Source organism: Scyliorhinus torazame, chromosome 5 (genome assembly GCF_047496885.1).
Source record: "Scyliorhinus torazame isolate Kashiwa2021f chromosome 5, sScyTor2.1, whole genome shotgun sequence".
NCBI classification, from domain to species: Eukaryota; Metazoa; Chordata; class Chondrichthyes; order Carcharhiniformes; family Scyliorhinidae; genus Scyliorhinus; species Scyliorhinus torazame.
The window spans coordinates 129,795,617-129,918,068 of NC_092711.1; the positions used below are offsets into that span (position 1 = coordinate 129,795,617).

General features: G+C 47.4%; 4 protein-coding genes and 2 long non-coding RNA genes across 7 annotated transcripts in view; 1 reads left to right on the forward strand and 5 right to left on the reverse strand.

The window, feature by feature from the left end:
- LOC140419729 (uncharacterized) overlaps positions 1–5,420 on the reverse strand; it is a 9,035-nt gene extending 3,615 nt beyond the window's left edge. Inside the window, exons 1-2 of the long non-coding RNA XR_011946001.1 lie at positions 3,783–5,420; positions 1–1,499 (exon numbers count right to left, since the gene is read on the reverse strand). The exon at positions 1–1,499 is cut by the window's left edge and continues 3,615 nt beyond it. This is a non-coding gene — a long non-coding RNA (uncharacterized lncRNA). The remainder of the gene's footprint in view (positions 1,500–3,782) is intronic.
- LOC140419731 (uncharacterized) overlaps positions 1–5,656 on the reverse strand; it is a 12,182-nt gene extending 6,526 nt beyond the window's left edge. The window contains exon 1 of the long non-coding RNA XR_011946003.1: positions 5,492–5,656. This is a non-coding gene — a long non-coding RNA (uncharacterized lncRNA). The remainder of the gene's footprint in view (positions 1–5,491) is intronic.
- A 4,238-nt stretch (positions 5,657–9,894) lies between these two features.
- Positions 9,895–18,316, reverse strand: LOC140419732 (uncharacterized). Of its 2 annotated transcripts, none has more exons than XM_072503666.1 (2): positions 16,205–18,316; positions 9,895–15,998 (listed from the first exon to the last, which is right to left on the reverse strand). In XM_072503666.1, exon 1 carries the CDS (start codon positions 17,391–17,393, stop codon positions 16,224–16,226), a length of 1,170 nt encoding a protein of 389 aa, XP_072359767.1. In that variant the 5' UTR covers positions 17,394–18,316; the 3' UTR covers positions 9,895–15,998; positions 16,205–16,223. The 2 variants fall into 2 exon arrangements, with proteins under 2 accessions (XP_072359767.1, XP_072359768.1); XM_072503667.1 differs by having other exon boundaries at positions 9,895–17,746; positions 18,067–18,315.
- Positions 18,317–22,615: 4,299 nt separating this feature from the next.
- On the reverse strand, positions 22,616–82,944 carry LOC140419733 (uncharacterized). Its single transcript, XM_072503668.1, has 2 exons — positions 82,840–82,944; positions 22,616–30,402 (listed from the first exon to the last, which is right to left on the reverse strand). Exon 2 carries the CDS (start codon positions 29,698–29,700, stop codon positions 28,546–28,548), a length of 1,155 nt encoding a protein of 384 aa, XP_072359769.1. The 5' UTR covers positions 29,701–30,402; positions 82,840–82,944; the 3' UTR covers positions 22,616–28,545.
- A 5,446-nt stretch (positions 82,945–88,390) lies between these two features.
- Positions 88,391–99,731, reverse strand: LOC140419734 (uncharacterized). Its single transcript, XM_072503669.1, has 2 exons — positions 99,449–99,731; positions 88,391–90,295 (listed from the first exon to the last, which is right to left on the reverse strand). The coding sequence occupies exons 1-2, from the start codon at positions 99,455–99,457 to the stop codon at positions 88,835–88,837; spliced, it is 1,470 nt and encodes a 489-aa protein (XP_072359770.1). The 5' UTR covers positions 99,458–99,731; the 3' UTR covers positions 88,391–88,834.
- A 17-nt stretch (positions 99,732–99,748) lies between these two features.
- Positions 99,749–116,676, forward strand: LOC140419735 (uncharacterized). The gene is made up of 2 exons (XM_072503670.1): positions 99,749–100,070; positions 109,602–116,676. The coding sequence occupies exon 2, from the start codon at positions 109,939–109,941 to the stop codon at positions 111,055–111,057; it is 1,119 nt and encodes a 372-aa protein (XP_072359771.1). The 5' UTR covers positions 99,749–100,070; positions 109,602–109,938; the 3' UTR covers positions 111,058–116,676.
- Positions 116,677–122,452: the final 5,776 nt, after the last annotated feature.

A 122,452-nucleotide genomic window follows, 5' to 3' on the forward strand; every position in this document is an offset into this window, starting at 1 on the left:
CTGTTTGAGACAGCGATATCGAGGAAGCTCACGTATTTTGGATACGTGTGTTACGAATAGGAAGGAAATGTTGGAAAAAAGAGGTAATGCCAGGCAAAACACCTGGAAACCGTGTACAGGGAAGACCCCAGATGGCCTGGGTGGATAATATCAGAATGTGGACTGGCCTCTCGATGGGACAGGCAGTGAGAGCAGCGGAGAAAGATTGTCCAGAGTGCGGCCAACACTCGGAATGAGGATGGATAAACACCTGTAAAATACCTGTGGTGGTAGGAAAAAGACTATTTACTATCCAGGACAAAATTAATGAACTTCATCTCCTTCTGCAGGTCATTGCAGTGGAAATGTGCCCTTGCTCACAGAGGATCAATCCACTGGAATGAAAATTGGAAGGCCGGACAGTTCAACAGAAAGAAACTCTCCGACCCCCCCACTTCACCAACATGGTTCAGTCCTGGATGTGATTAACAGCAGCAAAAACAGCAGAATCCAACCCCTCTAATTAGTTGTGAACTCGCTGGTGTCTCAACAGGTTGGATGACCGAGTGAATCCTTTCCCACACTCACAGCAGGTAAAAGGTTTCTCCCCAGTGTGAACTCGCCGGTGTTTCACCAGGCTGGATGACTGACTGAATCCCTTCCCACACACAGAGCAGGTAAAAGGCTTCTCCCCAGTGTGAACGCGCCGGTGTGTCAGCAGGGCAGATAAATCACTGAATCCCTTCTCACACTCTGAGCAGGTGAACGGCCTCTCTCTGGTGCCATCGCGCTGGTGTCTCAGCAGGTTGGATAACTGAGTGAATCCCTTCCCACACGTGGAGCAGGTGAACGGCCTCTCCCCAGTGTGAACTCGCTGGTGTGTTCGCAGGTTAGATGAGTCTCCGAATCCTTTACCACAGACGGAGCAAGTGAATGGCCTCTCCTCGGTGTGAACACGCTGGTGTCTCAGGAGGTCGGATGAATCTCTGAATCCTTTCCCACAAGTGGAGCAGGTGGATGGTCTCTCCCCAGAGTGAACTCGACGGTGTCTCACCAGATTGGATGAATCTCCAAATCCCTTCCCACATACGGAGCAGGTGAATGGACTCTCCCCGCTGTGAACTCGCTGGTGTGCCAGCAGGGTGGGTGAATCTCTGAATCCCTTCCCACACACAGAGCAGGTGAATGAACTCTCCCCAGAGTGAACCCGCTGATGTCTCAACAAGTTGGATGAATTAGGAAATTCCTTCCCACACTGAGAGCAGGTGAAGGGTCTCTCCCCAGTGTGAGTGCGTCGATGGGTTTCCAGCGCAGATGGGAAAGTGAATCCCTTCCCACAATCCGCACATTTCCACAGTTTCCCCATGGAGCGGGTGTCCGTGGCTCGGTGCTTTTCCAGTCACACTGATGGGAAAATAGCCAATGGTTTTCCCCGTCCTAACGAGTCGAGTGACTCTGTCAGATCTCGATGTGAAGTTTGGATTGAGATTTCTTACTGCAAATCCACCCCTTTGAATACCCTGTGAAAAGAGTTTACAAATGTCATCATTGTCTGTACAGCTCAGAAATTCAGAACAGACAATTCTAGTTGCTGTGAAACATGCTTTCTCATTCACCAAAACCTGTACATTTCCACCCTCTGCTGACACACACATGCACCCTCCATTCTCATTCTGCTGTATAGACATAGAACTTACAGTGCAGAAGGATACCGTTCGGCCCATCGAGTCTGCACCGGCCCTTGGAAAGAGCACCCTACCTAAGCCCACGCCTCCACCCTATCCCTGGAACCCAGTAACCCCACCTAACCCTTTTGAACATAAAGGGCAATTTAGCACGGCCAATTCTTTTAACCTGCACATCTTTGGACTGTGGGCGGAAACCGGAGCATCTGGAAGAAACCCACGCAGACACGGGGAAAATGTGCAGACTCCACACAGACAGTGATCTAAGCCGGGATTCAAACCTGGGACCCTGGAGTTGCGAAGCAACTGTGCTAACCACTGTGTTACCGTGTCGCTCCTATCGAATACCATATCAAATATACACCCTCCCTTTTCTCCTGACGGTGCAAATTCATGCTGGTCGACAGATCGACACTCACCATTTGTTCTCGACTGAGAGATCACAAGGCCTTCAAGCCTCCTTTTCTATTTAATAAGATCGTGGCTGATCGGATTGTGACCTTAACTTCATTTTCTTCCTGTCACCCATAACCCTCGACTCCCTTTTCCATCAAAACTCTAACTGGGCCTTGTATATATTTAACGCTGCAGCCTCCACTGCTGTCTGGGGAAGAGAATTGCAAAGACTAACCACCCTCTGAAGGAAGAAATTTCCCCTCAGAAATGGGGACCCTTTATTTTGACAATCTGCCCACTCGCTCCTGAATCCCCCATGAGGGGAAACATCCTCTCTTCATCTCCCCTATCATGTTACCTCAGAATCTTATGTTTCAATATGATCACCTCTAAACTCCAATGAGTCCAGGCCCAACCTTTCCTCACAATACAACACCTTCATGCCAGGAATCAGCCCGGTGATCCTTCTCTGAGCTGCTCCCGATGCAAGAATAACCCTACTCAGTTAAGGAGATTAAAAGTGTGCACAGTACTCCAGGTACTGTGATCTGAGAGCCATTACAGAGACATGGCTGCAAGATAACAACGGCTGGGACCTGACTATTCAACGCTACATGACTTTTGAGAAGGACAGGAAGCTGGTAATATGCGGAGGGACAGCTCTGTTAATTAAGGATGACATTAGTACAATAGAGAGAGATGACCTTAGTTCTGGAGATCAAGATGTACAATCGGATTGGGTAGCGAAAAGAAATGATAAAGGTAGGAAGTGGCTTGTGGGAGTAGTTTCTAGGCCCCCTAACAGTAGCCACACTGTAGGACGGACAATACAGGGAGGAATAATGGCTTGTGAGAAAAGTAAAGCAATAATCATGGGCAAATTTACTTTACATATAAATTGGGTGAATCAGATTGGCAGAGGTAGCCAAGGAGATGAGCACAAACACTTAGAGCAGCGCATGCTAGAGCTGTCAAAAAGATAACTATTCTGGATCACCCAATCACTGAATTGTTAGGGTGCAGAAGGCCCATCGTGTCTGCACCGACTCTCCAAACGAGGATGACGACTTAGTGCATTCCCCGTACCTCTCTTGACAACTTCACATCTGAAATTATTGCTCAATCCTGGGTTACAAAGTCCTCGGGGTTAAACCCAGCAGCTTCTCCTGCATCTCCATTCCAGCCAAACTGATACAACAAACCAAAGGGAATTGGAAGAAAACACACTGCAGGGAAGTTAAGATGGGGCAGGGGATTGGGATGGGCAAGTAGACTTGGTTCTGCGACAAATGGCAGCAATAAAATGATAGTAAAATACTGTGGTTGCTGAAAAACTGAAATAAAAAGAGCAAATATTGAAAATTCTCAACATGTCAGCGAGTAACTGTGGCAAAAGAAACAGAGTTCACAGATAATGATGGTAAATCAGCAGTGCATAGCCGAAGGATGGACAGCAGTGAAATCTTCATTCAGACACAGTTGGAAGAAATAACAGTAAAATACCAAACCTGGTTACAATACATCTAGTATTAGAGACAGAGGAAGTTAGACAATGGCAGAGAGGTGACCCAGTGTGAGTAGGGATGAAACAGAGAAATGAACATGGATTCAGATCGACAGTAGAGGACACAAACCCACCCCATAGCTATGGAACCAGGGCACAGTTAACAAAGCACAACACGACAAACTCTAAATTATCGCTGAATGCTTAATCATACTCACCTCTGGAACAATTTCACTGTTTTCAAATTAAAACCTCCGACTGGAACCTGCAGCTGGAAAGATATCAGTACCACTGGAATCAGAGGGGCAGCAGGGTGGCACTGTGGTTAGCTCTTCATCTCACGGCGCCGAGGTCTCAGATTCGATTCCCAGCTCTGGCTCACTGTCTGTGTGGAGTTGGCACATTCTCCCCGTGTTTGTGTGAGTTTCGTCCCAATAACCCAAAGATGTGCAGGTAAGGTGGATTGGCCACGCTAAATTGCCCCTTAATTTGAAAAAAATTAATTGGGTACTCTAAATTTATTTTCAAAAAAGCACTGGAATCAGAGAATAATCAGTCTTCAAATCTTCTAACTCCCTATAAAAGAAGGTGACAAGAGTCATGTGTCAACTGTGGTTAGAAATTAAGAGATAAACATGTTTTTTGATTTGTGATTGCTGTGGGTAAATCCTCCCCTTCTTACTTCCTGTAAAAGGAGTTTCCAAAATCAGTCAGTCCAGGATATAAATTCATAACATTCTCTCCTCCTGTTTACTGGCATAGGTTTATGTACGATCGAATATGCTTACATTGGAAGCAGTTCAGACAGGGTTCACTGAGCTGATTCCTGGCAACGAAGGAGTTTGTTTTATGAGGAAATGTTGGGCAAGGCATGGAAATAACAGACTTTAGATCAATGAGATGTGATCCTACTGAAACATATGAGATTCTGAGGGAGTTTGCCAAGGTAAGTGTTGAAAGGTTGTTTCCCCTTAACAGGGAATCGAATCTCCAAGACAGTTTAAACATCAGGATTTAAGACAGATCAGGAGAAATTGCTTTTCTCAGAGGACCTGTGAAATTCTTCCCTGCAGTGGAAGGTGGGCCATGGAAGACTATGTTATAAACCATTTTACCTCCAAGGGAGTCAAAGGTTAGGGAGGTTGGGGTGAGGAGGAAAATGAAGTTAAGAGAATAATCAGATGTGCCATGATTTTGTTGGATGGCAGAGCAGCCTTGAGGGGTCAAATGGCCTCCTCCTCCTGCTGCTAATTCTGATGTTCTTATTCTTCGGAAGGCCGCATATTGTACTGGGTACCTGCCCCTCTCAAGAGCCCACCCGTAAACCGGACCTTTCAATCAATGAGACAAAAGTTTCTCTCCTGGTCACCAGGACTCCGAAGCTCCTGCCCACTTTCCGTTGGGCAGCACCAGTGGCTAGCACTGTGGCCTCACAGCACCAGGGTCCCAGGTTCGATTCCCGGCTTGGGTCACTGTCTGAGCGGAGTCTGCAAGTTCTGCGTGGGTTTCCTCCGGGTGCTCCGGTTTCCCTCCACAGTCCAAAGATGTGCAGGTTAGGTGGATTGGCCATGATGAATTGCACTTAGTGTCCAAAAGGGATAGGAGAGGTCATTGGGTTAGGGTACAAGTGAGGGCGTAAGTGGGTTGGTGCAGACTGGATGGGCAGAATGGCCTCCTTCCGCCCTGCATGTTCCAGGTTGCGACGACACGATAGCCGCGCATGCGCTCTGCTCCCCGCAAAACCAAGATGGCGACGGCGGAGCAAGTCCTCATCCGGTTAAAAGCCCCGCATCTGCAAACGCGGGACCTGTGGGGTCTTATTCCAGACCTGAGGCCTGCGACGGGTGCTTATGAAGCCTCCGCGCTCCTCCCCCCCCCCCCCCCCCCGGTTCCCGGCTCCATGTCTCCTTCCGCCCCACTGACTCACCCGTCGAAAAACCTCCCGCCGCCCTCACAGGGCTCCGAACAAAAATGGCACTGCGCATGCTCCAGTTACAGCACTGCGCCTGCGCACTGGGCTCCTGTGGAGTCAACAGGCCACATGCACAATGCAGGGTCAGAGTTGCAGTATTGAAACCTTAAAGTGTGAATACAAAATAACTTTGTGACCATTTGAGACAAATTTATTAAAAATACTAAATACATTATTTCGAATTGGTCATCTGCTATGTTCTATTTCTCGAAGTTCTGCTGTGGGACGAGACAAATTTTTTAAGGTTTTCATCCGGTTTACTTTCTGTCCTCGCCGCATGGTGCTGACTCTGCCTGGGTTCAATCACAGTCACTGGCTCACCCCCTCTCCCTGATGCTGCACATTCACTGTTTTACAGAATAATACTGCACAAATAGAAGTCACTCAGCCCATTATACCTGGGCTGGCTCTTTGGAAGATCAACCCAGTTAATCCCACATCCCTGCTGCCAGAGTCAGAACAATGTATTTCTGCTGTAGTAATCCGAGAGTTTAATGAAAAAGTTTTCCAGTTGGACATGCTGGAAAAAATGATTGTCCCATTTATTGAGCAGATATTAAGTGCTTATTAGTGAGTGAAGCACGCAGAGTGCCAAGTGGAGTTTAATTCAATAATTCTACAGTGACATTACTAATCAAGGATCAAGTTAAGGGAGTATCCTGGTGTGATACAATAGATGAATTATGGAGTTAGAAAGTAAACGCATTAATATCCTGCAAATTCACAATTATCACTTGGCTGGGATGTTGCAGTATGAAAGAGCCCCACATACCTGTCAGAGTAGAGGCCAATTCCAGTTGACCCATTAAAGCCACATCGCTGTTAGACTGCTGGAGTTCTGGATGGACCTGGGTTTTATGAACATGGTCCGGATAAGTCTGTTGCTGTGTCTTTAAGTCCCAGTGACAGCTATAGTATCTTTATTAAATACCCAGTACAATATTTAGGCCAGAAACCTGAGAACATCATCACCACAGCCCTTGAAACCATTACTGATAAATTGGATTGGATTTTGTTTATTGTTACGTGTACCGAGGTACAGTGGAAAGTATTTTTCTGTGAGCAGCTCAACAGATCATTAAGTACATGAAAAGAAAAGAAAATACATAATAGGGCAACACAAGGTACACAATGTAACTACATAAACACCGGCATCGGGTGAAGCACACAGGGGTGTAGTGTTAATGAAGTCAGTCCACAAGAGGGTCGTTTAGGAGTCTGGTAACAGCAGGTAAGAAGCTGTTTTTGAGTCTGTTCTTGCGTGTTCTCAGGCTTTTGTATCTCCTGCCCGATGGAAGAAGTTGGAAGAGTGAGTGAGATTCTCCTACTATTTTAAATGTTCCATGAGTTGTAACTTTTTTTCCACAGCAGAAAGGAATCCACCCATCCACCAATCGAAACTCTGAATGATTTGGGATGTTGCTGGTAAGGGTCCAGGACAAATTGCTATTTGTAAGGTGAAGGCACATCAGCAGAAGGAATTAGTGAAGAGGGTGGTGGTAATAATCAGGCAGAATAGACGATAAGACCACAGACATAGGAGCAGAATTAGGTCATTCGGCCCATTGAGTCTGCTCTGCTATTCAATCATGGCTGATATTTTCCTCATCCCCATTCTCCTGCCTTCTCCCCATAACCCCAGATCCCCTTATTAATCAAGAACCATCTATATCTGTCTTCAAGACACTCAGTGATTTGGCCTCCACAGCCTTCTGCGAGGGAGTTCCACAGATTCAACAACCTCTGGCTGAAGAAATTCCTCATCTCAGTTTCGAAGGATCGTCCCTTTAGTCTGAGATTGTGTCCTCTGGTTCTCGTATTTCCTACAAGTGGAAAATTCCTCTCCACATCCACTCTATCCAGGTCTCGCAGTATCCTGTAAGTTTCAATAAGATCCCCCCTCATCGTTCCAAACTCTAATGAGTACAGACCCAGAGTCCTCAACCGTTCCTCATATGACAAGCTCTTCATCCCAGGGATCAGCCTTGTGAACCTCCTCTGGACCCTTTCCAAGGCCAGCACTTCTTTCCTTAGATATGGGGCCCAAAATTGCTCACAATACTCCAAATGGGGTCTGACCAGAGCCTTATACAGCCTCAGAAGTACATTCCTGCTCTTGTATTCTAGCCCTCTCGACATGAATGCTAACATTGTATTTGTCTTCCTAACTGCCGACTGAACCTGAGCGTTAATCTTTTTTTTAAATAAATATTTTTATTCTCCTCCTTTTTCACATTTTCTCCCGAATTTACACCCACCAACAATAAACAATAACCAGCAACAGATATGTCAATCCCCATAACAATAACAACGCTCCCATTCTCCCACCAACCCCCAAACATCAGCCCGCATGTTTACATAAACAAATGACAAAAAGGAATCAGGGATTACCCATAGTCACCCTTAATATACACAGCCCCCTTCCCCCCCCAACCCACCCCCCCCCCCAACTAATGTTCGATGTTATCCAGTTCTTGAAAGTGCATAATAAATAGTCCCCATGACTTGTAGAACCCCTCCGAGCTTCCCCTCAGTTCGAACTTAACCTTCTCAAGGGTCAAGTATTCCAACAGGTCCTCCCGCCACGCCAGGGCACTGGGTGGAGAGGCTGCTCTCCATCCCAGCAGGATCCGCCTTCGGGCGATCAATGAGGCGAAGGCTATGATATCTGCCTCCGCTCCCGTTTCCAACCCTGGCTGGTCCGACACCCCGAATATGGCCTCCCGGGTCCAGTTTCACGCGCACCACCTTGGAAATTACCCTGAACACCTCCTTCCAGTACTCCCCTAGCTTTGGACAGGACCAAAACATATGAAAGTAATTAGCGGGCCCCTCCGCCGCCGCTGCCCCCCCCCCCCCCGCAACGTTCACACACATCCTCTACTCCTTCAAGAAATCGGCTCATCCTCGCCCTCGTGAGGTGCGCTGTATATACCACCTTCAGCTGTATCAGCCCCAACCTCGCAAAAGAGGTGGAGGCATTCACTCTCCGGGGCACCTCACACCAGACCCCTCCTCTATAACCTCTCCCAGCTCTTCCCCCCACTTTGCTTTAATCCCTTCCAGTGGTGCCTTATCCTCTTCCAAAATAGCTCCGTACACCGCTGACACTGCCCCCTTCTCCAGTCCCCTTGTCGTCAGCATCTGAACGTTAATCTTAAGACAATCTTGAACAAGGACTCCCAAGTCCCTTTGTGCTTCTGATTTCCCAAGCATTTCCCATTGAGAAAATAGTCTATAACGTCCATTCCTCCTTCCAAAGTGCATAACCTCACACTTTTTCACATTGGATTCCATCTGCCACTTCTTTGCCCACTGTCCAAGTCCTTCTGCAGCCTCTCTGCTTCCTCAATACTATCTGTCCCTCTCCATATCTTTGTATCATCTGCAAATGTAGCAACAGTGACTTCAGTTCCTTCTTCCAGATCGTCAATATGTATTGTGAAAATGTGTGGTTCCAGCATCGACCTCCAAGGCACATGACTGGTCACAGGCCCCTTTATCCCCACTCTCTGCCTTATGCCAGTCAGCCAATCCTCTATCCATGCCAGGATATTACCCTTAACACCATGGGCTCTTAATTTATTTAACAGTTTCCTATGCGGCACCTAGTCAAGGGCCCTCTGGAAATCTAAATAAATCACGACCACTGGTTCTCCCTTGTCTAACTTCCTAGTTACCTCCTCAAAGAACTCTAACAGCTTTGTCAGACATGATCCCCCCCTTGACGAAGCCGTGCTGACTCAGTCCGAATTTATCATGCACTTCCAACTACTCCGCGATCTCATCTTTAATAATGGACTCTGCAATCTTACCAATGACCGACTGACTACCTGTTCCCTAGTAGACTCTGTCACAAGCTGCTCAAAAAAACATCTCTTAGACATTTCACAAATTCCTTTTCTTGGGATCCACTACCAACGTGATTTTCCCAGTCCATCTGCATATTGATGTCCCCCAGACTGACTCACCAGGAAAGCTGCTCTAGAGGGGGTTCCATGAGGTCGACCCAAAACACAATCATTGGCGCCAGGATGACAGACTCCAGGTAAACCTGATTTAAAATCTGTCAGGACCCTGACTCTGGTGTGACTGTGGTCAAAGAAGCCGTACACCACAGGAAACTTTCCCTCATCCCTGACAGCAAGTCTAGCTTACATGATGAGGGTTCTTTTATCACTAGGATGGTATAAATTGGACGTTGGTCACATGATGTCAGTGTGCTCCTGTACTGCTCTGTATTTAACAGGAGTCCGCAGACTGATGAGACTGTGTTACACTGTCAGTGTGCTCCTGTCTGGGGAGAAGAGAGCTCTGAATCCACTGTATTATCTCTGTTCTCCTGATCAGGTAACCAATTTTAAAATAATTGAATTTTATTCAAGAAACCTGTTCACAGCCCAAAGGCTGAATTTCAGTGCAATGTACAACATAAAATTCAGATATAGACGAAAGAATCAAGTGAAAACAATGGAAATCTGAGACAATCCTGTGATAACAACAAGTAACAAATTCATCAGGTAACAGGGAAGTGGTGGACGGAATATTAAAAGAAGGAATATTGAATTAAAATTATATTACAGTTACAGACCAATACACCATTCCTATATTACAAGCTCTGAAGTAGATTTATTTATTGTCACGTGTACCGAGGTACAGTGAAAATTATTGTTCTGCATACAGTCCAGTGAGAAAGTCCATACATGAAAAACATAGGACATACGATAGATACACAGTATATACATAGACATTGGCTGAAGCATACGAAGTATGGTGCTACACCAGAGAAGTTGTGGGAAGAGATCAGTTCAGTCCATAAGAGGGCCATTTGGGAGTCTGGCAGTAACAGGTAAGAAGGTGTTTATGAGTCTGTTAGTGCGTGTTCTCAGACTTTTGCGTCTTCTGCCTGATGGAAGAGGTTGGAAGAGAGAATATCCCGGATGGGAGGGATCTTTAATTATGCAGCCCACTTTCCCAAGGCAGCGGGAGGTGTAGACAGAGTCAATGGGTGGGAGGCAGGATCGCCTGTTGGACTGGACTGTGTTCATGACTCTCTGTAGTTAAAATCACTCCAGTGTGGGGAGGGAGGTGGTATTTGCACTATGTTTATATTTTCATGTACATTGTTTATATTGCTGCTGTTACAATGCCAAAAAAATCACTCAATAAAATGTTTATTAAAAAAAAATCACTCCAGTGCAGAAGGAGGCCATTCAGCCCATCGAGTCTTCACCGACCCTCTGAAATAACACTCCATCCAAGCCCATTCCCCTTCCTTATTCCAATAACTCCTAACCTAAGCATCTTTTCTGGGCACTAAGGGACAATTTAGCATGGCTAATCTACCTAAGAAACGATCTTGGGCTGAGCAGTTGCCGTACCAAGCTGTGATACAGCCAGATAGGATGCTTTCTATGGTGTATCTGTAAAAATTGGCAAAAGTCAATGTGGAAATACCAAATGTCCTTAGTTTCCTGTGGAACATATGAAGAACATCTAAAGCTCATCATTTAAGTATTTCACTGAGGACCAGAACCATGTAAGGAATGACTCTGTCTGTATTATTGCAGAGCTGTTAATAAAGTCAGTGAAAGGCAATCTGTTGTTGGGAGTTTGATTCTCTGGTGTCTGAAACCACAAGATTCAATGTTTAGAGTCAACAAGATGAACAAGGAAACACATCAGGGCCCAATGTTCCAGCTGGATATTCACAGGAGAAAGTCTGTCATCAAACACCTCGAGTGGAGAGAACAGAGAACGATCCCATCTGTAAGAAACCCTCAAAACATCTGTAAATATCTTTCAAATGCTGACAGGTTGCAGCTGTCAGTTTCCATCACATTGAAGCCAATGGAAGGTTAGAGAATGGTTATTCTAGAACTAAAATCGCGAGTTAGATCACAGCTAGAGTACGGAGTACAGCTCTGGTCACCACATTACAGGAAGAATGTGATTGTACTGGAGAGAGTATGGAAGAGATTTATCTGGATGTTTCCAGGATTGGGGAATTTTAACAAGAGGAACGATTGGATCGATTGTTTTCTGTGGAACAGAGGAGGCTGAGTGGACATTTAATTGAGGTGTGTAACATTATGAGGGTCCCAGATATAGTGGATCAGACGGCAGAAGGACCTATTTCATTAACAGGCAGGTCAGTAACCTGGGGCAGAGATTGAAGTATCTATTGGAAGGATTAGAGGGGAATTGAGGATTTTCTTCACCCAGGGGTGTGGTGGGGATCTGGAACTCTGTCTGAAAGGGAGATAGCGACAGAAACCCGCATCACATTTAAAGACACCCCGATGGGGAGTTTCTGTGACCTGACCAAGAGGTGGAAAGTGGGATTAGACTGGATAAGGAATTTTCAGCCAACACAGATACAATGGGCTGAATGGCCTCTGTGCTGTAAATGTCTAGGATTCTGTGATGACAAGTGGTCCTCGCGTTTTTATCCAAGACAGGTCGCAGCCTAGTCAGTTAGTCCAAGTGTTGATGAGATGGAACAAGTTAAGAGGTGTCAGGTACCAGGAGCAGTGATTCAAATGGAAATATCAGTAAGTCCTGATATAGTTTATCTACTTGTGGATCCATTTTAATAATTTCTCCTGAATGTGACCGTCACCCAGGTTTTGAATTGATTTATTTATAATAATAATCTTTATTGTCACAAGCAGGCTGACATTAACACAGCAGTGAAGTTACTGTGAAAAGCCCCCAGTCGCCACATTCCGGCACCTGTTCAGGTCACAGAGGGAGAATTCAGAATGTCCAAATTACCTAATGTCTGTGCGGAGTCTGCACATTCTCCCCGTGTTTGCGTGGGTTTCCTCCGGGTGCTCCGGTTTCCTCACGCACGTTAGGTGGATTGTACATGCTAAATTGCCCTTAAAAAAGGTTGGGTTGAGTGGGTTACGGGGAAAATGTGGAGGTGTGGGCTTGGGTAGGGCGCTCTTTCCAAGGGCTGGTGCAGGCTCGATGGGCTGAATGGCCTCCTTCTGCACTGGAAATTCTATGATTCTAAGAGCACATCTTTCGGGACTTGTGGGAGTCGGGACCGGAGGAAACCCACGCAGACACTGGGAGAATGTGCAGACCCAGCACAGACAGTGACCCAAGCCAGGAATCGAACCTGGGACCCTGGAGCTGTGAAACAACAGTGCTAACCACTGTGCTACCGTGGTGCCCAACGAGTACTGAGGTACAGTGAAAAGTATTGTTCTGCGTACAGTGCAGGCAAATTGTTTCATACATGAATACATAGAACATACTATAATAATTACAGAACAAACCATAAATAATGCTTATAAAAGATGTAGGAACAGGATCTGTTGGGGAGAGCTCGCAGAGTCACCACTCTCCGGCGCCATCTTGGGAGAATTTTTTAAAAGTGTAAAATCCAGCTGCAGCCTGTTACATAGATTTACATAGAATTTACAGTGCAGAAGGAGGCCATTCGGCCCATCGAGCCTGCACCGGCTCTTGGAAAGAGCATCCTACCCAAGTCCACACCTCCACCCTGTCCCCATAACCCAGTAACCCCACCCAACACTAAGGGAAATTTTGGACACTAAGGGCAATTTAGCATGGCCAATCCACTTAACCTGCACATCTTTGGACTGTGGGAGGAAACCGGAGCACCCGGAGGAAACCCACGCATACACGGGGAGAACGTGCAGACTCCGCACAGACAGTGACCCAAGCCGGGAATCGAACCTGGGACCCTGGAGCTGTGAAGCAATTGTGCTAACCACCATGCTACCGTGCTGCCCTTTTTGTGCCCCATGTCAGTCAGGAAGAGGAAGAGCTAATCCGATTCCCTTGTAGTTGGGCTCCTTGGCTCGGTACCGGTGTCTGGAGAAATGCTCGATGAGCTCTCCAAGCTCTTTTTTAAAATATAAATTTAGAGTACCCAATTCATTTTTTCCAATTAAGGGGCAATTTAGCATGGCCAATCCACCTAGCCTGCACATCTTTGGGTTGTGGGGGCGAAACCCATGCAAACACGGGGAGAACATGCAAACTCCACACGTACAGTGACTGTCAGGTGAATGTACCTTTAAGAAATGGGTGTTTATCAAATAGCTGCAGTGATGTCAGTGTGTGGGTGGAGCTGGGCTGTCTGTCTTTCACTTTCCTTTTGAGCTGGTAGCTGCAGTGTGTTTTTGGTTTCGTTTTGAGTTGGAGAGCTGCATTAAAAGCAAGCAGCTGTGTAATGATCTCTCTCTACCAGCTAAAGAATGTCTTCAGCTCATTGATGATTTCAAAGTAATACCTGTTTCTGTCGAGAATCTAAACCTGCTGCCTTTGTTTAAAAGGTTTTAACTTATGGATGTTGTTTGGGAAGTTATTAAGTGTTATCTATAGAGTACTGTATCTTTTGGGGGGTGGTCTGGGTTGGTAGTTGATAAACTGTTTACTGTGTTTATAAAATATTAACTGGATTCATAGAATAAACATTGTTTTTGTTTAAAAATACTTTTAGTTCACCTGTAAAGTGGGCCCTTGTGCTCCCCATAACCAAAATCTATTAAAGGTTGTGGGTCAGGTGAACTCCATGATATACTGTAGCCACCTAAAATGGCTGATTCCCTATTAATTTGGCCAAAACCCGATTTAAAATGGCTAACCGAAAAGGCTGATGGGAAAAGCAGCCAACAGGACACAAACAGACAGCTGTAGACAGAATAGCGTATTCGGCTCTGGGGAAGTCGGCCCAGATCGATACTCAAGACTATTAGCAGCACATCAACCCAGACATCTGCAGTTTAATCGGCTATCCCCGGGAACAATTACAGCATATTAGTAATTGAATGCCGGGCCAGACCTGTCGGCGCCTGCAGTGGCCGAAACAAAGACAGGTGAACGACCACCCCCCGATCGAGGAATCGCCCCATTATTGGAGCATATCGAACCCAGTGATTGGGAACAAGTCCAATCACTTGGGACTCGGGGCCGAGGGCCGCCCCGAGAGGCGGGAAGCCCTGGGCCCTATAAATTGAGGGGCCAAGTTCAGATCGCTCTCTCTCTCCCTTCTTCACCTGCTCGCAACCTTCGCAAGAACCTTCGACAAAGGACCGTAAGTCTGACTCCAGCGATCGCTACCCGATAGAGATTCCTAGCCATCGACCCGTATCAGCCTTTTGAATCCCGCAGGCCAGATCCAATTCGATAAACCATTTGTTTCCCTGACCTGGTGGGCCATCTCATAAAGCTAAGTATTGGCCAGTAGTGGTAGGTTTTGATATAGATAGTAGGATTATTGTGTCAGTATTGATTGCTGTACAAAATAAATGACCATTGATTTCAATCTTACTAAGCGGTGTGCTGACTTGTTAATCATAACTCGAGCTTGAACCACGTGGCGGTATCAGAAAGATACCTGGCGACTCGTGGGCAAAGGTGACATAATCAGAGCTAATAAACTAAGGCTAAAAAGAGCAACAATACTTCGGTGTTCTCTAAACCCTGACCCGTAATATGACCCAGAGCTGGGATCGAACCTGGGACCTCGGCACTGTGAGGCAGCAATGCTATCCACTGCGCCACCGTGCTGCCCCAGCTCTTTGCTCCTCCTGCAACTAAAGAGAATCTAACCATCATCCCCTGACATTCAGTGGCGTTATCATGACTGAATGCCCCAGTTGCAACATCCTGGGGGGAGAAGGAGGGGGGGCTACCATTGACCAGAAACTGAACAGGGGTGGCCATATAACTATCATGGCTAAGAGCAGTTCGGAGGCTAGGAAGCCTGCAGCAAGTAAACAATTTCCTGATTCCCCTAAATCCTGTCCACATCCTACAAGGGACAAATCATGTGGAAAATGAGTTTAACAATCCTGAGATAGACAATGTCAATAAGATCCCCAGTGTCTCTGCAACCTCCTCGAGCCCCACAACCCTCAGTGTAAATACAAGTTGTTGGATTACACCCTGAGATGGACAATGTCAATGGGATCCTCAGTATCTCTGTAACCTCCTCCAGCCCCATAACCGTCTGTGTAAATACAAGTTGTTGGAGTCCACCCTGAGATAGGCAACGCCAACCCGATCCCCCTCATCCACTAACACAGTAACGTCTTCACAAAATTCAAAGAGGTTTGTAAGAGGGCAGCACGATAGCACAGTGGTTGGCACTGTTGCTTCACAGCTCCAGGGTCCCAGGTGTGATTCCCGGCTTTGGTCACTGCCTGTGCGGATTCTGCACGTTCCCCCCATCTGTGTGGGTTTCCCAGGGTGCTCCGGTTTCCTCCCACAAGTCCCGAAAGTCGTACTGTTAGGTAATTAGGGCATTCTGAATTCTCCCTCTGTGACCCGGACAGGCTCCGGAATGTGGCGACTGGGGGATTTTCACAGTAACTCCATTGCAGTGTTAATGTCAGCCCGCTTGTGACAATAATAAAGATTATTATTAACTCTTCTCACGATAGTGAATGACGTGACTGTCCTTCCTCCTGTATTGTTCCTGTTGAATGAAGGAGAATATCATAGATAGTGCATTTAAAATGGGATGTTGTAGCTCTGAAAATCAGTAACATCTGAAAATATTAAAACTGCAGCCAGTTCTCGGGTTTGTTAACATCAGCAGAATCAAACCAGATATTGTCAGACCATCAATCGTGGAGGTGATTAACAGCAGCACAAACAGCAATATCCAATCCCTGCACTCACTTGTCAACTTTCCGACGTCTCAGCTCATATCGTGACTGAGTGAATCCCATCCTACAGCATCGATGTTCAATCTCGGCCCTTTGTGAACCTTCTCCTTAGTGTGAATTCGCTGGTGTCTTAAGAGGCTGGATGACTGAGTGAATCCCTTCCCACACACTGAGCAAGTAAATGGTCTCTCCCCGGTATGAACACGCTCGTGTGTACGGAGATTAGATGAAGACATGAATCTCTTTCCACAGGATATGCAGTTGAATGCTCTACCCTTGGAGTGCATTCGTTGGTGTAACATGAGTCTGGCTGACTGAGTGAATCCCTTCCCACAGAAGGAGCAGCTGAACAATCTTTCCCCAGGATGGACACACTGGTGTGTCAGCAAGTGGGATGACTGAGTGAATCCCTTCCCACACTCCGAGCAGGTGAATGGCCTCTCCCCAGTATGAATCTGCTGGTGTTTCACAAGGTGGGATGACTTAGAGAATCCTTTCCCACATACGGAACAGGTGAATGACCTCTCCCCTGTGTGAATTTGTTGGTGCATCAGAAGCTGATGTGACAGAGTGAATCCCTTCCCACACTCCGAGCAGATGAATGGCCTCTCCCCAGTGTGAATCCGCTGGTGAGTACGCAGGCTGGATTCCTGAGTGAATCCCTTCCCACACATGTAGCAGGTGAAAGGCTTCTCCCCAGTGTGAATCCGCTGGTGTGTAAGCAGGCTGGATAACTGAGTGAATCTCTTCCCACACTTGTAGCAGATGAATGGCCTCTCCCCAGTGTGAACCCGCTGGTGTGTTAGCAGGTTGGATAACTGTGTGAATCCCTTCCCACACTTGGAGCAGGTGAATGGCCTCTCCCCAGTGTGAACTCGCTGGTGTGCAGTAATGGCGGAAGAACAAGTGAATCCCTTCCCACAAATGCAGCAAGAGAACGGTCGCTGCCCAGTGTGAGTGTATTGGTGTGCAGTGAGGGCAGACGGATGCCTGAACCTCTTTCCACAGGAGGTGCAGCTGAATGGTTTGTCTTCGGTGTGAATTCGTTGGTGTGACATCAAGCCAGCTGATTGAGTAAATCCCTTCCCACACTCAGAGCAGGTGAACGGTCTCTCTCCTGTGTGAATGCGCCGATGTGTTTCCAGCAGGCATCGATAATTGAATCCCTTCCCACAGTCCCCACATTTCCATGTCTTCTCCATGGTGTGGGTGTCCTTGCAGCTCTCCAGTTCGGACAGTCAGTTGAAGACTTGTCAACACAGAATACTTGAACTTTTTCCCCTGTCTGTGAATGAAGCAGGCTGTGTAATTGGTTCAAACACTTTGCACAGTCAGCGTACTGGAATACTGTCACTCAGATGTGTGTGTGTCTCTGTGCTTTGCCAATCACACTGACCTTTGAACTCTTCTGCCACAGATAGAACAGAGAAACATTTCTCCTTCCACATTCAAAGGCCATTGATATCCAGGTACTGATGAAGCCATTAACTCAGCCAGATGCTGTTGTAATATTTGGTTTGAGTTTCCAGTCTTTGAATCCTCCCCCTTTAATACCCTGTAAAAGGTGGTTACAAAATTTAGCACTATCAGTGCTGGATAGAAATTCAGAACAGACAATTCTAGTTTCTCTGGAACATTTTTTCCTCTCTTGTTCCCCCAAAGCTGTCAATCCCAGTCCCACACACTCTCCCTCCTCCCTGGGCTGCAATCCAAACCCATCTCACCATCTGCACCATTTCTTTCCTCTGCCTGGGTTCAGTTCTCCAGCTCCTGTCTGCAGACTGACAATAAAATCTTTTTCTCTCCTGGTCACTGGAACCCTGAAGCCCCGCCCACTCGGTGTTACGTCACCAAGATGGCCGCATAAGCACCCACCTCGCCGCTGAACCACGATGAGAACCGTGAACCAGGGCCTGCTCCTGGTAAAAGCCTTGTAGCCTCAAACGGGGCACCTGCAGCTGCATTTGGGGGGATTTGCGGCCTACACCGGGCGTCATCGAAGCCTCCTCGCCCTCCCGCCGCATCCACTCCTCCTCTCCCCCGGCCACGATCCTCACCGTCAGCCGAGCAACAAACAAGGGTCTGTCACCTTCACACATACTGCGCATGCTCGGAAAACTGCGGCATTGCGCATGCGTACCCGTTCCCTGTTGCGGGGATATTCTCCACCGCGGGGTCTGCTGGGTATTGGACCATTGTTCCCCTCACAGCTTCGCGGACGCAATGCGCATGCCCCCGCGCAGACCGGCAGGTTCCCGCACCTGCGCGTTTCTGCCATTCTGAGAGAATGACTGCCTCACTCGTGTGGTGCATTCTGGGCAGGTGCATCTAATTAACAGAGAGAGAGAGTTCATGTCACAATCATTGAATAATAGAATGGTATAAAACAGTGAACAATATCACTCCCAATCCCTACCAGTCTCTCTCTAAATGATTATGGTAAGAAGTCTTACAAGACCAGGTCTTACAGTTTTCCTGGCTCTGGGTCACTGTCCGTGTGGAGTTTGCACATTCTCCCCGTGTCTGCGTGGGTTTTGCCCCCACAACCCAAAGATGTGCAGGGTAGGCGGATTGGCCACGCTAAATTGCCCCTTAATTGGAAAAAATGAATTGGGTCCTCTAAATTTAGAAAAAAAAAGAAGTCTTACAACACCAGGTTATAGTCCAACAGGTGTGTTTTGAATCACTAGTTTTCGGAGCACTGCTCCTTCCTCAGGTGAATGAAAAGGTAGGTTCCACAAACATATATATAGACAAAGTAAGAAGTCTTACAACACCAGGTTAAAGTCCAGCGGGTTTGTTTCAAACACGAGCTTTCGGAGTGCTGCTCCTTCCTCAGGTGATTGAAGAGGTATGTTCCAGAAACATATATATAGACAAAGTCAAAGATGGAAGACAATGCTTTGTATGTGAGCATTTGCAGGTAATTAAGTCTTTACAGATCCAGAGATAGGGGTAACCCCAGGTTAAAGAGATGTGAATCGTCTCAAGTTGTCTTTTCATTCACATGAGGAAGGAGCAGCGCTCCGAAAGCTAATGATTTGAAACAAACCTGTTGGACTTTAACCTGGTGTTGTAAGACTTCTTACTGTGCTCACCCCAGTCTAACGCCTGCATCTCCACATCATAAATTATTATGGTAAGAAGTCTTACAACATGGGCAGCATGGTGGCGCAGTGGGTTAGCCCTGCTGCCTCACGGCGCCAAGGTCCCAGGTTCGATCCCGGCTCTGGGTCACTGTCCGTGTGGAGTTTGCACATTCTCCTCGTGTTTGAGTGGGTTTTGCCCCCACAACCCAAAGATGTGCAGGCTAGGTGGATTGGCCACACTAAATTGCCCCTTAATTGGTAAAATTGAATTGGGTCCTCTAAATTTAGGAAAAAAAAGAAGTCTTACAACACCAGGTTATAGTCCAACAGGTGTGTTTTGAATCACTAGTTTTCGGAGCACTGCTCCTTCCTCAGGTGAATGAAGAGGTAGGTTCCACAAACATATATATAGACAAAGTAAGAAGTCTTACAACACCAGGTTAAAGTCCAGTGGGTTTGTTTCAAACACGAGCTTTCGGAGCACTGCTCCTTCCTCAGGTGAATGAAGAGGTATGTTCCAGAAACATATATATAAACAAAGTCAAAGATGGAAGACAATGCTTTGTATGTGAGCATTTGCAGGTAATTAAGTCTTTACAGATCCAGAGATAGGGGTAACCCCAGGTTAAAGAGGTGTGAATCGTCTCAAGTTGTCTTTTCATTCACATGAGGAAGGAGCAGCGCTCCGAAAGCTAATGATTTGAAACAAACCTGTTGGACTTTAACCTGGTGTTCATAGAACATAGAACATAGAAAATACAGCACAGAACAGGCCCTTTGGCCCACGATGTTGTGCCGAACCTTTGTCCTAGATTAATCATAGATTATCATTGAATTTACAGTGCAGAAGGAGGCCATTCGGCCCTTTGAGTCTGCACCGGCTCTTGGAAAGAGCACCATACCCAAACTCAACACCTCCACCCAACACCAAGGGCAATTTGGACATTAAGGGCAATTTATCATTGGCCAATTCACCTAACCCGCACATCTTTGGACTGTGGGAGGAAACCGGAGCACCCGGAGGAAACCCACGCAGACACGGGGAGGACGTGCAGACTCCGCACAGACAATGACCCAAGCCGGAATCGAACCTGGGACCATGGAGCTGTGAAGCAATTGCCCTATCCACAATGCTACCGTGCTGCCCTTAAGAACAAATAAATCTACACTATATCATTTTACCGTCATCCATGTACCTATCCAATAGCTGCTTGAAGGTCCCTAATGTTTCCGACTCAACTACTTCCACAGGCAGTGCATTCCATGCCCCCACTACTCTCTGGGTAAAGAACCTACCTCTGATATCCCTCCTATATCTTCCACCTTTCACCTTAAATTTATGTCCCCTTGTAATGGTGTGTTCCACCTGGGGAAAAAGTCTCTGACTGTCTATCTATTCCCCTGATCATCTTATAAACCTCTATCAAGTCGCCCCTCATCCTTCTCCGCTCTAATGAAAAAAGGCCTAGCACCCTCAACCTTTCCTCGTAAGACCTACTCTCCATTCCAGGCAACATCCTGGTAAATCTTCTTTGCACCTTTTCCAGAGCTTCCACATCCTTCCTAAAATGAGGCGACCAGCACTGTACACAGTACTCCAAATGTGGCCTTACCAAAGTTTTGTACAGCTGCATCATCACCTCACGGCTCTTAAATTCAATCCCTCTGTTAATGAACGCGAGCACACCATAGGCCTTCTTCACAGCTCTATCCACTTGAGTGGCAACTTTCAAAGATGTATGAACATAGACCCCAAGATCGCTCTGCTCCTCCACATTGCCAAGAACTCTACCGTTAACCCTATATTCCGCATTCATATTTGTCCTTCCAAAATGGACAACCTCACACTTTTCAGGGTTAAACTCCATCTGCCACTTCTCAGCCCAGCTCTGCATCCTATCTATGTCTCTTTGCAGACGACAACAGCCCTCCTTACTATCCACAACTCCACCAATCTTCGTATCGTCTGCAAATTTACTGACCCACCCTTCAACTCCCTCATCCAAGTCATTAATGAAAATCACAAACAGCAGAGGACCCAGAACTGATCCCTGCGGTACGCCACTGGTAACTGGGATTCAGGCTGAATATTTGCCATCCACCACCACTCTCTGACTTCTATCGGTTAACCAGTTCGTTATCCAACTGGCCAAATTTCCCACTATCCCATGCCTCCTTACTTTCTGCATAAGCCTACCATGGGGAACTTTATCAAATGCCTTACTAAAATCCATGTACACTACATCCACTGCTTTACCTTCATCCACATGCTTGGTCACCTCCTCAAAGAATTCAATAAGATTTGTAAGGCAAGACCTACCCCTCACAAATCCGTGCTGACTATCCCTAATCAAGCAGTGTCTTTCCAGATGCTCAGAAATCCTATCCTTCAGTACCCTTTCCATTACTTTGCCTTGGTGTTGTAAGACTTCTTACTGTGCTCACCCCAGTCTAACGCCTGCATCTCCACATCATAAATGATTATAGTAAGAAGTCTTACAACATGGGCAGCATGGTGGCGCAGTGGGTTAGCCCTGCTGCCTCACGGCGCCAAGGTCCCAGGTTCGATCCCGGCTCTGGGTCACTGTCCGTGTGGAGTTTGCACATTCTCCTCGTGTTTGTGTGGGTTTTGCCCCCACAACCCAAAGATGTGCAGGCTAGGTGGATTGGCCACACTAAATTGCCCCTTAATTGGTAAAATTGAATTGGGTCCTCTAAATTTAGGAAAAAAAAGAAGTCTTACAACACCAGGTTATAGTCCAACAGGTGTGTTTCGAATCACTAGTTTTCGGAGCACTGCTCCTTCCTCAGGTGAATGAAGAGGTAGGTTCCACAAACATATATATAGACAAAGTAAGAAGTCTTACAACACCAGGTTAAAGTCCAGTGGGTTTGTTTCAAACACGAGCTTTCGGAGCACTGCTCCTTCCTCAGGTGAATGAAGAGGTATGTTCCAGAAACATATATATAAACAAAGTCAAAGATGGCAGACAATGCTTTGTATGTGAGCATTTGCAGGTAATTAAGTCTTTACAGATCCAGAGATAGGGGTAACCCCAGGTTAAAGAGGTGTGAATCGTCTCAAGTTGTCTTTTCATTCACATGAGGAAGGAGCAGCGCTCTGAAAGCTAGTGATTTGAAACAAACCTGTTGGACTTTAACCTGGTGTTGTAAGACTTCTTACTGTGCTCACCCCAGTCTAACGCCCGCATCTCCACATCATAAATGATTATGGTAAGAAGTCTTACAACATGGGCAGCATGGTGGCGCAGTGGGTTAGCCCTGCTGCCTCACGGCGCCAAGGTCGCAGGTTCGATCCCGGCTCTGGGTCACTGTCCGTGTGGAGTTTGCATATTCTCCTCGTGTTTGTGTGGGTTTTGCCCCCACAACCCAAAGATGTGCAGGCTAGGTGGATTGGCCACACTAAATTGCCCCTTAATTGGTAAAAATGAATTGGGTCCTCTAAATTTAGAAAAAAAAAGAAGTCTTACAACACCAGGTTATAGTCCAACAGGTGTGTTTCGAATCACTTGTTTTCGGAGCACTTCTCCTTCCTCAGGTGAATGAAGAGGTAGGTTCCACAAACATATATATAGACAAAGTAAGAAGTCTTACAACACCAGGTTAAAGTCCAGTGGGTTTGTTTCAAACACGAGCTTTCGGAGCACTGTTCCATCCTCAGGTGAATGAAGAGGTATGTTCCAGAAACATACAAGTCCAGACAAAGTCAAAGATGGAAGACAATGCTTTGTATGTGAGCATTTGCAGGTAATTAAGTCTTTACAGATCCAGAGATAGGGATAACCTCAACTTCATTTGAAGCCTACTTGAGACAATAATAAGCGATTTTTATTTTAATTTGCGATATAATTGTAGATCAGAAACAGGACAGGAATTTGCAATCAGTTTGGAGATAACTCCGCTATTTTTCATTCTTAAACACTTTGTCTTGAAAGATACCAAATGGGATGAAGCCAGATCTTGAAAAGGCGAAATCTTCAGTTCAAATTGTCACCGTGCTGTCAGTGGAAAGGGTTAAATTCTCCACTCTCAAAGGTGTTGGAACAAACATTCCAAAATGTGCACAACTGTGTTGACTTTATGTAACTTTATTTTCAGATATGAAATGAATCATTTTAGACTTTGTTTTCTCAATTCTTTTGGCAACTTTTTCAGCTTTGCCCAAATTTGTTTTTTCCCCCTCTTCAGGCACTTTTCCAAGTAACTCAAATAAAATAAAAGTAAAACGATCAGCTTTCACAGGTAACCCAAAGCTTCAACCTACTTACACTGAAAGGCCTTAAAGAGGGTGGGACATCCAAAAGCTTGTGAAATCCAATGCACAATGTTAAGGCTGAAGTTTAACTTCAGAGAATCCAACCTTTCACTGCCTTTTACAATTGTACAAATGAATTGCAATACAGACTGAAAGATTTACTTTCACTCAGTAATTAGAACATGTCACTTTTCTCAGCAGAGTTTTTGGATTAAATACCAATTGTTCACTTTGGGCGGCACAGTAGCACAGTGGTTAGCACTGTTGTTTCTCAGCGCCAGGGTCCCAGGTTCGATTCCCGGCTTGGGTCACTGTCTATGTGGAGTCTGCACGTTCTACCTGTGTCTGCGTGGGTTTCCTCCGGGCGCTCTCGTTTCCTCCCACAAGCCCCGAAAGAGGTGCTGTTTCACTAGGTGCTTTTCACAGTCAGTTAATTACAGTGTAAATATAAGGCTACTTGTGACAATAATTATTTTTATCATTATTAAGACGTGACCTTGTTTTTCAGAAGCCATTTTGAGAATCTCTAATGGCTCCTCTCTACCCCAGTGATCAGAAACAGAATCTATAAGGCACCACAAGCATCTTCTCTGTGTTTGAGGGGCCTGTCATTCCCTGTCTCTGATTTGGAATGTGCTACCTTCCAATCTCAAGAAGCAATCCTTGACTATTGATCTGTTGATGATGCAGCAAAGACTCACAGCACCTTTCGCATTTCTTTACACATCCTGGTGTTGATGCATCAGAAAATCCCTCTTGCATCAAAATATCCTCTCATGGTTAGAATATGGGCTGAATAACCGACTCCTGTTCCTATTTCTGATGACCTGATTCAATCTGAGATGACTAATCAGAATTCCAGAAAACCAAATTATCGATGAATATTTTGTTCACAAATGGAGTCTTAGAACCATAGAATTCCTTCAGTGCAGAAGGAGGCCAATCGACCAATCAAATCAGCACCGATCCTCTGAAAGAGCACCCTACTTGCCCTATCCCTGTAATCCCACATAACCTGCACATGCTTGTCGGAAGAAGCCAGAGCACCGGGAGGAAGCCCACGCAGACACGGGGTGAAAGTTAAAAATCCAGGCAGTCAACCAATGTCAGAATCAAATCCAGGTACCTGGCGCTGTGAGGAAACAGTGCTAACCACTGTGGCACTGTCCCATCCCTCAGTGACATTTTAAAAAGTAATCAAATGAATTAGTGCAATTACCATAATTATTTATGATGTGGAGATGCTGGCGTTGGACTGGGGTGAGTACAGTAAGAAGTCTTACAACACCAGGTTAAAGTCCAACATGTTTGTTTCAAACACTAGCTTTCGGAGCACTGTTCCTTCCTCAGATGAATGAAGAGGTAGGTTCCAGAAACACATATATATAGACTTGCATATTTGACTTTGTCTATATATGATGTGGAGATGCTGGCGTTGGACTGGGGTGTACAATGAAGTTACTGTGAAAATCCCCTCGTCGCCACAGTCCGGCGCATGTTCGGGTACACAGAGGGAGAATTCAGGATGTCCAATTCGCATAACAAGCACATCCTTCAGGACTTGTGGGAGGAAACCGGAGCATTCGGAGGAAACCCATGTAGACACGGGGATAATGTGCAGACTCTGCACAACAGTGACCCACGTGGGAATTGAACCTGGGACCGTGCCAGCCACTGTGCTACCGTACCAAAGTTACACAATCTAAAGTCACACTCCACGATTATAGTTACTCTGCTCGAGAAGTTGAAACTTAATTATCTCAGAACCTGTCCAAAGAGATGATTAATTCCCGAGGATTTACTTTGGATTTGTTTATTATCACGTGTACCGAGTTACAGTGAAAAGTATATTTCTGCGAGCAGCTCAATCAGATCATGAAATTAAATGAAATGAAAATTGTTTCTTGTCACAAGTAGGCTTCAAATGAAGTTACTATGAAAAGCCCCTAGTCGCCACATTCCGGCACCTGGTCGGGAAGGCTGGTACGGGAATAGAACCGTGCTGCTGAAATGCCTTGGTCTGCTTTCAAAGCCAGCGATTTAGCCCTGTGCTAAACCAGCCCCTAGTCATTTAGTACACGGAAAGAAAGAAAATACATAATAGGGCAACACAAGGTACACAATGTAAATACGTAGACACCTGCATTGGGTGAAGCATACAGTAATGTAGTATTAATCAGGTCAGTCCACATGAGGGTCGTTTAGGAGTCTGGTAGCAGTGGGGAAAAAGCTGTTTTTGAATCTGTCCATGCGTGTTCTCAGACTTTTGCCTGATGGAAGAAGTTGGAAGAGTGAGTAAGTCGGGTAGGAGGCGTCTTTGATTATGCTGCCCACTTTCCCCAGCAAGAAGTGTAGATGGAGTCAATGGATGGGAGGCAGGTTTGTGTGATGGACGAGGCTGTGTTCACGACTTTCTGAAGTTTCTTGCGGTCTTGGGACAAGCAGTTGCCATACCAGGCTGTGATGCAGCCAGATAGGATGTTTTCTATGGTTCTTTCCTTTTCGCCGTCTGGCAGCCTTTAATCCCAGAACTGTGATTCTCAGGGAAAGATTAGCTAGCTGCTAGAAAACCAAGAGTAGGCATAAATAGGCCATTTTCTGTTTGGCAAGATGTAATGAGTGGTGTGTCACAGGGATCAGTGCTGGAGCCTCAACGATTTACAATTTATATCAATGCCTTTGATGACGGGACCAAAGGTAGGGTCAGTTTGCTGATGATGCAGGCAAAAAGGAAAAGGAGGTGGTGTTGTTCAGATAATAAGGGACGGCATCAGAACATTAGTAAGGGTGGATCTCAGATCAGGAATACAAAGCGTGGAATATGAGCCAAGAAACAGCATGGGCCAGGAAACATTGGGAAGAGCTGTTCTTAACAATAGTGGTAGTGTGGAACATGGTATTAATCAGGAGATTAGAAAAGCATGTAGCGTGTCTGCGTGGGTTTCGCCCCCACAACCCAAAAGATGTGCAGGATTGGCCATGCTAAATTGCCCCTTAATTGGAAAAAATAATTGGGTACTCTAAATTTAAAAAAAAAAGAAAAGCATGTAGCATGGGTAAAACAGTAATGGGTTTCTTCAATCAGCACAAAGACTGGATAAATCTAATGGCCACTGATGCTGTGGAGGACAAGTTTTTGGAGTGTGTTTGGGACAGTTATCCAGAGCAGTAAGTTGAGGAACCAACCAGAGAACAGGCTCTTGTTGATCTATTATTTTGCAACGATAAAGGGCTAATTGATAATCGTGCTGTAAAACAACCTTTGGGGATGAGTGACCAGAATATTGAATATGAGGTATTCCAATCTGAAGCCAGGGTATTAAGTTTGAAGGAAATTATGAAGGTAGAAGGGATAAATTCGCTGAGGTGGATTGGGGTAAATACATTAGAAGATGTGACTGTTCACAGGCAATGGAGAGACTTTCAAGAATTATTACACAGTTTACATTCCTTCAAGGCTGAAGAACCCCAAAACGTCAAGAGAACCGTGACTACCAGAGGAACTGAAGTTTTATATAAGATTGTAAGAAAAGGCCGATAAAGTTATCAGAAATAGGAATAAACCTGAGGATTAGGAGAATTTTAGAATACAGCAGAGGTCCAAGACACTGAGAAAGTGAGGGAGAATAGAATATGAATGTGAACTAGCAAAATACATAAAAATGGACTGTAAACGTTTCTATAGGTGCATAAAAAGGAAACATTTCTCCGTTCCAGATAGAGTCAAGAGAATTTAGAATGAGGAATAGAGATCTCTACAGCCACCTCGTTCAACACTCTGGGATGTGGATCATCAGCTTTTGGGGATTTATTCACTTGCAACCCCATTAATTTCTCCAGTCTACTTTTTCACTAATTCTCATCTCTTTCTGTCTCTCATGCTCACAAACACCTTGGGTTTCTAGTGTTTTGGGGAATTTTTTGCATCTTCCTCCGTGAAGACAGACACACATTGCTTAGTTTCTCTGCCATTTCCTTACTCCCCATTATAAACTCTCCTGTCTCTGCCTGGAATGGACCCACATTGGTCTTTGCTAATCTTTTCCTTTTCACATTCCTGTAGAAGCTTTTCCAGTCGGTTTTATGTTTCTCCCCAGTTTACTCTCATATTCTATTGCTCTTTATCAGTTTCTTGATCCTCCTTTGCTGAATTCTAAAATAAGTTCCCAATCCTCAGGTTTACTACTATTTTGACCACGTTATGAGCCTCTTCCATTGATCTAATGGGATCTTTAACCTTTCTTGTTAGCCAAGGTTGCATCATTTTTCCTGTTGGATTTTTGTTCCTTAAAGGAATCTATATTTGTTGTATATATGTGAAATAAAAGTCACAAAAATCCCAGAGGACGATAGGCTGCCCTCGTCTTTGACAGGCGAGGGGCCTGGTTGAGAAGGCGGGGCCTTCATGAATAAACTCAGCCAGTACGGGAGTTGAATCCTCATTGTTGGCCTTGCTCTGCATCACGAACCAGTCGTCCTACCAACTGAGCTGACCGACCCTCTGATAAATAAAAAATAATTCCTTAAATATTAGGTATTCCTTGTACCAATCAGTTTCCCAGTCCACCTCAGACAACTTGCCCCTCATACCCTGATAGTTTTCTTATGTATGGAACACCCAGATAAAGTAAACAAAAGAACCATGTAACCTCCAGGGCCCATCTCCATGGCAACGTGGCCCATCTCCATAGCAACGTGGCATGCTTTGTGGGGTTCCAAACAGAAATGAAAACTAAATATCTTCAAACTTCCAAACACCCTTTCACTCTGTGATCCTTGTGCAATTTGAAGCTAGGTATTCGCAACAAAGCTCAAAGAGCATCAACCCACTGGAGGCAAAGTGGTGAGACCAGCCAGTCCAGTAGAAAGAAACCCTCCGACCATCCCCACTGACCACCTGTCAGAATGAACAAAATGCAGTCCTGAGTATAGAGCAGAAACAATAACAGCAGAATCCAACCCCTGTAATCGGTTGTGAAATTGTTGCTGTCACAGCAGTTGCGATGAAACATGCAATCCCGTCTCACATTGAGAGGTGGACGGCTTCTCCCCAGTGTGAACTCGCTGGTGTTTGCGCAGGATAGATAACCGAGTGAATCCCTTCCCGCACTGAGAGCAGGTGAATGGCCTCTCCCCAGTGTGAACTCGCTGGTGTTTGCGCAGAGTGGATGAATCAATAAATCCCTTCCCACACTGAGAGCAGGTGAACGGCCTCTCCCCAGTGTGAACTCGCTGGTGTGTCTGCAGGATAGATAACCGAGTGAATCCCTTCCCGCACTGAGAGCAGATGAATGGCCTCTCCCCAGTGTGAACTCGCTGATGTCTCCGCAGGTTGGATACTTGAGTAAATCCTTTCCCACATTGAGAGCAGGCGAACGGCCTCTCCCCAGTGTGAATTTGCTGGTGTGACTGCAGGGTGGATAACCAAGTGAATCCCTTCCCACACTGAGAGCAGGTGAATGGCCTCTCCCCAGTGTGAACTCGCTGGTGTGAGTGCAGGTGAAATAAGCGAGTGAATCCCTTCCCACACTGAGAGCAGGTGAATGGCCTCTCCCCAGCGTGAACTTGCTGGTGATTCTGCAGGATGGATAACTGTGTGAATCCCTTCCCACACTGAGAGCAGGTGAATGGCCTCTCCCCAGTGTGAACTCGCTGGTGTGTGTGCAGGTGAAATAACCGAGTGAATCCCTTCCCACACTGAGAGCAGATGAATGGCCTCTCCCCAGTGTGAACTCGCTGGTGTGAGTGCAGGATGGATAACTGAGAAAATCCTTTCCCACACTGAGAACAGGTGAATGGCCTCTCCCCAGTGTGAATTCGCTGGTGTCTCAGTAGGTGGGACGAATTACCAAATCCCTTCCCACACTGAGAGCAGATGAATGGCCTCTCCCCAGTGTGAACTCGCTGGTGTGAGTGCAGGATGGATAACTGAGAAAATCCTTTCCCACACTGAGAGCAGGTGATTGGCCTCTCCCCAGTGTGAACGCGCTGGTGTCTCAGTAGGTGGGACAAATTACCAAATCCCTTCCCACACACAGAGCAAGCAAATGGCCTCTCCCCAGTGTGAATGCGTCGATGAATCTCCAGCTTAGATGGGGCGCTGTATCCCTTCCCACAGTCCCCACATTTCCACGGTTTCTCCATGTTTTGGGTCTCCTTGTGTCTCTCCAGGTTGGACAATCAGTTGAAGCCTCGTCCACAGACAGACCATGTGCACTGTCTCTCCTCACTGTGAATGGTGTGATGTTTTTTCAGGCTGTGTAACTGGTTAAAGCTCCTTCCACAGTCAGTTCACTGGAACACTCCCATCACTCGGGTGTGTGTTGTGTGGGTCTCGGTGATTTTCCAGTCACACTGGTGTTTGAAATCTTTCGCTGACAGTTTGGGCAAAGATTTGTCCTAGATTCAAAGGCTGATGATAGGGCAGCACAGTAGCACAAGTGGATAGCACTGTGGCTTCACAGCGCCAGGGTCCCAGGTTCGATTCCCGGCTTGGGTCACTGTCTGTGCGGAATCTGCATGTTCTCCCCGTGTCTGTGTGGGTTTTCTCCGGGTGCTCCGAATTCCTTCCACAGTCCAAAGACATGCAGGTTAGGTGAATTGGCCACGCTAAATTGCTCTTAGTGTCCAAGAAGGTTAGGAGGGGTTATTGGGTTACGGGGATAGGGTGGAAGTGAGGGCTTAAGTGGGTCGGTGCAGATTCGATGGGCCAAATGGCCTTCTGCACTGTATGTTCTATGTTCTATTTCTATGTTCTATATTCAGGTTCCAAGGAATCGAGTGACTCTGTCAGATCGAGACGTGACATTTGAGATTTCTGTCTGTAATTCCTCCTCGTCAAATATCCTGTGAAAACATTATACAAAATTCATCACTGTCAGTACAGGATAGAAACACAGAACAGACAATTCTAGTTTCTGTGGAACATTATTCCACGATAGCTGTAAATCTCCATCCCACACACTCTTCCTCCATTCTCACTCTGCTGTATCTAATATTCACCCTCCCTATTCTCCTGAAGGAGCTGATTCAGGCCGATTGACAGATCCAAGCTCACAGCTTCCTGTACAGGAGATCTCAACAAATATGAGCTGCAGTCTACCGTTCGGCCCATCGAGCCTGCTGAACCATTCGATGGGATCATTGGCTGATCTACCTCAGAACCGTTTTCCCACACTATCCCCCATATCCCTCGGCATCTTCAATATCTAGAAACCTGGCTGATGGACAGGGGAGTGGGGTAGGCTGCCCCCCCCCCCTCCACCCCCACCCCCCCAGGCCCACGCTGGTCACGTGGAATGTTCGTGGACTGCATGGGCCGGTCAAAAGAGCCCGTGTGTTCGCACACCTGAGACAGCTGAAGGCGGACGTGGCCATGTTGCAAGAGATGCACTTGAAGCTGGGAGACCAAGTTAGACTGAAAAAGGGATGGGTCGGACAGGTGTTCCATTCGGGATTGGACTTTAAAACAAGGGGGGTATCAATTCTGGTTGATAAAAGGTGGCATTCGAGGTGCGGAAGGTACAGCCAGACCCAGGGGCTAGATTTATTATAGTTAATGGGAAGCTGGAGGGAATGGCTGTGGTGTTGGTCAATATAGACGCCCCAAACTGGGATAATGTTGTGTTTGTCAGGAGGGTGCTGGGGAAGATTCCAGACCTCGACTCGCACCGGCTGATTATGGGTGGGGGGTGGGGGGGGGGGGGGGGGGGGGGGGGGGGATTTTAACACGGTTCTGGATCCGACACGAGACCGGTCGAGTTCCAGGTCGGGAAAAGTATCAGCAATGGCGAAAGAGTTGCGGGGATTTATGGAGCGCATAGGGAGGGGGAGGTGGATCCATGGAGATTCGGGATGCCAAGGAGTAAGGAGCATTCATTCTAGTCCCATGTGCACAAGGTGTATTCCAGGATAGACTTTTTCGTACTTGACAAAACGCTGTTGGCGGGGGTGGAGGGCACTGAATACTCAGCAGTCGTGGTGTCGGATCACGCTCCACACTGGATAGACCTATGGGTCGGCACAGGAAAGACCCAGCATCTGCAGTGGAGGTTAGACGTAGGGCTGTTAGTGGAGGATGCGATCTGTGAGCGAGTGAGGGAGGCCATTCGGGGGTACATAAAGAGCAACGACACAGGAGAGACCGTGGCAGGGGTGGTTTGGGAAGCATTGAAGACGGTTATCAGAGGGGAATTTATCTCGATTCGGACCCACAGACAGAAGATTGAACGGTCGGAGTTGGACAGGCTGGTCGGTGAAATCACAGGTGGACAGGAGATATACGGAGTCTCCGGATGAGGAGCTCCTGAAGGAGCGTCAGAGTCTCCAAATGGAATTTGGGCTCCTGTCCACAGGTAAGGCAGAGGGGCAGCTGAGGAGGGTGAAAGGGGCAATATACGAATATGGGGAGAAAGCTAGTAGGATGTTCGCACATCAGCTGAGGAAACAGGAGGCGGCAAGAGAAATTGGGAAAGTAAAGGACATGAGGGGGGAAAGTAGTGACGGACCCGGGGGCGATAAATGATATGTTTCGCAAATTCTATAGTCGACTTTATAAATCGGAACCCCCAGCCGGGGAGAAGGGTATGAAGCAATTTTTTTGGGGGGGTTAGAGTTCCGAAGGTAGATGAGGAGCTGGTTGAAGGCCTGGGGGCCCAATTAGGCTCAGGGAGGTGATAGATGGGTCGGGGGCGATACAATCGGGTAAGGCCCCGGGACCGGATGGATACCTAGCGGAATTTTATAAAAAGTTTTCTGGGTTACTGGGGCCGCTCCCGGTTAAGGCCTTTAACGAGTCTAAGGAGCTGGGAGTGCTCCCCCAATGTTATCACAGTAAGAAGTCTTACAACACCAGGTTAAAGTCCAACAGGTCTGTTTCGATATCACTAGCTTTCGGAGCGCTTTGGACCCTTTGGGTTCCTTTGTACCCACGGCGAAGAATCACTGAAACGACTACACGATTACATCAATAAGTTCCATCCAACCATCAGACTCACCATGGACTACTCTCCAAAATCAGTTGCATTCTTGGACACACTCTTCTCCATCAAGGACGGTCACCTCAGCACTTCGCTTTACCGCAAACCCACGGATAACCTCACGATGCTACACTTCTCCAGTTTCCACCCTAAACACATTCAAGAAGCCATCCCCTATGGACAAGCTCTCCTTATACACAGGATCTGCTCAGACGAGGAGGCGCATAACAGACATCTACAGAAATTGAAAGATACCCTCGTACGAATGGGATATGGCGCTTGACTCATCGATCGACAGTTCCAACGCGCCACAGCAAAAAACCGCACCGACCTCCTCAGAAGACAAACATGGGACACAACCGACAGAATACCCTTCGTCGTCCAGTACTTTCCCAGAGCGGAGAAACTACGACATCTTCTTCACAGCCTTCAACACATCATCGATGAAGATGAACATCTTGCAAAGGTCATTCCCACACCACCACTACTTGCCTTCAAACAACCGCGCAACCTCAAATAAACCATTGTTTGCAGCAAACTACCCAGCCTTCAGAACAGTGACCACGACACCACACAACCCTGTCATGGCAATCTCTGCAAGACGTGCCAGATCATCGACATGGATACCACCATTACACGTGAGAACACCACCCACCAGGTACGCGGTACATACTCGTGCGACTCGGCCAATGTTGTCTACCTCATACGCTGCAGGAAAGGATGTCCTGAAGCGTGGTACATTGGTGAGACCATGCAGACGCTGCGACAACGAATGAACAGACATTGCGCGACAATCACCAGACAGGAATGTTCCCTTCCAGTCGGGGAACACTTTAGCAGTCAAGGGCATTCAGCCTCTGACCTCCGGGTAAGCGTTCTCCAAGGCAGCCTTCAAAGACGCGCGACAATGCAGAATCACCGAGCAGAAACTTAGAGGCAAGTTCCGCACACATGAGTGCGGCCTCAACCGGGATCTGGGATTCATGTCACATTACATTCATCCCCCACCATCTGGCCTGCGAAATCCTACCAACTGTCCTGGCTTGACACAATTCACACCTCTTTAACCTGGGGTTACCCCATCTCTGGATCTGTAAAGATTTAATCACCTGCTAATGCTCGTATTCCAAGCATTGTCTGGCATCTTTGAATCTGTCTATATATATGTTTCTGGAACATACCTCTTCATTCACCTGAGGAAGGAGCAGCGCTCCGAAAGCTGGTGATATCGAAACAAACCTGTTGGACTTTAACCTGGTGTTGTAAGACTTCTTACTGTCTTACGCCCCAGTCCAACGCCGGCATCTCCACATCAATGTTATCACAGGCATTGATCTCTCTCACCCTGAAGCGAGATAAGGACCCAGAGAGCTGTGGATTGTACAGGCCGATCTCCCTTTTGAACGTAGACACTAAATTGCTGGCAAAGATCTTGGCCACACGTATAGAGGACTGTGTCCCAGAGGTAATCGGGGAGGACCAGACGGGATTTGTGAAGGGCAGGCACCTGACATCCAACATTAGATGGCTTTTAAATGTTATAATGCTGCCAACGCAGGGGCGCGAGGTTGAGGTGATAGTAGCTATGGATGTAGAAAAGGCCTTTGACTGGGTGGAGTGGAAGTAGCTTTGGGATATTCTCAGCAGGTTTGGGTTTGGGCAGGGATTTGTGGATTGGGTCCAGTTGCTAGACCAGGCTCCGGTGGCAAATGTAAGAACCAACTGGGTCCGGTCAGAATATTTTAGTCTCTGTAGGGGGACAAGCCAAGGATGCCTGCTCTCCCCACTGTTTGTCTTGGCCATAGAGCCCTTGGCTATGGCCCATGGGTCATCAAATGTCTGGCGGGGGGATAGTGAGAGGGGGGTTGGAGCATAGGGTCTCGCTCTACACGGACGATTTACTGCTTTATATCACAGACCCGTTGGGGGGGATGGCTGGAATCATGGAGACGCTGGAAGAATTTGGGCAGTTTCCAGGCTACAAGTTAAATATGGGAAAGAGCGAGGTGTTTGCGATTCAGGCACGGGGGCAGGAAAGGAGACTGAGGGAGTTACCTTTTAAAGTAGGGAGGAGCTTCAGGTATCTGTGGATTCAGGTGGCTCAGGATTGGGGACAGCTCCACAAGATAAATTTGGGCAAAGCAGTCGATCAGATGAAAAGGGATTTCCGCAGGTGGGACATGTTCCCGCGGACACTGGCGGGGAGGGTGCAGACGGTGAAGATGTCAGTCCTCCGAGGCTGCTGTTTTTTGTTCAATGTCTCCTGATTTTTGTCCCGAAGACCTTTTTTAGGAAAATGAATGCGGCGATCTCGGGTTTTGTGTGGGCTGGTAAAACCCCGAGGATGAAGCAGGCAGCCCTGGAACGGGGCCGCCGGGAGGGGGGCTTGGCCCTCCCGAGCTTCATCAATTATTACTGGGCGGCCAACATATCGATGGTCAGGAAGTGGGGAGTGGGGGAGGGGTCGGTTTGGGAGCGAGTAGAGGCGGCATCCTGTAAGGGTACGTGTTTGGAGGCTTTATTAACGATGCCCCTGCCGTTCTCGCCGGCTCGGTACTCCACAAGCCCAGTGGTGGTTGCAGCCCTGACGGTGTGGGGGCAATGAAGACAGCACATGGGATTGGACCAGTGTGGTCACCGAGTTGCCGGTTTGAGTTGCCGGATGGGAACGGGTTTCAGTACCTACAGGTACGGGACTTTGTCCGGAGGCAGGTTCCAAGCTTTCCTCGCCTCCCCCTGAGGGGACTACAGGATAAGGTGATGTCAAAAATGGGGGTTGGGGAGGGTCCTAGAGATATACAAGGAGTTGATGGAGTGGGAAGGAGTCCCTATCGGCGGGGGGTGGGGGGGGGGGGGTGAAGAGGAAGTGGGAGGAAGAGTTGGGAGGGGAGTTTAAAGTCTGACTATGGGAAAAGGCCTTGAGGAGAGTCAATTCATCTTCGTCGTGTGCCAGGCTTAGCCTGATCCAGTTCAAGGTGGTCTACAGGGCTCATATGACTGTGGCCCGGATGACTAGGTTTCGTGAGGAAGTGGAGGATAGGTGCGGACGCTGTGGGGGAAGCCCGGCACAGCATGGGCATATGTTTTTGGGCGTGTCCGAAGTTGAGGGGATTTTGGCAGGGATTTGGGATGTTATGTCAGAGGTCCTGGAAGGGAGGGTGACTCCGAGTCAAGAATTGGCAATATTTGGGGCATTGGGAGATCCGGGGGCCCGGGAGGGAGGGAGACCAATGTTCTGGCCTTCTACCTCCTGGAGATTAAGTTCGCCTTGAGAGGATCAATTCAGGGTTTTCTCGGAGGTGGCAGCCATTCATCGACTTCTTCAAGGAAAATTGAATGTCAGCAGCAAGGGGGGGGGGGGGGGGTGGCAGGGAGGAAAATGGGAGGCATGGTGGTGTAAGACAAGGACAGGGAACTTAGTATATGGGTAATTAGGAAATAGGACAGGGGTAATAGGGGATGTTATTCTTATGTTTTTTGCGTGTGTCGTCCCGCGGGGTTGTTTTAAGAAATAGTGTTTAAACTGTGAAAATTACAAATGCTTCAATAAAATATTTTTGAAAGACAAATATCTAGAAACCCATCAATCTGTTGTCATGGGAATGTCACTTCAAGAAATGTTTGTCTGCTCAAGTGGCTGCAGTGATGTCAGAGTGTAGGTGGAGCCGAGCTCTGGCTCTGCTTTTTACTTTCGCTTTAGGCTGTTTGCTACAGGGTGTGTTTAGTTTCATTTTCAGAGAGAAGAGCTGCAGTGAAGGCCAGCAGATGTGCATGGATCTCTCTACAAGCTAAAGAGTGTTCATTTGGATGATGACAAAGTGCTGACTGCTCTCAGTAGAGAATTTAAACCTGATCTCTGTGACAAAAGGGTATTTTGTCTTCCGGATGTTGTTTGGGAATTTATTAAACGTTATCTATAGAGTACTGTATTCTTTGGGGATTTATTGATGTTGATAGTTGTTAAGATGTTTACTGTGGGTTTATAAAGTGTTAACTGGTTTCATAAATAAACATTGATTAATTTTAAAGTACTGTAGATTTCTGTTGTATTACACCTGCAGAGGAAGCCCGTGTGTTCCCCAAAACCACAATTTATTCAAAGTTGTGGGTCAGGGGAACTCCATGATACACTTTGGGGCTCTCTAAAGCCTAGCCCATAACAAATTGGGGGCTCGAGGGGGTTAAAAGTCATTCTATTGGGTTGGCTTTCTGAACTTAAAGACAGTGAGGGGTGAGCATATTGTGGTTGCTTTTCAGGTGTGGTATTTCAGTTTAAGTAGAGAGTCTGTTGTGGACAATGGCGCTTTCAGAGTCTCTGAAGTTTTTGGGGGTGGAGACGGTCACACGCAGTACCTTACGGACAGAGACTAAAAACAAGCTTTTAGAGTTGGCAAAAACATTGCAGTTAACATTACCTGACAACATGCGAAAAAATGAGGTAATTATGGCGGTGGCTAAGCATTTAAAATTGCCTGAGATACAGTCTGACTCATTGGAAATGGCAAAAATTCAGTTACAAATTAAACAAATGGAACATGAGAAAGAATTAAAGCAGCTTGAATACGAATGAGATAGAGAGGAAAAAGAGAGAGGAGAAAGGAAAACAAAAGAATAGCTGTAGCAGAACAAAGAGAAAGGGAGATACAGATCAGTGAAAAAGATAAAGAGAGAGAGTTTGAACTTCAGAAAATGGCCATGAAACATGACAGTCAGTTAAAATTGGCAGAGGTAAAGGGAAACGTACAGTTGGATGATAGTGATGAGGATAGTAAGAAAGAGAGTCATAGTCGAAGGCTTGGTGGGGATCTATTTAAATATGTCCAAGCATTGCCAAGGTTTGACGAGAAGGAGGTAGAAGCCTTTTTCATTTCATTTGAGAAGGTAGCTAAACAAATGAAATGGCCACAGAACATATGGGTATTACTGATTCAAACAAAGCTGGTAGGTAGGGCTTGTGAAGTGTTTACATCACTACCGGAGGAGGTATCTGGGTCATTTTGAGGAGCTGAACAAATCCATCTTAGGTGCATATGAACTAGTGCCTGAAGCCTACAGACAAAGGTTTAGTAATTTAAGGAAAGAATTTGGTCAAACATACATGGAGTTTGAAAGGCTCAAACAGAGTAATTTTGATAGGTGGATAAGGGCTTTGAAAATAGACCAAAGGCATGAAGCTATCAGAGAAATTATACTTTTGGATGAGTTTAAAAATTCAATTCCTGATGTAGTGAGAACTCATGTGGAAGAGCAGATGGTTAAAACTGTGAGGTTAGCAGCAGAAATGGCAGATGATTATGAATTAGTTCATAAATCAAAGCTTGGTTTCTGACATCAGTTTCAGCCTGTAAGGGATAGAAACTGGGGACATGAGAAATACTCAAGTGGTAAAGGTAAAGGAGATCTGATGGGAGATAATAAGGAGGGTGTACCTCAGACTAAAAAGGAAATCCAGGAGAGTGGAAGAGACATGAAAAGTTTCAAATGTTTTCACTGTAATAAGCTAGGCCATGTAAAGTCACAGTGTTGGTGGTTGAAGAAAAGCACTGGGAAGGTTGATATGGTAAAACAGGATAAGACAGTGGGGTTTGTTAAAGTGTTCAAGGAAATCCCAAGTGAAGCGAAGGAGGTGCAAAAGATTGTACAGTCTGATCAAGAGGTGATTGATAAAAAGGTGCCAGGTGTCTTTAAAGAATTTACTTGTGTGGGTAAAGTTTACTCATGTGTATCAGGAGGAGCAGGTAAAGAAGACAGAATTTTAAGAGATACAGGAGCTAGTCAATCTTTAATGGTAAGAGATGAGGAGTTATGTAGTTTGGGAAGAATGTTGCCAGAAAAGGTGGTAATATGTGGAATTCAGGGTGAGAAGAGTAGTGTTCAATTATATAAGGTAAGGTTAGAAAGTCCAGTGAAGAGTGGTAAAGTGGTAGTAGGAGTAATAGAGAAACTATCTTGTCCAGGAATACAGTTAATCTTGTGCAATGATATAGCTGGATCGCAGGTGGGAGTGATGCCTACTGTGGTTGATAAGCCAATGGAAAATCAGACAACTGAAGTGTTGAAGGATGAATATCCTGGGATTTTTCTGGATTGTGTAGTAACAAGGTCGCAAAGTCACAGGTTAAGACGAGGAGAAATCAGAGAGTGAAGATAAAGGTGAAGTGCCATTATCAGAAACGATTTTTGATCAGATGGTTGGAAAAGAACTGGTGGAGGATGAGGCGGATATTTTTAGTTCAGGAAAATTGGCGGAGTTATAACGAAAGATGTAGAAATAAACCGGATGTATCACAAAGCATACACAGAAGAGGAATCTGAGGGTATACCGGAGTGTTATTACCGTAAAAATGATGTCTTGATGAGGAAATGGAGACCGTTACATATTCAGGCAGGTGAAAAGTGGGCAGAAGTTCATCAAGTGGTATTGCCGATAGGGTGTAGAAAGGAGGTGTTGCAAGTTGCACATGAGGTACCAGTAGGAGGTCATTTGGGAATAAGGAAAACTCAAGCGAAAATACAAAAACATTTTTATTGGCCTGGACTACATAAAGATGTAGTTAAATTGTGTCAATCATGTCACACATGTCAAGTGATAGGGAAACCTCAAGCAGTGATAAAACCAGCGCCCTTAGTACCCATTCCAGCATTTGAGGAACCTTTTACAAGGGTCTTAATTGATTGCTTAGGACCGCTTCCTAAAACAAAAAGTGGAAATCAATATCTTTTGACTATAATGGATGTGTGTACTAGGTTTCCAGAAGCCATTCCAGTCTGTAATATTACAGCTAAAAAGATTGTGGAGGAGTTACTTAAATTCTTTACTCGATATGGACCACCCACAGAAATACAATCGGATCAAGGATCAAATTTTACCTCAAAGTTATTCAAAGAAGTTATGAATTGCTTAAATTAAAATGAATAAAACAATTTAAATCAACTGCGTACCATCCAGAATCGCAAGGAGCGTTAGAAATGTCTCATCAAACATTAAAGACAATGTTGAGGGCTTATTGTCAAGATTATCCAGAGGATTGGGATAAAGGAATTCCATTTGTACTGTTTGCAATTAGGGATGCACCTAATGAGTCAACCAAATTCAGTCCTTTTGAACTAATTTTTGGTCATGAGGCAAGAGGACCACTTAAATTGATTAAGGAAAAATTGATGAGTGAGAAATCGGAAATTACACTATTGGATTACGTGTCAAATTTTAGGGAACGATTAAATAGAGCAGGGGAATTGACTTGACAACATTTAAAAGTCGCACAAAATGTGATGAAATGGGTAGCGGACAATAAATCCAAAGTTCGTAGTTTTGCCAGTGGAGATAAAGTTTTAGTGTTGTTAAAGGTGAGCCTTTAAAAGCAAGGTTTTGTGGACCTTATTAGATTGAAAGGAAATTAAGTGAGGTGAATTATGTGGTAAAAACACCAGATAGAAGGAAAACTCATCAAGTGTGTCAGGTGAATATGCTTAAAAGGTACTTTGAAAGGGAAGGAGAGCAAAAGGGGGATGGTTTTTTTGAGGATTTTATTTTTTAAATATTTTTTATTCTCCTTTTTCACATTTTCTCCCAAATTTACACCCACCAACAATAAACAATAATCAGTAACAAATATGTCAATCCCCATATGAACAACAATGATCCCATCCCCCCACCAAACCCCAAACATTAGCCCGCATGTTCACATAAACAAATGACAAAAAGGAATCACCCATAGTCACCATTAACACACACAGCCCCCCTCCCCCAACCCTCCCACCCACCCCGCTCCAACTAATGTTCAATGTTATCCAGTTCTTGAAAGTGCATGATGAATAATGCCCATGAATTGTAGAACCCCTCCATCCTTCCGCTCAGTTCAAACTTAACCTTCTCAAGAGTCAAGAATTCCAAAAAGGGGGAGGTTTTAATGATTCTAACTCAAAGTGACGAACCAAATCCAGATGATTTTGAATTTGACATACCTCAAATTAAATTGGAAAACGAGGATGATCTTAAAAATTGGGATAATTTGTTGAGTTACCTTCCAGAGGAAAAACGGACTGACCTGAAAGAGTTATTGATATCACATGGGCAAGTTTGTGGCGATAAGTTGGGAAGCACTAAAATGGCTATACATGATGTAGATGTGGGAAATGCTGTTCCAATCAAACAACATCCATAAAAACGTGACCCTTTAAAATTGGCACAGGTTAACAACGAAGGCTAGAAATAGGAAGATAGAGCAGCTAAACACGTGGCTAACAGCTGGTGTAGGAGGGAGGGTTTCAGTTATCTGGACTACTGGGAGCTCTTCCGGGGCAGGTGTGACCTGTATATGAAGGGCGGGTTGCATCTAAACTGGAGAGGCATAAATATCCTGGCCACGAGGTTTGCTAGTGTCATACGGGAGGGTTTAAACTAGTATGGCAGGGGGATGGGTACTGGAGCAATCGGTCAGAAGGTAACAAATTTGAGGGAGAACTAGGAGAATTTGTAAGGAGCATCCAGGAGGGTTTCTTAAAACAATATGTAGATAGTCCAACTGGGGAAGGGGCTGTACTGGACCTGGTATTGGGGAATGAGAAGTTTCAGTAGGGGAGCATTTCGGGAACAGTGACCACAATTCAGTAAGTTTTAAAGTGCTGGTGGGCAAGGATAAGAGTGGTCCTAGGGTGAATGTGCTAAATTGGGGGAAGGCTAATTATAACAATATTATGCAGGAACTGAAGAACCTAGATTGGGGGCGGATGTTTGAGGGTAAATCAACATCTGACATGTGGGTGGCTTTCAACTGTCAGTTGAAAGGAATTCAGGACCGGCATGTTCCTGTGAGGAAGAAGGATAAATACGGCAATTTTCGGGATCCTTGGATAACAAAAGATATTGTAGGCCCCGTCAACAAGAAAAAGGAGGCATTTGTCAGGGCTAAAAGGCTGGGAACAGACGAAGCCTGTGTGGAATATAAGGAAAGTAGGAAGGAACTTAAGCAAGGAGTCAGGAGGGCTAGAAGGGGTCACGAAATGTCATTGGCAAATAGGGTTAAGGAAAATCCCAAGGCTTTTTACACGTACATAAAAAGCAAGAAGGTAGCCAGGGAAAGGGTTAGCCCACTGAAGGATAGGCAAGGGAATCTATGTGTGGAGCCAGAGGAAATGGGCGAGGTACTAAATAAATACTTTGCATCAGTATTCACCAAAGAGAAGGAATTGGTGGATGTTGAGCCTGGAGAAGGGTTTGTAGATAGCCTGGGTCACATTGAGATCCAAAAAGACGAGGTGTTGGGCGTCTTGAAAAATATTAAGGTGGATAAGTCCCCAGGGCCTGATGGGATCTACCCCAGAATACTGAAGGGGGCTAGAGAGAAAATTGCTGAGGCCTTGACAGAAATCTTTGGATCCTCACTGTCTTCAGGTGAAAGTCATAGTCATAGAACACAAAGTGCTGAAGGAGGCCATTCGGCCCATCGAGTCTGCAACAACCCACTTAAACCCTCACTTCCACCCTATCCCCATAACCTAATTACACCTGCTAACCTTTTCGGTCACTAAGGGCAATTTATCATCGCCAATCCACCTAACCTGCACGTCTTTGGACAATCCACCTAACCTGCATGTCTTTGGACTGTGGGAGGAAACCGGAGCACCCAGAGGAAACCCACGCAGACACGGGGAGAACGTGCAGACTCCGCACAGACAGTGACCCAGCAGGGAATCAAACCTGGGACCCTGGCGCTGTGAAGCCACAGTGCTATCCACTTGTGCTACCGTGCTGCCCGAAGGATTGGAGAATAGCCAATGTTGTTCCTTTGTTTAAGAAGGGTAGCAAGGATAATCCAGGGAACTACAGGCCGGTGAGCCTTACGTCAGTGGTAGGGAAATTACTGGAGAGAATTCTTCGAGACATGATCTACTCCCATTTGGAAGCAAATGGTCGTATTAGTGAGAGGCAGCACGGTTTTGTGAAGGGGAGGTCGTGTCTCACTAACTTGATTGAGTTTTTCGAGAAGGTCACAAAGATGATTGATGTAGGTAGGGCACTGGATGTTGTCTATATGGACCAGTAAGGCCTTTGACAAGGTCCCTCATGGCAGACTGGTACAAAAGGTGAAGTCACACGGGATCAGGGGTGAGCTGGCAAGATGGATACAGAACTGGCTAGGTCATAGAAGGCAGAAGGTAGCAATGGAAGGGTGTTTTTCTGATTGGAGGGCAGTGACTCGTGGTGTTCCGCAGGGATCAGTGCTGGGACCTTTGCTGTTCGTAGTGTATATAAATGATTTGGAGGAAAATGTAACTGGTCTGATTAGTAAGTTTGCAGACGACACAAAGGTTGGTGGAATTGCGGATAGCGATGAGGGCTGTAAGAGGCTACAGCAGGATTTAGATTGTTTGGAGACTTGGGCGGAGAGATGGCAGATGGAGTTTAATCCGGACAAATGTGAGGTAATACATTTTGAATGGAAGGTCTAATGCAGGTAGGGAATATACAGTGAATTGTAGAACTCTCAAGAGTATTGGCAGTCAGAGAGATCCACAGGTCACTGAAAGGGGCAACACTGGTGGAGAAGGTAGTCAAGAAGGCCTTCATTGACCGGGGCATTGAGTATAAAAATTGGCAAGTCATGTTGCAGCTGTATAGAACCTTAGTTAGGCCAGACTTGGAGTATAGTGTTCAATTCTGGTCGCCACATTACCAAAAGGATGTGAAGGCTTTAGAGAGGGTGCAGAAGAGATTTACCAGAATGTTGCCTGGTATGGAGGGCATTAGCTACGAGGAAAGGTTGAATAAACTTGGTTTGTTCTCACTGGAACGAAGGAGGTTGAGGGGCGACCTGATAGAGGTCTACAAAATTATGAGGGGCATAGACAGAGTGGACAGTCAGAGACTTTTTCCCAGGGTAGAGGGGTCAATTACTAGGGGACATAGGTTTAAGGTGCGAGGGGCAAGGTTTAGAAGAGATGTACGAGGTAAGTTTTTTACACAGAGGGTAGTGGGTGCCTGCAACTCGCTGCCGGAGGAGTTGGTGGAAGCAGGGACAATAGTGACATTTAAGTGGCATCTTGACAAGTATATGAATAGGATGGGAATAGAGGGATATGGACCCCGGAAGTGTAGAAGATTTTAGTTTAGAGAGGCAGCATGGTCAGCTCAGGCTTGGAGGGCCGAAGGCCTGTTCCTGTGCTGTACTTTTCTTTGTTGAGAGAATGCTTAAAAATGGCATAATTCAAGTGGGTTGCAGCCAATGGAGCTCACCCATCGCGATGGTACCAAACCCGGACGGTACCCAACGGTTGTGTGTGGACTATAGAAAGGTTAATGCAGTTACAAGAACAGACTCTTATCCTATCCCACGTTTGGAGGATTGCATTGAGAAAGTGGGACAATTAGCTTTTATTTCCAAACTGGATTTACTTAAAGGTTACCGGCAGGTACCTTTTTCCGAAAGGGCGAAGAAGATCTCAGCTTTTGTGACTCCAGATGGTATATACCAATTCAAAGTTATGTCATTTGGTATGAAAAACGCCCCGGCCACATTTCAACGGTTCACTAACAAAGTTGTTTCAGGATTACCCAACTGTGTGGTATACATCGACAATCTGGTTATTTTTAGCCGGACATGGACAGAACATTTGAAGTATCTGATGGAGTTATTCGATCTACTTCAGGAGGCGGGTTTGGTGATAAATCTAGCCAAAAGTGAATTTGGAAAAACCCAGGTCACTTTCCTTGGCCATACAATCGGACAGGGTCGAATAGTCACACGGGATGTGAAAACAATAGTTTTTTTTTTAATTTAGAGTACGCAATTCATTTTTCCCAATTAAGGGGCAATTTAGCGTGTTCAATCCACCTAACCCGCACATCTTTGTGTTGTGGGGGCGAAATCTACGCAAGCACGGGGAGAATGTGCAAACTCCACACGGACAGTGACCCAGAGCCGGGATTGAACCTGGGACCTCGGCGCCGTGAGGCAGCAGGGCTAACCCACTGTGCCACCGTGCTGCCCAAAAACAATAGGTATTGAGGAGTTTCCAATACCCTCGAGACAAAGGGAAAGAATGCGATTTCTTGGCATGAGTGGATTTGATCGAACATTTGTGCCAAATGTTTGCAGCGTGGTTGCTCCGCTGACGGACTTGCTGAAGAAACATCAAAAATATCAGTGGACAGCGGAGTTTCAACAGGCATTTGAAGAAATGCCGAGGCGTAGAGAAATGGACGGATCGTGCAGAGACCTTCTTGTCTAAAGAGACTGTCAATCGAGAAGGATTCCAGTTGGAGGAAGGAGAACAAAAATGGACTATGTTATTATTAAATGTTTGCGTGTGTTGTTTTTTGAAACAAAAAAGTATATTTACTGCGTGCATTTCTTAAAGGATAGTGAAAAGGTGAAAAATGAAACCATCTTGAAGTTGGTGGTTTATGTTCTTTTCTGCGGGGGGGGGGGGGGGCGAGTAGGTGTCATGGGAATGTTATTTTAAGAAATGTTTGTCTGCTCAAGTGGCTGCAGTGATGGCAGAGTGTAGGTGGAGCCGAGCTCTGGCTCTGCTTTTTACTTTCGCTTTAGGCTGTTTGCTACAGGGTGTGTTTAGTTTCATTTTCAGAGAGAAGAGCTGCAGTGAAGGCCAGCAGATGTGCATGGATCTTTCTACAAGCTAAAGAGTGTTCATTTGGATGATTTCAAAGTGCTGACTGCTCTCAGTAGAGACATTAAACCTGATCTCTGTGACAAAAGGGTATTTTGTCTTCCGGATGTTGTTTGGGAATTTATTAAGCGTTATCTATAGAGTACTGTATTCTTTGGGGATTTATTGGTGTTGATAGTTGTTAAGATGTTTACTGTGGGTTTATAAAGTGTGAACTGGTTTCATAAATAAACATTGATTAATTTAAAAGTCCTGTAGATTTCTGTTGTATTACACCTGCAGAGTAAGCTCGTGTGTTCCCCATAACCACAATCTATTCAAAGTTGTGGGTCAGGTGAACTCCATGATACACTTTGGGGCTCTTTAAATCCTGGCCCATAACACTGTGCCTTGAAAATACTCGATGTCTGAAGCTGCAGAATCTTCATGGGTAGAGAATTCCAAAGCTTCACCACATCCTCGAGTAAAGAAATCCCTCCTCATCTCACATTTCTCTCCATTTTCCTGCCAGTTCCCCATAACCCTCGACACCCGCAATCAGAAATCTGTCTGTGGGGGTGTAAGGCATGTGATACGGGTGCGGGAGTAGCTGCTTTTCCGCAGGTTCCGGTGCCACTCACCTATAATTTGACACTTATCCTGATTGCCCGGCACTCATCTACCTAATCCTTGAATTCATATTTGTTATTGTGTCCCTGGAAGACTTCAGGGTTCGGTCTGGTAGGATTATGCCGAAAAAAGTCAAGGAATCCGTTGATAAAACAGCGCAGGTGGATTCAGCTAGAATGGAGCCGCCTTTTCAACAAGGCGGCCTGACCCTCAGGAGGTTTCTCGACCCCGCGCTCTCCAGGGTTCTGGGAAGTGGGGAAAATGATGACTGCCGACATTCTCCGTGTTATTGACCAGAGGCGGAGTGTGCTGACTCAATATCTGTGAGCTCATGCGGCCCAGCTGCAAAACGAAGAGGCTCGATGATCCGGAGAAGAGAATCCTGAACATTCAGCAAGATGCCTCCTCGACGGAAAACCAGCCGATTGGCTGGCGGAGGTCCTGGAGGACTTGGAGGACCGAGGGTCGGAGGAAGAACATCCGAGTCATCGGCCTGTCAGAAGGTGTGGAGGGTCAGGCTCCCGTGAGGTTCTTTAAGGACCGACTACCATGTTTTCTCAGCTGAATGTGAAGTTTGGCCGTTTCAAATTAGAAAGGGTGCATCATATCTTGTCTTTGAGGCTCAGGGATAGTTTTCATCCCAGACCTGTAATCATTCACTTCCACAACTTGAAAGATCGCCAGAATGTCCTGGAGACGGGTAAGGTGAGGTGGCGTCTGGCTCCAGGAGGGAGTGAGGACTTTCTGGCAGCAACACAAATGGAGCGTCAAGGCTTCGATGAAGTTCAAAGGCAGCTCAAGGCTGTGGTGAGTGAATTACGTCAGGCTTTATCCTACGACCCGAAAATGGTATCCAACAACTCCGTAAAGTCTTTCAATAATCCAACTATTGCCTTGGCCTTCATTAAATCCATGAAGGGCAAGGATGTGGAGGGATGGTTTGCAGCTCGGACTAACTCAGGTTGTAATCTGGACTCTTTCTCTGTCATGGTGTTGTCTGAATTTCAGAAGCACAGAAATAAGCAGAGGAACTTCGGGACAGGAGTCGGCCATTCAGCCCCTTGAGCCTGTCCCACCATTTAACGAGATCATGGCTGATCTGTGGCCTAACTCCATATGCCAGATCATCGACATGGCTACCACCATTACACGCGAGAACACCACCCACCAGGTACGCGGTACATACTCGTGAGACTCGGCCAACGTTGTCTACCTCATACGCTGCAGGAAAGGATGTTCCGAGGCGTGGTACACTGGCGAGACCATGCAGACGCTGCGACAACAGATGAATGGACATCGCGCGACAATCGCCAGGCAGGAATTTTTCCCAGGGTAGAGGGGTCAATTACTAGGGGGCATAGGTTTAAGGTGCGAGGGACAAGGTTTAGAGGAGATATACGAGGCAAGTTTTTTACACAGAGGGTAGTGGGTGCCTGGAACTCGCTGCCGGAGGAGGTGGTGGAAGCAGGGACAATAGTGACATTTAAGGGGCATCTTGACAAATACATGAATAGGATGGGAATAGAGGGATACGGACCCAGGAAGTGTAGAAGATTTTAGTTTAGACGGGCAGCATGTCGGCACGGGCTTGGAGGGCCGAAGGGCCTGTTCCTGTGCTGTACTTTTCTTTGTTCTTTGAATGTTCCCTTCCAATTGGGGAACACTTCAGCAGTCAAGGGCATTCAGCCTCTGATCTTCGGGTATGCGTCCTCCAAGGCGGCCTTCAGGACGTGTGACAATGCAGAATCGCCGAGCAGAAACTGAGCGCCAAGTTCTGCACTCATGAGTGCGGCCTCAACCGGGACCTTGGATTCATGTTCTCCCCCCTCCCCCCGCCCATCCAATCTGGCCTTACCTGTGATTATCCCTCGCTCCAGATGTCTGGACCTGTAAAGACTTAATTACCTGCAAAGACTTGCATTCAAAGTATCGCCTGTGCTCCCAAAGCTAGTGATTCGAAAGAAACCTGTTGGACTTTAACCTGGTGTTGTAAGACTTCTTACTATCTTTATCGAGGCACCAGAAGCAGAGCGCAGGCTGTCACCATCATTGTTGGGGGCAACATTTGTGAAATATTTGTTCATGACAGAATGTCCATCAAACTGCTTCACTCGTGAATTACAAATCCCTATTTATGAGACAGAACAATGATACATGTCCAGGGCAGTGACAATAATTGGTATTTATATTGTGCCTTGAACAGAATAAAACATTCAAACTTTTCAGAGCAACGTAACAAAATAGCAATTGACACTGAGCCACCTGAGGCGATATTAGGTTTTAAGGAGAATCTTAATGAAGAAAGTGAATCAAAGCGGTTTTCTGAGATTCCAGAAATTGAGGCCTTGGCAACTCAGTAATGGTGGAGAGATTAAAATTAGGAATGCTCACGTGTCTGGAATTAAATGAGTGCAGAGATCTCAAAGGGGTGTGTGTGGAGGAGATTACAGAGATCAGGATGATCACTGCCATGGAGTAAAATTTAAACTTTTTGTGCCTTTTAAAATGAAGCATTGCGGCACGGTGGTTAGCACTGCTGCCTCGTGGGACTCAGGACCCGGGTTTGATCCGGGTCACTGTCCGTGTGTCAAGTTTGCACCTTCTCCCCGTGTCTGCGTGGGTCTCACCCCCACAACCCAAAGATGTGCAGGGTAGGTGGATTGGCCACTCTTTTGAGGTCCACCAACAAATAAAAGAAAGGAAACAAACGTAGGGACAAAGCAAAGAGGGCCGCTCCAGTTAGGGGCACTGCCCGAACCTAACAAAGATCAACAGAAACTTAAAAACATCTAATGAGAGTGCATTTAAAGGGTCGATAAAGAACGCCAACCCCGGCGGTGCCCACCGGGCATGGAAGGCCTCGATGGTGCCCATGGACACCGCGTGCTCCCTTTCCAGGGACACCCGGCCGCGAATGTAGTCGCGGAAAAGGGGCAGACAGTCTGGCCGGACGACCCCTTAGGTCGCCCGCTGCCTGGACCTGTAAATGGCACGCTTCGCCAGGCCCAGGAGCAGGTTCACAAGGAGGTCCTCTGCCTTCCCTGCCCCTCTCCGCACCAGGAGCCCGTGGATCAGGAGCGTGGGACTGAAGTGCAAACAAAATTACACAAAAGATTTGATAAAAAACTGAAAAGGGAGCAGCTTATTATAACACATAACATAGACGTGATCCACGGACTCCACAAGGCCGCAAAGACGACAGGCTTCTTGGGAGTCCGTGAACCGGTGCCATTGGCGGTTGTACGGCACTGCTGCATGCAACACCCTCCACTCCAGGTCCCCTAGATTGAGAGCGAGGATCCTTCCATAGAGAGACCTCCAATGAGGACCTCCGCCATCGGATGGCACGCCATGGCGTGTCTGGGCATTGGGTGAGGGTAAGGAGGTAAAGGGTGTGCAGCAGCAGCCCATACAGGAAACCCCTCCGTACAGTGCGAAAAGGCACGGAAGATATTTTTGAAAGGCGGCTAGGATTGTGGGGCACCAGCCCCCGAGGGAGGTGTCGGGGCCTGGGGCTAATTTGGAATTCTGTCCGGGCAGGGGTTCGCCCAGACGGGATACTACCGCACACCTGCGCGTCCTCCAAACCGCGAGTGCCAACGGGTCCGAGCACGACCGTTTTGAGGTCTCGGATGGCATTGGCCACGAGCCGGACGTCCACCTCCGCACGTTATGCTAACGCGCGGGGTGTCATCCAGGCCATTCCTCCACGTCCCCGATCCTGGTCACCCCGACAGCCAGCTCGCTCCTCCGCCAGCCACTCAATATGGTATTGGTGGAGGTGCAGATTCCTGAGCAGCGGCTCCCTGATGACAGCCGCCACTCCCGACCGGGGGCGAGGGGGGAGCTGCGGTGCGAGGCGACCATGTTCCAGACTTTGGGCAGGTCCTGGTAAAAGACGGGCAGCGCCTGCAGAGAGTAACAAAGACCCTGCAGATCTATGCATCGGAGCTACACGGTATAATTCAGGCCATGCACCTGGCAGAAGAACTGCTTCGCCAAGGCACACCATCGTGGAGGGGGGCTCACCGTAAAGGTGTTGCTGCAGGGTCTGAAGGCGGAAGGTTGCCACCTGGGTGCGAAGGCACACCAGCGCCTGGCCACCCTCCCTAAGCGGGAGACTCAGAACCTCAGCAGCAACCCAGTGCAGTCTCTTGTCCCAGAAGAACTCTACAAGCATTCTCCAGAACTTTGTGGCAAAGTCAGGGGAAGGGGTCAGTGACCAGCCAGTACCACAACATGGAGGCTGTCAGCTGGTTTGTGACGAGAACTAGACCCCTGTAGGACAGCACTCGGAGCAGTCCTGTCCAGCGTCTCAGGTGAGCGGTGACCTTGGTCTCCAGCTCCTGCCAGTTAGTCGGCCAGTATTCCTCAGCCGGGCAAAGATGGACCCCCGAGTAGAGGAGGCTGATCTTGCTTCAGGTGAAAGGCCTGAGCTTCCCTGGAAGGGGTCCTGAAAATTTGGCCCAGTTGATCCTGACAGAGGACGCAGCGAAGTACACAGCCTGGCACTCTCGCATCCTCCGCAGGTCAGCAGGGTCAGTGATCATGAGGAGCACGTCACCATCGTTAGCTGAGAGGACCAACCCAATGCCCGGCCCGCGCAGAAGCAGCCCCGGCAACCTCCTCCATAGGAGGCGCAGGAAAGGCTCCACGAAGAGAGAATAAAGTTGGAAAGACAAGGGGGAGCCCTGACGCTCTCCTCTCCCAAAGAGAAGGAGTACTGGCAGGGACCCTGTAACCTTAGCGAGACACTCTGCGGCAGTGCACAGAGGTCGGATCCGGGCGACAAAATGCGCCCCAAACGCAAATGCTTGCAGAGTCCTGAATAAATATTCATGATCCACCCTATCGAACGCCTTCTCCTGATCAAGGGACAAGAAGGTGCTCAACAGACCAGCCCTCTGGGAATGATGGACCAAGTCCCGGACCAGATGGATGTTGTTGCGGATTGTGCGGCCCGGAACCATGTAGGACTGGTCAGGGTGGATCATGTGGTCCAGCAAGGTGCTAAGGCACAAACACATCGCCTTGTCGAAGACCTTGTAATCCGTGCTGAGGAGTGTGGTAGTATGCATTAGGGGTCATGTGGGACTGTGAAGCCGTGATGTAATTGGCTGACAGATCCCGGGTCCTGGTCTAGCTCCGCCCTGAAGGCGGAGTATAAGAACCAGGAATTCTCCCCGCAGCTCCAGTCTGTTGCTGAACTGCGGGGAACGAGTCACGCTTAATAAAGCCTCATCGACTTCACCTCTATTCGTCTCTCGGCAGTCTTTGTGCGCTACAATTTATTAAGCGTGACTCGTTCCCCGCAGTTCAGCAACAGACTGGCCTCAATGACGCTGGACCAAGCACGGCCCCGGACGCTCCAGACGACGACAACAACGGTGCTGATCAACGGACACGAGACACCATGCCTGGTCGACTCCGGGAGCACAGAAAGCTTCATCCACCCCGACACGGTAAGACGCTGTTTTTTGACCATCCGTCCCAGTGCGCAAAAGATTTCCCTAGCTGCAGGATCCCACTCCGTACAGATCAAAGGCTTCTGCATAGTGACCCTAACGGTGCAAGGGAGGGAGTTTAAAAACTACAGGCTCTACGTCCTTCCCCAACTCTGCGCGCCCACATTACTGGGATTAGACTTCCAGTGCAATCTGCAGAGCCTAACTTTCCAATTCGGCGGCCCAATACCCCCACTCACTATCTGCAGCCTCGCAACCCTCAAAGTTGAGCCCCCATCCTTGTTTGCAAACCTCACCCCAGATTGCAAACCTGTCGCCACTAGGAGCAGACGGTACAGCGCCCAGGACGGGACATTTATTCGGTCCGAAGTCCAGCGGCTACTGAAGGAAGGCATAATCCAGGCCAGCAATAGTCCCTGGAGAGCACAGGTGGTAGTAGTAAAGACAGGGAGAAGCAAAGGATGGTCATAGACTATAGCCAGACCATCAACAGGTACACACAGCTAGATGCGTACCCTCTCCCCCGCATATCCGACATGGTCAATCGGATTGCCCAATATAAGGTCTTCTCCACCGTGGACCTCAAGTCCGCCTACCATCAGCTCCCCATCCGCCCAAGTGACCGCAAGTACACAGCCTTCGAGGCAGACGGGCGATTATACCACTTCCTAAGGGTCCCATTTGGCGTCACAAACGGGGTCTCGGTCTTCCAACGGGAGATGGACCGAATGGTTGATCAACACGGGTTGCAGGCCACGTTCCCGTATCTCGACAACGTAACCATCTGCGGCCACGATCAGCAGGACCACGACGCCAATCTCCAAAAATTCCTCCAGACCGCTAAAGCCTTGAACCTCACATACAACGAGGACAAGTGCGTTTTTAGCACAAACCGGCTAGCCATCTTGGGATTATGTAGTGCGCAATGGGATAATAGGCCCCGACCCCGAACGTATGCGCCCCCTCATGGAATTTCCCCTCCCTCACTGCTCAAAAGCCCTAAAACGCAGCCTGGGGTTCTTTTCATATTACGCCCAGTGGGTCCCCCAGTACGCAGACAAGGCCCGCCCCCTAATACAGACCACGACCTTCCCTCTGTCGACAGAGGCTTGCCAGGCCTTCAGCCGCATCAAAGCGGATATCGCAAAGGCCACGATGCGCGCCATCGACGAGTCCCTCCCCTTCCAGGTCGAGAGCGATGCCTCCGATGTAGCTCTAGCGGCCACCCTTAACCAAGCGGGCAGACCCGTGGCCTTTTTCTCCCGAACCCTCCACGCCTCAGAAATCCGCCACTCCTCAGTGGAAAAGGAAGCCCAAGCCATAGTGGAAGCTGTGCGACATTGGAGGCATTACCTGGCCGGCAGGAGATTCACTCTCCTCACTGACCAACGGTCGGTAGCTTTCATGTTCGATAATGCACAGCGGGGCAAAATTAAAAATGACAAGATCTTAAGGTGGAGGATCGAGCTCTCCACCTTCAACTATGAGATCTTGTACCGTCCCGGAAAACTGAACGAGCCGTCCGATGCCCTATCCCGCGGCACATGTGCCAACGCACAAATTAACAGTCTCCAAACCCTCCACGAGGACCTCTGCCACCCGGGGTCACTCGGTTCTACCATTTTATAAAGTCCCGCAACCTCCCCTACTCCGTGGAGGAGGTCCGTACAGTCACAAGGAACTGCCACATCTGCGCAGAGTGCAAACCGCATTTTTTCAGGCCGGATAGTGCGCACCTGATCAAGGCTTCCCGTCCCTTTGAACGCCTCAGTCTGGATTTCAAAGGGCCCCTCCCCTCCACCGACCGCAACACATACTTCCTGAACGTGGTGGACGAGTACTCCCGTTTCCCCTTCGCCATCCCCTGCCCTGACATGACAGCGGCCACAGTCATTAAAGCCCTTAGCACCATATTCACACTGTTCGGTTGCCCCACATACGTCCATAGCGACAGGGGGTCCTCCTTCATGAGTGACGAGCTGCGCCAGTTCCTGCTCAGCAAGGGTATAGCCTCGAGCAGGACGACCAGCTACAACCTCCGGGGGAACGGGCAAGTAGAGAGAGAGAACGGCACGGTCTGGAAGACCGTCCTACTGGCTCTCCGGTCCAGGGATCTCCCAGTTTCACGGTGGCAGGAGGTCCTCCCGGACGCCCTCCACTCCATCCGGTCGCTACTGTGTACCACCACTAACCAAACGCCTCATGAGCGCCTCCTTGTCTTCCCCAGGAAGTCCTCCTCTGGAACGTCGCTGCCGACCTGGCTGGCGGCCCCAGGACCCAACTTGCTCCGGAAACATGTGCGGGCGCACAAGTCGAACCCGCTGGTCGAGAGGGTTCACCTCCTCCACGCGAACCCGCAGTACGCCTACGTGGAGTACCCCGACGGCCGACAGGACATGGTCTCCCTGCGAGATCTGGCGCCCGCCGGCAACACACACACCTCCTCGACACCAATCACTCCCTCCCTGCCACCGGCGCACCCCGCGACAGCCCCCTTCCCGGGAGGATCAATCCTCCTCCCAGGTCCGACCAGAAGTGAAGCTGAAGCAGAAACCGTAAAGCTCCCGGGGGCGACAACACTGGAACAAGCACCACCACCACCGGGGCTGAGGCGATCGACAAGGACGACCAGACCGCCCGCCCGACTCGTGGCATCAGTGTAACACTAGAATGTTGTGGACTTTAACGAGAATGTTTTTTTTTCTTTTCCCTCTTACGAATACTGTAAATAGTTCAAAACAAAAAAACCCTGTACATAGCCCAGTGTAGGGCACTGTAATGACATAGCCCAGGACCAGCCTTGTAAACCCCTACCACCATGCGAAGCACCACCCCGCCGGGTTCATTTTTAACAAGGGGTGAATGTGGTAGTATGCATTAGGGGTCATGTGGGACTGTGAAGCCGTGATGTCATTGGCTGACAGATCCCGGGTCCTGGTTGGCTGTTGATCTCTAGCTCCGCCCTGAAGGCGGAGAATAAGAACCAGGAATTCTCCCCGCAGCTCCAGTCTGTTGCTGAACTGCGGGGAACGAGTCACACTTAATAAAGCCTCATCGACTTCACCTCTATTCGTCTCTCGGGAGTCTTTGAGCGCTACAAGGAGGGAGACAGGTCGCCAGTTTGTAAGGTGGCAGAGATTCCCCTCTTTGGCATGAAGGTAATGGTGGCTCTGTGCCATGAGAGGGGCATCTCCCCGGTCGCGATACTTTCCTCAGGATCCCCTCATTATCGCTCCCCAGGATGCCCTGAAGAACTCCACAGTCAGCCCGTCTGGCCCTGGGGATTTGCCCCTCGACAGTCTCAAGTGAGCGGTGACCTTGGCCTCCAGCTCCGGGACAGACTGTCGAGGGTGCCGGCCAGCTCCCCCAGGCTTATTGGGGTATCAAGCCTCCCGTCTCCCTCCGGGCCGGCCTGCGGCTGGTCCTCCCACAAAACGTTGCAAGCATCCTCGCTGGATAGATCCAGGGAGAAAAGAACACTGTAGAAGTTTGGAATTTGGGCCCTGACCTCCTCCAGATCCGAGATGAGGGACCCGTCGTCGGCCAGGTGATAGAAATCTAGTTTTAATATATAAGTTTAAAAGGAAGAAATGCTTCAAAATCAAAATGGCTTTTTAAAGTGATTTAGGCTCAAAATGGCTTCACTAAGGTTACACAGTTCAAACTGTCATGTGAGAGTACCTTTAAGAAATGGGTGTTTACTACTGCAGTGATGTCAGAGAGTGGGTGGAGCTGGGCTGTCTGTCAGCTTTTTACTTTTGTTTTAGGCTGTTTGCTGCAGGGTGTGTTTTAGTTTCGTTTTCCGTGTTGGAGCTGAAGCCAGACCAAGCAGGTGTACTGCTGTTCTCTCTGCCATCAAAAGACTATCTCTTGATCATTTGGTGAATTCAAAATTCTAAATGTTTTCAGTAGTGACTTTAACCTAATGTGCTTCTGTTAAAGGTTTTGTTTTTTAAGTCGTATGGATGTTAAAAGGAAAGCTTGAAGGATTACTTAGTGTTGTATTCTTTGGCGGTTGTATTTTAATTAACGGTTGCTAAGATGTTCACTGTATGTTTTAAAAAGGTTAACTTCTTTTTTTTTTCAAATTTAGAGTACCCAATTAATATTTTCCAATGAAGGGGCAATTTAGTGTGTTCAATCCACCTAGCCTGCACATCTTTTTGGGTTGTGGGAGTGAAACCCACGCAGACACGGGGAGAATGTGCAAACTCCACACGGACAGTGACCCAGAGCCAGGATCGGACCTGGGACCTCAGTGCCGTGAGACTGCAGTGCTAACCACTGCGCCACCGTGTTGCCCTTTAAAATGGTTAACTTGAGTTCACAGAATAAACATAGTTTTGCTTTAGAAAATACTTTTCCATTTCTGCTGTACCACACCTGTAGAGTGGGCCGTGTGCTCCCCATACCACAATCTAGTAAAAGTTGTGGGTCAGGTGAACTCCATGATACACTTTGGGGTTCTCTAAACCCTGGCCCATAACCAATCAGAGAGGCAGGAAAAACTGCTGTGTACCATGAGAATGATCAGATTAGACTTCCGGGTGCGGCGATGACCAGCTGAGTCGCACGTTTCGGCAGCTCCCGGTGGAACGGACTTTTGGGCTCTTAATAAGAGCCCCAACGGCAATTTTAACGGCTAAAAGTACTGTGCGGTGAACCAGAAGGGAATCCCCCCTGGATACGGATGAAAAAAGGAGAGGAAGGTGGCCGGATTGCGGTGGATCCTTTAGAGCAGCGGCAAGGAAGGCAAGCAAAAACCAAGATGGTGTCGGAAGGTGGCAGTTTAATATGGGGCCCTGAACAACACGAGTTTTTGAAACGTTGCGTGGAAGAAATCAAAAAGGAAATGAAGAAGGAGCTGTTGGCCCCGATATTACAGGCGATCGAAGGGCTAAAGGAGGAGCAAAAGACCCAGGAGCGGGAGCTTCGGGTCATGAAGGCAAAGGCTGCCGAGAATGAGGACGACATACAGGGCCTGGTGGTGAAGACGGAGATGCACGAGGCACACCATAAACGATGTGTGGAAAGGCTGGAGGCGCTGGAGAACAACGCGAGGAGGAACAACCTAAGGATTCTTGGTCTTCCTGAAGGTGCGGAGGGAACGGACGTCGGGGCATATGTGAGCACGATGCTGCACTCGTTAATGGGAGCGGAGGCCCCGGCGGGTCCGCTGGAGGTGGAGGGAGCATACCGAGTGATGGCGCGAGGACCGAGAGCAGGAGAAGTTCCTAGAGCCATAGTGGTGAGATTCCTCCGTTTTAAAGATAGAGAGATGGTCCTTAGATGGGCAAAGAAAACTCGGAGCAGTAAGTGGGAGAACGCGGTGATCCGCGTATACCAAGACTGGAGTGCGGAGGTGGCGAGAAGGAGGGCGAGCTTTAATCGGGCCAAGGCGGTGCTTCACAAAAAGAAGATAAAATTCGGAATGCTGCAACCGGCAAGACTGTGGGTCACATATCCAAGGGAGGCACCACTACTTTGAGACGGCGGATGAGGCGTGGACTTTTATCGTGGAAGAAAAATTGGAATGAGCGGGTTATTAAAAAAAAGAACGTTTGAAACAAAGTGGTGGGGCGAGTATGGGGGGGCGAAGAGGGGGATAAAAAGAGGGGAAAGAGGAGTTTTATGTTATTAATTCTGCGATGTGGTAACTTTTCTCTCTTCCACAGGAGGTGGTGGGGGGAGGAAAGGAGGTGGAGGAGATGGGGCGTTGGCCATTGGGGGCGGGGCCAAGGGGGAAGCGCGGGCTCGGTTCCCGCGCTATGATAATTATGGCGGGAATAGGGAAGCAGGAAGGAGGGCGCGTCGCACGGTGCGAGCCGAGGTCACGGGGGGAAGCCGAGGTCGGCCAGAGTTTGCTGACTTCTGGGAGCAACATGGGGGGTGTAACTACGCTAGTGGGGGATCTAGCGGGGGGGGGGGGGGGGGGTGGGAGGGGGAAATTATTGGGCTGCTGCTGCTGGGGAGAGGGGGGAGCTGGCATGGGGTGGGATGGGCGGGGGGGCACCGCCTGGGGGGGACACAGCTGCGTGGGAACCGGGTGAGGAGCTGGAAAAAGGGGATGGCTAATCGACAGGGGGGGGGGTAAAAAGCCCCCCAACCCGGCTGATCACGTGGAACGTGAGAGGGCTGAACGGGCCGATAAAGAGGGCACGGGTACTCGCACACCTTAAGAAACTTAAGGCAGACGTGGTTATGTTACAGGAAACGCACTTGAAACTGATAGACCAGGTGAGACTACGCAAAGGTTGGGTGGGGCAGGTGTTCCATTCGGGGCTAGATGCGAAAAACAGGGGGGTGGCTATATTAGTGGGGAAGCGGGTAATGTTTGAGGCAAAGACTATAGTGGCGGATAGCGGGGGCAGATACGTGATGGTGAGTGGCAAACTACAGGGGGAGACGGTGGTTTTGGTAAACGTATGTGCCCCGAACTGGGATGATGCCAATTTTATGAGGCGTATGCTAGGACGCATCCCAGACCTAGAGGTGGGAAAGTTGGTAATGGGGGGAGATTTCAATACGGTGTTGGAACCAGGGCTGGACAGGTCGAGGTCCAGGACTGGAAGGAGGCCGGCAGCAGCCAAGGTGCTTAAAGATTTTATGGAGCAGATGGGAGGAGTAGACCCGTGGAGATTTAGCAGACCTAGGAGTAAGGAGTTTTCGTTTTTCTCCTATGTCCACAAAGTCTATTCGCGAATAGACTTTTTTGTTTTGGGAAGGGCGTTGATCCCGAAGGTGAGGGGAACGGAGTATACGGCTATAGCCATTTCGGATCACGCTCCACATTGGGTGGACTTGGAGATAGGGGAGGAAACAGAAGGGCGCCCACCCTGGAGAATGGACATGGGACTAATGGCAGATGAGGGGGGGTGTCTAAGGGTGAGGGGGTGCATTGAAAAGTACTTGGAACTCAATGATAATGGGGAGGTCCAGGTGGGAGTGGTCTGGGAGGCGCTGAAGGCAGTGGTTAGAGGGGAGCTGATATCAATAAGGGCACATAAAGGAAAGCAGGAGAGTAAGGAACGGGAGCGGTTGCTGCAAGAACTTCTGAGGGTGGACAGGCAATATGCGGAGGCACCGGAGGAGGGACTGTACAGGGAAAGGCAAAGGCTACACGTAGAATTTGACTTGCTGACAACGGGTACTGCAGAGGCACAGTGGAGGAAGGCACAGGGTGTACAGTATGAATATGGGGAGAAGGCAAGCAGGTTGCTGGCCCACCAATTGAGGAAAAGGGGAGCAGCGAGGGAAATAGGGGGAGTGAGGGATGAGGAAGGAGAGATGGAGCGGGGAGCAGAGAGAGTGAATGGAGAGTTCAAGGCATTTTATAAAAAATTATACGAAGCTCAAACCCCGGATGGGAGGGAGAGAATGATGGGCTTTCTGGACCGGCTGGAATTTCCCAAGGTGGAGGAGCAGGAAAGGGTGGGACTGGGAGCACAGATTGAAATAGAGGAAGTAGTGAAAGGAATTAGGAGCATGCAGGCGGGGAAGGCTCCGGGACCGGATGGATTCCCAGTGGAATTTTACAGGAAATATGTGGACTTGCTCGCCCCGCTACTGATGAGGACCTTTAATGACGCAAAGGAAAGAGGACAGCTGCCCCCGACTATGTCTGAGGCAACGATATCGCTTCTCCTAAAGAAGGAAAAGGACCCGCTGCAATGCGGGTCCTATAGACCTATTTCCCTCCGAAATGTAGACGCTAAGATTCTGGCCAAGGTAATGGCAATGAGGATAGAGGATTGTGTCCCGAGGGTGGTCCATGAGGACCAAACTGGGTTTGTGAAGGGGAGACAACTGAATACGAATATACGGAGGCTGCTAGGGGTAATAATGATGCCCCCACCAGAGGGGGAAGCGGAGATAGTGGTGGCGATGGATGCCGAGAAAGCATTTGATAGAGTGGAGTGGGATTATCTGTGGGAGGTGCTGAGGAGATTTGGTTTTGGAGATGAGTATGTTGGATGGGTGCAGCTGTTGTATAGGGCCCCAGTGGCGAGTGTGGTCCCGAATGGACGGGGATCTGCATACTTTCGGCTCCATAGAGGGACAAGGCAGGGATGCCCTCTGTCCCCATTATTGTTTGCACTGGCGATTGAGCCCCTGGCAATAGCATTGAGGGGTTCCAAGAAGTGGAGGGGAGTACTTAGAGGAGGAAAAGAACACCGGGTATCTCTGTATGCGGATGATTTGTTGTTATATGTAGCGGACCCGGCGGAGGGGATGCCAGAGATAATGCGGACACTTCGGGAGTTTGGAGAATTCTCAGGATATAAACTGAACATGGGGAAAAGTGAGTTGTTTGTGGTGCATCCAGGGGAACAGAGCAGAGAAATAGAGGACTTTCCGCTGAGGAAGGTAACAAGGGACTTTCGTTACTTGGGGATCCAGATAGCCAAGAATTGGGGTACAATGCATAGGTTAAATTTAACGCGATTGGTGGAACAAATGGAGGAGGACTTCAAGTGATGGGACATGGTATCCCTGTCACTGGCAGGGAGAGTGCAGGCGGTTAAAATGGTAGTCCTCCCGAGATTCCTCTTTGTGTTTCAGTGCCTCCCGGTGGTGATCACGAAGGCTTTTTTCAAAAGGATCGAAAAGAGTATCATGAGTTTTGTGTGGGCCGGGAAGACCCCATTAGTGAGGAAGGGATTCTTACAGCGTAGTAGGGATAGGGGGGGGCTGGCACTACCGAGCCTAAGTGAGTACTACTGGCCGCCAATATCTCAATGGTGAGTAAGTGGATGGGAGAAGAGGAGGGAGCGGCGTGGAAGAGACTGGAGAGGACGTCCTGTAGGGGGACTTGCCTACAAGCTATGGTGACGGCCCCATTGCCGTTCTCACCGAAGAAATACACCACAAGCCCGGTGGTGGTGGCGACTTTTAAAATTTGGGGACAGTGGAGACGGCATAGGGGAAAGACGGGAGCCTTGGTGGGGTCCCCGATAAGAAATAACCATAGGTTTGCCCCGGGGAAAATGGATGGGGGATTTGGAATATGGCAAAGAGCAGGAGTAACGCAACTGAAAGATCTGTTTGTGGATGGGAAGTTCGCAAGTCTGGGAGCGCTGACCGAGAAATATGGGTTGCCCCAAGGGAATGCATTCCGGTATATGCAACTGAGGGCTTTTGCGAGGCAACAGGTGAGGGAATTCCCGCAGCTCCCGACGCATGAGGTGCAGGACAGAGTGATCTCAAAGACATGGGTGGGGGACGGTAAGGTGTCAGATATATATAGGGAAATGAGGGACGAGGGGGAGATTATGGTAGATGAGCTGAAAGGGAAATGGGAAGAAGAGCTGGGGGAGGAGATTGAGGAGGGGCTGTGGGCGGATGCCCTAAGTAGGGTAAACTCATCGTCCTCGTGTGCCAGGCTAAGCATGATTCAATTTAAGGTGTTACACTGGGCGCATATGACTGGAGCATGGCTCAGTAAATTTTTGGGGGTAGAGGATAGGTGTGCGAGATGCTCGAGAAGCCCAGCGAATCTCACCCACATGTTCTGGTCATGTCTGGCACTACAGGGGTTCTGGGTGGGGGTGACAAAGGTGCTTTCGAAAGTAGTGGCGGTCCAGCTCGAACCAAGCTGGGGGTTGGCTATATTTGGGGTTGCACAAGAGCCGGGAGTGCAGGAGGCGAGAGAGGCCAATGTTTTGGCCTTTGCGTCCCTAGTAGCCCGGCGCAGGATACTGTTGATGTGGAAGGAAGCCAAGCCCCCGGGGGTGGAGACCTGGATAAATGACATGGCAGGGTTTATAAAGCTAGAGCGGATTAAGTTCGTCCTAAGGGGATAGGCTCAAGGGTTCACCAGGCGGTGGCAACCGTTCGTCGAATACCTCGCAGAAAGATAGAGGGAATGGAAAAGAAGAAGGCAGCAGCATGAAGCTCAGTTTTAAATTTCTGTCGAGTAATATATATAGATATATATAGTGCGGTGACTCAAGATATATTGATCAAAGTACAGATCTATCAACTGGTGCAGTTGGCAGCCGAGAAGGGGGAGGACGAGAGGACGATGCGGCCTCCGAAAGCTGACCTTGCTGGAGGGGCCCCCAGAAAACTGAAGACCAGACCAGACCAGACGATCGGAAGCCTTCAATCCGCGATTCGGCTGGACTGCAAGACCTTTTACTTTGCCTCATATTAAGCCACGACGGTCTGCCCTGTTTCCCCCGAGCGGTAAAAGAATCTTAGAAGAAAGGACTGAGATATCACGTGCTGAAATCACTTTTTCGGAAGAATTAAAAGGAATGCCAGTGCAACATTCCTACTGCTTCTAAGGTGTTACTGAAGGGTTACAAGGGAACGAGGAAAAGAAAAGTTCCTACTCCTGTAAAGTTGACATTATGGGGGACAGCTCTCCTTTAAAAATTTGTGTTATTTTGAAAAGTGTAGCAGATCTATCCGCAACCAGAAGGGGGAGCCAGACTCCACCAGATGTCTCTAGTGAATATATATTCAGCGATCTTACGAATTCTATCTGTAATCATTTGAATTTGCAAAAAGCAATTGCGGAGATTGAGTTAAAATACAACATTACTCAAGGCCAATGGTCCTTCGAAGATGTTAAAATAGTTTGGTGAAAGATCGCCCGTTTAACAAAAAAATGACCGCATTAAGTGGTCACTTGTGGCTCTTAGAGAACTTTGTATAAGCAAAGGTCAGCAGCTCAACAAAGACGCTATTAAATCTGCCAGAGAGGAACTCCAAATAACCTCTGCTCTTTTACAAGACTCAAATTATAAGCTCGAGAGGTCTGACCAATCTAGATCCTTTTTACACTATCAATACTGTGAAGTCCCAAAACAAATTGCAGACCTTAAATGGAAAACTACCGAGCTTCAGGCCACTAATGCCAAACTTCAAAGTACAGTCTCTGATCTTCAGACCATTAATGTAGAAGTTCAGGCAAAAAATATCGAACTCCAAACCATTAATGCTGATATTCGACACTTCCGGTTGCGGCAATGAGGAGCTAAGCCGCACGTTTCGGCAGCTCCCGCGATAACGGACTTTCGGGCTCTCCAGAGAAGCCCCAACGGAACTTTTTTGATTTGATCCCGTGTGGGAAGGTGCAGTAAGGTCCCCCCCTTACAGTATATGGCTGAGATCAGCGGTGGAGCGGCCAGAAAAGAGACTCTGGAGCAGCGGCAAGAACGAGGGGGAAAAAGCAAGATGGCGGAGGGCGGAGATTGAGCAGCGTGGGGGCCGGACCAGCAGGAGTTCCTTAAGCGCTGTGTGGAGGAGCTGAAAAAGGAGGTGCTGGCGCCATTGCTGTTGGCAATCGAGGGGCTGAAGGAGACCCAGAAGACCCAGGCGGTGGAGCTTCGTGAGGTGAAAGATAAAATGAATGACAACGAGGACGAGATCCTGGGCCTGGCGGTAAAAGTGGAAGTGCACGAGGCGGTGCACAGGAGGTGGGCCGAGAGAATTGAGGTCCTGGAGAACAGGTCGAGGAGGAAGAACCTCCGGATTCTGGGTCTTCCCGAAGGAGTGGAGGGAGCTGATGCCGGGGCGTATGTGAGTACGATGCTCCATTCGCTGATGGGAGCGGAGGCCTGTCCGACCCCCCTGGAGTTGGAAGGGGCTCACCGGGTCCTGGCGAGGAGACCCAAGGCTGATGAGCCGCCAAGGGCGATAGTGGCAAGGTTCCATCGCTTCGCGGATAAAGAAAGTGTGCTGAGATGGGCCAAAAAGGTGAGGAGCAGTAGATGGGAGAACGCGGTGATCCGAGTTTACCAGGATTGGAGCACGGAGGTCGCAAGGAGGAGAGTAGGCTTCAACCGGGCCAAGGCGGTGCTGCATAAAAAAAGAGTCAGGTTCGGCATGCTGCAGCCTGCGCGACTGTGGGTCACTTATCAGGACCGACACCATTATTTTGAAACGCCAGAAGAGGCTTGGACCTTTATTCAGACGGAAAAACTGGACTCGAACTGAGGGGATGTGGTTGTGGGGGGAGATGTTGGTTGTATATGGGATTGTAAATAGGGGTTAAGAATACTTCATGGGTGGGATGATGGATGGGGATGTGGGTAGAGTTCTGGTTAAAATTCCTAAAATTCCTTTTTTTCCTTTCTGTAGACGAGATGATGATGATGGGGAATGTGGGCGTCGGTGCTGGAGGGAGGTGAGACTTGGGGATGAGGGAACTGGGATAATGGCCGCAACAGGAGCTGCGCCACAGGGGGCGGGGCTGGTTCAGGAAAGCGCGGGCTTTTTCCCACGCAAAAAGGGGGGGGGGATGGAGGAAGGTAAGGAGGAGGAGAGACTCCCACACGGGGAGATCAACAGGAAGCCGGGGTCAGCAGAAGTCAGCTGACTCACGGAAGTAATATCGGGGGAGCAAAAGAGCTAGATGTGGAGCTAGCGGGGGGGGGGGGGGGGGCTGGGTGTAGGGAATGGGGGAAGAGGGGGGAATTTAGGATTGCTGCTGCACTGTCCGAGGGGGAACTGAAAATGGAAGAGGTGGTCGGGATGGGGGTTCCCCGCCTGGGGGACTGGAGGGTGCGGGAGGCGCGAGCACGGGACTGGCCTAAGATAGGAGATGGCTAGTCGGCTGGGAGGAGTGGGGGGGGGGGGGGGGGGGGTAACCCCCCAATCCGACTGATCACGTAGAATGTGAGAGGCCTAAATGGGCCGGTTAAGAGGGCCCGAGTGTTCGCGCACCTAAAGGGACTGAAGGCAGACGTGGCCATGCCTCAGGAGACACATCTGAAGGTGGCCGATCAGGTCAGGTTAAGGAAGGGATGGGTAGGACAGGTGTTCCATTCGGGGCTGGATGCGAAGAATAGAGGGGTGGCAATACTGGTGGGAAAGCGGGTGTCATTTGAGGCCAAGAACATAGTAGCGGACAAGGGAGGCCGATACGTGATGGTGAGCGGTAGGTTGCAGGTGGCGTGGGTGGTATTGGTAAACGTATACGCCCCGAACTGGGACGATGCTGGATTCATGAAACGGATGTTGGGGCATATTCCAGACGTGGAGGTAGGGAGCTTGATAATGGGGGGGGGGGATTTTAACACGGTGTTGGACCCAGCATTAGATCGCTCCAGATCTAGGACGGGGAAGAGGTCGGCTGCGGCCAAGGTGCTTAGGGGGTTTGTGGACCAGATGGGCGGCGTAGATTCGTGGAGATTTGCCAGGCCTTTGGCCAGAGAATTTTCTTTTTTCTCCCATGTACATAAGGCTTACTCCCGGATAGATTTTTTTGTTCTGGGCAGGGCACTGATCCCGAAAGTGGAGGGAACGGAGTATTCGGCCATAGCCATTTCAGACCATGCCCCGCATTGGGTGGAGCTGGGGGAGGAGAGGGACCAACGCCCATTGTGGAGGTTGGATGTGGGACTGCTGGCAGACGAGGAAGTATGTGGGAGGGTGCGGGGGTGTATCGAAAGGTATCTGGAGGCCAACGACAATGGGGAGGTGCAGGTGGGAGTAGTATAGGAGGCGCTGAAGGCGGTGGTCTGGGGAGAGTTAATCTCCATCAGGGCTCATAGGGTGAAGAGAGAGGGCAGGGAAAGGGAGAGGTTAGTGGGGGAGATTTTAAGGGTGGACAGGAGCTATGCAGAGGCTCCTGATGAGGGACTACTCAGGGAGAGACGAAGTTCGACCTGTTGACCACAGGGAAGGCAGAGGCACAGTGGAGGAAGGCACAGGGGGCGATATATGAATATGGGGGGGGAAGGCGAGTCGGATGCTGACACATCAGCTCCGTAAGAGGATGGCAGCGAGGGAAATAGACGGAGTCAAAGATGGCAGGGGAACTACGGTGCGGAGTGCGGGGAAAGTGAATGAGGCTTTTAAGGCCTTTTACGAGGAGCTGTATAGGTCCCAGCCCCCAGGGGGAAAAGAGGGGATGCAGCGATTCTTGGACCAATTGAGGTTCCCAAGGGTGGAGGAGCAGGAGGTGGCTGGTTTGGGGGCACCAATTGGGGTGGAGGAGCTGGTTAAAGGACTGGGGAGCATGCAAGCAGGGATGCCCCGGGGCCGGATGGGTTCCCGGTGGAGTTTTGTAGGAAGTATGTAGACCTGTTAGCCCGGTTGCTGGTAAGGACCTTCAATGAAGCAAGGGAGGGTGGGACCCTACCCCTGACAATGTCGGAGGCAACGATCTCTTTGATCTTGAAGCGGGATACGGACCCACTGCAATGTGGGTCGTATAGAACGATCTCGCTCCTTAACGTAGATGCTAAGTTGCTGGCAAAAATGTTGGCCACGAGGATTGAGGACTGTGTCCCGGGGGTGATTCACGAGGACCAGACGGGATTCGTAACGGGTAGGCAGTTAAATACTAATGTGCGAAGGCTCCTAAATGTGATAATGATGCCATCGGTGCAGGGTGAAGCGGAGATAGTGACAGCCATGGACGCGGGGAAGGCCTTTCATCGGGTAGAGTGGGAGTATTTCTGGGAAGTGTTGAGGAGGTTTGGGTTCGGGGGAGGGTTTATTAGTTGGGTTAAGCTCCTGTATAAAGTCCCGATGGCGAGTGTGGTCACGAACCGGTGGAGGTCGGAGTATTTCCGGCTGTATCGAGGGACGAGGCAGGGGTGCCCCCGTCCCCTCTGCTGTTCGCATTAGCAATTGAACCTTTGGCCATGGCGTTAAGGGAGTCGGGGAAATGGAAGGGGGGTGGTTCGGGGGGGGAGAGGAACATCGAGTGTCGCTGTACGCAGACGACCTGTTGCTGTATGTGGCGGATCCAGTGGAGGGGATGGTTGAGGTAATGCAGATCCTACAGGAGTTTGGAGACTTTTCGGGCTATAAGCTCAATGTGGGAAAGAGTGAGCTCTTTGTGATCCATCCGGGGGACCAGGGAAGAGGGATAGACGACCTACCGTTGAGGAGGGTGGAAAGGAGCTTTCGATACTTGGGGATTCAGGTAGCTAGGAGCTGGGGGGGCACTGCACAAACTCAATTTGACGAGGCTGGTGAAACAGATGGAGGAGGATTTTAAAAGATGGGACATGTTGCCACTCTCGCTGGCGGGTAAGGTACAGTCGGTTAAAATGGTGGTCCTCCCGAGGTTTTTTTTTGTATTCCAATGCCTCTCAATTGTGATTCCCAAGGCCTTCTTTAAGAGGGTAAGCAAGAGTATTATGGGATTTGTGTGGGCGAGCAAGACCCCGAGGGTAAGGAGGGGGTTCCTGGAGTGTAGCAGAGATAGAGGAGGGTTGGCGTTGCCGAATTTGGGTGGGTACTATTGGGCAGCCAACGTGGCAATGATCCGTAAGTGGGTGATGGAGGGAGAGGGGGCGGCGTGGAAGAGGTTTGCGTCCTGCAAAGGAACGAGCCTGGGGGCGCTGGTGACGGCACCGCTGCCGCTCTCGCCGACAAGGTACACCACGAGCCCGGTGGTGGCGGCAACGTTAAAGATCTGGGGGCAGTGGAGGCGGCACAGGGGTGCGACGGGAGCCTCGGTGTGGTCCCCGACCAGAGACAACCATCGGTTTGTCCCAGGAAGGATGGACGGGGGGTGTCAGAGCTGGCATCGGGCAGGGATTAGAAGAATGGGGGACCTGTTCATTGACGGGACGTTTGCGAGCTTAGGGGCGCTGGAGGAGAAGTTTGGGCTACCCCGGGAAACGCTTTCAGGTACATGCAAGTGAGGGCGTTAGTGAGGCGGCAGGTGAGGGAATTTCCACTACTCCCGGCACAGGGGATTCAAGATAGGGTGATTTGGGGCGTATGGGTCGGAGAGGGCAAGGTGTCGGCGATATACCAGGAGATGAAAGAGGGGGAGGCTTTGGTAGAGGAGCTGAAGGGTAAATGGGAAGAGGTGTTGGGGGAGGAGATTGAGGAGGGGCTATGGGCTGATGCCCTAAGTAGGGTTAATTCCTCTTCCTCGTGTGCCAGGCTTAGCCTGATACAATTTAAGGTGGTTCATAGAGCGCATCATAGAATTTACAGTGCAGAAGGAGGCCATTCAGCCCATCGAGTCTGCACCGGCTCTTGGAAGAGCACCCTTCCCAAGGTCAACACCTCCACCCTATCCCCATAACCCAGTAACCCCACCCAACACTCAGGGCAATTTTGGATACTATGGGCAATTTATCATGGCCAATCCACCTAACCGGCACATCTTTGGACTGTGGGAGGAAACCGGAGCACCCGGAGGAAACCCACGCACACACGGGGAGGATGTGCAGACTCCGCACAGACAGTGACCCAAGCCGGAATCGAACCTGGGACCCTGGAGCTGTGAAGCAATTGTGCTATCCACAATGCTACCGTGATGCCCCTAATATGATGGGGGCGAGGCTGAGTAGGTTCTTTGGGGTGGAGGACAGATGTGGGAGGTGCTCAGGAAGTCCAGCGAACCATGTCCATATGTTTTGGTCATGCCCGGCACTGGAGGGGAGTTGCGGGAACAGTATCTAAGGTGGTGAAAGTCCGGGTCAAGCCAAGCTGGGGGCTAGCAATATTTGGAGTAGTGGACGAGCCGGGAGTGCAGGAGGCGAAAGAGGCCGGCATTCTGGCCTTTGCGTACCTCGTAGCCCGGCGAAGGATCTTGTTAATGTGGAAGGAGGCGAAGCCCCCCAGCGTGGAGGCCTCGATAAATGATATGGCTGGGTTCATAAAGCTGGAGAGGATAAAGTTTGCCTTGAGAGGGTCTGCGCAGGTGTTCTACAGGCGGTGGCAACCGTTCCTAGACTATCTCGCGGAGTGTTAGATGATGGTCGGACAGCAGCAGCAGCAACCCGGGGGGGGCGGGGGGGAGACGACCCAAGGCCAACAGAGTACTTGACTAAGAGGTTGGCGGAGTTGATGGGGGAGGGTGAGAACCCCTCCCGGTACGAGCTGGACCGAGCTCAATGGTCATTAAGGCCGAAGCCCAAAGTGAACGAGCCGCCAAGAGCAGTAATTATCTGCTTCCATAAGTACTGCATGAAGGAGAAGGTGTTAAGCTGGGCAAAGCAGAAGCACGAGGTGCAGTGGGATGGTGCTGGAGTTCGGATCTACCAGGACTTGACGGTGGAGTTGGCAAAAAGACGAGCGGTGTTCGGCGAGTGAAGGCGGCACTGTACAAGGGGGTGCGATTTGGTGTGGTGTACCCGGCGAAGCTGAGGGTGACGTATAACGCCAAAGACTTTTATTTCGAGACAGCGGAGGCGGCTGAGGAGTTTGTGAGGGCAGAAGGCTTGGGACAGACGTGAGGAGCGGAGCTGGAAGAGAGACTGCGGACTGTGATTGGGGAGCTGGAAAATGTATAAATGCTATCACTTTCTTTTCATTGACGTGGATTGTAATTTACTTCACTTCACATTGTTACAGAGTTCAAGTTATTGGTTATTGCAAATACTGGGCGCAATTCTCCGATCGCGGGTCAGAGTGTCCGCGCCGTCGTGAACGCCGTCGCGTTTCACAACGGTGCGAAACGGGTGCGGGCACTAGCGATTCTGGCCCCCTGGCGCTGGAGCGGTTCACTGGGGGCAGCGCCAACCCGCACATGCGCGGTGGCTTTAGGGGACCCACCAGCCCCGACGCAACATTGTATGGGGGTTCTGGGGCCGGACGTGCAACAAAGTAGGCCCGAGGGGGAGAGAGGCCGGCCCGCCAATCGGTGGGCCCCGAACGCGGGCCAGACCCCATTGGAGCCCCCCCCCCCCGGGGATTCGTTCCAAATCATTGAAAAATGATTTAAAAGCTTTAAAAACGACAAGCAGCTACAATCCAAATGAATTCGACCAATCTACCCCACAAAATTCACACAAAAATCCTTTTCTCGTGGCATCACCAACCCCCAAGATTGCTACCATGCCAGGATGGGAAGAACTAAGGGATCTTTTCAGCTCTGATGAAGATAGTGATGGAGTGACGCTTCTAGTTACAAAGGAAATGATGTTCCTTGTGTCAGCCCTGCTGTGACACTGCCAGCCCCTAAACTGGCCCTTTTACTTACTAAGAGGATCAAAGTTGAAACGCTAGAAACAAAAGATGCAGATAATGTTTCTACCTATAGATCTCGATACACACTGATGTGTTGGGTAGGTTGGGTCGAGGTGAACTGCACTTGATGCAGTGCAGCGAGAGACAGACCTCCAACACTTGATAAAATGCAACACGACTTTATTCAACATCCAAACTATTATACCTGTTCAACTGTGGGCTGACACTATGCTGACTTGACTGGAGACCTGGCACTAGCCTGACCAGACTAACCTAGCTACCACATGGTGTAGGCACTGGCTAGCTCACGAGCTCTGACTGTCTCAGAGGCTGGGTCCCGAGAGAGCGGGAAAACTGGTGCCCTCTAGCTTTATAGTGGTCGTGTCCTGTCTGGTGATTGGCTGCTCTGTTCTGTGTGCTCACTGGTCATCCTGTGTGTCAATCACTGCCTGTCTGCACTCCATTGTATACATAGACGTATATTATGACACACAACATTGGATACTTGATCCTGCTGACCCTGATAAGGTGGATGTCATGATATGCAGACATCCACATAATGAGATACAGACAGGCAGCTAATCAACACAGAGGACAGGACATAACCAATCAGCAGGCAGAACACTTGGGGGTGGTTTCCCACTATAAAAGGCACGAGGCACTCACACTCCGCCTCTTTCCACTGGGGACATCTACAGAGTGAGTCAGGTGTATATATCACATAACACCTACAGCACATGGCTAAGAGCTAGTCTGGTTCAGTCAGACAGAGTAATCACACTTAGGTTAGCAGAGAGTCGAACTCACAGAGAACTGAGCTAACTGTGTGACAGGTTCAATAAATCAAATTGAACTAACTTCAAGGTCTGAAGTATATTTCAGTTATAGCTGCATCCAGTTGCAGCCCGTGTTATCTCAGTGTGCTTAACACGACAGTGGACAGATGGTCTAAAGACCTTCCCCATCCTATGAAGGGAGGGTTAGCTACTTGGGATGAATTACAGCGTTTAAAGAATATTTACAATTTACATCCAATGGATGGTGTTCAGGTTTTTCCAATAATGGTTTGTGCCAGAGATAGTAAAAGACTCTCAACAAATGTTCTCAGAGTCCTGGGAGATGATTTGCAAAATCTGGACGCAGCCTGGCAGTCAATTAAAGAATGGGTAACAGCATTTAACCCACCTAAAACTGATTGGACAAAAATCACTTCCTGCCTTCAGAAAAATTTAGACGATGTGCAGGATTATGAGGATAGGTTGAGAGCAATTTGGGTGGAACATTCAGGAATGGCACTTCAAGCAGGAGAACAGACTTGGGATCTGAGTACATTGGGACCATTTAAAAATGCTTTCGTCAATGGTTTAAAACCAGAATTGTCTAAAGCTTTAAATCTGGTGCTTCCTGACTGGGGACTAGTTGGCACTACATACAGGGGACTGGTAGAACGCTGTATTCAAATTGAACGAGGACTGAAAGTTAGAGACCGTGACGTCCCACAGGGCCAGTCTGAAGCTGCAGCCGCTGCCGGCACTGCAGCATCTACCACGACCCCTCTTCCTGCTCCATTAAAGGATTCCAGAAAACTGGATCAATGCCATTTTTGTGGTAAAACCGGGCATTGGGCAAAAACATGTTGTTTCAGAATAGAGGGGTTACAGGGAAAAGACTACAAAGATACATCCCATGACTGACATCACAGGTATATGCCCCGTGACAACTATCAGGATATGCCCCGTGACAACTATCAAGATACACCCCGTGACAACTACAGGGAACCGCCCCATGACTCATACTATCGGGACCCACTCCATGACTACTATAGGGATCCGCCCATGAACACATATTACGACGATATTATACGTACAGGGAACAACCTAGACCCCGCCCATGGGCACCACCTAGACACGATTATGATGACGACAACGACAGGTTTAACCGACAACAATGGAAACCACAACTTGAAGAGGACAAAAAACTAGTGGACCCCACTCTCAGTGAGCCCATTCAAACAGCGTTACACGCTTAACTTAAAACCGATTCGGATGGACTGTATATATCATTGAGAGTGGGAGGACAAATACTTGATTTTCGTTTTGATACTGGAGCAGAGTTAACCTGTGTTCCAAACGAATATGCTAAATTCTTCCCCTCAAACAGAAAACACATTGAAGCCTACGCAGTAGGAGGGGATCCATTAACCTTTCGACGAACAGAACCTTTACTGCTTGAATTGGCAAATATCAAATGACAGCCTCAATTTGGATTGGACCAGTTACTCAAGCCCTTCTGGGTATGGATATCATCTCACAATTGAATTCATCCCTTCATTTTGATAATGGCAAAGTTACATGGTCCCTCAGAAACCTCAAAAAGAATGAACTTGAGCAACACTCAATTTGGGCAAAGGACAAAAATGACTGTGGTCTTTTAAAAATGGAACCAGCATCCTTTACTGGAATGGCGCCACCGTGTACAAAACAATATCCCATTAACCCCTCCTCAATTGAGGGAATACTACCTGTAGTACAGCAATTGGAAGAAAGAGGAGTTTCAATCAAATCCCATAGTTCCTTAGTTAGGCCCCATTTAGAATACTGTGAGCAATTTTGGGCCCCACACCTCAGGAAGGACATACTGGCACTGGAGCAGGTCCAGCGGAGATTCACACGGATGATCCCAGGAATGGTAGGCCTAACATACGATGAACGTCTGAGGATCCTGGGATTATATTCATTGGAGTTTAGGAGGTTGAGGGGAGATCTAAATGAAACTTACAAGATGATGAATGGCTTAGATAGGGTGGATGTAGGGAAGTTGTTTCCATTAGCAGGGGAGACTAGGACCCGGGGGCACAGCCTTAGAATAAAAGGGAGTCACTTTAGAACAGAGATGGGGAGAAATTTCTTCAGCCAGAGAGTGGTGGGTCTGTGGAATTCATTGCTACAGAGGGCGGTGGAGGCCGGGACATTGAGTGTCTTTAAGACAGAAGTTGATAAATTCTTGATTTCTCGAGGAATTAAGGGCTATGGAGAGAGAGCGGGTAAATGGAGTTGAAATCAGCCATGATTCAATGGTGGAGTGGACTCGATGGGCCGAATGGCCTTACTTCCGCTCCTATGTCTTCTGGTCTTAAACAGTCCAGTGTGGCCTGTCAAAAAGGCTAATGGCACATGGCGCCTGACTATTGATTATAGAAAAGCCAATGAATGCATTGACAGAAAAGCTCCTTTGGTAGCCGATCCATCTACAATCTTTAATGCCTTGACACCGAACCTTGAATGGTTTTCAGTTACAGACATGGCCAATGGCTTTTGGCCAGGACCACTAGCTGAGGAAGGTCAACCATGGTTTGTTTTCACCGTTAAACAACAACAATACACATGGACCAGACTACCACAAGGATTCCACAACAGCCCTACTGTTTTTCACATGGCTCCACAGGACCACCTGAGAAAACTACCCGATATGCCCTCCACCATTATCCAACACGTGGATGATGTTCTGATAGCCTCCATTAATGAAGATGGCCATGAGAAAGATTTGTCCTCCCTTTTAAATCATCTTTACTACAATGGACACAAAGCAAGCCTCGCCAAAGCACAAATTTCCCAAGATGAGGTTATTTACTGAGGTCAAATAATCTCCAACGGTAAAAGAAAACTTACCCAGGACAGGACAGCAGCAATAAGAGGTGCATGCCAGACAGCCTACAACTGTCCAGGAGGTGAGATAATTTTTGGGACTTTGCAATTTTAACAGAAATTGAATTGATTCCTTTACTCCAATAGCTCAACCATTAAATGATCTCCTAAAAGGCAACCGGAAATCAAAAGACTCAGTTAACCTCACAATTGGAACAGACAGAGTCATTCTTGAACCTGAAACGGGCTTTGTGCACAGCACCTGTCCTTGGCATTCCACACAATGGAAGGCCTTTCACCGTGTTTGTTCATGAGAAAGACGGCTACATGACAGCAGTACTAGCCCAAGAACATGGTGACCGGTTAAGACCTGTAGGATATTACTCTGCCAAACTCAACAATGTTGCACTGGCACGTGGCAGCTGCCTCAGAGCCACGGAAGCCACATGTCAAGCTGTGATGCATACAACAGGCCTTGTCTTGGATCAGCAGTTGACTATTAAATGCCCCCGTGCAGTCCATTCTCTACTTTCCATGAACAGAGTATCACAAGTCACATCAGCCAGGTGGACCAGGTGGACAGCAGTGTTGGAAGCACCTAATGGGCAGCACGGTAGCATTATGGATAGCACAATTGCTTCACAGCTCCAGGGTCCCAGGTTCGATTCCGGCTTGGGTCACTGTCTGTGCGGAGTCTGCACATCCTCCCCGTGTGTGTGTGGGTTTCCTCCGGGTGCTCCGGTTTCCTCCCACAGTCCAAAGATGTGCAGGTTAGGTGGATTGGCCATGATAAATTGCCCTTAGTGCCCAAAATTGCCCTTAGTGTTGGGTGGGGTTACTGGGTTATGGGGGTCGGGTGGAGGTGTTGATCTTGGGTAGGATGCTCTTTCCATGAGCCGGTGCAGTCTTGATGGGCCGAATGGCCTCCTTCGGCACTGTAAATTCTATGTTAATCTTTACTTCCACCGAGCCAGTCCAGTAAATCCTTCAACTTTGCTCTCGCTTCCCGAGGAGCAACAGGGGGGAGAAATAGAACATGACTGTGTGGGAGTAACAAAAGAAATGGAAGAGGCATGCCTAGTAGAAGAAGAACCACTACAGAACCCAGATTTGATTCTATTTACAGACGGTTCCTCCTTTCGTGATAAAGGTGTCAGAAAGGCTCGATGGGCAGTCACCAGCTCCTATGAAGTAATGGCGGCAGGAAGTTTGCCCCAAGGAACATAGCTCAACCGGCTGAATTAAGGGCTCTAACAGAAGCATGTCATGTGGCAAAAGATCAATGCGGACTCCAGATACGGTTTTGGAGTAGCCCATGATTTTGGTCACTTATGGAAGAAAAGAGGATACCTTACCACAGCAGGGACACCTATACGAAATGGAAAAGAAGTACAAGACCTTCTAGAAGCAATGGCTTTACCAAAAGAAGTATCTATTCTCAAATGTAAGGCTCGTACTCAAGAAGATACTATGGAAGCTAAAGGAAATGCCTTTGCAGACCAAGCAGCAAAGAAAGCTGCCTCTAAGTGGCATCCTTCAGCACCACCAAGACACATCTACAAATTAGGAGTGACCAAGTCATTACAAGATCTATGTGAAATGCAACCAAACTCTACACAAGAAAAATGGTCATGGCTAGATTCAGGGATTGAGGAGTTTGATGATGATATCTGGAGACAAGTTCAGACTGATAAACCAGTGGCACCACAGGCACTGATGCCATTTCTGGCACAACTGATCCATTCATGGGGACATTTAGCCCCTCAACAGATGATGGATCGATTCCACAGAAGTTGGTGTGGCAAAGGATTCAAAAAACATGCACAATTGGTATCGGACCGCTGTGTCACATGTCAAAAGAACAACTTTGGACCTATCACGAAAATGTCCCAGTTAAGAGATCCTGCCCCTGCAGGACCCATTTCAGAACATACAGGTCGATTACATCCCCTTCCTCCGTGCCAAAGACACATAGTAGATAAATTTTCTAGATGGATAGAAGCTACTCCAGTCAGAAAGGCTACAGCCACCCATACAGCCAAAATGCTATGCAAAGACTATATTCCCAGATGGGGAGTACCAGCTAGCATTGATTCAGATAATGGAACCCACTTTACGGGTGCTATATGCCAGGAGGTGTGCAGGTTACTGAACATCGATTGGAATTTGCATTGTCCTTATTATCCAGAATCATCAGGACTAGTGGAACGCATGAATCGGACCTTAAAAGAATGACTGTCCAAATACAACCAAGAAGCCATGAACTGGATTCAAGCTTTGCTCCTAGTACTGTGCAGTATCAGAGCAACCCCAAATATAACAACAGGCCTAAGCCCATTTGAGCTCATCACTGGCAGACCCATGTCCCTGCCGGGAACTATTGACTTACGAAAGGCAGACTGTCATTCAATGAGTGATGCTTAACTTGGTTATTGTCAAAATCTAACAAATGCTGTTAGTTCTGCTTCTCAACAGGTTTCCGCAGCCTGGGGGTGATCCCCCTGAAGGAGGACATACCATAATCCCTGGCGAAGCTGTGTACCTAAAGAAGATGCAAAAGGACCCTCTCGGGGCCAAGTGGGAGGGCCCTTTTCAGGTGTTGCTGACTACACAATCGGCCGTGAAACTCCAAGGAAAGAAACACTGGATTAACGCGTCACATGTGAAGCGCGCGCGCATCAGAATAATAATAATCCGTTATAATGTTTGCAACATTATTAATTTTAAGTTGCCTGGTCTGCTTAGCAGGCTTTACTAAACAGTTACATGACAATACCTTTCTTCAAATGTCTCACAGTTATGCTCAAAAATTTAATATCTCCGGGTGCTGGGTGTGTACTGCATTTCCTGCCCACTCAGAGGGAGGTATCCCTTTTATACCCGTTCCTTTTAATATTTCAGAAACCACTGAATGGTATATTTTTTCAGAGCTCTCATCGCTCTTCCCATGTCCATACAGAAGCAGAAAAATGTTCGGACTCCAGAATGGCGGTTAATATTAATTATTATGTCCAACTTTGGGAATCTGCCGGTTTTTCATTGAATTCTTTTGAAGGATGGTATCAACATAACTATGACACAAACAACCCTCCCCAAATTCACCTCCTGTCTACTGACCAGAAAGGGACCATATGCTTAGTTAGTGATGATCCTGTCGGAATGAGGATGGGATATAGCAATGGCTCCCATTACTTTCATGTGAGTACATCTTGTACTCGATTCCGAGCTGAAAGAATTGCTCGCGCTTCCTTATTAACAGGCTTACTGAATCTCACGAGTAATTCCACATTTCTAGATCTCTTAGACGAAATTACCCGTTATACTCCTGAAAATGGAAATTATTTTGTCTGTGATAACAAGGCCTACCCCTGGCTTCCAAGACTTTGGTCAGGAGGCTGTTATTTAGCATACGTCATACCTCCCATCCATCATCTGTCTACCCTTCCAGGACCACCAGTTCAAAGAGAGAAACATGCGCTCACCATAAAAGATAGATTTCTTGTTTACCTTATTCCTTTTTATTGGCACAGACGAGTGGCCAGTGAATTGAACAAACTAACTGACATAATAGAACAAGTAGCTAATGATACCTCCTACGCCCTAATTGGAATTTCTGACGAAATGGTTGCCATCAAAACTGTTACCTTACAGAATCGAATGGCACTTGACTATTTGGTAGCCGACAAAGGTGGCACCTGTTCCCTGATTGGTGCAGAATGTTGCACCTACATCTCAAATAATTCAGACCAAGTCAAAGACTTGGCAATACACATCCAAAACGAAGTTAAGAAACTTGAACACTCCTCTGATTCCACTCCTTGGGGTTGGCTCTTTGGATGGTCAGGTGGCACTGGAAGGTCCGTTATCCAGGGAATTTTCTCCTTTTGCATTATTGGATTTATCCTTTACATAACCATCATGCTCATCAGATGCGCATGCCAATGCATGGCAGCCCGTACCGCCCAAAGGATTCAAGTGGTTCAGTCCACACCCTGTGCATCACCAGCCAATAACTTTGAAATGGAACGTTTCTGTTGATTTGTTATTTACTGCATTATTAATCATTTATTAGTGAATTATTATTAATAATTTTATTACTGAGTTACATAATCAATTTTGATAATCATTTTACCAATTATTACTAAATCATATACTCACCTTCAGTTATTTTACTGTATAATCATTTTATTTGTGTACATGAAATAATGATTATAAATATTGAATTATGTCATCAGATATCAATTTTTAATCAGTATATCAATTTCTTTTTAAAATTTAGTGTACCCAATTCATTTTTTCCAATTAAGGGGCAATTTAGTGTGTCCAATCCACCTAGCCTGCACATCTTCGGATTGTGGGGGCGAAACCCACGAAAACATGGGGAGAATGTGCAAACTCCACACGGACAGTGACCCAGAGCCGGGATCGAACCTGGGACCTCGGCGCTGTGAGGCTGCAGGGCTAACCCACTGCGCCACCATGCTGCCCTAGTATATCAATTTTTGATCAGTATATCAATGTTTGAAGCAATTTTTCAATTTTTACTAAGTCCTTTAATCAATGTATTATCAAGTTCAATTATTAATGTATTAATATTTTACGATATTATCATTTGATTTGTTTTATTGAATTAAGATGTTTGTAACGCTTGCAAGACTTTTCCCACTCTAATGTTGAAGGCTGTTCTCAAACAAGTGAACCATTAAAGGCAATGTGAATGAGTCTCTCTCTACTGTCTCACTGTCCTATTGCATTTATTCCTTTCCTTCTTTGATTTTCTATTTCATTTTTGATTCATCTTATTCACCTTTCGAATAATCAAAAAGGGTAGACTGATAGAATCTACCTTTTTAGTATAAATCTACCTTTTTAGTATATAACAAGTGTAAAGGGACAAATGGCCCAAGATTTAAAATGGCTTCTTGAAACGGTTTGTTAAAAAAAACACATTTCAAACAGGACAGTAAAAATGCTGAATCCCATGAGAAATATCAAGATAATGAAGCCAAATAGGCCAAGGACACATTTTGTTAATTTAAAGTTTTGGGGCTATATTCCCAGAAACTGTTTTCATGACAACAGATAAGGCTCATAAGAAAGATGTATTTCAATTACCTCACATTAAAATTTGATGGACAGACATCTTAATCGAATTGAATTAACTGTGTAATTACTTTAACCCAATCACAGCCAGAAAGGGGAAGGCATTGGTGATAGCAATAATCTTAAAATGTACATGCCGGTTTGAACAATTCATTCCGGAATCATCTGACTTAATTTTTGAAGCTATTTTCTGCACTATCGCTTTGAGCAGCCATTTTGTTTATTTTCAACTTTTCTGTATCGTGTATTCAATTAGAAGAAATATCAAGAGCTGCAACTTGTATTGAATTTGACTCAGGACTCTGTATTTGCTTGGACAAAACGAACTTTAACAAAACTCTGTATCTGCAAGAAAACTGACTTGATAAGAGACATCTGCAAAACTAACTGAATAAAAGACAATTTACTTCACGTAAGAAGCTCAGTTTCAAAGTCTGTCGAGTAATGTATAAAGTGCGGTGACACACAAGATATATTAACCAAAGTGCAGACCTATCACAGGTGCAGTTTAACATGGATAAGTGTGAGGTTATCCATTTTGTGTGAAAAATAGAAAGGCAACTTATTATCTAAATGGAGAGAAACTTCAGAGTGTTTCAGTCCAGAGGGATCTGGGTGTCCTTGTGCATGAATCTCAGAAAACTAGTATGCAGGTACAGGTGGAAATAACGAAGGAAAATGGAATTTTGGCATTTATTGCAAAAGGAATAGCGTATAAAAGTAGGCAAGTGTTGTAGCAACTGTACAAGGCATTGGTGAGACTGCACCTGGAGTATGGTGTACAGTTTCCATCCCAATCACGGAACTGGCGTATCCAAAGTGTGCCATTTCCCGTGATGCCCGTGCTAGCCCCTTTGGAGTGGCTAAATATCTTCACCTGTGGCCCGTTTTTTGACGTTGTGAAACTCCACAGTTTTCACAACGGCATCAATACTTAGTCTCCAGAATGGAGAATCCGGACCGAGGGATTTGTCTGATGAAGAGAGATTGAACAGTTAGGCCGCTACTGTCTCCGGTTCAAAAGAATGAGAGATCTAATTGGGGTATATAAGATGATAAAAGGCATTGACAAAGTAGACATAGAGCAAATGCTTCCTCTTGTGGGACAATCTACAATAAAAGGTCAAAGTTATTGTATAAAGGGTAGCTGATTTAACAGAGAGTAGGAGAAATTACTTTTCTCAAAGGGTGGTGAATCTGCGGAATTCACTGCCCCAGAGTTCAGTGGATGCCGGAACAGTGAGTAAATTTAAGGAAGAGATAGACTGATTTTTAATTAGTAATGGGTTAATAGGTTATGGAGATCGGGCTGGAAAGTGGAGTTGAGGTCGAGATTAGATCAGTCCTGATCGTATTGAATAGCACAGCAGGATCGAGGGGCTGACATTCCTACTCCTGCTCTTAGTTCTGGTGTGAAGGTGGAAATTGGGAGCAAAATGGAAACATTTATCCACCTCCGGATGAATCATGAAGCTCTCCCAATATAGTCATTGATAAAATGGAAAAAGAGTAGCGGGAGCAAGCCTGAGTAGACTGGAATAAGAGTGTTCCACATAATCAACAAAAAGACAAGCATACCTGGAGCCCATGTGGCCCATGGCCTCACCTTTTATTTGCAAGAGAGTTAAAGCAAAACTTATTGAGCGACCGAATAAGTTCAACCTGGCAGAGGAGAGTGGTGGTGGACCTCTCCTCAAGGGACCATGGACCAGAAACTAAATTGGATTCCCAGGGTAGAGGGGTCAATTACTAGGGGGCATAGGTTTAAGGTGCGAGGGGCAAGGTTTAGAGGAGATGTACGAGGCAAGTTTTTTTACAGAGGGTAGTGGGTGCCTGGAACTCGCTGCCGGAGGAGGTGGTGGAAGCAGGGACGGTAGTGATGTTTAAGGAGCATCTTGACAAATACATGGATAGGATGGGAATAAAGGGATACAGACCCAGGAAGTGTAGAAGATTTTAGTTTAGAAGGGCAGCATGGTCGGCACAGGCTTGGAGGGCCAAAGGGCTTGTTCCTGTGTTGTACTTTTCTTTGTTCTTGTTGCCATATATATACTGTGGCTACAAGAACAGGTAAGGGCGAGGAATCCTGCGGTGTGCAACTCACCTCATGACTTCCCAAAGCCTGTCCACCATCTACAAGGCACAAGTCAGCAGTGTGAATGAAAAATGAAATGAATGAAAATCGCTTATTGTCACAAGTAGGCTTCAAATGAAGTTACTGTGAAAAGCCCCTAGACGCCACATTCCGGCGCCTGTTCGGGGAGGCTGTTACGGGAATTGAACCGTGCTGCTGGCCTGCCTTGGTCTGCTTTCAAAGCCAGCAATTTAGCCCTGTGCTAAGCAGCCCCTCGACCTAGCCAGTTCTGTATCCGCCTTGACAAAATACTCCCTACTTGCCTGGATGAGTGGAGCTCCAACACCAATAAAGAAGCTCGACACAATCCAGGACAAAGAAGCCAGCTTTATTGGCACCCCTTCCACAAACATTCGCCCTCTCCTCCACTGATGCATAGTAGCCACCATGTGTAACCATCTACAAGATGCACTGCAGGAGCTCACTAAGATTCCTTAGGCAGCACCTTCCAAACCCACGACCGCTACCATCTAGAAGGACAAACAGATATATGGGAACCCCACCACCTGGAGGTTCTCCTCCAAGTCACTCACGACCCTGGCTTGGAAATATATTGCCGCTCCTTCACTATCAGCAGAAGCATGGAGACAAAATGAGCAATGGGATGAAATCAGAGCTGTAGTGAATGGCTGTTTTTCGGAAAGGAGTGAGGGAAACAGTGCACCTCGCTATGGTTAAGTATCAGGATCACTGCTCTTTTTGATTCTCTATCACTGACTTCCATAAAATCAATATCCATAGAAACATTACAATGCAGAAGGAGTCCATTCAGTCCATTGAGTCTGCACCAATCCTCTTCCCCACCCTATCCCTGTAACTCCACTTAACTTGCATATCTTTGGACACGAAGGAGCAATTTAACATGGTCAATCCACCTAATCTGCACATTTTTGGACTGTGTGAGGAAACCGGAGCACCCGGAGGAAACCCACACAGACACGGGGAGAAAGTGCAGACTCCGCACAGGCAGTGACCCACGGCCTAAATTGAAGCCGGGTCCCAGGCACTATGAGGCAGCAATGCTCTTTTAAAAAATTGAGTGCACCAAATTATTTTTTTTCCAATTAAGGGGCAATTTAGCGTGGCCAATCCACCTACCCTGCACATCGTTGGGTTGTGGGGGTGAAACCCACGCAGACACAGGGAGAATGTGCAAACTCCACATGGACAGTGACCTAGGGCCGGGATTCGAACCTGGGTCCTCAGCGCCGTAGGCAGCATGCTAACCACCGTGCCGCCTTTCCGACATGGATTAGAGGTCACAGGAACAATATCAACATTTTCAGATGACACAAAAGTTGAAAGTATCGGAAACAGTGAGGAAGAGAGTGAGAGGTTTGAGTAGGACAGAAGCAGAATGGTGGAATGGGTGAGCTCACGGCAGATGAAATTCAACACAGCAAATTGGGAGGTGATCTACTCTGGTTGGAAGAATGAAGAGAAATAATCCAAAGAAGGGCAGAATTTTGTTAGAATTTCGAATGCACAGCCTGATCGGGTGGTGGATGCAGATTGAATAATAACCCGCAAAATGGAATTAGATTAAAAATTCAAAGCAGCAACAAACTGTAGGGAAATGGGAAAATTGGACAAACTGGATTGGTTTTATAAAGAGATAGTACAGAATCGATGGGCTGAATGACCACTTTTTTACTGTATTATGATTCTTACAATTCCGCAATATTGTCTTTTTATTTGGGTCATGCTGAATAGAGCAAACTCGGGGGCTGAGTTTCTTTCCAATCAGAGAGGCTGCTCTGTGTATCAATCCACTTCCTGAGATTGTTCAACTAGCTGCAGCCCCTCAACCAATTTCCTGTCTGTTCACACATGTCCTGTTTCTTTTTCCAATGGCTTCAGTCAATGCAGTTTTGTTTTTGAACAACACATTACTCTATATTTATCCGTCCTGTGGGATCTGACTTATTTCCTGCTTATCAGTTGTTTTTAAACACTTTTTATCCTGAATCAAACTGCACAAACTGTTTCACCAGGGCTTCCTGGATCCTTTCTCTTCTTCACGGTATCATAGTTAGTTTTACAGCAAAAAAGAGAGGCCTTTGCCCCATCTTGTCTGTGCCAGCCATCAAGCACCGATTTATTCTCACCCCATTTTCCAGCACTTGCCTTGTAGGCTGTAGCATTTCTAGTGATTGTCTAAATGCTTCTTAACTTGTGAGGGCTCCTACCTTTAACAAACTTCCAGGCAATGAGTTCCAATTTGATCCCTCTACGAAGGGGGAATATTTCTTCCTATCTACCCCGTCTATGTCTCATAAATTTGTGCACCTCCAAACTGTTCCCCTTCAGCTTTCTCTGCTCCAAGGAAACCAATCCCCGGCCTATCCAGCCACTCTTCATAGCTGAACCGCTCCAGCCCAAGCAACATCCTGGAGAACTTCCTCTGAACTCTTTCCAGAAAAATCAAATGCTGACTCTGGCTGGGTTCAGTTCTACATTCACTGGTCACTGGTTCTACTCCAGCCTCTGGCCCAAGTGCTCAATATTACAGAAATTAAACGAAATGAAAGCTCAATTCTCCAGCCATTTGACCCTGGGGGTCTGATATCAGCACCTGGAATTGACCTGACCTGATACGACACATCATGTAAAGAAAACGAGGTGCTTTTAACCATGACGATTGAAAATTGTGTCTGTGCCTTTAAAAACTGCTCTCACTCCCAAGTTACCACCAATGTGTGAAACATGTCCCTTTAAGAACTGCCCTCACTCCCACATTACCATCAATGTATGAAATATGTCCTCTTAAGAACTGCTCTCACTCCCACGTTTCCTTCAATGTTTGAAATGCAACATTTACTTACCAATGTTAACCTATGTCTCCACTCCAGCAAGTTGGTTTCTTGAAACAATAGATTGTTGAACTATTTCCGAGTTGGGTTCCAAAGGCGGCCGGTGCGATCCTGGGACTCTGATCCACTGAACCCACCCCCATCCACTGACAGCTCACAATGCCCGGGGAATGATTGACGGCAACTCCGGACCAATAGGGGAGTTGGAGGATCAAGTGTGGCGACTGGTCCTCCAACCAATCGGAGTGAATAAGGGGCGGGGCTGAGCCCAGATCTCCCTCATTGGCTGACACTCTGCATCATTTTGGAAGCTGATTTGTCTCAAACTCCAGGAGAAAGCTGGACCTTTCTGTTCTTTAAACAGATGAAACCCTGTGGGTATGGAGCAAACTAGAAATAATCTGGCTTTAAACAGATGAAACCCTGTGGGTATGGAGCAAACATTTCAACAGTTGTTACTGAGATAGATTCATTCAGAACTACTTGACTACTTGAGGGTTGGGGGTCAGTCAGCTCAGTTGGCTGGTTAATGCTGTGGAGCGTCGCCAACAGTGTGGGTTCAATTTCTGTGCCTGCTGAGGTTATTCATGAAGGCCCACCTTCTCAACCTTGAGAGCGATGAACATTGGGGATGTGCGAGGTCCAGAGTTGGAGGAGCAGAAAGATCTGGGTGGGATGTCGGGCTGGAGGTGGTTACAGAGAGGGAGGGGCGAGATCAAGCAGGGATTTGAAATAAAATCTGAGAATTGTAAAAAATCGATGCATTGTTAGACCGGGTACCAATGTAGATCAGTGAGTACAGAGGAAATCAGTGAATGGGACTAACAGTGAGTTAGGATACAGAGAGATGGAGGGGTAGCGATAATGTCACTGGATTAGTAATCCAGAGGCCCAGGTAAATATTCTGGGACATATGTTTAAATCCAAATATGGATTGGTGGAATTTATATTCCGTTAACAAAATCTAACCTCAATAATGGTGACCATAAAATTAACATGAATTGTCCTAAAAACCTTGGTCTGGCCTACATGCGACTTCAGACCGATATGGTCGACTATTAACTGCCCTGAAATGGCTGTAAACTCCAATCAGCCCCCTCCCCCCAGACTAAAGAAAAGGAAATCCACACAAAACAAATGTTTCAGTGTTCAGTGTCAGTACAGAGGCCAAAGCCTAACCTCTGATATTGGAGGAAGTGGTGTCTACTCACACTCCTTTCCCTGTCTCTGAACATTCTAGATCTGAAACAGTGTGATTTTTGTGAAGTAAGTCAGGGGATATCGAAAAATCTATATAAATCGAACCCCAGGATGTCCCAAAACCTTTAGAAAATGAAATGCTGTTGAAGGTGAGTCACTGTTGCAATGCAGAAGGCCTGGGTGCTCCCACAAACAGCAATGTGCCGATGACCAGCGATGCTGGTGGCCACCCAATACAGTCAGATTGGAACTCGCTGGTGTGTCAGCAGGTTAAGTGACTGAATGAATCTCTTCCCACATTCAGTGCAATCAATGGTTTCTTTCCTGTGAGAGTTGGTATTTCATCAGATATTTATAACTTTTAAAACTTTTCAGAGTGTGTACACTTAAAATGTCACTTTTCAGTGAATAACCTGATGGGCAGTGAGGCTGGAAACACAAGTGAATCCTTTCCCACATATGGAGCAGATGAACAGCATCTCCCTGGTGTGAACCCGTGGGTGTATCCAGAGACTGGATAACTGATTGAATCTTTTCAGACACGGAGTCAGTTTTACGGTTTCTCCTCACTGTGAATGTGCTGGTGTTTCTGGAAGCTGGACGATTTGGTGAATCCCTTCCCACACACACAGGACAGGTGAACGGTCTCTCCCTGGTGTGTCAATAAGCTCCCAGTTGTGATGGAGAACTGAATTCCTTCCCACAGTCCCAAAATTTCCATGGTCCTCCCTGTTGTGGCTCTTTGTGTCTTTCCAGGATGGATGATCAGTTGCAATCTTGAATGGGATACACAGGATATACAGCACAGACAGGCCATTCGACCCACCCAGTTTGTACTATTTGAGCCTCCTCCCATCTTTGCTTCTCCCAGATATATATATATATATATATACACACACACACACGTTTGTCCAGCCTCCCTATAAATACGTGGATACTATTCACTTCACCCACTCCCTTTGATAGTCATAGAAGTTTACAGCATGGAAACAGACCCTTCAGCCCAACTTGTCCATGCCGTCCAATTTCCACCATTAAGTGAGTCCCAATTGCCAGCATTTGGCTCATATCCCTCTATACCCATTATAACTGTCTAAATACTTTTATAAAACAATATATATATTTTATTAAAGTTTTCAAGCACAATTTTTCCACTTTACAAATCAACATAAAAGATAACACAATAACTAATAAGTAACATTATTTAAATAAAATAGTGAACTAGCAAAGTAACAAAAAAGTGCTCCCCCCCACCCCCCCCCGTCTAAATACTTTTTAAAAGACAAAATTGTACCCGCCTCTACTCCTGCATCTGGCAGTTCATTCCAGACACTCGCCACCCTGTGTGTGAAACAATTGTCCCTCTGGACCCTTTTGTATTTCCCCCCCTCTCACCTTAAACCTATGCTCTCTAGTTTTAAACTCCTCTACCTTTGGGAAAAGATGTTGATTATCTACCTTATCCATGCTCCTCATTATTTTATAGACCTGTATAAGATCACTCCAAAGTCTCCTACGCTCCAGGGAAAAGAGTCCCAGTCTATCCAGCCTCTCCTTCTAACTCAAACCATCAGGTCCCAGTAGCATCCTAGTAAATCGTTTCAGCACTGTTTCTGGTTTAATAATATCCTTTCCAGAATAGGGTGGCCAGAACTGTGCACAGTGTTCCAAGCGTATTATTAATGTCTTGTCCAACTTCAGCAAGTTGTCCTGACACCTGTGTTCAATGTTCTGACCAATGAAACAAAGCATGCCAAATGCCTTCATCACCGTGTCCAATTTCCAACTCTGATAGGGGACATTCCCCATCGCGGGGAAGGCTTGGTAAAATGTCCACCGTTTGTTTACATTCGCTGTTGCTGAGGCTGTGTAATCCCCATCTCAGCTTCCTGAAGCCGCACCGTGCATGCTCTGAGAAATGGGCTATGGGGGCGGAGCTTTCCTGCGCATGTACGTTGATGATGATGAGCTGGATTCACCATTCATCCCACCCATGTGTCATTGAAGAACAAAATGTTATAAAGTAGTGAACATTATCTAGTTCCACTCCTTAACCCATCAAGTGCAAAATTAATGTATTAAATGTTATCATTTTAAATGATATTCTTTCAAAATGTAATCACGTTAATCTGATTCATGGCCTCATTTTGTCTCGCAGAGTGGTTAGCACTATTGCTTCACAACTCCAGAGTCCCGGGTTCAATTCCGGCCTCGGGTGACTGTGTGGAGTTTGCACTTTCTCCCTGTGTTTACATGGGCTTCCTTGGATGCTCCGCTTTCCTGCCACAGTCCAAAGATGTGAAGGTTAGGTGATTGGCCATGCTAAATTGCCCCTCACTGTCCAAAAGGTTAGATTGGATAGGGTGGAGGTGTTTGCGGGCTAAAGTAGGGCGCTCTTTCCAAGGGCTGGCGCAGACCCAATGGGCCGAATGGTCTCCTTCTGCACTGTAAATTCTACGATTCTATGAAACCCCTGAACTTTATCTGTCAGTGTAATGTTGGCGAGTGGTGATCGACTGTCCTGGAAGCTAACAGGAAGAGAACTCCGAGGTCAAAGGATTAAGGGAGCAGCGAGTTCTGTATTGTGGGGTTGGATGCTGGAAGCTGTGTTCACACGTCAAATGAGTAATTGTGAATTCAAAACAAGAAATGCTGGAAAAACACATCAGGTCTAGAAGAGAAACTGAACTAAAGTTTGGAGTCCCTACTGCTTCTTCAAAGTTGAAGCATTGTGAAATCCTGCTTATCAATTTATCTTTCAAACTTAAACCTGCTGTTTATTTTAAGTCTGGAACAAATCGGTTTCCACCAATCTCCAATTTGACAGCATGTTTCTGGCACCTTCCTGCATTTCCTCTTCCTGGCTCTGAGCACAGCGGTAAAGGAGTCTTCAGTTCCATGTCGAGGAACTCTGAGCCACGGAAGAGAGAGAAGCTGGGACACATTTCTTTTAATTTAGAGTACCCAATTAATTTTTTCCAATTAAAGGCAGTTTAGCGTGGCCAATCCACCTACCCTGCACATCTTTGGGTTGTGAGGGTGAAACACACGCAAACACGGGGAGAATGTGCAAACTCCGCATGGACAGTGACCTGGGGCCGAACCTGGGACCTCGGCGCCGTGAGGCAGCAGCGCTAACCACTGCACCACCGTGCTGCCCCGGAACACATTTCTTATACATTAACCCACGGTGACAGTGAAGGGAGATGAGAAAGACCAAAGTGCCTGTTTTGCTACCCTCAGTATGTCCCTGAAGGACCGTCCAGGCTGAAGCTCTGGTATTGCCATATGATCCTCCCCCAGATTGTCCTTTCTGAGCTCCAGGCAGTTGATGTTAAACTATCAGATAGGAAACACTCAAGGATCAAAACGATAGTCAATAGACAATAGAACATTACTGCGCAGTACAGGCCCTTTGGCCCTCGATGTTGCACCGATCTGTGAAACCACTCTAAAGCCCATCTACACTAGTCCATTATCATCCATGTTTATCCAATGACCATTTAAATGCCCTTAATGTTGGCGAGTTCACTACTGTTGCAGGCAGGGCATTCCACACCCCTCCGAACCTACCTCTGACATCTGTCCTATATCTATCTCCCCTCAATTTAAAGCTATGTCCCTCGTGCTAGCCATCACCATCCGAGGAAAAAGGCTCTCACTGTCCACCCTATCTAATCCTCTGATCATCTTGTATGCCTCTATTAAGTCACCTCTTAACTTTCTTCTCTCTAACGCGAACAGCCTCAAGTCCCTCAGCCTTTCCTCATAAGCTCTTCCCTCCATACCAGGTAACATCCTGGTAAATCTCCTCTGCACCCTTTCCAATGCTTCCACATCCTTCCTATAATGCGGCGACCAGAACTGCACGCAATACTCCAAATGCGGCCGCACCAGAGTTTTGTACAGCTGCAACATGACCTCACGGCTCCAAAACTCAACCCCTCTACCAATAAAAGCTTAACAACCCTATCAACCTGGGTGGCAACTTTCAGGGATCTATGTACATGGACACCAAGATCGGTCTGCTCATCCATACTACCAAGAATGTTACCATTAGCCCAGTACTCTGTATTCCTGTTACTCCTTCCAAAATGAATCACCTCACTTTTCTACATTAAACTCCATTTGCCACTTCTCAGCTCAGCAGCTTAAGTATGTCCCTCTGTAACCTGCAACATCCTTCCGCACTGTCCACTACTCCACCGACATTTAAATGACTCTAAATTTGTAGAGTCATCTACAAATTTACTCACCATCCTTCTACACCCTCCTCCAGGTCATTTATAAAAATTTAAAAAATCAGTGGCCCCAAAACAGATCCTTGTGGTACACCACTAGTAATTGAACTCCAGGCTGAACATTTCCCATCAAAACAAATCTGATTTATTTGACATTTAACCAGAATACTGAACTTCCAGCCCAGTTACAGGGATTATTTACATCGACAGAAGAAAATGCAAACTGTCAGAATAAACATGGTTCATTCCTAGATGTGATTATCAGCAGCAATAACCACAGAATCCAATCCCTGCAGTCACTTGTGCATTGGCGGTTCAGGGTCACCTGTCTTCAACACCTCAGAACTGGACTTCAGTAGGAAGTGGATTCTCTGGTTAAACCATGGTTTCCGGTTGGGGAACACAAGTACTGCCTTCTTTGGCACACAGTCCTCGACACACTTACTGATGAAGTCTGTGACCATAGTGGCATTCTTGTTTAGGTTGGTCGCTGAGTTCCTGAATATGGACCAGTCCACTGACTCCAAGCAGTCGCGTAAGAACTCTTCTGTTGCCTTGGACCAACATTACTCGACCTTCTTAACCGGATTGTCCTGCAAAACTTTCTGCTTGTATGTCGGGAGAAGGAGCACCGTCTTGTGGTCCGAATTTCCAAAATGTGGTCGGGCGATGGAGCGGTAGGCGCCTTTGATGTTTGTGTAGCAGTGGTCAAGGATGTCAGAGCCCTTGGTGGGACAGGAGATGTGTTGGTGGAATTTTGGCAGCACACTCTTGAGGTTGGCCTGGTTAAAGTCCCCGGCCATGATGAACAAAGCCTCCGGGTGTTCGGTTTCATTTTTATTTACAGCGGTGGACAATTCATCAAGCGCCTTCTTCACTTCTGCCTCGGGTGGGATGTAGACCGCCGTGATAATGGCTGAAGTGAACTCCTGTGGAAGGTGGTCTGGGCGGCACTTCACAGTCAGGTATTCCAGATCCGGGGAGCAGTGGGTCACCAAGGTTGCCACATCCGAGCACCAGGAGGTGTTGATGAGGAAGCAAACCCCTCCACCCTCCGTTTTGCCCGACGACGCCGTGCGGTCCATCCGGTGAAGTGAGAAGCCATCAGGTTGTATGGCGCAGTCCTGTGAGGCAGGGGTGAGCCATGTCTCTGTGAAACAGAGCACACAGCAGTCTCTCACTTCCCTCTGAGAGGTAAGTCTAGTTTTAAGCTCGTCCATCTTGCTTTCGATATCTTGGATGTTTGCTAGGAATATGCTGGGGAGAGGGGACTTGAAACCGTGTTGTTTTAGTCTCACTTGCAAACCGCCACGTTTCCCTCGTTTCCTCGGTGGCTGGCTGCTTTTCGGTGGTCCTGGGATCTGATGAGAGACACCCGACTTTGTGGAGGGATCCTGGGCTCTGGTTGTGCTTTTGGGGTCACCAGGGGGGCATTTCTGCGGTCCGGTCAGGCCCCGGGATTTCCCGAGCAGGGGACTTCCTTTTTGTGTCTTTAGGTCCCCGCGTGGGGACTTCGCTGCTTTGGGGATGGTTGAGTTGTGTTCGGATCGCTGGCGGGGTCTTCCTGGGCCGAGTCGGGCCGGGTCACGTGGTCGGATATAGTGCCAGCGGTCAGGTCGGGTGTTCCTGAGATTGGACCTCGATCTAGGCCTGATCAGGTCTATCCACATGTCCTCTTCTGTTTCCCAATCAGGTGGATCAGGATACTGGGTGGTCCACGCTGGGTGGGGTCGGAACGGGCTGCGTAGATGGATGCCGGGTCGGGCACTTCGGATGTTGAGTCTTGCTTCAGGCCAGGATGGGCCTACTCGGCGGGCTTCAGCCCAGGGCGGGCCTACTCGGCGGGCTTCAGGCCAGGGCGGGCCTTCTCGCCGGGCTTCAGGCCAGGGCGGGCCTCTACGGCGGGCTTCAGGCCAGGGCGGGCCTTCTCGCCAGTCCTCTTCTGTTTCCAGGTCGAAGTGGGGTCGTCGGTTGAGTCCTACCGGGTCGGGTCCGGCCGGGTCACGACGATCGAAGAATCTCCAGCCCTGTAAGAAAATGAAAAAGAACATAGTTAGTAATTTTTTTTGTTAAAGTATTTTTATTCAAATTTTAACATTTTTACATTTAACACACACAACATTCCAAAACAAAATAAATCCCCCACCTCCCCCCTTCCCAGCACCAATGGTAACCAACTCCTCGAAATGGAATATAAACAAACCCCATCTTATAGAATCCTTCATTTCCCCCTCTTAAAGCGAATTTCACCGTTTTTAAGTATAAGAACTCCATTAAATCCCCAGCCACACGGAGTCACAGGGGGGAGAAGCCGACCTCCACCCCAACAGGATCCAGCTCTGAGCGATCAACAAGGCGAAGGCTAAAACATCTGCCCCCCTCCAGTCTGCAACTCCGGCAAGTCTGAATTTTGCTCCCAGAGATCTGGGCTCAGTCCACATCAAGATCGCCAACATAGCGCTAAAGACCCACCCCCAAAATTTCTCCAACTTTAGGCAGGACCAGAACCTGTGAGCGTGATTGACTAGGCCCCTCCCACACTGCTCACAAATACCCTCAAACAGCAGGCTCATCCTCGACTTTGTCAGATGTGCTCTGACAGCAACTTCATTGAAGCCTACTTGTGACAATAAGCGATTATTATTATTACAAGCCTCCCATAGATTGCCGGGATGACCCCACCCCTCCAGCCCCATCACCGACAACAGCCCCTCCAGCAACGAGGAGGACGGTGCCACCGGATAGGTCGGAAAATCCTTTTTTGCAAAATCCTGCATCTGCAGGTAGCTGAAACCCTCCGCACGCGGGACCCCAATTCCTCCAAACTTGTAAACCGCTCTTCCAAAAACAAGTTTTCATCTCCATCACTCCTCGCATTTCCGAACCCTCAGCACCCATCCTCCCTGGCTCAGACCTGTGGTTCCCTCTGATCGGCATCAACTTAGACCCCGCGCTAATCTAAACTGCTGCTGAAATTGCCTCCATATTGTCAGCATGGCCACCACCACAGGACGCCGAGTACTTTCCTGGGGCCGTTGGCAGTGTCCGCAACCCCGACTGCTTGCAAGAGCCTACCTCCATCCTCACCCATTTGGCCTCCGCTCCCACCTCCATCACTGCACCTTTCCACGTTCACCTACCAATAATAGTACAACAGGTTCGGAAGAGCCAGGACCCCGACTGTCACCCTTTCTGAAGTGCCAATCTCCTATTCCTTGCCACCTTAACTGCCCAAACAAATGACGACATTACCCATCCACCCCCATAAAAAACGATTTTGATAAAAAGACTGGCCCAGACCAGAAATAAAAATAAAAACCGTGGCAAAATGTTCATCTTAACCGCCTGTGCCCAACTTGCCAACAGCAGGGGAAGACTGTTCCGCCTCGATAGATCTGCCTTGACCATATCCACCAGACTGGTAAAGTTCAACCTCTGGAGCCGGCCCAATCCCGAGCCACCTACACACCCGAATATCGGAAGTTGGTTGTTGCCACCCAAAATGGCAACCCTCCCATCCCAACTCCCACCCCTGGAGAAGACACCACAAAACACTCACTTTTGTCATATCTAACTTTTAGCCAAAAAAATCTCCAAATCTCCTAAGCAGTCCCATTATATCCCCCACTGAGGAGCCCGGGTTGGGGGTACAGCAACAGTTCATCAGCTTCTTACCCACCTGAATCGCTTTACCCCCCCCCCCCCACCCACCCCCCACCACACCCCCCCCCCCCCACACACACCCCCCTCCAAACTCCCCCCACAGAAATAACACCCAAAAGGAGCAATTCCCAACCAATTACAAAGCCCAAAATTATCCCGTCCCAAATACAACTTAAGCAGAGTGGAAAAAAACAGCCAAAAAGAGAAAGAAGATTAAAAAAACACCAAAGGGAAAAGTTCAACACCACCAAAGTCCAAACTCATTTCAGTCCCAGTCCTTCACTTTCACGAACGCCACCGCCTCCTCCTTGGAGTTGTGTGTAACCCTCAGCCTTGCCGGATAGACCACCCCAAACCTCACTCTGCTTTTATACAACACCGCCTTCGCCCAACCAAAGGCCGCCCACCTGCTCGCCAGCTCCACCATGAGATCCTGGTATATCCAATCCCAACACTTCCCATCTCACCTCTCGATTCAGCTTCACCATCTCAGCACCTTTCCTGTGTTTGCACTGGAGTGCTGACTGAGAGTGCTAAATTGGGAGTTCGGTGACTGAGGGAGTTGGGTGAGGAGGGAGCAAGGTGCTCCTTTCATTTCCTATGTTTCCTCAAAGAGCGTGAGGGGAGCCGGGAGTTGACAAAGAGTGCAGCTGACTGGGAGCAGAGTCGGAGGACGGAGTTCCAGCTGGTTCACAGGGCAGAATCTCAGCTACATTCTGTAAGGTAAGAGTTGTTTTTTGTTTGATTTTGTTTTGTTTTTTAAAGGGGGCAGCAAGCTATATTTGTATCATTCAGCAGAATCACCAATTTTAGAGGGTTCACTTGAGAGAGTAGCAGCAATATATATATATATATATATATATATATTTTAAGGGCCTAACTAATCTTTAATTTTCTTTCTCCTTTTAAATCTCTTTGGGAATTCAGATGGGAAGGGATGGAAGCTAGGGCAGTTGCATGCTCCTCCTGTAGGATGTGGGTGGTAAGGGAAACCACTAGTGTCCCCGCTGACTACACCCACGGGAAGTGCACCCAACTCCAGCTCCTCGGAGACTGTGTTAGCTGGAGCTGGATGAACTTCGGATCATCCGGGAGGCAGAGGGGGTGACAGAGAGGAATTACAGGGAGGTAGCCCCACCCAAGGTTCAGGACAAGAGAGTGGCTGTGTTACAGTCAGGATAGGAAAGGGAACAGGCAGACACTGCAGGGATCCCCGTGGCCGATCCCCTTCAAAACAAGTAGCAAGTGTACAGTTTTGGATGTTTGGGGGGGGGGGGGGGGGTGACCTACCGGGGTCTAGCAGCCAGGTCTCTGGCACGGAGCCTGGCTCTGTGGCTCAGAAGAGCAGGGAGGAGAATAAAAAAGCAATAGTGTTAGGAGACTCAATGGTTAGGGGTACAGATAGGAGATTCTGTGGGCGCGAGCGAGACTCCCGGAAGTTATGTTTCCTCCTGGGTGCCAGGGCCAGGGATGTCTCGGATCGAGTCCACAGGATTCTTAAGGGGGAGGGGGAGCAACCAGAAGTTGTGGTGCACATAGGCACCAACGACATAGCTAAGAAAAAGGGTGAGGATATAAAAAGTGATTTTAGGGAGTTAGGTTGGAAGCTAAAGAGGACAAGCACAGCAGTGATCTCAGGATTGCTACCGGTGCCACGTGCCAGTGAGGCAAGGAACAGAGAGCGAGTGTAGCTGAACTCGTGGCTACAGGGCTGGTGCAGGAGGGAAGGCTTCAGATATGTGGATCATTGGGATACCTTCTGGGGAAGGTGGGACCTGTACATGAAGGACGGGTTGCACCTAAACTGGAGGGGCACCAATATCCTGGGTGGGAGGTTTGCTGGAGCTCTTCGGGAGGGTTTAAACTGGTTTGGCAGGGGGATGGGAACCCGCCCCTAATTGGCCAGAATCGATTCGGGTGATTAAAATCCTATCGATTCATTGGATCCCTACCTGGGACCGCCCAAAAGAGCACGAAAGATCAGAAAATAAGAAGAACTGCGCAACCACCATTCTGTCTCTTTTGGACTGGCTCTGTCCACCAACTGCAGCACACTGACCAGACAAGTTCAAGGACCCCCGACCTCCACCTGAAGACGACACTCAGCCTAGACAATCCAGCTAACCTCCAGCCGCCACACGTGAGGAACCAGATAAAGGCCTTATCTAACCTGCACAGAGCCGGTCACTTGGAAGTTAAGTAAAGGTTGTTTAAACTGCTAGATATAGTCTAATGTAGTAGCGTTTAATTCATTAAGTATAGAACGAATCCTATGTTCAATAATAAACTGTGATTATACTAAATACTTGTTGTCTGGTCATTTGTCTAATACATGGAACACACTCGCACATTGTGGTTATTAATAGAAATAAAGATAGAAGTCAACACTTTCGTCTGTGGTGAGCAAAATATGGGAAAGGATTCCGAGAGATAGGATTTATGATTATTTGGAAAAACATAAGTTTGATTAAAGATAGTCAGCATGGCTTTGTGAAAGGCAGGTCATGCCTCACAAGCTTCAGTGAATTCTTTGAGGATGTGACGAGACACATTGAATGAAGGTCGGGCAGTGGAATAATGGTGTATATGGATTTCAGTAAGACATTTGATAAGGTTCCCCATGGTAGGTCATTCAGAAAGTCATGGGGCATGATGGGATACAGGGACATTTGGCTGTCTGGACAAAAGAAGACAATAGATAAATGTGAAGTGAGTCATTTTGGAAGGTAGAATTTGAATGCTGAATACAGGGTTAAAGGCAGGATTCTTGGAAGTGTGGAGGAACAGAGGGCTCTTGGGGTCCACTTACATAGATCCTGCAAAGTTGCCACCCAGGTTGATAGGGTTGTTAAGAAGGCGTATGGTTGTGTTAGCTTTCATTAACAGGGGGATTGAGTTTAAGAGCCATGAGGTTTTGCTGCAGTTTTATAAAACCCTGGTTAGGCCATACTTGGAATATTGTGTCCAGTTCTGGTCGCCTTGTTATAGGAAGGAAGTGGATGCTTTGGAGAGGGTGCAGAGGAGATTTAGCAGGATGCTGCCTGGACTGGAGGACATATCTTATGAAGAAAGGTTGACAGAGCTCGGGCTTTTCTCACTGGAGCGAAGTAGAAAAAGAGGTGACTTTATGATAGAGGTGTACAAGGTGATAAGAGACATGGATAGAGTGGATAGCCAGAGACTTTTTTCCCAGGACGGAAATGGCTGTCACGAGGGGATATAATTTTAAGGCGATTGGAGGAAGGTATAGGGGAGATGTCAGAGTCAGGTTCTTTACAGAGAGTGGTGCGTGCATGGAATGCACTGCTAGCAGAGGTGGTGGAGTCAGGAGATTCATTAGGGACATTTAAGCGACTCTTGGACAGGCACATGGACAGCAATAAATTGAAGAGGTGTAGGTTAGGTTGATCTTAGATTAGGATAAATGGTCAGCACAACATTGTGGGCAAAATGCCTGTACAGTTCAATGTTCACCTGATAACTGGAAGCATCCTCTCACAACTCTTGGTTGCTCATTTGCCTTGGGCTTCGGCCGGACAATGGTGAGCCCTGTCCAACTGGTACAGGGAGGAGTCCTGCTTCTCCCCCGTCAACATTGCGAATATCTCCGCAAAATACCCCTGTCGGCCTCAAGCCCTCCAGCCCCTCAGGCAATATCACGATCCTCAGATTTTGCCCGCGTGACTTGTTCTCCAGCACCTCCAGTTTGGCTTCGGCCCTTTATTACTCTCCACCCCCTTCCATGGCTCCTTCCCCATCGAGGTGAACGGTCGCTGTGCTGCGACATGCCTCAATTCCCTTCAACATCTCCCCTTGCTCCCGTACCTCTCGTCGTCTTTGCCAAAGCCTCCCGGGGCAAGAGTCTCATCCACCAAATCCTTCAGCGAGGTCAACATCTCTTTGCGATGATTGTCAAAGTGCTAAGAAAGCAGCCGCTCAAACTCCCCCGCCATCACTTCAGCCAGCTGATGCAGTGTAATACGCGCGGCCCCATTCGACAATCCTGCACCCTCCATCTTTCCTTCCACTGAACTCCCCAACAAAGTCCCCGGCGGACTTTCACTCGGCACCTTTTCCCCCTGGTTATTTTTCTGGATTTTCGACATCCTTTGGTTGCCTTAGACTTTCCGACAAATAATCGGACCAGATTCTCCCCAAACACTGGGGGCGAAGGGCCAAAAACCAAAAGCTCGAGCAGGAGCCGCCCAAAGTACAACCTCCACCCACATGTCACCACCAAAGTCCCTGGTTAGTGATTTTATTAGAATTAAGATTTAAAAGGTTAGAATGGTTAGAAAAGACGTAGGAAGAGGGTCTGTAGGGGAGAGAGAAGCCCCGCTCCAGCGCCATCTTGAAAGATCCCGATAATTCATGTTAGATCCCTGCCTGTAAGTTCTTCTCTTCTAATATTGAGTAAAAGTTTATATAGAATTACGCAGAACATATAGAACAGAAACAGGCCACTCATCGCAACTGGCTTCGGCTGGCGTTGATACGCCACACGCTTCGCCACCCATCCCATCTACTCAGCTCGGTCTTTCAGTTTCTCTTTCTATTCCTTTCTCTCTCATGCACTCGTCTAGTTTCCTTTTGAAAGGATCTCAGCTTTTTTGCCAGAACCACATCCTGTGGTAGTGAGTTCCACATTCTAACCGCTCGGAGTAAACCCGTTTCTCTGTTTTTCCCATGGGATTTATTTGTAACTTTCATGTATTTCTGGCCCCTAGTTTTGGATTGTCTCACAAATGGACTCATTCTTTCCACATCTCCAAGGTCCCACATGGCAAACTGGGCAGAAAACTAAAGGCTCATGAGAGCCAAGGTAATGTTGAGAGTTGGATTTAAAATTGCCTCGATGGCAGGAAGTGCTAAATGATGGTTGTTGGGTGTTTTTGTGTGACTGGAAAATGGTGACACTGTGGTAATATCACGGGACAAGTAATTCAGAGGCCTTGACTAACTGTGGACATGGATTCAAATCCCACCATGGTAGCTGGAAGAAACAAATTCAATTAATAAATCTGGAATTGATAGCTAGTCCCTGTGTGAACATTAAATAATTATTGGTTGCTGTAAAAATCCACCCCGTTCACTAATGTCCGCTGAGAAGGAAATCTGCCACCATTACCTGGTCTGGCCAACTCACTGCAATGTGTTAACTCTGAACTGCCTAGCAAGCCACTCAGTTTAAGGGCAATTAGGGATAGGCAACAATGCTGGTCTTGACCGTGGTGTTCACATCCCCAAAACGAACAGAGAAAATCAAAGGGCTGTTTCCAATGCTGGTTTCGAAGGAGGCCCTTGATTCCTGGTTCGTATCATTGATTTGGAAGCAAATGTAGGAACGTGAATAAGAAGTTTACCTATGACACAAAAAATGATTGAACACTGGGGCAGCACGGTGGCGCAGTGGGTTATTGCTTAAAACATTGATGTACTGATTAAAAATTGATATACGAGGGCAGCACGGTGGCGCAGTGGGTTAGCCCTGCAGCCTCATGGCGCCAAGGTCCCAGGTTCGATCCCGGTTCTGGGTCACTGTCCGTGAGGAGTTTGCACATTCTGGTGTTTGCGTGGGTTTCGCCCCCACAACCCAAATATGTGCAGGCTAGGTGGATTGGCCACGCTGAATTGCCCCTAAATTGGAAAAAATGTATTGGGTACTCTAAATGAAAAAACAATGATTAAACACTTGATAGTGTTATGGGCGAGGCGTTTTCAGAACCCCAAAATGTATCATGGAGTTCAACCAACCTCTCCCTTTAATGGATTGTTGCTTTTGAAGCACGCGGCTTGTTCCCCAGGTGTGATATTACAATTATGGACATGTGGGTTTTTAAGCACAAAACAATGTTTATTCCATGAATTCAACTTAATCTCTTAAATAAACATTGAATCTCTTAACACCCCTTACTTCAAAGATAACCCTGAAAATATTACAACACTAAATAATCCTTCAGTTATCCCTTTCAACATCCATGAGACGTAACACCTTTAAACAGAAACACATCAGGTTAAACACATGAGTTTAAATCACCCAAATGATCCAGAGATAGTCTTTCATGACAGAGATCACAGCAGATCCAGCTCACTGCAAAACACAGACACAAACCAGCTCTTTGCCTTCAAAATGGCTGAACTGAGCTCAGCTCCACCCACTCTCTGACATCACTGTTTTCTTAAAGGTACATTGCTTAAACATCCATTTCTTAAAGATACTCTCACATGACAATAGTGAGGAAGAAAGCTAGAGAGAAAACAAGGCAAAGGATTACATGATTAATGGCAGGACAGGACTAGTTAGGCCAGAGCTAGATTAAGAACATCAGCCAGAAATTGACAATGTTTGCTCGGGAAAAAGTTCGGATAAACTGGGATTTTCTTTGGAACAGAAAACTGAGGGGAGACCTAAATGAAATGTATAAAATTCTGAGGGATCGAAATAGATCAGATAGGAATTTTTCATACAATTTTCATTGAATTTACAGTGCAGGTCGTCATTTGCCCCATTGAGTCTGCACCAGCCCTTACAAAAAGCACCCTACTCAAGCCCACGTCTCTACCCTGTCCCTGTAACCCAGTAACCCCACTTAACCTTTTTGGACACCAAGGGCAATTTAGCATGGCCAATCCACTTAACCTGCACATCTTTGGGCTGTGGGAGGAAACCGGAGCACCCGGAGGAAACCCACGCAGACACGGGGAGAACGTGCAGACTCCACACAGACAGTGACCCAAGCCGGGAATCAAACCTGGAACCCTAGAGCGGTGAAGCAACTGTGCTAACCACTATGCTACCATGCTGCCCGAGGTCCTATTCCCTTTGGTTGAGGGATGCATAACAAGGGGGCAGAGATTTAGGGAAGAGGTAGGAGGTTTACAGGGTGCAAGGGTGGTGCCAAAATCCCTCATAGCATTTAAAAGTATTTGGATAGACATTTGAATTGATGTAACCTAAAAGGCTACAGATCACAATTTGGAAATTGGGATTAGGCTGAATACCTATGTGTTGGTCATTGTAGCCATGATGAGCTGAATGAAATAGAACAGGAATAACAAACTTTTAAAAATTGAAAGTGCCCAATTCTTTTTTTCCCAATAAAGGGGCAACTCAGTCCCACCTACCCTGTACATCTTTGGGCTGTGGGGGTGAGACCCACGCAGACACGGGGACAATGTGCAAACTCCACACGGACAGTGACTCGGGGCCGGAGCCGGGTCCTCGGCGCCGTGAGGCCGCAGTGCGACCACTGCGTCTCCGTGCCGCCCTCGGAACAACAAACTTTAATAAAAACCGGGCTAGTAACTCTCACTAATAACACCGGTCAGCATTCTGCCCAGTTTAGCTGATGTGGTCATTTTTAAAATTTACCAGCATACAGAAGAGTACAACAGCAAATGATTTAACGTCCCCAATGTGATCGGTGTAATTGGTCTCAAATTTAACCTGGAAAAGTCATTAAACTTTCCCAGTCTGAGATCTGGAATCTTTGTGCAGACAGAACAGACCATTTTACCTCCCACATTGAAAGGTGGATGCTATTCAGGTCCTGATGAATCGAGTGACTCAGTCAGATGATGATGTGATGTTTGGTTTGTTTCACGTTAATAAATCCTTCTCTTTCTTAAGGATTTTCCAAAGGAATTTCACTCTCAGTCCAGGAGAGGAATTCACCAGACTCTCCCAACACTGGTTCCAGGTTGGCTGCGCACGCGCTCTGCTGTCCGCCCGTGTAAGATGGCGGCCGCGCATGCGCCCAGCTGCACGTGACCGACGGACAAGATGGGGGGAGGGCGCTGCGGCGGCCGCGCAGGGGCCCCCCTCTGCAATGGTCGCCGAGCAAGATGGCGGTCAGGCGGCGCCCCCAAGATGGCGGCCGCGCAGGCGCCTTGCCGCACATGCCCTGCGAGTAAGATGGCGGCCACTCAGCGCCCCCAAAATGGCGGTCGCGCAGGCGCCCTGTTGCAAATCGCCCCTGCACAGAAGGCAGCCGTTAACTGTCGCCGACCAGAGAGAGAAACGCCGCCCCGATCGGTATAAAGGCCGAACTGCATCAAAAGTCCCGGAAAAGACTGAATAACCTGAGGAATATCCCGGAATTATGGCGGATTGTGCAACCCAGAATGGAGGATCGTGAGGTAGGAACAGAATCATAGAATTTACAGTGCAGAAGGAGGCCATTTGGCCCATCGAGTCTGCACCGGCTCTTGGAAAGAGCACCCTACCCAAGCCCATACCCCCACCCTATCCCCATAACCCAGTAACCATACCCAACACTAAGGGCAATTTTGGACACTAAGGGCAATTTAGCATGGCCAATCCACCTAACCTGCACATCTTTGGACTGTGGGAGGAAACCGGAGCACCCGGAGGAAACCCACGCACACACGGGGAGAACGTGCAGACTCCGCACAGACAGCGACCCAAGCCGGGAATCGAACCTGGGACCCTGGAGCTGTGAAGCAATTGTGCTAACCACTATGCTACCGTGCTGCCCATGCTGAGCCTGGGCCCAGTCTTCAGGGTCACACTGAGAGGGACAAACATCTCTCTTCACTGACAGCAATGTCCCCGTGTGGGTTAATCCTCAGGTGTGAGAGAAATGGACCCCAGCTGCTCTCTTCCATAGTTCAGAGCTCCTAGACACAGAAGTTTCCTTTATTACTGTTCAGAGTCAGGAAGAACAATGGTGAATATTGGAAATGTGCTGTCAGATCAGAGATTGGTGTAAAACTGGGATGTTCCTGATTGAATGTAAAGCAGCTGGTTTAAATTTCCAGGCTCAAAATGCATCGGAATCAGTCTAACATTTTTAACGTACATAGAACATACAGTGCAGAAGGCCATTCAGCCCATCGAGTCTGCACCGACCCACTTAAGCCCTCACTTCCACCCTAACCCCGTAACCCAATAACCCCTTCTAACCTTTTTTGGTCACTAAGGGCAATTTATCATGGCCAATCCACCTGACCTGCACATCTTTGGACTGTGGGAGGAAACCCACGCAGACGTGGGGAGAACGTGCAGACTCCGCACTGACAGTGACCCAGCGGGGAATCAAACCTGGGACCCAGGTGCTGTGAAGCTACAGTGCCATCCACTTGTGCTACCGTGCTGCCCCTTTGTGACGTAATTGTGTGTCAGTCAAAATTAATTCATTGAATACAAACCTACTTAAAATAAATTGGTTCATATCTGCATCACACTATTTTCACAGTAACTTCATTGCAGTGTTAATGTAAGCCTACTTGTGACAATAAAGATTATTATTAATAGCTGCAGGAGTTCACAGGAGCCTGTTAACTGCCGGGACAATTATTCAATAACCAAAGAGAAAATGCTGGAAAATCTCAGCAGGTCTGGCAGCATATGCAGGGAGAGAAAAGAGCTAACGTTTCAAGTCAAGATGACCCTTTGTCAATTATTCAATAGTTTGATTCCCAGATAAATAAAGAGCTGCAGCGTGTGTCCAAGAATTCTTAGTTTTGTTTATATGTACTTCACACATTCTGTTATTTGAAATAAATCTCAACCCTCCCAGCCTTTAACCACCATTTTTAAAATTATCTCTTTATTGTCACAAGTAGGCGTACATCAACACTGCAATGAAGTTACTGTGGAAAAACCTCCGGCGGAGGGGGGATTCAGAATGTCTAATTTAGCTAACAAGTATGTCTTTTCGGGACTTTTGTGGGAGGCAACTGGAGCACCCAGAGGAAATCCACGCAGACACGGGTGAACGTGCAGACTCTGCACAGACATCCAAGCTGGAAATCGAATCCAGGTCCCTGGCACTGTGAAGAAACAGTGCTAACCACTGTGCTACCGTGCCGCCATGCCTTTAACCATCATAAACATAACAGAGTAAAGGGTGAAGTTGTGTCTGCTCCTTTAACTGGAGACAGAGATTTAAGATATTTGACAACAGAACCCAAGGGGGTGATGAGGAGAATTGTTTTTATACAGTGATGTGATGTGATCTGGAATTCACATTGACAGGCTGCTGGAAGCAGATTTTAAAGTAACTTTCAAAGGGAATTGGATAAACACTTGTAGAGAGTAAATTGGCAGAGTTATGGTGATTGTGCAGAAGGAGGACATTCGGCCCTTTGAGTTGCACTCTACCTAGGCCCGATCTCCCTGTAACTCCCAATACCTGTAACCCCATCTAACCAAACATTTTAGGACACCAAGGGGAAATTGATCATGGCAAATCCACCTAACCTACACATCTTGGGAGGAAACCGGAGCACCCGAAGGAAACCTACACAGACAAGGGGAGAAGCGGGTTCAATTCCCGTTCCGGCCTCCCTGAACAGGCGCCGGAATGTGGCTACAAGAGGCTTTTCACAGTAACTTCATTGAAGCCTACTTGTGACAATAATATTAATAATAATAATATGCAAACTCCGCTAAGGCCGGAATCGAACCCGGGTCCCAGGTGCTGTGAGGCAGCAATGAAGCCCTTTGTGACATTCTTAATTTTCCCCTCCTGAGTTTTTAACATTTGACCTTTTCAATCAAAATGTGTCTCGAAGAGAAGATCAAAACTTTGGTTTTGATGAGCTGTCATATATATTTCCTGTGTGACTATGTAACTTGAGAACCACGAGAAGGAGCTGAATATTTTCAGTTCATCTACAGATGTACCTTCGATACCAGAAATCTCTGGTGTTCCCCATGTCCTCATTGCTTTCCCCTTGGATATAACAGCTCTCAGTCAGGTGGGGTCAGTCACACGTGTCTCTGTCATGTTTCCATTCCTATTTTATCTCTCACCTCACTGTGACTCTCACCATAACATAGAAACATCAAAATATTATTGCTACCTTGCATCTTGCCCTCCTATTATTGTCTATAATGATAACAGTGACAGAGTAACACACACCAGAATTGGAATAACGGACAGGTTATTGTCTAATAATAACAGTGACAGAGTAATACAGTGGTGGCACAGTGGTTAGCACTGTTGCCTCACAGCACCAGGACCCTGGGTTTAATTTCGACCTTGGGCACATTCTTCCCGTGTCTGCATAGATTTCCTCTGGGTGCTCTGGTTTCTTCCCACAGTCCAAAGATGTGCAGGTTAGGTGGATTGGCTATGCTAAATTATCCTGGGAGGGGTTATAATAATATTCTTTATTATTGTCACAAGTCGGCTTACATTAACACTGCAATGAAGTTACTGTGAAAATCCCCTCGCCGCCACATTCCAGCCCCTGTTCGGGTCACAGAGGGAGAATTCAGAATGTCCAATTCAGGCACGTCTTTCAGCAGCTTTGGGAGGAAACCGGAGCACCCGGAGGAAACCCGCGCAGACACAGGGAGAACGTACAGACTATGCACAGACAGTGATCCCAGCGGGAATCGAACCTGGGACCCTGGCGCTGTGAAGTAAGAGTGTTATGGGGATAGAGATGGGGATTGGTCTAGGTAGGGTGATCTTTCAGAGGATCGGTGCAGACTTGATGGGCCGAATAGCCTCCTTCTGCACTTGGGATTCTATGATTGGATTCAATGATGTGTTCACTCACACACTGCAGCCTGACTTTGATTATAGGAACGGACACTGTGTTTGTCACTCTCAAAGTGAGTGAATCCTTTACTGCTTATCCTCTGGGTCCCATCTCCACTATTATTGTCTGAAACCCTGTGGTTTTATAGGGTTTAACAACTGTAATATGATAAGGACAGATAATTATAATTTTTTCTTTAAATTTCGCAAGTGATGACCTGCTGCGTTTATCTACATGCAGCAGGATTAGATCCTGCACCTGCCATTTATTCTGGCGTGATGCACGGCGTGACAACCAACAAAAACGAAGGATGGCAGAAAGAGGGAAACTCGACCGTGGAAATCTAAGGAAATAAGGGAGAGTATCAAATTGAAGGGAAAAGCATACAAAGTGGCAGAGATTAGTGGGAGACTAGAGGACTGGGATATCTTTAGGGGGCAACAGAAAGCTACTAAAAAGCTATAAAGAAGAGTAAGATAGATTATGAGAGTAAACTTGCTCAGAATATAAAAACAGATAGTAAAAGTTTCCACAAATATATAAAACAAAAAAGAGTGGCTAAGGTAAATATTGGTCCTTTAGAGGATGAGAAGGGAGATTTAATAATGGGAGATGAGGAAATGGCTGAGGAACTGAACAGGTTTTTTGGGTCGGTCTTCACAGTGGAAGACACAAATAACATGCCAGTGACTGATGGAAATGAGGCTATGACAGTTGAGGACCTTAAGATGATCACTAAGGAGGTAGTGATGGGCAAGCTAATGGGGCTAAAGGTAGACAAGTCTCCTGGCCCTGATGAAATGCATCCCAGAGTGCTAAAAGAGATGGCTAGGGAAATTGCAAATGCACTAGTGATAATTTACCAAAATTCACTAGACTCTGGGGTGGTCCCAGCGGATTGGAAATTAGCAAACGTGATGCCACTGTTTTAAAAAGGAGGTAGGCAGAAAGGGGGTAATTATAGGCCAGTTAGCTTAACTTCGGTAGTAGGGAAGATGCTGGAATCTGTCATCAAGGAAGAAATAGCGAGGCATCTGGATGGAAATTGTCCCATTGGGCAGACGCAGCATGGGTTCATAAAGGGCAGGTCGTGCCTAACTAATTTAGTGGAATTTTTTGAGGACATTATCAGTGCGGTAGATAACGGGGAGTCAATGGATGTGGTATATCTGGATTTCCAGAAAGCTTTTGACAAGGTGCCACACAAAAGGTTGCTGCATAAGATAAAGATGCATGGCATTAAGGGTAAAGTAGTAGCATGGATAGAGGATTGGTTAATTAATAGAAAGCAAAGAGTGGGGATTAATGGGTGTTTCTCTGGTTGGCAATCAGTAGCTAGTGGTGTCCCTCAGGGATCAGTGTTGGGCCCACAATTGTTCACAATTTACATGCATGATTTGGAGTTGGGGACCAAGTGCAATGTGTCCAAGTTTGCAGACGACACTAAGATGAGTGGTAAAGCAAAATGTGCAGAGGATACCGGAAATCTTCAGAGGGATTTGGATAGGTTATGTGAATGGACTAGGGTCTGGCAGATGGAATACAATGTTGACAAATGTGAGGTTATCCACTTTGGTCGGAATAATAGCAAAAGGGATCTTTATTTAAATGATAAAATATTAAAACATGCTGCTGTGCAGAGAGACCTGGGTGTGCTAGTGCATAAGTCACAGAAAGTTGGTTTATAGGTGCAACAAGTGATTAAGAAGGCGAATGGAGTTTTGTCCTTCATTGCGAGAGGGATGGAGTTTAAGACTCTGGAGGTTATGCTGCAATTGTATAAGGTGATAGTGAGGCCACAACTGGAGTATTGTGTTCAGTTTTGGTCTCCTTACCTGAGAAAGGACATACTGGCACTGGAGGGTGTGCAGAGGAGATTCACTAGGTTAATCCCAGAGCTGAAGGGGTTGGATTACGAGGAGAGGTTGAGTAGACTGAGACTGTACTCGTTGGAACTTAGAAGGATGCGGGGGGATCTTATAGAAACATATAAAATTATGAAGAGAATAGATAGAATAGATGCGGGCAGGTTGTTTCCACTGGCGGGTGAAAGCAGAACTAGGGGGCATAGCCTCGAAATAAGGGGAAGTAGATTTAGGACTGAGCTTAGGAGGAACTTCTTCACCCAAAGGGTTGTGAATCTATGGAATTCCTTGCCCAGTGAAGCAGTTGAGGCTCCTTCATTCAATGTTTTTAAGATAAAGATAGATAGTTTTTTGAGGAATAAAGGGATTAAGGGTTATGGTGTTCGGGCCGGAAAGTGGAGCTGAGTCCACAAAAGATCAGCCATGATCTCATTGAATGGCGGAGCAGGCTCGAGGGGCCAGATGGTCTACTCCTGCTCCTAGCTCTTATATTCTTACGTTCTTAAAAGGACAAAAATTAACTGAGGGACAAAAAGAAAGCAACCGGAGCACAGCCCAAAAGGAATCAGAAAGGAAATGGAAACTTAACAAAACCCTTCAAATCAAAGTGCGAAAATCAGGGTCGATAAGGCAGCCCAACCCCTGGGGTGCCCACCGAGCACGGAAGGCCTCGAGCGTGCCCGTGGACACCGCATGCTCCAGGGACACCCGGCCGCGAACAAGGCTGCGGAAGAGTGGCAGACAGTCAGTTTGGATGACCCCCTTGGTCGCCCGCTGCCTGGACCTATTAATGGCAAGTTTGGCCAGGCCCAAGAGCAGGTTCACGAGGAGGTCCTCTGCCTTCCCTGCCTCCCTCCGCACTGGATGTCCGTAGATCAGGAATGTGGGGCTGAAGTGCAAAGAAAACCTCAACAACAAAGTTGTCAAGAACCAAAGACGCCCATCGTCCCAATTAGAGGCATAGACATTCACCAGCACCACCAGTGTACCTGCCAATCACCCACTGACCACCATTTGTCTCCCATTAGTGTCCGCAGTGATCCCAGTGACCGAAAGAGGAATCTGTTTATTGATTTGAATTGCAGCAGCTCGAGCCCTTCGTCAAAGCCCGAGTGAAACACTTGGGTCCACCCTCCGCAGTCTGGTCTGATCTCTATTTTTTTTCTCTATAAATTTAGGGTACCCAATTATATATTTTTTCCAATTTAGGGGCAATTTCACGTGGCCAATCCACCTAATCTGCACATCTTTGGGTTGTGGGAGCAAAGCCCACGCAGACACTGGGGGAATGTGCAGTATCCACACGGACAGTGATGCGGGGCCGGGATCGAACCTGGGACCTCGGCGCCATGAGGTAGCAGTGCTAACCACTGCGCCAACATGCCACCCTGGTCTGATCTCTAATCCTCAAGTGAGTCTCCTGCAAGAACATCACACCAGCATTTAGATTCTTTCGGTGAGCAAAAACTATCAACGTATTCACTGGTCCACCCAATCCTCAACATTCCAGGTGACCAGCCGAATCCGGTGTCTCCCACCACCCCCTTCCCCATCATGGAATCAGCCATTTTCACCGTGAGGGACGATAGAGTAAATCTTCAAAACGTACAGGCCAAGGGTCCACCCAAGGTGGCCGCCACATGCACACACCCTGAGAGTAAACATTGATGATTTGAGCCCAATCTAGAACCACGCTAAATTGCCCCATAATTGGGAAAATAAAATCATTACGGTTCGCGGCTCCACAAAGTGTTTCCAGCTCCTCCCACCCATCTCAACAGGTTGATGCATTTATTTGTCTGACTAAAGGAATGGTCTCTGGTGGCACCGTGGTTAGCACTGTGCCTCACAATACTTGAGGACCCGGGTTTGATCCCGGGTCACTGTCTGTGTGGAGTTAGCACATTCTCCCATGTCTGCGTGGATCTCACCTCCACAACCCAAAGATGTGCAGGGTAAATTGCATCTTAATTGGAAAAACATAATTGCTTGCTCTAAATTTATTTCAAAAAAGGATTGTCTCTTTCCTAATAGCAAATGTGGTCCCTTTGTTCAAAAAGGGGAGTAGAGACAACCCCGGCAACTATAGACCGGTGAGCCTCACGTCTGTAGTGGGTAAAGTCTTGGAGGGGATTATAAGAGACAAGATTTATAATCATCTAGATAGGAATAATATGATCAGGGATAGTCAGCATGGCTTTGTGAAGGGTAGGTCATGCCTCACAAACCTTATCGAGTTCTTTGAGAAGGTGACTGAACAGGTAGACGAGGGTAGAGCAGTTGATGATGTGTATATGGATTTCAGTAAAGCATTTGATAAGGTTCCCCACGGTAGGTTATTGCAGCAAATACGGAGGCTGGGGATTGAGTGTGATTTAGAGATGTGGATCAGAAATTGGCTAGCTGAAAGAAGACAGAGGGTGGTGGATGGGAAATGTTCAGAATGGAGTTCAGTTACAAGTGGCGTACCACAAGGATCTGTTCTGGGGCCGTTGCTGTTTGTCATTTTTATCAATGACCTAGAGGAGGGCGCAGAAGGGTGGGTGAGTAAATTTGCAGACGGCACTAAAGTCGGTGGTGTTGTCGACAGTGTGGAAGGATGTAGCAGGTTACAGAGGGACATAGATAAGCTGCAGAGCTGGGCTGAGAGGTGGCAAATGGAGTTTAATGTAGAGAAGTGTGAGGTGATTCACTTTGGAAGGAATAACAGGAATGTGGAATATTTGGCTAATGGAAAAGTTCTTGAAAGTGTGGATGAGCAGAGGGATCTAGGTGTCCATGTACATAGATCCCTGAAAGTTGCCACCCAAGTTGATAGGGTTGTGAAGAAGGCCTATGGAGTGTTGGCCTTTATTGGTAGAGGGATTGAGTTCCGGAGTCATGAGGTCATGTTGCAGCTGTACAAAACTCTGGTACGGCCGCATTTGGAGTATTGCGTACAGTTCTGGTCACCGCATTATAGGAAGGACGTGGAGGCTTTGGAGCGGGTGCAGAGGAGATTTACCAGGATGTTGCCTGGTATGGAGGGAAAATCTTATGAGGAAAGGCTGATGGACTTGAGGTTGTTTTCGTTGGAGAGAAGAAGGTTAAGAGGAGACTTCATCGAGGCATACAAAATGATCAGGGGGTTAGATAGGGTGGACAGTGAGAGCCTTCTCCCGCGGATGGAAATGGCTGGCACGAGGGGACATAGCTTTAAACTGAGGGGTAATAGATATAGGACAGAGGTCAGAGGTAGGTTCTTTACGCAAAGAGTGGTGAGGCCGTGGAATGCCCTACCTGCAACAGTAGTGAACTCACCAACATTGAGGGCATTTAAAGGTTTATTGGATAAGCATATGGATGATAAGGGCATAGTGTAGGTTAGATGGCTTTTGTTTTGGTGCAACATCGTGGGCCGAAGGGCCTGTACTGCGCTGTATCGTTCTATGTTCTAATGTTCACAATTAAAGGGGTGGGTTCCCCAGGAGATGGCTGACATTTCAGGGCAATTAAATTAATAATGGACAGAGATATGTCCAGTGTTGTTACATGGTACAGATTAGATATATTCTTTACCGTTCTGTAATAAAGTAAATTTATTATTATTTCTCAACTTGTCATATAACACTGTAGCTCCGATATAGATTTCCAGACATCTCTTCCCTCAGAGGGTTGTTAGTCTTTGGATTTCTCTTCCACAGGGACCAGTTGTATCTGGGGGTCATTGAATATATTGAAGCACAAGTTTGACAGATATTTTATTGACAATGGAGTTAAAGGTTATGGGGAACAGATAGAAAAATAGAGAGAAAGCTGAGATGAGGAGGGATTTCTTCACTCGAGGATGTGGTGAAGCTTTGGAATTCTCTACCCCAGAGGAATATACAGCCTCAGTCATCAGATATGTTCAAGAGAAATGTTGATAGGTTTCTAGATATTGAGGGATATGGGGATTGTGTGGGGAAAATGGTGCTGAGGTAGATCGGCCAAGGATCTCATTGAATGGTTGAGCAGACTCGGTGGGCCGAATGGTCTACTCTTGCTCCTGTTATAATCTCTGTGTCCTGGTCAGGAAGCAATGAGCTCAACTTGGATCCGTCAATCAACATGAATCAGCACCTTCAGGAGAATTGGGAGGGTGAATATTAGATACAGCAGAGTGAGAATGGAGGGAGAGTGTGTGGGATGGAGATTTGCAGCTTTTGGAGAACGAGAGAGAAAATAATGTTCCACAGGAACTAGAATTGTCTGTTCTGAATTTCTATCCTGTACCAACAATGATGACTTTTGTAAATTGTTTTTAAAGGATATTGGAAGAGGAGGAATTACAGACAGAAATCTCAAACATCACATCTCGATGTGACAAACTCACTCGATTCCTTCTGATCTGAATATCATCGGCCTCTGAATATCTTCCAAACGATTTTCAATGTGAGTGTGACTGGAAAAGCACCGAGACCCACACAAGACACACCCGAGTGAGACTGTTCCAGTGAACTGACTGTGGAAAGAGCGTCAACCAGTTACACAGCCTGAAAAAACATCACACCATTCACAGCGAGGAGAGACAGTGCTCATGTTCTGTGTGTAGACAAGGCTTCCACTGATTGTCCAATCTGGAGAGACACGAGGAGACCCAAAACATGGAGAAACCGTGGAAATGTGGGGACTGTGGGAAGACATACAGAGTCCCATCGAAGCTGGAGGTTCATCGACGGGGTCACACTGGGGAGAAGCCATTCACCTGCTCTCAGTGTGAGAAGGGATTCACTCAGTCATCCAGCCTGCAGTCACACCAGCGAGTTCACACTGGGGAGAAGCCATTCACTTGCTCGCAGTGTGGGAAGGGATTCGCTCAGTTATCTCACGTGCAGTCACACCAGCGAGTTCACACTGGGGAGAAGCCATTCACCTGCTCTCAGTGTGGGAAGAAATTCCGTGATTTATTCACCCTGCGGAGACATCAACGAGTTCACACTGGGGAGAGGCCTTTCACCTGCTCTCAATGTGGGAAAGGGTTCAGTCATTCATCCACTCTGCAAACACATCAGCGAGTTCACACTGGGGAGAGGCCGTTCATCTGTTCCCTCTGTGGGAATGGATTCACACAGTTATCCAGCCTGCAGTCACACCAGCGAGTTCACACTGGCGAGAAGCCGTTCACCTGCTCTCATTGTGGGCAGAAATTTCGTGCTTTATTCACCCTGCGGAGACATCAACGAGTTCACACTGGGGAGAGGCCATTCACGTGCTCTCAGTGTGGGAAAGGGTTCAGTCATTCATCCACTCTGCAGACACACCAGCGAGTTCACACTGGAGAGAGGCCGTTCATCTGCTCTCAGTGTGGGAAGGGATTCACACAGTTATCTCACCTACAGTCACACCAACGACTTCACACTGGAGAGAAGCCGTTCACCTGCTCGCAGTGTGGGCAGAGATTCCGTGCTTTATTCACCCTGCAGTCACACCAGCGAGTTCACAGTGGGGAGAGGCCATTCACCTGCTCTCAGTGTGGGAAAGGATTCATTGATTCATCCACCCTGCGGAAACACCAACGAGTTCACAGTGGGGAGAGGCCATTCATCTGCTCTCTGTGTGGGAAGGGATTTATTGATTCATCCACCCTGCGGAAACACCAACGAGTTCACACTGGGGAGAGGTCATTCATCTGCTCTCAGTGTGGGAAGGGATTCAGTGATTTTTCCATCCTGGAGAGACACCAGCGAGTTCATACTGGGGAGAGGCCATTCACCTGCTCTTAGTGTGGGAAAGGATTACATAAAAACATCGAAAATAGGAGCAGGATGAGACCATTTGGCCCTTTGCGCCTGCTCCGCCATTCATTATTATCATGGCTTATCATCCAACTCAATAGCTTAATCCCGCTTTCCCCTCAATATCCTTTGATCCCCTTCGCCCTAAGCGCTGTATCTAACTGCTTCTTGAAACAATGTATTGGCCTCAACTATTTCCTGTGGTAACAAATTCCACAGGCTCACCACTCTCTGGTTGAAGAAATTTCTCCTTATCTCTGTCCTAAATGGTCTACCCCGTATCCTCAGACTGCGGCCTCTGGTTCTGTACACTCCCACCTTCGGGAAAATCTTTCCTGCATCTACCCTGTCAAGGCCTGTTAGAATATTATGGGTCTCTATGAGATCCCCCTCCCCTCAGTCTTCTGAACTCCAGCGAATACAATCCTAACTGATTCAATCTCTGAAACGCCAGTCCCGCCATCCATGGAACCAGTCTGGTAAACCTTTGCTGCACTCCCTCTTGAGCAAGAACAAATCCTGTACTCAAATCCGCTCACAATCAAGGCTAGCATACCGTTTGCCTTCTTTACTGCCTGCTGCAGCTGCATGCTGACCTTCACTGACTGGTGTACGAGGATACCCAGGTCTTGTTGCACATTCCCCTCTCCTATTTTATGGCCATTCAGCTAGTCTGACTTCTCGTTTTTGTTACCAAAATGGATAATCTTGCATTTCTCCAAATTATGCTGCATCTGCCATTCATTTGCCCACTCACTCAACTTGTCCAAATCACACTGTAGGATCTCTGCAACCTCCTCACAGCTCACCCTCCCACGCAACTTGTGTCATCTGCAAATTTGGAGATGTTGCATTTTGTTCCTTCATCTAAATCATTAATATATTGGGTGACGCAGTGGTCAGCACTGCTGTATCATGGCGCTGAGGACCAGTGTTCAATCCTGGCCTTGGGTGACTGTCCGTGTGGAGAAAAGTTCTCCCCTTGTCTGCCTGGGTCTCACCCTCATAACCAAAGATGCGCAGGGTAGGTGAATTGGCCAAGCTTAATTGGAAAAAAAGAATTGGGTACTTCAAATTTTAAAAATAAAATCATTAGTATATCTTGTGAATATCTGGGGTCCTAGCACCGATCCCTGCGGTACCCCACGAGTCACTACCTGCCACTTTGAAAAAGACCCATTAATTCCTACTCTTAGTTTTCTGTCTGCCAACCAGTTTTCTATCTATCTCAATACACTACCCCTAATCCCATGTGCTTTAATTTTACACACTAATCTCTTGTGCGGGACTTTGTCAAAAGCCATCTGAAAATCCAAATATACCACATCCACTGGCTCCCCCTCATCAACTCTACCAGTTACACCCTCAAAAAATTCCAGTAGATTTGTCAAGCATGATTTCCCCTTCATAAATCCATGCTGACTCTGTCCGATCCTGCCACTGGTTTCTAATTTCCTATTTTCTCTCTATCTCCCTTTTTAAATACTGAGTTACATAAACCACCCTCCAATCTGCAGGAACTATTCCAGAGTCTATAGAATCCTGGAAGATGACCACCAATCCATCCACTATTTCCAGAGCCACTTCCTTAAGTACTTTGGGATACAGATTATCAGCCTTCCATCCCATCAATTTCCCCAACACCATTTCTCTACTAATATTGATCTCCTTCAGTTCCTCCCTCTCACTAAATCCTGCGTTCCCCAACATTTCTGATTTGTGCCCTCATTTGTGAAGACAGAACCAAAGTATGTATTTATTTGCTCAGCCATTTCTTTGTTCCCTATTATACATTCCCCTGTTTCTGACTGGAAGGAACCTACATTTGTCTTCACCAATCTTTTTCTCTTCAAATACCTATGGAAACTTTTACAATCAGCCTAATGTCCTGTTTTATGCCATTCCCAACATCACCACTGCAGTTTGGGGTCTATATACGATACCCACTAATTGTTTTGCCCCTTGGTGTTTCTCAGCTCAACCCATACAGATTCCACATTGTCAGAGCTAATATCCTTCCTCACTATTGTATTAATTTTCTCTTTAATCATGGGCGGCACGGTACCACCGTGGTTAGCACTGTTGCTTCACAGCGCCAGGGTCCCAGGTTCAATTCCCGGTTTGGTCACTGTCTGTGTGGAGTCTGCACGTTCTCCCTGTGTCTGCGTGGATTTCCTCCAGGTGCTCCAGTTTCCTCCCACAAATCCTGAAAGACATGCTATTAGGTGAATTGGGCATTCCGAATTCTCCCCTCAGTGTACCTGAACAGGCTCCGGAGTGTGGCGACCAGGGGATTTTCACAGTAACTTCACTGCAGTATTAATTTAAGCCTACTTGTGACAAGAATAAAAATTATTATTATTAACCAGCACTGCCACTCCACTGCCTTTTCCATTTTGTCTGTCCTTCCTAAATACTGAATATATTCAATTCCCATCCCTGGTCATCCTGCAGCCATGACTCCATAATCCCGATGATCTCACACCCGTTTACCTCTATTTGCGCGATTCACTCGGTTATGCCGTCTGCAGTCACAACAGGGAGTTCATACTGGGGAGAGGCCGTTCACCTGCTCTCAATGTGCGAAGGGATTTTGTAATTCATCACACTTTCTGAGACACCAACAAGTTCACAACTGATTACAGGGATTGGATTCTGCTGTTATTGTTTCTGTTCTCAATTACATCCAGGACATTTTGTTCATTCTGTTGGTCAATGGGGATGGTCAGAAGGTTTCTTTCTACTGGACTGGCCCATCTCACGACTTCACTTCCAGTGGGCTGATTCTCTCTGAGCCTTATTGCAAATATCTGGTTTCACATTTCACAAGGATCAAAGAGTGAAAGGGGGTTTGGAGGTTCGAAGATGTTTCATGACAATTTCTGTTTGGAAATCCCAAAAATCATACCACATTGCCATGAAGATGGGCTATGGTGGTGACATTGTTCTTTTGTTTAATTTATCTTGGTGTTTCTCACAGAAGAAAACTATCAGGGTCTGAGGGGCACGTTGTCTGAGGAAACTACATTAAATAGTATGGTGGGAAACAGGCAATCAGTAATACTTAAGGAATTATTAATTACAGATTTACACGGGATTGGTTCGCTCAGTTGGCTGGATGGCTGGTTTGTGCTGAGTGATACCAGCAGCACAGGTTAAATTCCCATACCGGCTGAGGTTAGCCATGGTCTGTCAGTATATATGCTCCACATTATCCTCCACCTACCCCTCTACATCTCTCCCCATCAGCAGCTCTTCATATTCCTTTTTCCCTCATGTATATGAGGATTCTTTTGCAGCCAGTTCGGATGAAATGATCATTCGAACACCTTGTTACTTTAACATGTTTATTTCTCGGCCGGGGCTAAAACCACTGTATCTCTTGAGAAGTACACCAGCAAGCCAAAGTCAATACATCTAACAGCAGTTCTTATATAGTTTTTGGCTAATTTCTGAGGGCAGCTCCCTCGCATTCCTATCTGTGCTCTCAGCTCAATTATAATTCAGCCCCCTCAATTATAATTATCTTTAAGCCTAGTGCACCCATTCCCAAGGCCGTTACTGCAATTTGTCTGGTTCAAAAACAACCTTGTTATCAGAAGCCTGTGACAGCCTGTCTTGACATTTCTTCACACAAAGCTTTACCTAACATTTTGTTTTTCCCATAAAGTTCCAATCCATCTTGAGCCAAGCTCTCATTTATCGATCATCAGCCAAACTCTCATATATCTAGCTTTATGTTCAGTGTATTCATGCTGTTCACCTCAACCACTCGCTGTGGAAACGGGTTGCACATTCTCACCACTCGCTGGGTAAAGAGGTTTCTATTGAAATTCCTGTTGGATTACTGAATCCCTTCATTATCTTAAAGACTTTCATCAGGTCACCCATCAGTTTTCTCTTTTCCAGAAAAAAGCAGCCCCAGCCTTTCCTGAGTGTTAAATGCTCTCAGTTCTGTATATTATGAATCTTTGTTGCACTTTATCCAGTGCCTCTATTTCCTTTTTCGAAATGGAGATCACCAATGTTGACAGAGCTCCCAGTGTAGTCTAACCCTGGGTCTAAACAAGTTGAACATTTCCTCCGTGCTTTCCAATTCTATCCCTCTGGACTGGAACCCACACTTTAGGAAAGTGGGCCCCACACTTTAGGAAAGATGTGAAGTTCTTAGAGTTGGTGTCGAGAACATTTACGAGAATGAGATGGCACCAGAGATGGGCGTCGCAGGCTGTGCCAGTATTTATTGACCCTCTTGAGGAGGGAATGGCACCAGAGATGAGGGACCCCAGTTAGTTGGAGTGACTGGAGCAGCTGAACTTCTATCCTGAGATCACAGCATCTGGTGGGTGGGGAATGGGGCCATTCAGCCCTTTGAGACCGTGTTGGCTCCCTGTGGAGGAAGCCAGTCTGCCCATTGCCCCATTCTATCCCCAAATCCCTGTGGGTTTATTTCTCTCACTGCCTGTCCAATTTCCTATTGAAATCCTTCCATCATCTCTGCATCTCCTCCCCTCATCGGCAGTAGGTTCCATGTCGTTACCACTCGCTTTACATGTACACAAGGCTCCTAGAGCACAGAGGAGTCTACTTGGCCCATTTTCCCCATGCCAGCACGGAGGAAATGTTCGACTATTTTCTTTTCTTTTTCAGAATGCATCAAATTCCCTTTGGAAGTTACAGTGTAATGAGATTCCAGCACCATTTATAGACAGCGCATCCTAAATCACAACAACTCGCTGTGTTTTACAACAAATAATTGTGCATACGGTGTGTCTGGGGTTTCACTGAGTATTCAAAATGGTGTCAACGCCGTGGTTATTACACAAAATTAAGATTCAACCTGTATCTATGATTCTGGTGAGGACACCAAATGTAACATATCCTCGTTTGCGGACAGTTAGAACAAATGTACATTTCTATAAAACCTCTCCCGACCACTGAACCTCCTAAAGTGTTATAAAGCCAATGGAGTACTTTTGAAACATATTCACTGTTGTAATGTAGGAAGCTGTAAGTATGCATGTGTAATCACATTTAGTTTAAAAATTGCTATTTTCATAGTGTATTCACTGTCATTAGTAACAAGGTCAAGGAAGCCCTTTTATACCTCTAACATGTGGCTTCCTGCAGCCATTTCACCTTCTGTACCTTTTCTATATTAACTATGTATTGATTTCATAGCAAAAAACAATAATTAAATCCATGATTATTCAGTAGTGAACATTGATTATGATTAGTGAATTGGTGTATTTGATAATTATATTGTAAAGACTAGATCTTTATTTTAAAAAATAACACCAACCAAAATGTTTCCAGAAACTGCAGAGCTATCAGAATTTGTTTGAAAAACAAATTACTTTATAATTTTGAGAAGTTACTAAGCGTGGTGATAAACCTGTATATAATATTACATGTACTCAGCAGTGTGACCTCCCAGCAGGTAGCGTCAGACATCAATTGGGCTACCAGCAGAAGGTTGTAAAGTGGACACGAGGACAGTTGCACATCAGGGTAATTCCAAGAGAGTCTAATGTAACTCTGTGATTACTTGATCTATAATACATTATCACGTGTATATTAATAAATATTGCTCTGGCTAAGTCACAAGTAGTTCTGTAGAATCATTGCGAGACAAGATTACAGAACACAACACTAGACATCATATTCTGCCAAGTCTATGTGGGCTAGGCAGTGGCATAATGGTATTGTTACTGGGCTAGTAATCCGGAGACCCAGGTTAATGCTCTGGGGATGTGGGATCAAATCTGGCTATGACAGATATTGAAATTGAATAAAAGTCTTGAATTAAAAGTCTAATGATAACACTCTTGATTGTTGTAAAAACCCATCTGGTTCACTAATGTCCTTTAGAAAATCTGCTCTCTTTACATGACCTGGCCTACCGGTGACTCCAGATCCACAGCAATGTTGTGGTTGATTTGTAAGTGCCCTCTGAAATAGCCTCACAAGACACGCAGTTCAAGGGCAATTGGAATGAGCAGTAAATGCTGGCCCAGCCAGTGACCCCCACCTCCCATGAATTAATAATTTTTAAGGCGGCTCATTGTTCAATCTGAAGACGAGTAAGAAACTGTCTCTTTGATTGGATTTGATTTATTGTCACGTGTACCGAGGTACAGTGAAAAGTATTGTTCTGCATACAGTCCAGACAGATCGTTCCATACATGAAAACACAAAGTGCGGATCTTGGCAGTTTGCTCAGTTCACAAAAGAATTTAATGGCTTTACAGAAGCAGAATAACATTTTAATCACCATCCGAAACATGCCTAATGGTAATGTGCTTGTACAGACAGACACAAACGATACTGTAACTGAATTCGAGGAAATAGCAGAGATTTAACTGAACCACATTTTTGAAAAATTCGGTCTTCGTGATGGAGAAACAGGAAAAGCCACTCAGGGAGATGAGGAAATCCAGGCTCAGTGCGGATTTGCTGTCACCCCTCCTTTCTTATACATGAACGGGATTTAGGCTGCAGAATGTTTTACATAGAGGGGTCAAATACAAGCAACACATAATTCTCAATTCTCTTTCTTTTAACGATATTTGACTTTGTTCAAAAGCTGACTGGTCAATCTCAACAAAGCACCATGGGATTTGTATCACCCAGTGAAACGCTTTTGTTGGTCAGTCATGTTTGCAATTCAGTGGTGTATATTTCAGAGTGAAGACTCCAGAGTTATTCAATTCAAAATGAAGTCAAATATAATAAAATAAATAACTAAAGTTTATTGTCACAAGTCGGCTTACATTAACACTGATATGAAGTTACTGTGAAAAGCCCCTAGTCGCCACATTCTGGCGCCTGTTTGGGATTGTCAGCTGCCTGCGCTGCTGGCCTTGTTCTGCATCACAAACCCACTGTCTAGCCCACTGAGCTAAACTAGCTCACCAGCATAAGTACATATACTGATAAGCATTGTATAATGAAACAAATATTGAGTAAAATTGGTGGACATTTTCTGCAGGAAGAAAAGAATGATACATTAATGATTGAACAGAAAACATTGTTACAGTAGATATTTCCTGTTCAATATGAGCTTATCGCCTTATAAAGTGAGACATCTGTTTTAAAGAAACAGCTGTCTTATTGTAACAAGTGACATTTTCATGTGGCAATGTGCAGAAAAATATTTTCCGATTGTGACACAGTTCGGATATTAGCAGTTAGTTCATCCGCAACAGAATTTAATGGGTTTACAAATGGAGATAACTATATTTAATCACCAGCACAAATACCAGATTGCAAGAAACTGCAGAGTGTGGTGTGTCATGATATGCACTCATGCACATAAGGAGATACAGACAGGCAGTGACAGACACCCAGTACAGCCAATCAACACAGAGGACAGAACACAACCAATCACCAGACAGAACACTAGAGGGGGGTTTCCCACTATAAAACACACGAGGCATCAGCACTGCCTCTTTCCACTGGTGACAACTGTAGTGATAATCAGAGTGTATATATCAGTTAGCACCTTCTACACGTTCACTGCTTAACAAGTTCAATAAAGGGACTTCCGGGTGCGGCGATGACCAGCTGAGTCGCACGTTTCGGCAGCTCCCGGGGAAACGGACTTTTGGGCTCTTGATAGGAGCCCCAACGGCAATTTTGACAGCTAAAAACACTGTGCGGTAAACCAGAAGGGAATCCCCCCTGGATACGGATGGAAAAAGGAGGAGAAAGTGGCCGGATTGCAGTGGTTCCTTTAGAACAGCGGCAAGGAAGGCAAGCAAAAACCAAGATGGCGTCGGAAGGTGGCAGTTTGACATGGGGCCCTGAACAACAAGAGTTCTTGAAATGCTGTGTGGAAGAGATCAAAAAGGAAATGAAGAAAGAGCTGTTGGCCCCGATACTACAGGCGATCGAAGGGCTAAAGGAGGAACAAAAGACCCAGGAGCGGGAGCTTCGGGTCGTGAAGGCAAAGGCAGCCGAGAATGAGGACGACATACAGGGCCTGGTGGTGAAGACAGAGACGCATGAGGCACATCAGAAACGATGTGTGGAAAGGTTGGAGGCACTGGAAAACAACGCAAGGAGGAACAACCTGAGGATTCTTGGTCTTCCTGAAGGTGTGGAGGGAGCGGACGTCGGGGCATATGTGAGCACGATGCTGCACTCGTTAATGGGAGCGGAGGCCCCGGCGGGTCCGTTGGAGGTGGAGGGAGCATACCGAGTGATGGCGCGAGGACCGAGAGCAGGAGAAATTCCCAGAGCCATAGTGGTGAGATTCCTCCGTTTTAAGGATAGAGAAATGGTCCTTAGATGGGCAAAGAAAACTCGGAGCAGTAAATGGGAGAACGCGGTGATCCGCGTTTATCAAGACTGGAGTGCGGAGGTGGCGAGAAGGAGGGCGAGCTTTAAACGGGCCAAGGCGGTGCTTCATAAAAAGAAGATAATATTTGGAATGCTGCAACCGGCAAGACTGTGGGTCACATATCGAGGGAGGCACCACTACTTTGAGACGGCGGATGAAACGTGGACTTTTATTGTGGAAGAAAAACTGGAATGAGTGGGTTATTAAAAAGAACGTTTGAACAAAGTGGTGGGGCGAATGTGGGGGGCAAAGAGGGGGGTTAAAAAGGGGGGAAAGAGGAGTTTTATGTACTAATCCTGCGATGTGGTAACTTTTCTCTCTCCCACAGGTGGTGATGGGGGGAGGAGGGGAGGTGGAGGAGATGGGGCGTTGGCCATTAGGGGCGGGGCCAAGGGAGAAGCGCGGGCTTGGTTCCCGCGCTATGATAATCATGGCGGGAATAGAGAAGCAGGAAGGAGGGGGCGTCGCACGGTGCGAGCCGAGGTCACGGGGAGAAGCCGAGGTCAGCCAGAGTTTGCTGACTTCTGGGAGCAACATGGGGGGAGTAATTATGCTAGCGGGGGATCTAGCGGGGGGGGGTGGGAGGGGGGAATTACTGGGTTGCTGCTGCTGGGGAGAGGGGGGAGCTAGTAAGGGAGAGGATGGGCGGGGGGGCACCGCCTGGGGGAGATACAGCTGCGTGGGAACCGGGTGAGGAGCTGGAAAAAGGTGATGGCTAATCGACAAGGGGGGGGGTAGGAAGCCCCCCAACTCGGCTGATCACGTGGAACGTGAGAGGGCTGAACGGGCCGATAAAGAGGGCACGGGTACTCGCACACCTTAAGAAACTTAAGGCAGATGTGGTTATGTTACAGGAAACGCACCTGAAACTGATAGACCAGGTTAGGCTACGCAAAGGATGTGGGGCAGGTGTTCCATTCGGGGCTAGATGCGAAAAACAGGGGGGTGGCTATATTAGTGGGGAAGCGGGTAATGTTCGAGGCAAAGACTATAGTGGCGGATAACGGGGGCAGATACGTGATGGTGAGTGGCAAACTACAGGGGGAGACGGTGGTTTTGGTAAACGTATATGCCCCGAACTGGGATGATGCCAATTTTATGAGGCGGATGCTAGGACGCATTCCGGACCTAGAGATGGGAAAGCTGATAATGGGGGGAGATTTTAATACGGTGTTGGAACCAGGGCTGGATAGGTCGAAGTCCAGGACTGGAAGGAGGCCGGCAGCAGCCAAGGTACTTAAAGATTTTATGGAGCAGATGGGAGGTGTAGACCCGTGGAGATTTAGCAGACCTAGGAGTAAGGAGTTCTCGTTTTTCTCCTATGTCCATAAAGTCTACTCGCGAATAGACTTTTTTGTGCTGGGTAGGGCATTGATCCCGAAGGTGAGAGGAACGGAGTATACGGCTATAGCCATTTCGGATCACGCTCCACACTGGGTGGACTTGGAGATAGGGGAGGAAACAGGAGGGCGCCCACCCTGGAGAATGGACATGGGACTAATGGCAGATGAGGGGGTGTGTCTAAGGGTGAGGGGGTGCATTGAAAAGTACTTGGAACTCAATGATAATGTGGAGGTCCAGGTGGGAGTGGTCTGGGAGGCGTTGAAGGCGGTGGTTAGAGGGGAGCTGATATCAATAAGGGCACATAAAGGGAAGCAGGAGAGTAAGGAACGGGAGCGGTTGCTGCAAGAACTTTTGAGGGTGGACAGACAATATGCGGAAGCACCGGAGGAGGGACTGTACAGGGAAAGGCAAAGGCTACATGTAGAATTTGACTTGCTGACTACAGGCACAGGCACAATGGAGGAAGGCACAGGGTGTACAGTACGAATATGGGGAGAAGGCGAGCAGGTTGCTGGCCCACCAATTGAGGAAAAGGGGAGCAGCGAGGGAAATAGGGGGAGTGAGGGATGAGGAAGGAGAGATGGAGCGGGGAGCGGAGAGAGTGAATGGAGTGTTCAAGACATTTTATAAAAAATTATATGAAGCTCAACCCCCGGATGGGAGGGAGAGAATGATGGGCTTCTTGGATCGGCTGGAATTTCCCAAGGTGGAAGAGCAGGAAAGGGTGGGACTGGGAGCACAGATCGAGGTAGAAGAAGTGGTGAAAGGAATTAGGAGCATGCAGGCGGGAAAGGCCCCGGGACCGGATGGATTCCCAGTGGAATTTTACAGGAAATATGTGGACTTGCTCGCCCCGGTACTGACGAGGACCTTTAATGAGGCAAAGGAAAGGGGACAACTGCCCCCGACTATGTCTGAAGCAACGATATCGCTTCTCTTAAAGAAGGAAACTTAAGACGTGGTTATGTTACAGGAAACGCACTTGAAACTGATAGACCAGGTGAGACTACGCAAAGGTTGGGTGGGGCAGGTGTTCCATTCGGGGCTAGATGCGAAAAACAGGGGGGTGGCTATATTAGTGGGGAAGCGGGTAATGTTTGAGGCAAAGACTATAGTGGCGGATAGCGGGGGCAGATACGTGATGGTGAGTGGCAAACTACAGGGGGAGACGGTGGTTTTGGTAAACGTATATGCCCCGAACTGGGATGATGCCAATTTTATGAGGCGTATGCTAGGACGCATCCCGGACCTAGAGGTGGGAAAGTTGGTAATGGGGGGAGATTTCAATACGGTGTTGGAACCAGGGCTGGACAGGTCGAGGTCCAGGACTGGAAGGAGGCCGGCAGCAGCCAAGGTGCTTAAAGATTTTATGGAGCAGATGGGAGGAGTAGACCCGTGGAGATTTAGCAGACCTAGGAGTAAGGAGTTTTCGTTTTTCTCCTATGTCCACAAAGTCTATTCGCGAATAGACTTTTTTGTTTTGGGAAGGGCGTTGATCCCGAAGGTGAGGGGAACGGAGTATACGGCTATAGCCATTTCGGATCACGCTCCACATTGGGTGGACTTGGAGATAGGGGAGGAAACAGAAGGGCGCCCACCCTGGAGAATGGACATGGGACTAATGGCAGATGAGGGGGTGTGTCTAAGGGTGAGGGGGTGCATTGAAAAGTACTTGGAACTCAATGATAATGGGGA

Excerpts from the sequence above, each read along its gene's own strand:
- LOC140419732 (XM_072503666.1), bottom strand. The coding sequence starts at position 17,393 with ATGGAGAAGACATGGAAATGTGGGGACTGTGGGAAGGGATTCAATTAT.
- LOC140419733 (XM_072503668.1), bottom strand. The coding sequence starts at position 29,700 with ATGGAGAAACCGTGGAAATGTGGGGACTGTGGGAAGGGATACAGCGCC.
- LOC140419735 (XM_072503670.1), top strand. The coding sequence starts at position 109,939 with ATGGAGAAACCGTGGAAATGTGGGGACTGTGGGAAGACATACAGAGTC.